At 41.6% G+C, this 123774-nt stretch overlaps 2 protein-coding genes across 2 annotated transcripts; both read right to left on the minus strand.

The window, feature by feature from the left end:
- Window positions 1-700: 700 nt before the first annotated feature.
- On the minus strand, window positions 701-31499 carry LOC124118913 (E3 ubiquitin-protein ligase arih1-like). Its single transcript, XM_046481223.2, has 14 exons — window positions 30971-31499; window positions 29077-29144; window positions 27633-27720; window positions 27305-27379; window positions 26616-26767; window positions 21980-22046; window positions 21465-21571; window positions 19718-19832; window positions 16773-16903; window positions 15949-16006; window positions 13116-13199; window positions 11635-11811; window positions 11230-11342; window positions 701-6437 (listed from the first exon to the last, which is right to left on the minus strand). Exons 1-14 carry the CDS (start codon window positions 31172-31174, stop codon window positions 6347-6349), a joined length of 1530 nt encoding a protein of 509 aa, XP_046337179.1. The 5' UTR covers window positions 31175-31499; the 3' UTR covers window positions 701-6346.
- Window positions 31500-35761: 4262 nt separating this feature from the next.
- Window positions 35762-119124, minus strand: LOC124118905. The gene is made up of 67 exons (XM_046481212.2): window positions 118994-119124; window positions 114299-114453; window positions 113023-113185; window positions 112003-112144; window positions 110317-110540; window positions 109128-109433; window positions 108172-108333; window positions 107849-108010; window positions 106984-107310; window positions 105904-106227; window positions 105344-105500; window positions 103736-103893; window positions 102058-102387; window positions 101479-101793; window positions 101027-101359; window positions 98667-98978; window positions 97853-98176; window positions 96723-97049; window positions 96310-96624; window positions 95589-95924; window positions 94556-94855; window positions 94004-94108; window positions 93368-93574; window positions 91661-91984; window positions 91031-91357; window positions 90534-90881; window positions 87115-87450; window positions 86285-86632; window positions 84797-85111; window positions 83328-83687; window positions 82486-82848; window positions 81737-82054; window positions 80783-81150; window positions 79417-79549; window positions 66581-66712; window positions 63303-63457; window positions 62935-63094; window positions 62587-62728; window positions 62154-62377; window positions 61342-61647; window positions 60319-60477; window positions 59996-60157; window positions 59245-59574; window positions 58332-58655; window positions 57763-57919; window positions 55393-55550; window positions 54407-54736; window positions 53909-54223; window positions 52523-52855; window positions 51173-51484; window positions 50305-50628; window positions 49377-49703; window positions 48953-49267; window positions 48313-48648; window positions 46712-47011; window positions 46154-46258; window positions 44257-44463; window positions 43552-43875; window positions 42514-42840; window positions 42017-42364; window positions 41484-41819; window positions 40849-41196; window positions 39838-40152; window positions 39184-39543; window positions 38560-38922; window positions 37811-38128; window positions 35762-36601 (listed from the first exon to the last, which is right to left on the minus strand). Exons 1-67 carry the CDS (start codon window positions 119061-119063, stop codon window positions 36231-36233), a joined length of 18117 nt encoding a protein of 6038 aa, XP_046337168.2. The 5' UTR covers window positions 119064-119124; the 3' UTR covers window positions 35762-36230.
- Window positions 119125-123774: the final 4650 nt, after the last annotated feature.

The raw sequence follows: 123774 nt of genomic DNA on the forward strand, positions 1-123774 counted from the left end.
TGTTTTTTTATGAAATCACGTATTTTCTGAAGTCAGTATGGCAAATTAAACCATTTGAACACCTACAGGAGTCTTTTATCTGTTGCAAACCGAAATTGTTTCAGATTTGGTAAAAAATATAACTTTGCATTAAATCTTATTCAATGTCACAGGAACTTTTGTTGTTCAGTATATATATTAGACGTAAAAAAACATTTCCTTTTGAATATGCAACAATATTTCGAACACGCCAGAAACCTATGATTGTAGGTTCGAATCCCAGTTCATCCCGATTATGTTTCTGAGTTTGTCAGCACCATACCCGTGCTCGTGGGTTTCGCCAAAGTGGTAGACGTCGGAGACCTGGGTTACTTCGGGCTTTCCTCCCACATTAAGCCGACACACCGTGATACAACTGGACTACTGTTAAAAGCAGCGTTAAACCTAACTCACTCACTCACTTCTATTGTAAGAGTGGTTTACTGATGAATAATTACTAATATGCATCTAGTTTGGGGACATACAGCCTTAATTCCAGATATTTAATGAGCGTTTGAGTTTGGCCAGCAACAACCTATTCCAGGGAATACTGAATTTAATGGCAGAATTATATATAATCAAATCCTCTTGCTCCAGTCATTAGTGTATCATGTTGTATTTGACTGTCCCCTGTATATGCATTCAGTATCATGTGCATCAAAAAATAAGATAAACCTCAAACTGCACTTTTCTGACAACTTTATTCTTGAGATTTATATATTATACACATTACATGCAATGTAATGTAAGTATGGTTTGACAACATATCTTTTGAATTGAAAAAAAAAACACATATAAAATACCAGACCTGTACAATCAACCCACAGAGAAGTATGTGAACATTGCTAACTTGGGCAGGGGGATGAACCACCAGGTGTCACGTTCAACATGCAAACACAGCTTAGAACAAGACACTCACAGTAAACAAGATGTAGCATTGTGAACGGGATTCATCAGAATGTCCATGTGGACAGGATGAAGTGCATGGCTTGGTTCTACATCGTAACTTGGCATGGGATCAGACAACACAGCATGTTCTGGATTTGATACAAATAAATGCCATCGTAGAGGTGCGCTCCCTTTAGGACTGGAACTCACATCCATTCAACTGGTAAGTTAGGACACAGCAGTATTGGTATCTGAATTATGCAAACCTTTTCACAGATAGTCAAATATTCAAACATAGGTTCCAAGGTTGAGCAATCCAGTGACATCTGACCAGTGGTAAAGGAAATTGGCAGTGAAGGCTTTGTCTGCAGTGCTTAAAAACAAATAACATGATTGAGTGTTGTCTTTTATTCAAATCATCATGGAAAATATGTAAGCAGGTCAATATCCATAACATTGTCATTGGCAAGTGGCAGCCATAATCCTGTTTCTCCTTTTCTAGAGGATGAGGGAGGGTCTATTTATACTGCAACCACAAAGGAAACTTAATGAGTAGGTGAGCCAACAAAATTGCATAATTCTGCCATAATCACTTTTCAGCAAGCAAACACAAATCCAAAGCAAGTTCCACAAAGTTATCTTTGTGCTAAGATGGTCGAAACATCCATGCTCTTATTTAGACCTACAATCATTTTAGCACAGTAATTGTTCCGTAAAACTGGGCCCTAGAATGAAAATCCTCCATTTCCCTGTACAAGTTTGAGATAGCAGTTTGAATATACTACTTTTGACATCTTTGCATTATTACTGTCAGCCAAAGTGTTAATACAGAAACTGTTTTCAGTTGCAATACAACATTCTCATCTGATGTTACTAATAAAGAGGCAATGACACCAGTGCTAAATCCAAAACTATTGAGTATCAATTCCCATGAATCACCATCACACCTGCAAAAACATATTCTTGAAAAATAATAGTTAAACTACTTCTTCAAAGCTGTATCCATCATCAAATTATTGTAAATCATTTTGTCTTAATACAAAACTAATATTCACTTTAGTAATTTAGTTCACCTTAGTAATTCTAACTTACACATTGACAAAAACATCCTAAAAGTTGGTTGAACATTTTTGTCTTCATGTAACAAGTTTCAAAATAAGTGTCAAGGTTATTGTGCCAGTGGATGGTGTTGCCACACAATGTTTTGTTTGTTTGTTTGTTGTTTAACACTGCACTCAGCAATAATCCAGCTATATGGCGGAGGTCTGTGAATAATCAAGTCAGGACAACACAATCCAGTGATACACGAGCATCGATCTACGCAATTGGGATACGATGACATGCATCAACCAAGTCAGCCAGCCTGACCAACAGAGCCCTACAATGTAGTAATACTGGTATCATGGGCTCCTTCGTCCCTGTGTCCCATCCCTCCTATTCCAACCACCCTCCTAACAATACTACTAACTAGTCTCCACATTTCCCACTATCACAAAGTTTAGTCATATATATAAGGAAGAATTAAATTACAAAGAAAGTTATGTGAAGGCATGTCCATTCCACTATTTAACATGGAGTGGGTTCATTTAGACTCATTTGTTTATGACTTTCGCGTTCCCTTGTCTGGAACAGCTTTTACAATACCTATCCTTTCAAAAGAGATCATTAGCAATTGCACCTTCTCAGCAAGACCAGCAACAGACTGGGCAAAGAGACTGTCACCTGCAGCCTATATGACAGCCTGTAACTGTATGACAGCACGGGCATCACATACTGCGATAAAGTAAGGTCAAGGATGCGTGACAGTACATCGTTGGGACTTACACATGGTATAAGTGTTGCCACGTGAACAACTTCTTCCATTTGACCACACCGCTTTCAGTGGCAGCACCTTCCTATCCTGATAATGTACTGGCATTTGTTCTCAATTACTCAAACACGCTGTAAAATAATCTTGACAAAACAGCCAACTGAGGAACACTGCAGTACCTTGAGTACAAAATATACCTAGCCAAGATCTCTGTAGCTCCGCTGCTTTAGTTTCGTGTCATGTCAAAATGCCAGCATAGATCAGTGATTGAACTGTCAATCAATCAGATAATGCTTTTGTAGAAAACACTTGGGTCTTGTCTATTCTAATCAGTCCAACAATCTGGCATCAAACAGCCTTTAAAGCTAGAAGTACATAACAGGTGAAGTCGATAAACAGAAGTTAGATTAAGATGTCCTAGCAACAGAAATGAAATATTGGTATTTATATATTCCCAGCAGGTATAATAAGAACCCAGTTTCAGAGAAGTAGTCCAATATATACTACTCAAAAGAAACTAAGGATCACTAACTTCTTTCATATTACTATAGTTAATCTACCATGGCATGACAGATTAACTATAGTAATATAAAAGAATCTGGTGGTCCTTAACTGCTTTTGAGTAGTATATGATAGCCATAGACATGTCAGGCAATGAGCCCATGTGTCCCAACAGGCCAGGTGAGCTAAACAGTTATATGGCACATGTACATTCATACTTTCAACTTTCTACATAGAAGGACTTACTAACAGGAGGTGAATAGCGTCCAACATCAAATTACCATATCAAATTGCAAATTCTACTTCATCAAAGTCAGTAAGCACCACTGCATTAGAAGAATAGTGGAATACAGGTATGAACCAAAGTACGAAGCTAATGATAGAGGTTCCTAATGGAGGTATACAGGTTACTGTAATGGAAGACAGAATAGCCTAGTGCACAACACTACTGTTCTCAGTGGGTCAACCTAGCACAACAGAAACACATCCAGCACACTTGTGGAGTGGCATTCTGGAAATAAATCTGGCTTCTGACAGTTGTAAAAAGATCTTTCTCGGTTTACCATAACAATATCATTTATCTAACATGATCTAAAGGGAAAGCTTAAAAATGGAAAAAAATTGATTGCCAAATTCTGTCAACAAATCTTGTGACAATAAATAAAACGGTCATCTGAAGACATACAAAAAAGTAACAATAACTGGTTTTCTTTAACGAATGCACACCACGACCATCAAGACACGTAGGGGGCAAATATGATGGCGTGGATGTCTGTCACACACAACCAACATAGAAAAAGTGCTGGATTATGTCAACTAAAATGAAACATCTTTGCATGGTGGTAGAGAACAAGGTACTATGGTTTGGTGGTAGATCAGTCTCTAATGGATAACAATGGATACAAACCTGTCTGACTTGAATTGTGGTGATTCTTGCACACCAAAATATATCATTTCACAAAAGTCCATTCACTTTAAACATTTCTTGGCTGTCAGCACCATACACATAAAGCATGCTATTTTCCTTCTCACCGAATTATATTCACACAACATACGTTGAATACACATATGTAAATCAGCCATTCAGCATAAATTCAACAATAACCATCACACCTTGGTCATATATTCAATAATAGCAGTTTCTGTTCCATTCTCAATGTTCTATGGCGTTAATTTGAAATTCATTTCTAAATCAAAATTACCTCATCCAGGGGAAGAAACTAACATGAAATGATAAGCCGTTTATGTTAATAGTAGTAACATTGAATAGACCCTGTAGAAACTACAAAACTACAAGCCCATAGGCCCCTTCAACATAAGACAAAGTGGCCAGTGCTGACTGATATCACTGATGTTACTGGGAGGAAGTTATTCGAATATATAACACAAATCACCGTATTTGTGAAGCATGACAAACACAGAACATGATAGCACTGTAACTAGAAAGTGCCAATGCTAAATAAAGCTGCTGACTCGTGTAAAACGGTGAAGACTGGGTGAACATTCACGGACACATCAACTAGTGATAACATATATCATGCTGACCATGTCGTACATTAACTAGACAGACCACAACTGAAGCTCTCACACACACACACACACACACACACACCATTCGTCATACATCACACTTGGTAACAATTCACTCTGCATAGTTACAGGTACTCACAGCTCATAATACTCTCATTAATCATTTTTACACAGGAATGAATAGATTAAAATAAATAAGGAAACAGCTTGTTGAATGACTATGCAAATACTATGTGATACTTTAAATGCTGCATTGTCACTCCAGAAACAACGAATACCATTCCATTTCTTACTGCATGAACATAATACACTTCATTTTCAGATATTTTACATACATCAGCAGGTACAATGTAATCAAATATCACTAAAAACTTCAATAATTATATGAAAATAATTTCAGATTGTTCTCAACAGATCAAGTAAGACCTTCAATAGCCTGATATCACCGAGTAGACAATGCAGCATCAAGCATTCAGTAGATGCCACCCAGACAATCATTATGTGAACAAGCCAGGGATGATATATGGCTAATTATGCCTCAAATAGCACACATTCACCAACATTCATTCCTCTAGACAAACTCAAGATGGTTATTCAGTTGAGAAAAAGTGCCATTCTCAACTTGTATTTGAGCTTGGAGTCTATATATATTCAATATCCATACAGCCTAAGTATACACAATAAATCCCTGTTAGGGCAAAACACCTATATACTGTAATATTATGTACATTGTCTTGAAAAAGCCTACACTATGAATACATATAATGTATTTTAGTTGTTATTTGATAATTTGCATCGAAGTTGACACCTTCACATTTACTGACCAATGAAGCTACCATGATCTGCAAATTGTAAATTTTTCCTTTCCAGAAGTTGACAGAATCAAACACAAGGATAGCACCTCCTACTGTGCCACACAAGCAGCAACCATGTTGTATCTTACAAGTATGTGTGTGCAATAATTATAGCATTTGAAAGATTTCCTTGGATATGTACCAACTAAATACACTCTCATCCGTTCAGTGTAATCTCTCACAAAACCCAAATAATTTTAATTGAACTTTAACAATGCCAAATGGACTACCTACTTTATCTGGTGTTGTCTTGAAATTCAAATAATAACTCCCCCCCAAAATATGCAACTGTATAATCTCCCTATAATAGTCATTAATCAGGAATTCAGGTCTTAAATATATTCTTCTATTGGATGGATTTGCATGAAATAGGAAAAAACGTTTTGGTTGTTTTCAATATATAATAGCTATCAAACAGGTATTGATGAAAACTGAGTGACAGCTGTCAACCCCCACATCGTCATCACCATGGAGATATGTAGCTCCATCCACTGAAAAATAACGAAGCATATCAAAACACCAAATGTGTGTTTTAATCAAACAATTTTTCTGAACTCTCTCAGAATTTGGCAGGAACATTCCAAATGGCCAAAATCTCCCTGAGGAAAAGGGAGGGTTGACAGGTTTAATAGCATACTGCCTGTGAAACAACAACTCAAATGTGAAGCTCAGAATTTTCAAACATGTTCTTGATTGGTTAAAACAGGGTAAAGGTTGTCCAAATGTTGAGAGCACAGCAGAGACTTCACGGGAAGTCTTCGATGTATTCCCATAGATCTTTCTCATAGCCTTCATGTACATGGTCCAAAAGCACCTTTCGACGGCTCTCACAATATCTGTAATGCACAAAGGTAATTGTCAGCTTTGATGTGTCTATCCTTAATTGCTGCTGCTACATGGTATCACATCACTGAAATAACACACTTTCTGATTAGGTCTTAATGTGCATTACTGGAGTTCCTCCATAGATCTTGTATGTGTATTCATTTGACATCTTTATTTTCAAGACAATCTTGTTGTGGGATAAGAAAACCTTTCCTCATCAAATGATTACCCTGCATTACACTAACTTACACTTACCAGTATTAGACCACTCCTACTCCTATTACTGTCACCTATATTCTCCCCACACCTAACACCACACTACATTACTGTAACCCGTATTCTCCCCACACCTAACCCCTCTCTACATTACTGTCACCTGTATTCTCCCCACACCTAACCCCACTCTACATTACTGTAACCCGTATTCTCCCCATACCTAACCCCACTCTACATTACTGTCACCTGTATTCTCCCCACACCTAACCCCACTCTACATTACTGTCACCTGTATTCTCCCCACACCTAACCCCACTCTACTTTACTGTAACCTGTATTCTCCCCATACCTAACCCCACTCTACATTACTGTCACCTGTATTCTCCCCACATATAACCCCACTCTACATTACCATAACCTGTATTCTCCCCACACCTAACCCCACTCTACGTTACTGTAACCTGTATTCTCCCCACACCTAACCCCGCTCTACATCACTGTCACCTGTATTCTCCCCACACCTAACACCACACTACATTACTGTAACCCGTATTCTCCCCACACCTAACCCCTCTCTACATTACTGTCACCTGTATTCTCCCCACACCTAACCCCACTCTACATTACTGTAACCCGTATTCTCCCCATACCTAACCCCACTCTACATTACTGTCACCTGTATTCTCCCCACACCTAACCCCACTCTACATTACTGTCACCTGTATTCTCCCCACACCTAACCCCACTCTACTTTACTGTAACCTGTATTCTCCCCATACCTAACCCCACTCTACATTACTGTCACCTGTATTCTCCCCACATATAACCCCACTCTACATTACCATAACCTGTATTCTCCCCACACCTAACCCCACTCTACGTTACTGTAACCTGTATTCTCCCCACACCTAACCCCGCTCTACATCACTGTCACATGTATTCTCCCCACACCTAACCCCACTCTACATTACTGTAACCTGTATTCTCCCCATACCTAACCCCACTCTACATTACTGTAACCCGTATTCTCCCCACACCTAACCCCACTCTACATTACTGTCACCTGTATTCTTCCCACACCTAACCCCACTCTACATTACTGTCACCTGTATTCTCCCCACACCTAACCCCACTCTACATTACTGTCACCTGTATTTTCCCCACACCTAACCCCACTCTACATTACTGTCACCTGTATTCTTCCCACACCTAACCCAACTCTACATTACTGTCACCTGTATTCTCCCCATGCTTAACCCCGCTCTACATTACTGTCACCTGTATTCTCCCCATGCTTAACCCCGCTCTACATTACTGTCACCTGTTTTCTCCCCACACCTATCCCAACTCTACATTACTGTCACCTGTATTCTCCCCACACCTAACCCCACTCTACATTACTGTCACCTGTATTCTTCCCACACCTTACCCCACTCTACATTACTGTCACCTGTATTCTCCCCATGCTTAACCCAGCTCTACATTACTGTCACCTGTATTCTCCCCATGCTTAACCCCGCTCTACATCACTGTCACCTGTATTCTCCCAACACCTAACCCCACTCTACATTACTGTCACCTGTATTCTCCCCATGCTTAACCCCACTCTACATTACTGTCACCTGTATTCTCCCCACACCTAACCCCCACTCTACATTACTGTCACCTGTATTCTCCCCACACCTAACCCCGCTCTACATTACTGTCACCTGTATTCTCCCCATGCTTATCCCTGCTCTACATTACTGTCACCTGTATTCTCCCCACACCTAACCCCACTCTATATCACTGTCACCTGTATTCTTCCCACACCTAACCCCACTCTACATTACTGTCACCTGTATTCTCCCAATGCTTAACCCCACACTACATTACTGTCACCTGTATTCTCCCAACACCTTACCCCACTCTACATTACTGTAACCTGTATTCTCCCCACACCTAACCCCGCTCTACATTACTGTAACCTGTATTCTCCCCACACCTAACCCCGCTCTACATCACTGTCACCTGTATTCTCCCCACACCTAACCCCACTCTACTTTACTGTCACCTGTATTCTCCCGATGCTTAACCCCGCTCTACATTACTGTCACCTGTATTCTCCCAACACCTTACCCCACTCTACATTACTGTAACCTGTATTCTCCCCACACCTAACCCCGCTCTACATTACTGACACCTGTATTCTCCCCACACCTAACCCCACTCTACATCACTGTCACCTGTATTCTCCCCACACCTAACCCCACTCTACATTACTGTCACCTGTATTCTCCCCACACCTAATCCCACTCTACATCACTGTCACCTGTATTCTCCCCATGCTTAACCCCGCTCTACATCACTGTCACCTGTATTCTCCCGATGCTTAACCCCGCTCTACATTACTGTCACCTGTATTCTCCCGATGCTTAACCCCGTTCTACATTACTGTCACCTGTATTCTCCCCACACCTAACCCCACTCTACATTACTGTAACCTTTATTCTTCCCATACCTAACCCCACTCTAAGTCACTGTCACCTGTATTCCTCCAATACCTAACCCCACTCTATATCACTGTCACCTGTATTCTCCCCACACCTAACCCCACTCTATATTACTGTCACCTGTATTCTCCCCACACCTAACCCCACTCTACATTACTGTCACCTGTATTCCTCCAATACCTAACCCCACTCTATATCACTGTCACCTGTATTCTCCCCATACCTAACCCCACTCTATATCACTGTCACCTGTATTCTCCCCACACCTAACCCCACTCTATATCACTGTCACCTGTAGTCTTCCAATACCTTATCCCACTCTATATCACTGTCACCTGTATTCTCCCCATTACCTCACCCGACTCTATATCACTGTCACCTGTAGTCTTCCAATACCTAACCCCACTCTATACCACTGTCACCTGTATTCTCCCAATACCTTACCCCACTCTATATCAATTTCACCTGTATTCTCCCCATACCTAACCCCACTCTAAATGACTGTCACATGTATTCTTCCAATACCTAACCCCACACTACATTACTGTAACCTGTATTCTCCCCACACCTAACCCCACTCTATATCACTGTCACCTGTATTCTTCCCACACCTAACCCCACTCTACATTACTGTCACCTGTATTCTCCCCATGCTTAACCCCACACTACATTACTGTCACCTGTATTCTCCCAACACCTTACCCCACTCTACATTACTGTAACCTGTATTCTCCCCACACCTAACCCCGCTCTACATTACTGACACCTGTATTCTCCCCACACCTAACCCCGCTCTACATCACTGTCACCTGTATTCTCCCCACACCTAACCCCACTCTACTTTACTGTCACCTGTATTCTCCCGATGCTTAACCCCGCTCTACATTACTGTCACCTGTATTCTCCCAACACCTTACCCCATTCTACATTACTGTAACCTGTATTCTCCCCACACCTAACCCCGCTCTACATTACTGACACCTGTATTCTCCCCACACCTAACCCCACTCTACATCACTGTCACCTGTATTCTCCCCACACCTAACCCCACTCTACATTACTGTCACCTGTATTCTCCCCACACCTAATCCCACTCTACATCACTGTCACCTGTATTCTCCCCATGCTTAACCCCGCTCTACATCACTGTCACCTGTATTCTCCCGATGCTTAACCCCGCTCTACATTACTGTCACCTGTATTCTCCCGATGCTTAACCCCACTCTACATTACTGTCACCTGTATTCTCCCAACACCTTACCCCACTCTACATTACTGTAACCTGTATTCTCCCCACACCTAACCCCGTTCTACATTACTGTCACCTGTATTCTCCCAATACCTTACCCCACTCTACATTACTGTCACCTGTATTCTCCCCACACCTAACCCCACTCTACATTACTGTAACCTTTATTCTTCCCATACCTAACCCCACTCTAAGTCACTGTCACCTGTATTCCTCCAATACCTAACCCCACTCTATATCACTGTCACCTGTATTCTCCCCACACCTAACCCCACTCTATATTACTGTCACCTGTATTCTCCCCACACCTAACCCCACTCTACATTACTGTCACCTGTATTCCTCCAATACCTAACCCCACTCTATATCACTGTCACCTGTATTCTCCCCACACCTAACCCCACTCTATATCACTGTCACCTGTATTCTCCCCACACCTAACCCCACTCTATATCACTGTCACCTGTAGTCTTCCAATACCTTATCCCACTCTATGTCACTGTCACCTGTATTCTCCCCATTACCTCACCCGACTCTATATCACTGTCACCTGTAGTCTTCCAATACCTAACCCCACTCTATACCACTGTCACCTGTATTCTCCCAATACCTTACCCCACTCTATATCAATTTCACCTGTATTCTCCCCATACCTAACCCCACTCTAAATGACTGTCACATGTATTCTTCCAATACCTAACCCCACACTACATTACTGTAACCTGTATTCTCCCCATACCTAACCCCACTCTAAGTCACTGTCACCTGTATTCTTCCCATACCAAACCCCACTCTACATTACTGTAACCTGTATTCTCCCCATACCTAACCCAAGTCACAATGTACCTGTATTTGTCCTGGACCTTCTGTTTGATGTCATGCAGAACATCTGAGGAAATATCTCTCTCCAGATACTCGGACAGCTGCTCTGTTGCTGTCTCCAGATCTCGCTGGTTGTCCTGGCAATCAAATAATCAGATGTAAAATAGGATAAATTTAACAATTTGTAAATTTTACATTACATTGTATATTTATATACTTATCCTATCTCACACGCTATATGCCTACCCAACCATCCCTGCATCACAGCTTCTGTCGCCTGTCAGCTCTAAGGAAGAATGATGTGGCAGAGGTAGTCAGGTCAGGTCTTCGTAATTTTCTGCAACCCCTAAATATTTTAATGTTTACCATCAGGATTTTACAATTACAATTATTGGACGCCTTGGTTTTCATGTATAACTTGCAACACACCTCAAAGATGATGGACTGGTTGTTCTTTCTTAGGTAGAAGGCGAAGACGTATGTGTACATGAGTGTCTGACGGCACTGGCACAGGACATCGACAGCCTTCTTCAGAAACTGCACCTCGATCCAGGACATGTTCTGTTGCTGCATCTCCTCCATCTTGGCTCGCACAGAGGCGTACAGCTGCAACAGGATGGATGTGTAAGTGAATAGTATTATAACATGGTCGGTCTTACAGCTGCAACAGGAAGGATGTGTGAGTGAATAGTGTTATTAACAAGGTCTTACAGGAGGGATGTGTGAGTGAACAGTGTTATTAACAAGGTCTTACAGGAGGGTTGCGTGAGTGAATAGTGTTATAACATGGTGTTACAGCTGTAACAGGAGGGATGTGTAGGTGAATAGTGTTAAAACAAGGTCTTACAGGAGGGTTGTGTGAGTGAATAGTGTTATAACATGGTGTTAAAGCTGTAACAGGAGGGATGTGTGAGTGAACAGTGTTATTAACAAGGTCTTACAGGAGGGTTGTGTGAGTAAATAGTGTCATAAAAAGGTCTTACAGGTGCAACAGGAGGGATGTGTGAGTGAACAGTGTTATTAACAAGGTCTTACAGGAGGGTTGCGTGAGTGAATAGTGTTATAACATGGTGTTACGGCTGTAACAGGAGGGATGTGTGAGTGAATAGTGTTATAACATGGTCTTACAGCATTAACAGGAGGGATGTGTGAGTGAATAGTGTTATAACATGGTCTTACAGCATTAACAGGAGGGATGTGTGAGTGAATAGTGTTACAAAAAGGTCTTACAGGAGGGCTGTGATAGTGAATAGTGTCATAACATGGTGTTACAGGTGATAAACATGGGCTGTGACAGTGAATAGTGTCATAACATGGTGTTACAGGTGATAAACATGGGCTGTGACAGTGAATAGTGTCATAACATGGTGTTACAGGTGATAAACATGGGCTGTGACAGTGAATCGTGTCACAACAAGGTCTTACAGGAATGTAATAGGGTTCATAACATACAGCTGTTGTAATACATATATAGCATAGTAATGATGCAAGTCATAATGTTCTCCACAACCCGCAAAGCAAATGATCAATATTAGGGTGAATCTTGGATTCAAAAGCCACATCATCACATCCTGTCACACTTGAGGGACACAACTGCAACACTTTGCAGCACCTTAGATGACTAGTACAACTATGCCCCTTGAAACAGGAGGGATTCTTCAGTGAACCCATGGTGAAAGGTGTTTACGATAGATCACCAAAATGTCAGCCTCAACATGTGCAACAACCTATTACTGGTTCATGAGCAAAGAGTGGGAGCAATCTAACATCAAATTTAGGAAAAAAGGATAAAGTTATGCAAATTAACACGTCAAAAAGTTCACATAATGATGAATTAATAAAATAAAGAGTGTTTTTGTATAACAATTTAGATTACTTTCCAGCAGTATAAATCATTATATCAAACAAACCTTGTGTTCAAACTTAAGGCTCTGCATATGGTTCATGTAGCGATTGCAGTAGAACAGGTACCGCTGTAGTGCTGCTCTAGACTTCTGTGAAGAAATACAATATAACAATTCAAAGGAACTAAGTATTTTGAAAGGGAAATATTGAAGACTGTTGTATTCTCACATGTATATGTAAAGTTGATACAATTCAACTCTCATGGGATATATGAAGGCCACATGTTGCAGCTTGGTCAAAAATAAAAAATGCATTATATGTTATTCCGCATACCACATAACTGCAGCTTTGTAAATTCCACAATTTTACAATAATGCAGAAATAGTCAATATATGGGCAAAAATTTATATTTTTAGTGTTTAAAATCACATTTTTAAGAGACACCATATCTGGGATCATTCACACTATGATTCAGGTCTATAGGTCTGGTAGTTTCATAGGAGATGTTGACAATTTAAACGTTAACAACAGACTAAATATGTAAACCGGTATCAGTGAGTTGGCGAATGTTAGGCTTTGAGGCCATCCTTTGAGGTCACAGATTGTAAACTCTCATGTCAGGAGGCTCCTGGGTGCCATTGTACAAAACAACCTTAGCGCTATGCCTTACAACAAGGAGGAGGGTAATCCTCATGTCAGTAGGCTCCTAGTCTTACAACAAGGAAGGGTAATCCTCATGTCAGTAGGCTCCTAGTCTTAAAACAAGGTGGAGGGTATCCTTCATGTCAGTAGGCTCCTAGTCTTACAACAAGGAAGGGTAATCCTCATGTCAGTAGGCTCCTAGTCTTAAAACAAGGTGGAGGGTATCCCTCATGTCAGTAGGCTCCTAGTCTTACAACAAGGAGGAGGGTATCCCTCATGTCAGTAGGCTCCTAGACTTACAACAAGGAGGAGGGTATCCCTCATGTCAGTAGGCTCCTAGTCTTACAACAAGGTGGAGGGTATCCCTCATGTCAGTAAGCTCCTAGACTTACAACAAAGTAGAGGGTATCCCTCATGTCAGTAAGCTCCTAGACTTACAACAAGGAGGAGGGTATCCCTCATGTCAGTAGGCTCCTAGTCTTACAACAAGGAAGGGTAATCCTCATGTCACTAGGCTTCTAGTCTTACAACAAGGTGGAGGGTATCCCTCATGTCAGTAGGCTCCTAGTCTTACAACAAGGAAGGGTAATCCTCATGTCACTAGGCTCCTAGCTTTAAAACAAGGTGGAGGGTATCCCTCATGTCAGTAGGCTCCTAGTCTTACAACAAGGAGGAGGGTATCCCTCATGTCAGTAGGCTCCTAGACTTACAACAAGGAGAAGGGTATCCCTCATGTCAGTAGGCTCCTAGACTTACAACAAGGTGGAGGGTATCCCTCATGTCAGTAGGCTCCTCGTATTACAACAAGGAAGGGTTATCCTCATGTCAGTAGGCTCCTAGTCTTACAACAAGGAGGGGTAATCCTCATGTCAGTAGGCTCCTAGTCTCCCAACAAGGAGGGGTAATCCTCATGTCAGTAGGCTCCTAGTCTTACAACAAGGAGGATGGTAATCCTCATGTCAGTAGGCTCCTAGTCTTACAACAAGGAGGAGGGTATCCCTCATGTCAGTAGGCTCCTAGACTTACAACAAGGAGGAGGGTATCCCTCATGTCAGTAGGCTCCTAGTCTTACAACAAGGTGGAGGGTATCCCTCATGTCAGTAGGCTCCTAGACTTACAACAAGGTAGAGGGTATCCCTCATGTCAGTAGGCTCCTAGACTTACAACAAGGAGGAGGGTATCCCTCATGTCAGTAGGCTCCTAGTCTTACAACAAGGTGGAGGGTATCCCTCATGTCAGTAGGCTCCTAGACTTACAACAAGGTAGAGGGTATCCCTCATGTCAGTAGGCTCCTAGACTTACAACAAGGTGGAGGGTATCCCTCATGTCAGTAGGCTCCTAGTCTTACAACAAGGAGGAGGGTATCCCTCATGTCAGTAGGCTCCTAGACTTACAACAAGGAGGGTATCCCTCATGTCAGTAGGCTCCTAGTCTTACAACAAGGTGGAGGGTATCCCTCATGTCAGTAGGCTCCTAGACTTACAACAAGGTAGAGGGTATCCCTCATGTCAGTAAGCTCCTAGACTTACAACAAGGAAGGGTAATCCTCATGTCACTAGGCTCCTAGTCTTACAACAAGGTGGAGGGTATCCCTCATGTCAGTAGGCTCCTAGTCTTACAACAAGGAAGGGTAATCCTCATGTCACTAGGCTCCTAGCTTTAAAACAAGGTGGAGGGTATCCCTCATGTCAGTAAGCTCCTAGTCTTACAACAAGGAGGAGGGTAATCCTCATGTCAGTAGGCTCCTAGTCTTACAACAAGGAGGAGGGTATCCCTCATGTCAGTAGGCTCCTAGTCTTACAACAAGGAGGAGGGTATCCCTCATGTCAGTAGGCTCCTAGACTTACAACAAGGTGGAGGGTATCCCTCATGTCAGTAGGCTCCTCGTATTACAACAAGGAAGGGTTATCCTCATGTCAGTAGGCTCCTAGTCTTACAACAAGGAGGGGTAATCCTCATGTCAGTAGGCTCCTAGTCTTCCAACAAGGAGGGGTAATCCTCATGTCAGTAGGCTCCTAGTCTTACAACAAGGAGGATGGTAATCCTCAAGTCAGTAGGCACCTAGTCTTACAACAAGGAGGATGGTATCCCTCATGTCAGTAGGCTCCTAGTCTTACAACAAGGAGGAGGGTAATCCTCATGTCAGTAGGCTCCTAGTCTTACAACAAGGAGGAGGGTAATCCTCATGTCAGTTGGTGTCTAGTCTAACAACAAGGAAAGGTTCTGGGGACCTGTGATCACTAGTTAGCAACCCACCTCCTGTGCATCTCTGGCTTTTTTTGCTTCATCTTCATTGTATCTGTTACAGTTGTACCTGGAAACAAACATCAACATCAGCAAACTAGGAACATGTGTTTCATCAAGATATACTGTCTCGGAGACTATTTGAAAGTTCCAGCAAAGATAAGGAACATCTCAAGGTCTATCATAAAAGTAAAGTTCCATCAAAACTTGTAAACTCTATTAACATTCTTTACAATATAGTGTAACACTTTGAAAGAATTAATTTGAAGAGTGTCATGAAGAAATACAACTGTTCTCTGCTACCTAACTGAATTCTTATTAAATATCTTTGATATGAAATTAACACTTATTAAATTATCATTAAAGGTCAATAATTATTTTTACTGCCTTTAATATTTTCAAAGCAACCCTTAGTACAAATAAAAGAGTAATTTCTTAATAATAACATATATTTGGCAACACATAGTTATTTTCATATTTCAAAACGACAACCTAGTAAACCCCCAAATGCTCCAAGACAATCATCCTGGACTGCAAAGAAGCACTATGAAGTTGAAATATATAACTTGGCATATGAGCACAAGTGAATGAGAGTTCTGTGCATTACTTGGTGTACCCAGTGTGTGAACAGGTGTGTCAGGAGAGACACAAGCGATCAAGGTTGTACATATTTACACACAAGCACCAGCATGGTCGTGATAAACTAACAATCACAATCACTGGGCAGTTCTAGAATGTCAGCATTATGTGAATCTGGCATGACTAAGGTACATAACTCCACATAGCAAGTTGAAGACCACTAATAGGCCAGATAGCAACAGACATAGTATCCATACCACGAAGATCCATGAGGCTCCCAAGGCCCAAGGCACACCCAGCAGAAGTCAGCTTTGCAGTTTTGATTCTTACAAACCATGTGGTTGCAGCCACCGTCCTTCTCAATTGTCACATGACATTTCGGACATTCCTGCAGACAAAACAAACATTATTACAAAAGACATGAATGACTTCTGGGACTCAGCAGCGTTTAACCCTTTTATGGACATCATATACAAAAATCAATACAAAATACATATTTTACCTTATTCTGACTCAAACTTATTGCATGAATCCCACAGAAAGTGGTGGGTTCCACCAAGTGCGTGATTCAGACAGTGACCTGTTCATATAACCCCATGAGAATGTGATAATCTTCTTAGTACTTCTTATATCCTTGCAGGGTACCACCTCATGTCTTGGTGAAAGACAGCAGTAACTCTTTTAGATTTTGTGGATTTGTAAAGTGCACTAATGAAAGGTCTTTCCCGCATACTTCACACAATCATAGTGTTGCTCATGTTCTGAAGTCCAAAGTAAAACAGGGGACAATGGGTGAGTGAAGCAAGGTCTATCTTCAAGTAGGCATTGTCAGTTGTTGTGAGACTACTAATGGTTCAATTTGATGAAGTCCAGTGACATCCTTCATACTGTTATCTCAAAGATATTGATTTGCGAAAGACAGTGCCCATATCCAAAAACAACCTCCATAATCATTGGAAAGAAAGAGAAATCATCCAGAAAGAGAAGTTCTAGAAACTTCATCTGAAGTATTCCTTGATAAAGGAATAAATAGTCTTAATAATTTTTGTCTTTTGGAGCTTGTTGTATAGAGGTAAATGCATCATGCTCTGACTAGGAATAACTACAAAACCTCATTATCCCCTGATCCAAGGATGGATGAGAGTGGTGGAACATGGAAATGTCTGTCTGGTTGTTCTGGCAGCTGATTCTAGGCGATAAAATCCCATCTTAGACCAAGATGAACCACTGAAAGTTCACTGTTGTCAAGTCCAGTACAACTGAAGTTGATCGCATGAATCTCTGACATTCTGGCAGCCGTGGCTAGTGCAAGAAAAAACAAGATCAGGTGTTCGAAGTCAGCTTGTTCTAAAGGTTCATAGGCATCACTTGGTAAGATGTTTGAGCACTATATTCAGGTCCCATGCCTGGGCTCGAAATTTCTTCTGTTGATCTTCAAGTCTGAAAGATCTTAACAAACCTATCAACTCTGGAACATTGGTAAGTTTGATTCCGTTGCACATGGTAACGACAGAGCTGCTAGCTGCTAAGTATGTGCCCAGTGTTGAACCTTTAAGGTTTCTTGTGAATCTCTGGTGGCATAAGAACTCTGCTACTTGTGAAATCCCTTAGATGTTGCAAACTGGTCAAAACGTTTCCGTTTATCATCATATAAATTCCTAGTGGATCTGCGAAGGGCTAAGGAAACTGCCTTAGCTGCTCTGGTTGAATATCATCTTCTAGTAAGTCTGATCATAATGTTTCATGCATGAAGCTCATAGAGATCTGGTCTTGGATGAATTTGCATTGTGTGAGGAAGAAGAATTGACAAGTTTTGGGAGCTTTAGGATTGGTTTCTCTGTTATTGCGACGAGCAGTTGAAGGTTCTTCGGGCACATGATCTTCTGTAATATCAGAGGTATCAATGAGGGTGGTGGGAATGCAGAAGCCTGGAGTCCCTCCCAAGATATCTCCAGTGCATTGGTGGCCCAAGACTGAGGGTCCAGAACTGGTGAGATGAAGGTTGCTACCGGTTGAATCTGGTTGCAAATAGACCAACTGATGGAAACCTCCTTGCATTATCACTAGTTGGAATGCTTACAGACAGAGTATCCATTCTGTTTGGATGGCCTGGATAGGGCATTTGCCAGTACATTTGATACTCCAATGTGTGTCTTGCCTTCATTCAGACTGACTGTGAGACTGTACACTTGCAATGATAATTTCACAAGGGTTGCCGATCTTGTCATTCCTTGGAGATTTAGGTAGAATGCCAAAGTTGAGTTGTTTATTCTTATCATCAGAAACTTTTATCTCAAATGTGGCACCCAATGGGCTATTGCTGGGATTACTGCCTCGAACTCTAGGTGGTTGATGTTGATGATGAAACTTTTCTTCTGCTGACCATATTCCTGAGGTTATTTCTGAGTTGGGGTATGCCCCCCATCCTTGTAGTGAGACGTCCATGAATGGGTGTTGGTTGTAATCCGGCTTGTTCAAAAAGGTTCCTCCACAGTCGTTTGACTGTCCACCATTGAAGGTATTTCACCATTGGTTGCTCCTTCATATTGTAGATTAGACCAAAAATTTCTTTTGAGTTCTTTTTGGGGACCAAGAAGATTGGTGAGTAAAACCCTGGAGTTAAGTGAGTGAGTATGGTTTAACGCAGCTTTCAGCAATATTCCAGGGATATCATGGCGGGTGACACCAGAAATAGGCTTCACACATTGTAATCATGTGGGGAATCAAACCCGGGTCTTCGGCATGACAAGCGAACACTTTAACCACTGGGCTGCGTACATGTCTGGGTCTGTGAAGGTTGTTGGAGGTTTATGTCCATGGATTGTGATGATTCTCGTCTCTTCCGGTCAATGTCCTTCCTCTGCACAAGAAAGATGTATTGTGCAAAAATCTTCTTCTAATGGAGCACAGAAACTACACTTCTCAGGGGGGTGTTTTAGTGAGCTTTTTTGTGTTCTCTGGGAACACGGTTCAGGAAGTTTCCACTATCTTTAAGAAATGACATGAGATAAGCAATAAGTATGAGACAGGATAAGGTAAAATTTTGCATAATCAAGAAGAGTCCTGAAAATAGTTCAATCTGGTCTATGTGTGTGGGTGAAAACAAGAGCTGTAGTTCTTTATAATGATTACTATGCCATTGTGTTATTACAAGGCACATTTCAATTGTACGACAATGACGAGTTCAGTCAGAACATCCAACCTTTGTATTTGCGGCTATCCAGTTGGAGGTTTCACTATCATCATCACATTTCTTGATCCACTTTCTGAGCCATTTGCACTTCACTGGATCATGCCAGTTCTCTCCACATGCAAAACTGGAAAAAAGCCAAAATAATTAATGAAATCAATAATACAGTAGTTCCTTGAAACATCTAAATTACATTACATCAGTGTAACATGTGAAAATCAACACTACACAATGAAATGGTCAATGGTTTAACAGAGATGGCAGAGTATAAAGTTCTTCAGGCAGACATGTTTTATGTGCAAAAAGGCAAGAGACAAAACAAATAGTGCACGGCACTGTAGCTCACCTGGATATGTAGTCAACAGTTCATATATGCAAATTGAGAGAAATTAAGAGTATGGTGAAACAAAGTCAACATTCACAATTCTGGCCAAAAACCGAAGATATATAAGTTGAGCCCCACTACCATCTACACACATACTGACTGAGTAATGGGTATAAACAGAATTTATTAGTATGCCTGGCAGGGTGTCCAGTTCAACTTGTTGGGAGAATTTCTATATCTATTTCTATTTCTAATCTGTTTGTCTGTATACAAGAGTAGTTATATAAACAATACCATGGAATTGGGATTCGGAACTTTGTATTTCTATGTCAGGTGTACACACCACTATGGACAGAGTCAAAATCAAACTTGTTAACATTGAAACAGAAAAAAATTCTTAAAATCCAGTTGACAACCTGGTCTTTGTGTGTGCACAGTTCCAAGAAAGAGTACCGGTCCCTCTTAATTTTAGAGATCTGGTCTGAACAAACACACCATTATGAACAGAGTCAAAGTCAAACTTGTTGCCATGGAAACAGAAAAAATATATATTCTAAACAACCCTAAGTAGCAAAAGGCACCATTTAACAAACTTGTCTTTGAGTGTGCAAAGTATCATAAACGAATACCTATTAGTTTTAGAGATGTGGTCGAGAAACACACCACTATGAACAGAGTCAAAGTCCCATGGGCACAGGAAATCTAAAAATTCCTAAATAGCAAAAGGCACCACTTCAGCCCTTGATTAATACATGTACAAAGTTTGGATGAAAAATGTTGAATAGGTTTTTAGTTCTGCTCCGGAAACGACACCTACCTCCGTTGTTATGGAAACCGGGAAAAATCAAATGTTGAAAAATTCCTAAATAGCAACCCTTGGTTTATACATGTACCAGGTTTGAATGAAAAGTCTTCCACAGAAATGACACCTAGCCCTCCCTTTTGAGACTAAGTCCAAATTATTTCCATTAAAATTGAGAAATAAAATGCTAAAAGTCTGCAAATAGCAAAAGGCACTATTTCAGGATCTGTTTGATATATCTGACAAATTTTGTTGAAAGATATTGAAAGTTTTGATTTGAGCTCTAGAAACGAAATCCACCCGCATTTTAGAGAGACTAAGTCCAAATTGTTTCCATGGAAGTTGAAGAAAATAAAAATGTCAAAAATCCGTAAATAGCAAAAGGTATCACTTCAGGACCTGTTCGATATATCGACCAATTTTTGTTGAAAAATATTTAACGGTTTTCGAGTTACGCTCTGGAAACGAATGATTACAGACGGACAGGGCGTCAATTATTTCCCCCTGCATTATATGCTGGGGGGGGGGGGGGGGGGGATAAAATATTTTGCACTTAATCTTGTTTGAGAAAATAATTGAAGTAAGTAAAAAGGATATAATATGCTGCAACAGGTGTGATAAAATGAACAAACCAGAATGTGTGACTGCAGATACAGGTGACTGGCTTGTTGTCGAAGTAGCCCACTTTGACCACGTGTCCACAATCCGGTGCTGGGCACCACCGTAGTAACCTATTACACTACAACACAAACACAACAAATAATCACCATAATTGGCAACACTTAATAGGTACTCACCAATTGTCACTGCCAGTAATGGAGGGTTGTCAGTAAAGATGGTAACAGTTGGCAGTAAAACGTGCATACCCATATAAAGTACACGATAAACGTGATCATAACACAAATAAATATTGTGTACCTGCAATAACATTCTGTAATGATTTCCAGTTACATGAATCGTGTTATTGTGTGGTAATCAGTCTGTTATTAACTCTTGCTGACCATTGAACATCACAGTGGTTTAGATCATGTAGATGTTCCATCCATAATCTCCTAATGATTCCAAGTTGTCTACATACACAACATTAACAATATCTCCAACATTCACATGTATACCACACAACGGTCATAACCCAAAAAAGTCTCACCTCTACAAAACTATTTGTTATAATGAGTTGATATTTTAACTTGACTTTGGCATCGCTAATGAGTGACCTGCAATCAAATCAAGACATATTTAGACTCAGCTAGCCATGACTTCTTTCTGATTTCATCAAAAACAAGCCATGTGGTTCTGTAGGTCACCTCACGTTCATATATCAGGAACAGTATAGATCAAACTTGAACAGTACTTCAACATATAATCATACAGTAACAACAGATCAACATGAAGAGAACTCAACATAGACCTAAACAAGTGGAAGAGAACATAACAATGGATACATATCACTATGATTTTAATCAAATCTTGCTATGTCCACAGGATCATGTGAGATGTTATGTGAGAAATAACCACTGCTTTAACACAATCAAATTGAGTATTGTAAGCTTTACATTAAGTTGTATATTCACATATGTATCTCACACTATGCATTTCTTCCTTTTTCTTTCGATCCTTAAATGAAAACGTGCTTGAACAAAGGTTTCCAGCTAAAAACACATTTCATCCAAACACATCCCAACATCACCATGGTCACCACCCAAACAAATGAGTCACACACTGTAATCCCATGCAAAGAGACATACACTATACGATCACATGACTACCCACTGCCACATCATCCTATTTCCTAGAGATAACAGTGAGTGAATGAGTATTGTTTTACACCTCTTTTAGCAATATTCCAGCAATGTCACGACAGGGAACACCAGAAATGGACTTCACACATTGTACCAATGTGGGGAAGCGAACCCAGGTCTTTGTCATGATGAGTGAACACTTTTACCACTAGGCTATTCCACTGCACCTTAGAGGTAACAGGCTATAGGAGCTGTGATGTGTGGATAATCAGTATGGCATACAGGGTTAGAAATTAACTGAAAAAGTGATCCAGTCCACAGGGCTAACTGCAGCTGAACTTTACTAGCCCTGAAGAAGATCAGTTAGCCCAGACTAAAACAAACTGCAAAATATCAACAAACAGGCAAAGTGAGAGAAAGGTTCACATCAGGGCACATCCTGCTCTCATAACCAAGAGGTTTACATTCAAGGACAAACAATTTCTTAAAAGGGACATTTGATATTAATGAATATTATAACACAAAATTATCCATGTTAATATCTAACTTCGTATATGAAAAGGCAGTACACGGGTCAGCCATTGGTAAGGGGTCATTGTGACAGACATTTGTGAATGTTTTTACCGCGATCTACCAATGATTTGAAGTTATGGATTCAGTTAAGTTCAATGGCTGTTCTGATGCTACTGTACTGAGTATTGAGTTCATGTTGTAACTGTGACAATGATCAATGAGCCATAAAATATAATTGGCATATCGTACGTTTTTTTAGTAAGAGTAAGTTCAGGATCCAGCATTTCCTTGATAAATCTAGTCAACATGTTTCAGGTGCTATAAATGTTTAAACATGTCAGTTACACCAATAACGGTCCTGGCAAAATGTGTTTTGCAATTCTTAATATAAGTCACAAGAGATTGAATTATTATCAGCTTGATAAGTCTGTTGTAGAATAACTAAATATTCAGAGTCCGGTAAATAAAAACAATGCTTACATCATTGTATATTCAAGTGTTCGCATTCATTCTTTATCATATACAGTATCGCGGTATTGATAAATCTCGTAATCCACACAACCTGTCGACTGTTTACTTATGCAAATCTAAGCACGATATATTTCATCGCATGATCGAATACAGGACTCGTTGCGGTATGTCACGGCTACTTGTACACACGTTAACTTTTTTTATGACAGTTCCTGGGATGTTTTTGAAGTGGAATTACCCCTTCCTCCATTCAAAATTGATTAGAAAAAGAACCCATTTGTTCAAACGAAGTCCCTTGACCAAACCTCAGTTGTATGCAAAATTCAAAACAGGAAGTGATATACCATATAATCCACACAGCCTTACTTACTGCAGTAAGATTCACCAATGACAGGTACTTTGTTTACCGGACTCGGTAAAGAAAATCAGCATCAATCAATCCAATGAACAACAAACATTTTGTGAATCACATATTTAATAAGTTTGTAAGCGTGCCCCACTACGATCCATTATAAATTAACTACCGCGATAACATAACGTATCATCCTACACGGTCGCTCGATTTCGCGGGTCACTGTTACCACGTTCTGAAGTATACCCTTGATGTGCCTGGCTATTTTTAGTTTGACACAGGGTCAGGATATTTTCGACCAATCAGCAAGCTAAATTAATTACGACTATATCCGACTTGCTTAATATGTGGCACCGATTGGCTGAAGCAAAGCTACGGACCATACCGAAAATTAATACATGCAAAACTGACAATAGATATAGGTCAAGAAACCGGTTTGGGTATTTGTCATAAAAAGGGAGAGAATAATGAAACTGGTTTGGTTTAGCAAACGGAAGTGTTAATCAACATGCTTCGCTGTCTTGTTTGGCAACAAATACCTTTACGCAAAGACGTATATCTTTGATTTACGATAACAGTGTCAATTCGATATGAAATTAATATAGCCCAAGTCACTGCGTCCACGAGACCCACACATGTTACGCAGGTGCATTCAAACTTATTTTTGTGCGTCCAAGACGCAAAAACGCGCTCTTCAGCCAACACTGCTTTAAGGTTAGTTAGCCACCCCGGGCTAGCGTTCTGCGGATGTTCTTAGCCCTGTAGGAAATACTCTAGCCACGGGCTAACGGGCGAGCGTTAATTTCGAACCCTGGCATATAGTGTGTGAGACAGGGTAAGTATATAAATTTCAATCGAAAGCTTATTTTACAAACATACCTTATCTCACATTATGTATTTATCCCACGGTTGGACAGTGGGGCACAGAGACCCTAGCCAGAATAGACTACAACGATGGGACGTGCACGGGGAAGCTGATGCTAAACAGTGACACAAATAAAACACATTATAACACTGCCTAGTGTCATAAAGACAAAAACTGGTGAGCAGATAGTGATCTATTAAGCGTACGATTCATAATCGATCCAGCAGGGACATCAGACCACACCACTACCTCCGTGGGACAATAGGATGAGCCAGCCTGGCATCTCTTTCAACACTTCGTCAAAGCTATCAATCACACCTGAGGGATTGGCACATTCTGAGACGCCAAGAGGAAAGATCGACAATATCCATAAGAACATCTTCGCGCCAATACTGATATGTTACATGCACAAAGCAGATGTGGGTAGCTAAGGGTTCAGGACACCACCGAAACGGCCAGGCATTGCAGCACTTTGATGTTTAAGACCAGAGCTTCTACAGACAAGATGTCTCACCCTCCAATGGGTGCTCAGTTGTCTATCTGCGCTGGTGAGCCGTCATCAACTATTGCACCAGGACAAAGGGACCGAACTGGTGTAGGCCCTGCACTTAGGTGAAGGAGATGTCACGGAAACAGTGAGAAGTGAAGACAGCATCAGACTTCCAAAAACTGCCCTCCATGACGGCATACAGGGTCCAATTGCTGTGTAAGGGCATGATAGAGGTGACAGCTCTAGTCTCATGTGGAGTGGATGTCACAGGAGTGAAGGCCCGAAGGATAGACGAGCAAAGCCAAAAGGAGACGTGGTACGGGAGACTTCTGTGGTGGCCGCCGTGGAAAGTAGGATGAAGAGTCTCTTGGAGTGAGTGAGTGAGTATGGTTTTACGCCGCTTTTAGCAATATTCCAGCAATATCACGGCGGGGGACACCAGAAATGGGCTTCACACATTGTACCCATGTCGGGAATCGAACCCGGGTCTTCAGCGTGACGAGCGAACGCTTTAACCACTAGGCTACCCGACCGCCCCGAAGAGTCTCTTGGGGGTGCGCCGAAGTGGCATCGCAGCTTCAAGGTAGATGTGGAGAGCTCTAATTGGGCAAAGGAGATGTCTTCATGGTCTTCTGGGTTCAGGTGACAATGACGATCCTCAGGATGTCCCTCACACCAGAAGAGTGAGTGAGTGAGTGAGTGAGTGAGTGAGTATGGTTTTACGCCGCTTTTAGCAATATTCCACCAATATCATGGCGGGGGACACCAGAAATGGGCTTCACACATTGTACCCATGTCGGGAATCGAACCCGGGTCTTCGGCGTGACGAGTGAACGCTTTAACCACTAGGCTACCCTACCGCCCCCACACCAGAAGAAGCAACAAGAGGGATATTGACTTGGTGGAGCCAATTTTGTTAATACACCACACAACGGACTTAAATTGAGCCCAACATCATTTGAACATGCAATCTTCTTATCTTGAGTCAGACGTGATAGCTTTTCGCCACACTGCCGCCTTTGATCATGGATGGTACCCATCCTTACATCAAATTAGTGTTGTAAAATGTGCAATGAATGCGGAGGTAGCTTACACAAAGTAAATGTATTCTCTACAACTCAATACATGTCTACACAGGGTGGAGATGAGAAAGAGAATGATGTGGCAGGGGTAATCATTTGATTGTATTGTGTAGGTAGCTATTAGCATGATTAGGATTACCATGACGTTGGGATGTGTTCGGGTGAATTGTTTTTAGAAGCTGGAAACTATGTTCAAGCATGTTTCAACAGAAGGATCAAAACAGGATGAAGAAACGCATTGTGTGAGAAGGGATAAGTTCAAAAATCTTACATTACAGTAGCATCATCTACGAGAATATCACAACCGTAGGCAGCACATGTGATGGTCTGTCCCATGCCCTCATCCATGATCTTGGCAGTGAGGTAGTCTGCCCAGCATGTTGTACAGAACCGATGGCCACACTCCAGCCCCGTCATCTCCTCCTGTTTTCAACATTATGTCAATAACATTTATTAACAAATAATTTCACTCAAAGCTGAACTCAAGAGCAATGCATATATTCTTACAAGTTAGAAATAAATGTTTAGTTTCCCTTCTTGAAAAAATGATATGCAACAGTGTTGCCTTTTATCTAACAGTAAACATGGTACAAGCAGTTGTCCAGAAGGAAATATTACAAGCCCCTCACGAATTGTACTTGTCTCACAAAAGAGGATGTCAGTTTCACCAGCCTAGTCGCATAGATCAAGAGCTGAACTCCAATGCCTTTCAAGAAATCCATTTCTGTTAATTCTAATAAGATCCTACTTCGATAGATTAACTATAACTATATGAAAGAAGCGGGTGGTCCTTAACTTCTCTTGAGCAGTATATGTAAGACATGTTCATGTTAGTCAACAAAACTGTTTTGGCACAGATGGGTAATGTAAGGGAAAGAGTTCATTAGTTGTTGAGACTAATACCACATGGGGTGGTGGGTAAAAGACAGAACATTCTGGGATGTTCGTGCAGGTACTTACACCTGGCTTCTGATCCACACAACAGATTTCACAACATTCATCTTCCACAGCAGCTGCAGCCGACCGTGTTGTCCTCTAAAATCAAGGCAACAAAAATCACAAATGCTGACTTTCACATTGGCATTCAAAGTTTCACGAAAATGTTTTTATGTGTTTTTGGTATTCAGTACTGTACTTTGCAACAAGTGCGGCAGTTAGATTGTTCAATACAATGTATGTCATGTTTAAGTTGGACATGTCCAGAGAGAGTATCAGATCTTAACACATTGCACATGTTACAAGAAGCTGCTGGGCAGCCAGTAATTGACTCAGCTTTGTAAAAGATCACCTTTGAGTCTTTGCTACGGGATTCTCTCTTGTGAGGGTTGACGACATGAGCTTCTGAAAACAAACCTTCTTGATCTCCATCATAGTATCTGAAATCAAACAAAACAGGAAAAGAAATATTAAAAGATGTCTTAAACATACACTATGTCCTAGGCATTCATTGCATATCCCAACATAAATGTTACAATAAATGTTTAAGGTCCATCCCGTCTGTATCGAGACAAATTTATGATAATTGATACTAAATATACTTGAACATATAGATCCCACACCCAAGTGGGAATGTTATGTACATTTTGTTCCAGTTATGAACGCATGTCCCTATCTTAGACAATGTATTGTCGAATATGAGATGGCTATGCGATAAATCGCAAAGAACATAAAGAACATTGCACCAAGCTAATCATGCTAGTTGGTTACAAGAAAATCACAATACAATTTGACACTTTACATCAATGTTGCAGTAAGCATGGTAACATATCAACATCATCAACATGGAATGTATAACAGTTGAAATAACCTACTCATCAACATGATTAACATACTTTGGGTCCTTTTTATCTTTGTTCAATAAACATCATAAACATCCTTGATCATGTAAACGACACACCCAAGGAGAATGTCATGTACATTTTGTTCCAATAATGGACGCATTTCCCTATCTTAGACAATATATCGTCACATATTCAATCCACGTTGAATCAATCAATCGAGTTAACTTTGTAATCTGAACTAGGTAACATGGTCGATAGGAAAGTTGAAAGGAATGATAGCTATGTAATGCTAGTGCAATATGTTCAGCATGTTACAATCACAAAGACCTACAGACTTGACAACAAGGAAGCCCAGACTGACAAAAAAACCAAACCAAAACCACAACACCAGTTTGCCACTAGTCTAAAGACTGAGTCTAGTGAGATTTCTTCTGTTCTAGTAAGATCAGTTTACATTAGTCCATAAACAAAACCTAAAATTAACTGAAATTGTGAAAATGATGCCAAATTCAAGCTCCAGCTGCTGGATACAACAGACTGCAACATTGATTCACACAAATTATTACAATCCAATAGTTCTCATTTTTTAAACTTGGTGGTCATGTCTTACTATATACCAGTACTCTGCAACATTTCAGAACAAATTTGCAGTTTTGGGGTTGTTTTTTTCTTGCCATCATAACCAAGGTGGCACTAACCAATGTTTGACCGGAAGGACAGCACCCATACACCCTTCCCACTTATAATGCTTACCAGGAAACATGTTATTCATGCTGTGGCTTGTCATGATCAACACTAAGTTACAAATCAATATTGACAAAAGACAATCTCAACAAGCTGGACATAGTCAACTTCACCGACTACCATGCCCATGGCTATTGATATTTTCAAGCAAGTATTAGTAACTGCAGAATGATACTAGTGACATTATGTCATAATTCAATTTTTTACCTTTCCATCAATTTCTCCTTGTCCCATCTGAAGTGGTTTAACAAAATTCTTGTGATTGTTGCTGGTATCTGAAAACAAATATAGAAAACCAAGATGACACAGCATGGTCAAATTCAGTTACAATGAAATTGTAAACCGTGAATTAATTATTAAAATGTTTTTTACGTCTGTGAACATTATTTCAGTCATATGATGGCATCAAACCATCAACATGCAGTGATACATGAAGCAGATGCATTGTAACATCACTAGACTACCTTATATACTATATATATACTATATAGTTTCCACAACCATTTTGGTGGACTAAAAGTGCATAGTGCTGACTGACCAAGAGTCACAATCAAGGAGAATCAGTGAGACAGCAAGATGTGCCATCAGGTCCATGTGGCTTATTCTGCTTCCAGGTATTACGTAGGCAGCAGAATAAGCCATAGGGACCTGAGCAGCAATTGAGTAGTTATGGTATAATGCAAGATAACTCTGAATACAGTTTGTTTAATAGAACAGAGTATTGCCTGGTACCTTCATGATCTCAGCTGTCAGCATAAACCATGAAATTTACAATCTTTCAACTCTGTTTATTTTTCACCAAAATTTTATTCTAATAAGAGACCCCTATTTCTAATTTGGGAACGCCCTGGGTGATTATTACATTGAATACTGTAGTTCCTATTCTTTTTATAGTGTATCACGATCTCACAAACTGACAATTCAAGTATTGTGTGTAACTATGTATCGATGATATCGTAGGTACTGGTGAATCAGCCCTATTGTTTAACATGACGGTTGTTTTTTATAAGAAAAGTTACACTTTGATTTGCAGACAAGAGCAAATGGAAATAATTGAACCAGTCATCTGAATTATTAAGAATTGATCTATAATATAAAATTTGATTTTAGTTAACTTAACTTGACCATTGCTGACAATGCATAAATCATCAAACATTAAACGGAATGTGGTAATCCCCCTTCACTATTTACACAGCTGATATATATATATTGCTGTCTTGACACAATTATTAGTCCTTTGCAAAATAAGGTGTAATACCCTACAACATGCACAATACATAACAGTAATGATCGAAAACGTACCCTCAACTTTAACTGTTATTTAAGAAATCATAGCTCCTGCTAATATGATGAAATCTGACAATCATTCCAATTCATGATGAATTATCAGCATTCATGAATAGAAACTCTGAAGACATGAAGAAGAGTCTTTATCCAACATATTAGTAAAGAATCTTTTACACAGTTGCTACTATCATGACTTCCAATTATATTTTTCAACTTGCAACATACATGTTATTCCTAATTAGATCAAGAAATTGATGATGTTGATGATGAATAGGGTTCTACAAATACCAAAACAACTTATCACGTTAAGAAGGCTTATGAAACAAGTTACTTTCAAGTACAAGAAAAGAAACATCAAAAACAGAATGAATACTGGAACACTTCTGTCAAATTTACCAGAGTTGAATAAGCCCCTCTTGACAAGCTTCATGGGAAATTTAAAAAAAACATTTACAACCTACATAGATATAAACTGACAGCTAGCACATCAGTATGGTATGTGATATCCAACATATCAAAATCCCTAAATTATGTCTCCACATCATAATAAAAGTATAAACTTCAGATCCATGTGAACATGGTGAATGCATGATATTTCTGTAAACATTGTTATACTTCCTAATAACTCATACTGGACATAAGATGAAATATGGAATCATGTAGTAATGCAAATGATTAAAATTCTGTGAAATGCACAATGGTTTACAGTCACAGGAACAATCTATTTTTAGATTATGATCCTGCTGACAGGAGTGAATTTGGCGTAAATTCCTAAACTTGTCAAATCATCAACATGCATTGGTTTTGTCAGTACCTGAACTACTGAGTTCACTTCCTTTATACAATCGACCATATACTGCACAATTTGATCAGCAGTCAGAACTTCATATTGGAAATCCTCTTCTTCTTGTTTTTCCTGAGCGGATGACTCTGCGTTCTCCATTTCCATGGGCAGATCATCATATTCTGAACTCTCGGATTCCGGGTCATCCTGGAAGAAATCTTCATCGCTATCCATCACAAAATGGATGGTTTAACGATGGTAATTACTCGATATTTACTATGGTTTGTTGATGATATTTGTCCCCTTCTATGATCCGTCTTGAGATGTGTGTATTCACGTCTGTGACGTCATCTTCGGAGATTTCCAACAGGTGTGATGCTCGTTCTTGTAGGCTAGCAACGCACCGCTATTACCTTCGATAACAACAACATGTATTGCAAATATAAGAGGAACCAATATATATACTATGTAGTGTGCCAAATACCACGCATTGACAACAATTACTTTCTACGGAGATGACATCACCTTCGGAGAAACCATATCTCTTTGCATTGTGGGTAGTAGGAAACTACATTTTCATATCTCTTCAAGGAAGATCGATAAAGGGAAATAACTCTAATCTACCATGTTAATAACAATGTAAATACAGAAATATTTATGATAATTTTATGTTTACAATTCAGTGTTTGTGATGGGTGGTGGTACGTATCAAACAAAAGGTAAATTTCTATATTTTGTTATTGACGTAATCTTTTTTTTTTAATCGTCACTTTTTCGACGCATCCATTTTTAACCACTGAGAAAGATTTATTATTTTCACAGATATTTGATAAACCAATAATTCCCTTAATATATTGAAAACTTGCCCGCTTTGAAATTAGAGCAAACATTTCTCTCTTTTCTGAACTGAAAAATACCAAAAGAATGAGTGAGTATGATTTTACGCCCCTCGCAGTAGTCCAGAAAAGTAACGGGACACCAGAAACGTGCTTCACACATTGTACCCATGCGGGGAATCCGGTTCTTTAACGTAACAAGCGGACACCTTAGTGGGGTATCCATGTAAAATACCTGTCGGTAGGTGGGAAAAAAATAAAAGCAATTGAATTATTTTTTAGTTTTCTGCTCCACACAGGTATAAAAAATAAAGAGAGCCTGCAACACAGCTGTTGCGTTAAGCAATGCAAACCTAATGAATCAAACGGAAACACTATCGTGTATCTATGCATCCAATCAATTTCAGGAAAAACAACAAACTTCATTTTGATTCCCATGTTTAATACATGTCAACTTCAGTGGGTCCTTCTTTAGAAAATATTTTAGGTGCAATATGCTATCAGCTTGTTGGGGGGAAAACTAGCTAATAATGTGGGGTGTTTTTTTTCATTTCAACAAAATCTACAGTCGGCGGGTTCGTAAAGAAAGTAAAAACATGTGACCGAAGTGCAATAATCTTGAACGCGACGTTAAACCCATTTTCACCTCACCCTTATAGGTGTGATGAGGGAGTCTATATACTTCTATAGACTCGTTGTATCGTCTCCCTCGTGTGATGGTGCACTTGTCTGGCCACTCATGGGTTTTATTAACAAGCAATTAGCAATCGCTGATATACTTAGCAATTTGCCTGGCATTGTTCTTTCAATGGGAATGAATGGTTTTATTACCAACAACCAGTACACCATAATTAGAACTGCGGCGACTCACGCCCAATACCTATTACTGCTTATCAAATGAATGAGGAATGATATGTCAATGTCAAGGACGCCCTTGCAATTACCGTTATGATGAGTGTAATAGAAAATGGTGATAATAAAAATGCGTTATAAATACATCGATGGGTAATGCTTCTGAAAATACATAGGTGACACTTAATCTATTGTTTCCCAAATGCCATCTCAACGTCATACTTACAAAAAGAACAATCTCTTAGAAAGAGAAGCCAAGCACGCTTATCCCCCAAAGAGGCACCACCCGAATAAATGACATATTTAATTATTTCCCGATTATATTTAGGAAGATATCGACTCGGGGTATGAAGAGATTATGTGGGGTGGCCGATCAAGGAGGAGCTTCAAGACAAAATATATACAAGAAAAAAATAATATTTTGCTCTCAGATTAAAAACAAATACTGGATGTCCAGAAGAAAAGATTAGTTGTGAAAAAATGAAATTAATCTCTATTAACAGCAAAAGGTGTGCGTTTCGGTATTACTTCATTAAACGAGGGAGATTGTATGTGCATCCCAGGTTAAGCACACGACACTAACTTGGTTGATTTTCAACCCCAATTGCTTAACAGAGACATTGCTTCACATTTCTGAGATATGTCACGTATATATTTCATACAGCATACAAACATATCAAACAGTAATCGATAATTACAACAAAACTAACCATAGGCACTGAAAAGCAGTATATGCTACAGTACCCAGACTAGTACAAGCAACCACACACACGAGCATGTACGTCGCTATGTCAGTGAAATAATATTGAACTCGACCAATACGCCATTTCACCCCATCTTACTGCAGTTTCCTTAATTGGAGAAGAATTCATTGCTTAACTGTTAATTTATGTAAGAAAACTTCCATTTGCACACCCACCCATATTCGAGGTTTCTATGAGGATACATTATAAACACAGTGCTACAAATCATCTATAATGTAATGTGCATTATTAAGATGGGTGTTTTGCCAATTGTTTGCAGATATTACGGGAATGTTAAAACCTTTTATCGCGCCGACAAAACGCAATGCTATTTTTATGGCATTTGCAATTTTCATTTTTCAACAAAGTGTGTGTTTCTTGTGGATTGGGCTGCTCAAATAAGGACAAAGTGGGCTCTGTAAACAACCGTAGCAATGCTGTCGGCGAATGTAAGATTAATCCCTTGTTTCACGTTTGATAACAAGTTTGAGCACGGGTCGTATGTACCGTATTACTGATGGAGAGTAACGACGTAAAACATTTATCATATTATGGTTCGGTAAAATTCAATGTTTATGTTTAATACAGCATATTTTACTGTCCCAATATCCCGTGGGATAACCCCAATGTATTCGCTCAGTTCGTGTAGTTTACATCACAGGTCTTAACCTATGCAAGTTAATAATGGAAACCATCTTCCTGTGGCGACAAGGGCGTTAACTGACTATAGAAGTCCCGTTTCCACTGGATGTTTATTGTCAGTTACCGCCCTTGCCTCGGTAAGATGAGGAAACCAGCCTGGGCATTTTATCGCCCGACACACATCAATCGTCAGTCACACAACTCGAAACTTTATAATAATTGCTGCCACTCTGATAACTATATTAGATTGTACGTACGCATCAAACGGTGTGGCTTGCAGAATATATATTTTTACATACTTTTAAAAAAGTAGGGGATCATGTATTTTAAATGTGAATATATCACATATTAAAACAAAAATTTGTGTCGACGACAACATCCTATGCAAGAACGTTTTTGTCTGTAAAACGTACCGCCAAAACACATCATATAGTTTGCGCGTGCCTCGCGAAGTAGCGCCACACACGCGTAGGTTGTCATTCCAATCTCATAAAATCAGTATCAGTTCTCGCTCCCGCTGAACTGAGATCTGATTTTAATGAGATTGCGTGTCATTCCTGATTTTGACACTTTCAGGGAAGGTCGATTAATCTCTGTGGACCATTATTTCTGTCAGTTTTATTGTTTCTGCGTATCATACAGTTGTGTTTTGGAGGATTCATTCATTGGTGTGTATTATCAGCGATGAGATTGAGAAATGCTTAATCCATTGTACCATATTTAGAGATATTTTTCACTAGCATATTTGATAGCAGGTGTTTTTCCCCATAGTTGGAATGTCGGCGTGTTTGCTTATCCCATTGTATAAAAAGGGGATGTTTATGATCCACATAATTACCGTGGTATTTCATTGTTCAATTTTGGTAAAATATTCACAACTGTGCTTGAATCGAGAATAAGGATTTGGATACAGGTCCATGAAGTTTTACACGAATGTCAAGCAGATATTAGATATGACGTCTACAGCTGATATATATATATATATCTTTATGCCAAAATTATTTGAGAAAATCAAAACACCTATTCTAAGGCATTGACAGAAATAAGTTATTCGTTTTCACCGTTTTGCTAAGGTGCCGTTTTAGCTATAACGCATTCTGTGGCCTTGTGACGAAACATGGGAAAATGTTTAGAATTCTGAAAGACTAACGGGATTGGGTGGTCAGGCTCGCTGACTTGGTTGATGTAAGCCATCGTTTCCCAACTGCGTCGATCGATGCTCATGATGTTAATCACTAGATTGTCTGGTCCAGACTCGATTATTTACAGACCGACGTCACATAGCTGGAATATTGCTGAGTGCGGTGTTAAACAACAAACAAACAAAAAAAACATACTTGGCCATAGAAAGGAAAGTTACTCAGTACTATGGCGACTAACAGGATCGGGTGGTCAGGCTCGCTGACTTGGTTGATGCAAGCCATCGTTTCCCAATTGCGTCGATCGATGCTCATGATGTCAATCACTAGATTATTTACAGACCGCCGTCATATAACTTGAATATTGCTGAGTGCGGCGTTAAACAACAAACAATAAAATATAGAAAACATACTTTGCCATAGAAAGGAAAGTTACTCAGTACTATGGAATAACCTTTTGTTCCTGAGGTGTTTCAGAAGCAAATCATCATATACAGCCATACGCCTTTTCCACCAAATGTTTAAATCTGGATATTTGCAACACTGTTTGAGCCCAAATCACAGGCATCAGTTATAGCCCACACAAGGTAAACCAACAAGCACGCAGAAAAGAGACCACATAAATTTATTAAATAACATTAACAACAGTATTACAAATGAATTATGAAAATACAAAATACAATCATTGATGAAATTGTTCAAATATACATTGCATATAAATTCACAAAATACATATATACAATATTTCATGAACCAGTGGAGAAACATCTCAGATATATTTCTTAAATCTACTATGTAAAATATATACTTCATAAGTCGTATACGCCTTCTCACAATCGAAATATAGTATAGCAAAGTGATTCAGACTTTAGAAAGAAAGCAAACTTAATAGAAAAAATATGAGTGAAATTTTTTTACAAAAGTATCATTAACAAAGAAACGATGCCTGATGTAAACATATGTCGCGAATGATCAATACAGTTAAATGTTACATCCGTGTACATTACACTGTTCAAACACTTCCTTCAACAACTTTGAACTTTCTGAGCATATTTACGCGCACGAGTTACGAACAATATTATGCATTGCTCGCATCTACATGGGATGGTTTAGCTTCATCTGGTGTAACATTGTCATAATTGGGGTTGCTCACTCCCGAAACATCTCCCTCATCAGCATCCTTGGAAAAGAAGGCGGACGCTCCCCCGAGTGACACTCCGAATCCACCCCTCGAGGTCGTAGCAGGGATGTCAGGCACAAGCCCCTTGGTCAAGGTGTCTTTGTTTTTGTATCGGCGTCTGTAGTACAGGAAGCCACAGACGGCAGCGGCGATGAGCAGTGCACACACGATGGGGACTGCAATGGCTGCTGCTGGGGGCGCGTTACTGGAGATCTTCTGAGTAACAGGACCTCCCGTGGGACCGGTAGCAGTAGTTGTTGGCAGCACCCCTGGGGAGGGAGGAAACATGTAAAATAATACAACATATGTAGTCATGCTAAGCCCTGGGGAGGGAGGAAACAGGTGAAATAACACAACATATGTAGTCATGTTAAGCCCTGGGGAGGGAGGAAACATGTAAAATAATACAACATATGTAGTCATGTTAAGCCATAGGGAGGGAGGAAACAGGTGAAATAACACAAATCATATTAAGCCCTGGGGAGGGAGGAAACAGGTGAAATAACACAACATATGTAGTCATGCTAAGCCCTGGGGAGGGAGGAAACAGGTGAAATAACACAACATATGTAGTCATGTTAAGCCATAGGGAGGGAGGAAACAGGTGAAATAACACAAATCATATTAAGCCCTGGGGAGGGAGGAAACAGGTGAAATAACACAACATATGTAGTCATGCCAAGCCCTGGGGACGGAGGAAACAGGTGAAATAACACAACATATGTAGTCATGCTAAGCCCTGGGGATGGAGGAAACAGGTGAAATAACACAACATATGTAGTCATGCTAAGCCCTGGGGAGGGAGGAAACAGGTGAAATAACACAACATATGTAGTCATGCTAAGCCCTGGGGAGGGAGGAAACAGGTGAAATAACACAACATATGTAGTCATGTTAAGCCATAGGGAGGGAGGAAACAGGTGAAATAACACAAATCATATTAAGCCCTGGGGAGGGAGGAAACAGGTGAAATAACACAACATATGTAGTCATGCCAAGCCCTGGGGACGGAGGAAACAGGTGAAATAACACAACATATGTAGTCATGCTAAGCCCTGGGGATGGAGGAAACAGGTGAAATAACACAACATATGTAGTCATGCTAAGCCCTGGGGAGGGAGGAAACAGGTGAAATAACACAACATATGTAGTCATGCTAAGCCCTGGGGAGGGAGGAAACACAGATAAAAAAGCTCTAGGTATCCACTTTTAACATGGCATTTGACAATTTAGAATAAGGATGTTTTTCACAAAATAATTAAGGTATGAAAATAATGTTTACTCCATGTTTGAATAAAGTATATTCATTGCCAAATGAAAACTGGTATTGGTAAAGTAATATGGAATGACAGCAATCGTGTGGCTAATGTTCCATAAAATCCAAGCAGAAGAATAATGCTATGGAACAACCAGTTTGTACTGACTCTTCTAAATTTCCCAGTTGGGCCCCTAGTCATTCATCCATTCATTATCCTCACCTGAGCATTGTACACCGGCATCCTCGCTGTGTGCGCAGTTGTGTATGGCAAATCCGTTAAATGAACAATCCTGTATGTGAGCTTCATTCCCTTTGCAGCCAACATTGTCCATCCAGACTTGTCCCTTACCCTGACCGTAAAAGGCCTTTTTCATGGCCTTGCCCTTTGCAAAGCCGAACATCATGCAGACAACGGTGGCGTCTTGGTCGTCCCATACGTCGTCACAGACGGTGCCCCACTGGTCGGGTCCCTGAAGGTATACCTCCACTCTACCAGTGTTGTTGGTTTGGCCGTCAACAAGACGAACGTTTGTTACCTCTGTGGAATAGACGGATGGATAACATTTCAAAGTTGGATATGATAAGTCCAAGTAATTTGTAGAGTTGCAAAAAAGCATATCACGAATATTAAGGAAATTTAAAATTTATATAAAAAAACCCTGTCTGTTCTATATTAAATAATGTCCCAATTGTGCCATATTGCCGAACAAGCCCACTAAAGAGGTTCAGGTGTTCCGACCTGGTTCCTTGATTGATCATGTGTTATGTGCCTATAGCGTGGGTTGTTCCTCTTACATTTAACCACTCGTTTGGTTTGATCATAATCAGGTCACCCTGATGTCATTGTACTAGTTAAATGTAATAGTATAACTACCATTCATTTCTATTGTAGTCAAAGACGGAAAGAGAAGAACATATGCCACACTGATGTTGTAAGTGTGACGTACATACATTTGTGATCATACTTACTGATCTCTTTATTGTAGCACTTGGCTGATGCTGGTCCAATCCTTTTACAGTAAGACGACCAAAACAACCTGTAGATGGACAACGTTGAATAGAAACCATCATTCATACATGTAGGCAGTGTGGTCTCATTTCCGTAGCATTTAAAGTAATGGAACCATATTGGCCTGTTGTCATTTGCGACCATGTAGCGGGCACTGGACACTGGGAGTCCGTCCACGTGGCCGAGGCTCTTACAGGCAACCTTGGCGGTGTTGGAGGAGACGGAGGCGTCACAGATGGTGCCCCATTGGTTGTCATACTTCATTTCAACACGGCCTTGCAGGGGGCTGTCTCCCGCCGCGCTAACCAAGCGATATTGTACACCTGCAATTGGAGACGTTAAATATCAAGTAACATTAAACACGAGTCTCATTTAATCTAAAATACAATGGTGTTAGTTCGATAACTCGACATCTTCCCGCGGAAAGGTTGTTAACTGACTACAAAAGTCCAGTGGAACCCCGACTGAAGATAATGAATTGTCTTAAAGCATTATGCATGTATTCTTATTGTTTGTTCAATAACAAGGGAACATCCATATACGACCTTTCTGATAATCAGTGATGAAGAGAAGCAATGACCTACCAGCGTTCCTGTAACAAAGCAATCCAGCTCTTGGGGCGTAATAGTCACACCACTTGGTGGTACTGCGAGCCTTGTATGCACACTTTGCCAGACTGTCCTCATTGCCATTGCAGACCACCTCCGTCATCAAGATGGGGCGTGTCTCGCTGATGATGTGCTGACCGGTACTGTGGAAGGGGTTGTATATTGCGGGCGAGTAGGCAACGCCCCCTTTGAAACGTAGCTGCTTACATGCGACGTTAGCTGCTCGGTCGTCGAAGCCTGAGGCGCAGACGCTGCCCCAGATGCCGTTGATATTTACCTCCAGAAACCCATGGGTATCCGCAACAAGATCGTCAGCAATGAGTCGAGGCAGGAAACCTGGTGTTTGTAACATGCAGAAACACAAAAAATTAAATACCAGTTTGTTTGTATTTAATTCGTTAATCTCAAAACATCGAACTACGTTCATTCTTGTCAAGATTTCGTCTCGACTGGATGGTTTTTTTACAATAAACTTTAGGTCTTTTTGTATTGTACTTCAACAAAAACAAAGGAAAGTAGTTCACACATGTATCTCATAACTCATCTTTTCTCACAAAACTGTTTACATTTTGATCTGGAATATATTTAAGCAAGTTTCTCAAAGATATGGAAATATGTCTAAAATCTTACCGCTATCAGTTATAGGGTCGTTGGAACACACAACAGAGGCGTAGGTTCCACTTTTGCAGGTTGTTGATGCTGTCGTAGAGCACTGTTTGAAGTTAGCCTCCCGACCATTGCACGTCACCTGGCCAATGCCGATTGGACCTTCGGTTATACCGAACAATGACCCACCGATATTTACGCCAAAGGTGAAGCCCATTGTCCTACAGACGACTCGAGCGGCGTTTCCGTCAAAGCCGTTGTCGCACACGGCGTTCCATTTGTTGTTGGCGTACACCTCTACAGCGCCCATGGAGGCGTTGAGGCCGGTGTTAAGCCTCACTGGAAATACATCAAATGTGGTATGATTATTGTAGGCAGATATCACTACCAACTACATTTACCGAATTCCCTTGCATTTGTAAAATAACTGACCGAGCAATGGCCATACATGAGTGTTTCAATATGACTGGCTGACGTGACAGCTATATTGGGAAATCCTTTTCGAACCACTTGAACATATATTTCAACTTCACTGGTCCAACTGTTTCTGAGCACAATATCATAGATCTATGACCTGTCATTGCTGTTATATTATGTTGTATTTGTATATGGACCACTGGCCTCAAGTATAGAAATAAAGAATTGAATTGAGTAGAAGATGTTTAAAGACACGGTGGACGTACAACCATGCCATGACAAGCTCAACGGGGGACAAAGGATTATTTGGCATTTCCATTAATCTGTTGCTTGTCGCAAAACAGGAATAAATTGGATGGGCGTTGACTCGATGACTTGGCTGGCGGTATGTTATTGTATCCCGGGGGCGGTGGACGTAATCATTATTTACTTGACTAAGGCTGATTTCACACATAAACATAGACTATTGCTATTCACACATAGACTACTGCTTTTTACACATCAACTGACTTGACCTTCATTCAGATTTTGTAAATCCTGTCGCACATTTTTTAACAGATGCATTTACATACACATTCTCCATGGTGTGATCAAGTAGAAATGCACTAGCGTGCTCACCATTATCGACACAGAAAACGGAGACGTCATCGCGATGACTCTGGCACGACCAGTAGCTGAAACCCGAGACGACCTCGCTGTTGTAGCCGGAGTGAGGGCAGCTGTGGAGGCTGGGTTCGGAGCCGTCGCACTGTAGTCCGCTGAGCCACATCGGGCCACTCCCCTGGCCGTAGAAGGCGTTTGGTATGGCGTAGCCGTCCTTGTAGCCCATCTGACGGCAGAAGACGCCGGCCTCGCGGTTATCGAAGTATCTGTCACACACTGTTCCCCACACACCACCTACAGACATCTCCACACGACCGTAGTTCTGTTGTGTTCCATCGGGCGCCACCATGCGGTACTGGATACCTAGGGCAGGATGCACAAGGAAGGGTTTCAGTGCAGCAAAATACAGATAATAATTCATCACTTTACGTTTTTGTTTTTTTTATTTGTTTTTTTATCGGTTTCTAAGACGATCGTAACTCCCGAAATTTAACATAGACTTATGATATGGAATGGGGCACATGGCTATAACGATCCCAGGGCTGATCGCCCTGAGACATCTGAACACTGATTGGTTCCGAAAATAAAGAACAGCGGACGGGGTTTGGGCTGCTTAAAATCAAAATGTATCCTTGTAGGAGGATGCCTACTTTTGTCTCCATTGAAGCAGATAGCTGAAGCAATGTCGGCGGAGCTGCAGTTGCCCAAACTCTTCCTGTCATTGTAAGCGCAGTCTGTCAAGGACGTTTCACTTCCGGTACAGTTCACGGCGCTGAGCCAGAAGGGACCACGTGATCTGATAGGATGGTAGTTGTATTTCACAGAGTGGTGGTAGGCGATACCGTTGTCGTAGTGCAGGCCCTTACAGAAGACTGCAGCCTCCGTGTCGGTCCAGAAAGTGTTGCATATCCGGCCTTTCGTGTCGTAGTGCTGCACAGCGATCTGACCACTGTCCGAAGTAGAGTCGTCAAATCCGAGGGTGTAGGCTATCGAGCGTAACAAATGAAAGTGTTATAAAACATTAGTCTGTCATAGTTAAGCTTGGAATATAAGATTCTCAAACCGTGTTAACTACGTAAGTACATGAATTACTATATTCATAATTGTTACTTTCTCACATGCACCCCTCATAGGAACACATAGATATCCAACAAAAGTATGTGCAAATTCTGATGTAACTTACTTTCTTCGACCGTGTCTGAGGTGTTGAAGCAGACAACGGAGGCGTAGTCGTTGGAGCAGGTGCCGGGTGTAAGGCACGTCATGGGGTCGGACTTGGTACCGTCACAATTCATCGTTATGTTGGGCAGGAAGCTGCCGGGGCCGTTGCCGTACCAGGAGTACCTGACGTATTTCGATCCATAGGCTGAGCAGCACAGGGCCTTCCCATCCACAAAGCCAAGACTTCTACACACAGTCTTCGCGGTGAGGTCATCAAAGTTGGTGTCGCACACGTAGTGCCAAGTGTTGTTCCTCCAAACCTGAACTGGACCTTGCTTGATGTCCGGGGAGAACCCAGACGCCAGTTTGACTGAAGGCAAAGCGGGGGCAAAATTGATGATCATACACACGCAATCACAAACTTCATCAGAATAGCACAGTGACCATCAACGCCAACAAGTAGGGCGAAGCATACATTATATAGTGTATAAAAGTATTAAATACATCATATCAACTCACTGTCTCCGTAGCAGGTGATGGCAGCGTCGTAGTTGTGGTTCATGCAGTATGTACTGGTTGCGACCTTCCAGCCCTCATGTGGGCACTCTGCCAGTGATCCTTCGTTGCCTGTACACTGGAATCTACTCTCGTACACGGGCCCGGAGGCGTTAGGGTACTTGGTGTTGTAATCCACCAAGCCTACATTATATCCCAGGCCTCTACACATGACCGTAGCCTCCCTACTGTCGAAGTAGGAGCGACATACTGAACCCAACACGCCATTGACAGACACTTCCACTCGACCTGCGTTCTCAGGGCCTCCATTGGAGAGGCTGTAGTAAATACCTGTGTGGGAGAAGCTCAGTTGTATCAAAATGGTTGTGTCGCAGAATTCTCTCGAAGGGCCACATTTGGTATCAGAGCAACAACCCTTTCACAGTTTAAAAAAATAAAATAAAATACTTATACCTTTGGCTGAAGACACAAAACACACATACCGAACCATTCGCCACAATGTGCAATCAGTACAGTGTTGGCATAAACAACCTACTTGCCGTCTTGAGCGCACTATTCCAATAAATACGTACCCCACCTAACCAACGTTTAGACCAATATCCAAGTAACCTGATAAACGCATAGTGAGGCCGAAAGCGAATTTATAAACCATTGATGTATCTGTTTTTGATACACGTCGCAGAAAAAAGCAGCAAGAATAACAAGTCGGAGAGTTATTCGTGGTACAATAATTGTTGCATATTAATTTATTTCCATCTTTGCACTGAATATCATCGAAATGATCATGTGGAGAATCGTTCACTGAATCACCGGTAGTTCACTGGGGCAAAGGTAACATATATCTCAGTGTGATGCTATTTCCGGGTCATCATACGAGAAAATCACACACGACAATACAAGTATTGATAAGGTCTAGTAACCTATTATTGTACAATTTTAATTTTTTCCTGCTTGATATCTGACATCGCCGTGTATGGTTTTCAATCACACCCCATTATAAGTAAAATATTATTTTCGTTAAGTTTCCTTAAATTTACGTACCAACATTGTCACCGCACAGCACACCAGCAGAGTGGGAATTTTGGCATGACGTCACTTTACCCAGTTGTGTTCGGGAGCAATCCACTAGACGGTTCTCTGTGCCGGCACAGTTCGTTTTTGACGTCCAGTAGGGTCCGTTGTCGGCATAGAAGGAGTATTTGTAGTGGGTGTAGGCGTAGCCTTTGCTGTATCCCAGTTCTCTACACGCCACAGTTGCATCTTTGTCATCCCAATCATCAGTGCAGATACGACCGACCATGTTCATGTAGTTGACGATGACCTCGCCAGTGTAGTTGTTGCCGTCAGCGAGGGACCATGTGAACGCTGAATGAGGAGTTCCAATTAGAAGGCATAACATATATTGTAACTGAGGGAAATGGTTGGCAAACAGTTACTGAGTATTTGATTATGCATTCTGTATGAAAGGAAATGACGTGTAACTGATTTGAAAACAGCTTTTGAAAGTCCACTCAGTGTTCTATAAATCATTCTTTTAATATCATAGCCTCGAGGCTATCAAGAATACATGTCCATGACACCCATGGCATGATATATTTTACATTCAGCCAACATAAACAGAAGAGGGCACGCATTACAATATTCCGTCAGGTAACATCAACCCCAGAAATAAACAAAACAGCAGGGGAAGAAAATATGACCACACTGTAATTGTTTTAAATGTGTTTGTAAAATCTGATCACTGACCGGTAGCGGCAGTGCCGTTGTAGCAGGCCACGGAGGCATCTGATCCGCTGCAGTATCTGGAAGAAGGGGGGTCATGGGGGCAGGCCACTAGCTTGTTCTCGCTTCCTGTACATTGGACATTGTCCAATACGGCATAGGACTGACTCCCGTACACCCCACAGCACAGGTTGAAGCCATTCTGATACCCAAGCTCCTTACAGGCCACGGCTGAATTTAAAGTGCGTTAGCATGAATCGACAGTGTCCTCATCAATCTGACAAACACGTGAACCCAAACACCCACTTCAGACAGGGATAAAGATAAATCAGGCGGTGGTTAGCCCTCTGGTTAATGTGGTGGCTCATCACCCACGACCTGGGTTCGATTCCCTACACTAGCTAACTCTAGACAATGCATGTTACATTCGTAGGGTCTATCGATAGAAATTGCATGTAGCTCAAGGTGAAAAGCTACTTTCTCTCTTGTCATAAATAATTTGTTTATAGTCCATATGATTTTGTTGTTTGCTTGATTGTTGTAAAAAGAGGTTTTTGCAAAGGAAACCCCTTTTAAATATATTTACAATGCCTTTTCACGCAAAAAAAGTGCATATATATATACATCGATAGCCATATCGATTCATTCAAAAAATGGCTGCCGATCGATCACCCATAGGAACTGTAAAATGTGTGGATATTTTCCAATCTCATTAAAATCAGATCTTAGTTCTCGCTACCGCTAAACAAAGATCTGAGGACATCCCATTACAGGTCACGTCAGACCGACCTTGCGCGAACTTTGCCCGACCAATGGAATGACCAATCAGAAGGCAGCTTTCTCCAGCTTTACGGCTCTAATTTCAAATTGGCGACTACGCTTCGAAACATATTTTGACAGATTCTCCATTACAAATTCGAAACCTGAACAAAAGAACATTCTGGAATAGCTAGTAGTTAGTCTAGATTGTATGGATTCGGTCGTTAAACCCGTAACTATCGTTCGGAATACGCGGGACGGTCTCTAATACACGCCAACGGCTCTCGCGAAATTAATAGACGGCCTTGCGTCTAATGGAGAAAATACGGTAAAGCTCTCCTGTTCCAAATCAAAATAAGAGGTATCTACTCTACAGTGGGACTTCATCACATTTCAAAGCACAGTAGGCTTATCTCCTAAATATTGCCAAAGTTCTCATTTTTAATTAACGCGCACAAATTCACAACTTACTATTGAGTCATTTTGGGAAATCACAGTTTCGCATAAAAGCATAATTAATAGTTTTTAACTTTTACGAATATTATTACCAGATATTGATAAAAAAAATTTCCATAAAAAAGCATCATGATGTATATATACCCATATGTTACTGTGCTATATATTTAGCAAATCGATAACCACGTGAGCATACATATATTTCCCTCACAACCTGCAGCGACATTCCATTCCAGTGCTATACCGTCTGGCAGCGAGGTCATGATTTAGTGACGGCATCGTTAAAGAATGCACTACTCCCATTCGGCTTTGCCACAAGCAAAACATGCCCTTATTTGTTTATACAACATCACATATTTGACAATTTTCGGTCTCTGTGTCTTGACGTCAACGCTTCTGATCGGCGGTAGATTAATAACTAACATCATTCCAATACAGGACATTGCGCAGACAAAGGAGTTGCGCAGTGTTTTCAAAACCATACAGGCATCCTCAGGTGAAATGGAAAAGTGTAAGATCTGGGCAGCACTCTTCGGGCCTCTACAAAACAAATTGAGATCCCCTAGACACAGCATGTTTACACAACTACCTCGTACTAATATCCTAATTAATCTTACGATCACTCCATACCTGTCTTAAGTTTATTTTCCTACCTCATCCTCACCCAAGAGGCGTATTTTGCCATATATGTACTACGATCACTTACACACGTCGGTGTCGCTCCAGCCAGTGCTGCAGATGCTGCCCCAATTGTTGTTGAAGTTTACCTCGACCACACCCACGGAGAACTGGTTTCCACGCGTCAGTCGGACTGAAATACACATTTACAATAATACATTCTCTCATACATTGCCGGCATAAACATGGATACAAAAATGGCAGCCTAAAGCAAAAGTATCGAAACGTTGCGTAAATTTGCATTCCCGCATTAGCCTGTTTGATGCACTTCCATATGCATCATACTTCCCTAGTCATTTCTGATCCAGCGATTAACGGGATCGGGTGGTCAGGCTCGCTGACTTGGTTGATGTATGTCATTGGATCCCAATTGCGTGGATCAATGCTCATGATATCAATTACTGGACTGTCTGGGCAAGACTCGATTATTTACAGACCTTTATCATATAGTTGGAACATTGCTGAGTATTGCGTTAAACAAACAAACAAACAAACAAAACCTTTCTGATCCTTTTGTTATTTGTAGCGCATGACGGCATAGCACATAACATCTATCACATTTGTTTTCAAGACGAACAAGACATACTTGTGTCATAGCAGACGACTCCCGCATCCCTAGAACATCCCCATCTGTAGTTCCAATATTTGGGGCATTCAAACAAGGATGCTTCTGAACCGCTGCATGACACATAGTTCATCCACACTTTGGTATTGTTGTTTTCAGCGACTGGTCTTGCACTCCCATCCAGAAAACCTAGTTGACGACAGGCGATCTTAGCGTCGACATCGCTCCAGTACCAGCCACACACACGCCCCCAAACGCCATTGTAGTTCACCTCTACACGACCATAGTTCGACCCACCATCAGCCAACCTTACAGAGGCGCCTGGAAAACGAAGCAAGGTGTTTATACGAATGATTTGGAGCTTCAACACATGCACGCATGCACGCACACGCACACGAACATTGGTTTTACTTGGGCTGACACTACTTTCAAGGTGTCCGATGGACCACGGAACCAGATATGTCACATTCCTAGAGCACCACCACACTGAAACTGACCATTCTCGTTAAGGGACATCATTGTCGCAAATCTATCAGAAAATATATAAGCGTCCTATATTGTTATAAAGGACGCCAAACTACAAGACAAAATGCTGAACCTCTTTACCAGGCAATAACATGCAATAACAAAGAGCCTATGATTCTGTTAACAGATGGCACAATAACATAAAACAATGTGCTTACGATTCTAGACTCAGGAACAAAGGTGAGTTGAGGAGAAATGGGTTTTAACGTCTTGTTAAGGTGAGTGAGTGAGTGAGTGAGTATGGTTTTACGCCGCTTTTAGCAATATTCCAGCAATATCACGGCGGGGGACACCAGAAATGGGCTTCACACAGTGTACCCATGTCGGGAATCAAAACCGGGTCTTCGGCATGACGAGCTAACGCTTTAACCACTAGGCTACCCGACCGCCCCGTCTTGTTAAGGGCTTTTGCACTGACACAGCAACGTACATGCATGTGTGTGTGGCTGCTTGCACGTGTCCTCACAAAAGTCTTACATGGAACAAAAGCCGGTTTTATAGAGGTAGCCCGCTGAGATACCATACCGCAGTTGAGTGAGTGAGTGAGTTGGGTTTAAACCCGCTTTTAACAGTATTCCAGTTATATCACGGCGTGTCAGCTTAATGTGGGAGGAAAGCCCGAAGTGATGCAAGGCTCCGACGTTTACCACTTCCGTGAAACCCACCTGCACGGGTATGGTGCTGACAAACCTAGAAACATAATCGGGTCGAACCGGGATTCGAACCCACAAGCATAGGTTTCTGGCGTGCCCAAGGGAAGCAACTCTCCACAACGAATCGCGGCGCCTGGGCGTGACTGGGCCACGCCGCAGTTGAACATGGATACTAGATACATCTCAGTGACGCTGAGCCAACCAGTGTGTGTTTCATCCCCTTAATGTCGAGGGCCAGTCAGGGTAAAAAAAAGTACCATCTTTAAAATGTTTTCGTATGACGCCGCCCAGGGGATCGAACCATCGACCTTCTGGAATCCGGACAGACGCTCTATCCCCAAGAGCACGGAGTTGGTCGTTCAAAGGCAAAATAAATGCACAATACCAAATAAAATGCTCGCCATATCAGGTACCAGGTCCATTAATACAAGACATATATCTTACCATTTTCGTTATTATAGCAGAGGACACCAGCGCTCTGTCTAGATTGTCCCGGTGGGGAGTTGCAGCCGAGGTCAACTTTGTCGTCAAGGTCACTGAAAGGACAGCTGGTCAGATTAGTCTCTCCACCCTGACAGTTGAATTTTCCAACCAACATGGGAGTCGATGAGTAGATCTGCCCACTGAAGGTGACGCCACCAACAAAGCCCATAGAACGGCATGCAACGTCGGCGTCCTTATTGTTCCAGCCAACGTTGCAAACGGGTCCCCAGAATCCGTACCTATTGACCTGAATGGAGCCATAGTCCTTCGAACTATCTTGAAGACGGACAGCGGCGTCTGGAAGGTAAAGGAACGAGAGGTGTAACTGAAAGTGACCAGAACCTATAACACATGTAGCATGTAGCACCTCCTGCGTTAATGTTTCCATATTAAATATAATGAATTTCCCTTAGTCTTGGTCTCTATTGTCTTATTATTTTCACATTATTTGTTTTTTCTGTTATGTTGGACAATTTCGGAATTAGTTTTGAAATAATACACTGACACGTGTTTAGTTCAGGGAATACATTAAAGACACATAAAGACGCAATATCACTGACAAACCATTTGCGAAGGTATAAGTGAAGTGTATAGTTTGTACCGTTACGGCGTATGTTGTTGTAGGAGCAATAGACGGTGGCGTATTTGCCGGTAGTGCAGGTGCCAAAAGCAAGGTTGCAGCTGAGCAGGTCCGACTCAGTGCCAGTGCAACCATTGACGGTGACGTTGATGGTGGAGGCGTCGACATCTCCCACTGCGTTACAGCACTGAGACTTGCCGTCAGCGTAGCCTAGTTTCCTGCATACAACGCGGGCAGCAGTGTTGTCGAAGTTGTGGTCGCAGACGGGGGACCATTGGTTGTTCCTGTACACTTCGACACGGCCGTAGTTGACGGTGGAGGATCCCATTACACGAACTGGGGAGAAGGCGAAAATCATCTCAACCAATATACGTGAATATTCGGCTTGCTTGTGTTACTGTGTTCATGATTTCTGTTTTTATTTACTTTAATATTGTGTACTCACCGTTGTCATAACACATGATAGCATTATCCTTCTGGTGGTTAGAACAGCTGAAGTAGCTCTGCCTCCACCGAGACGCACACTCGGAGATAGATCTCTCCGTCCCTTTGCAGTTCAGACGGCTAAGATAGATCGTTCCACTTCCGGGGCCAAATGTTCCCAGACCCATGTGACGGCCGGTGGTGTAGTTGAGCATGCGGCAAAGGACGTCGGCGTTTTTGTCCATGTACCACCCCGAGTATAGTGTACACATGGTACCCCAGGACCCGTCCACGCTCAGCTCAACCCGACCAGCAGACCCCGTCTTGTTTCCCAGGCGCACCTGTAGACCTTCAGGAAAATGAATGAGCACATTAGTGTTTGCAGTTCAAATCCGATAACCTCTCAGCTGAACAGTTCGGGAACAGACAGACACGATTTGCCATGAGACATGTGACCTAATATATGCCACACTCTCACATACTTACTCATATGGCTGCTTTGAACAGTAGTTCAGTTATATCAGGAGTGGCAGCTTTATGTGGGAGGAAAGCCCACAGTAATGTATGTTATAAATATTTACCACTTTGGTGAATTTCACAAACCAAGAAATATTATCAGGGCGAATATGCCTAAGGACCCAGATCATAGGTTTCTGGGGCGCCCAGGGGATGCAACATAGGATAGCGAATTGCGGCGCCTTAGACGACTTGGACACACCCCGTATTCACACTTACTCGTAAAACACTTTGATTCCTGTAAATTATTTCTCTGTCATCCATAACCGTAGTATACGTTGTATTTTTTATATATGATAATGTGTACATTATTTTATTCATGAACTTATTTCATTTAATTCCCTTCTTATTCTTTACATTATATTTTATAAATAGGTCACCATAACCCTTACATAAACTGGCCCATGGCATTAGATTCTGATGTCAATACCCACCACTAGTTTGGTAGCAGTAGACGGCGGCATCCCCTTGGGAAGAACAGTTGGCAGTGTCGCCGAACCGAACTCCAGCACAGTTAGAGAGGTAGGTTTCTGAGCCGTCACAGTTAATATTGGACAACCATCTCACTGTGGAAATGGTGTAGAAGGAGTAGTATCTGTTGTAGTAGGTGTAGGCGAAGCCGCCGGTGTATCCCTTTTCTCGGCAGATCACCATGGCCTCCCTGTCGTCGAAGCCGTCGGGGCAAATGTAGCCACTGATGCCCATGTGACCGATCGTGACGCGGCCCTGGTACGTGTTTTGCAGGGCGAGGGTGTACCCTGTAGGAAAACTCTTCTTGTGATTAACTTAGTAAGGGTGAGTGAGTGAGTGAGTGAGTTGGGTTTAACGCCGCTTTTAACAGTATTCCAGTCATATCGCGGCGTGTCAGCTTAATGTGGGAGGAAAGCCCGAAGTGATGCAGGTCTCAGACGTTTACCACTTCGGTGAAACCCACGAGCACAGGTATGGTGCTGACAAACCTAGAAACATAATTGGGGCGAACCGGGATTCGAACCCACAATCATAGGTTTCTGGCGGGCCCAAGGGACGCAACTCTGCACAGCGAATCGCGGCGCCTTAGACGACTTGGCCACCCGTGCCCCCAACTTAGTAAGGCATGCAAACGGAATATTATATGTATTTAAAAGCAAGCTGGTATATTTCAATGTATTCTCTACTCTGGTGTTGTCTGGTTATGCAGATGTAGTTGAAACAATAGCTAGTCTCTACACACAAATATTTACATACTCCCAGACTAATGTCAGAATTTTCATATCATATCTATCTATAATGAGGCTTAAGTACAAATACGTAGTTACTTACCTGATCGCGGGTTCGTGTTGGAGCAGACCGCCGAGGCATACTTCCTACTGGGACAGTAGGTCATGCTGATGTCATGGGGGCAGTCTCTGAAGCGAGTCTCGCGGCCTGTGCAGCGGACGTTAGTGTAGCCAATACCGTAGTACTGTCTGCCGAAGGCGGAGGCACCGACACTGACGCCGTACAGGTAGCCAATCTGGTTGCACACAACTTTGGCGCTTACGTCGTTGAAGTTGTCGGCACATACTGTCTGGTAGCTGCTGACGCCGTCGTACACCTGAACAGCGCCATACTGTGTGTTTGGTTGGAGGCGAACTAAGAAGGGAAAAGAGAGCCTTTATTAACACCGTTTGTTTTACAAATAGATCAGCAATTTTACCCAGCTGTTACCAAATTAGATGCCAAAACTGTTTAAGTGTTTTCAAACCTAAAATTGAGGAAACAGTTCATACATAATTAAGGCTGCAAAACCTCTCAATTATTTATGTCAAGACACTGTATGTAATGCCGCAAATGTTTCATTTCTCATGATTTAGCTCACATGGATATAAAGTCATAAGTTCGATATGTCAACAACGACAGCCACTGAACAAATATTGCTGTCAACATTGATATTAATAATGTTCTGCATTAATACGGAAGACGAAAAGCTAACACGAACAGGAACAAAAGGAAAGCACACATGCCACTACTTCAGCATGGTAAAAGAAGTAAAGAGAAAAGAAGTTTTCAGAGCCAAATATCCCGTTTAGGAGAATTTAATAGCATGGTGAAAACAAGTATAAACTATAGACCCGTGAAGATCCGGGATAGAATAGGTCTTCAGCAACCCATGCCTGCCGTAAATGGCGACTATGCTTGCCGTAAAAGGCGACTAACAGGATCGGGTGGTCAGGCTCGCATGTCATCGTTGCGTGGATCCAAGCCCATGATATCAATCATTGGATTGTCTGGTCCAGATTCGATCATTTTCAGACCGCCGTCATACAGCTGGACATCGCTGAGTGCGGTGTTAAACAAGAAACAAACAAATAACAAAAATACTGTGGCGAACAGAATTGGGGGTTGACATTGGTGTTTCTGCTTCAATGGTCCAATGGTTTCTGAGATGATGTTACAGTGCGAGGAATGCATTTTGCGATAATTTAGGAACATGGTCAAAGTGCACATGTCAAACAAATGTCAACATTTAAAATGTCGCCAAAACGGAATATATATGTTAAGCCCTACTACTTCACATGCTTTTTTACATCTTGAAGAACCTATCACAGGTCACGCTGACACGATGACATGTGCGCTATATTATTGGAATAAGTATATATGGCATAATTTGCAGCATATGCTCCTTCTCACCTAGACCAGAACACTGTACTCCAACGTCGTATCGGTGACCGTTGCAGGGGTAGCTGTTGGTGACATTGAACCTGCTGGATCGACAGTTCCATAGCGCCTTCTCTGTACCCGAGCACGTTGGAGAATACAACCACACGGGTCCAGTCCCTCTGCCGTAGGTGCTCGTGCTTTTACCGGAGCCATCAGGGTAGCCCAGGGACTTGCACACCACGCGTGCGCTGCTGGAGCTGAAACTGTAAGCACAGACGCTGCCCCACACACCGCCGATCTGAACCTCGACGCGTCCAGCACTGTTGGATATTTGTCCGTTCTTTATCAGACGGAGGTTCACTCCTACAAAATGGGATAATAATAATGGTAATTATGTCATATAATATGCTGCGTCTATACGCATAAAAACGGTGAAAATGCACTTCGTGTACTGTTGTGAGTGAGTATGGATTTACGCCGTAATATTTCAGCAATATTAAGGTGGAGGGTACCAGAAATTGGCTTCATACATCGTACCCATGTGGGGAATGAAACTCTGTGGTTTTCGGCGTGACGAGCGGTGTGTACTATAGGGCGTAAGGGGGTACGCGTTACCAGGTCGTTGCGCCATAATTCGCTGTGCAAGGTTGCGTCCCTTGGGCACGCCAGAACCCTAATTGTTGGTTCGAATCCCGGTTCACCCCGACTTTGTTTCTATGTTTGTCAGGACCATACCCGTGCCAGTTGGCGGCAGTTGGTAGTAAACGGCATCAGTTCGGGCTTTCCCCGAACTATATAACTGGAATACTGTTCAAAGCGGCGTTAAACCCATTAACAGAAACAGAGTTATTAAAGCCATTTCAAACGTACCATCGCGTTAATATAACATACATTTCTATTCTGAATAGAAAAAAACAATCAAAAGATTACAAATTCTTTACTCAAACACTAAGATTGCTTTGAACACCAAACAATCACCATATAATTATGATAAAATTAGACTGAGGCTTCAGTGCATATGACGTCATCAACATTAAAACTTGAGTCAAGAACGCCATATATATATCACCTGCCTGTGGACGTGAAATAGGTCACATCAGTCAACCCTGGACAACTGTTCATGCATGTGTTTGTTTGTTTGTTGTTTAACGCCACTCTCATCAATATTCCAGCTATATGACGGCGGTCTGTAAATAATCGAGTCTGGACCAGACAACCCATCATGAGCATCGATCCACGCAATTGGGATTGATGACATGCGTCAACCAAGTCAGCAAGCCTGACCAACCGATCCGTTAGTCGCCTCTTAGGACAAGGACAGTCGCATTTTACGGCAAGCATGGGTTGCTGACCTATATTACCCCGGATCTTCACGGGTCTGTTCATGCATGTGACCCAACACCAATATCGACCTACCTGCGTTGTCGTTGTAGCAGTAGACGTATGCAGCTTTGTAATATGACGAGGTGCAGGAAGACGGAAGGTTTGTTGACAGCGTGCAGTCCTGAAGCCTCGTCTCGTTGCCGATACAGCTTGTCACTAACAGACGGGGAGGGGTGTTGTAGGCGTACCCCACAGCGCCAAACGCCACACCCGATGCGTATCCCTTAGATCGGCAAACCACCCCAGCTTCCTCGTCTCCCCACCCGTTATTGCAGACAGTTGCTGTTATTCCCATCTTCTGAATCCTCACCATAGTGGGGAAGGTTGTGCCAAGTACAACGTCAAAATCTGACAAAGGTAAGGCAAATAATTAGGACAGTCATTTTCATATTCTCAAAAGGTTATTTCACTCACACATAAGTGTGTAACTATAGCAGCATCTACCACTTCTCACACGGCGTTATTCTAGGAAGTATTTTGATAGCGCAAACGCTGTTGTACCTTTCCAAATGACAAAGGACCCTAACTCACCGTTGGTGACAGGTTGCTTAGAGCAGATGACGCTGGCGTAATTGTTGTAGGGGTAGCGGTTGACGCAGCCGCCCACTCTGAAGCCGCAGTTGGCTACAGTGGTCTCTGAGCCGGTACAGTTCAAGTAGCTGATCGCGGCGGTATAATATTGAGTCCCAAAGGTCCCCCTGGGAAGAGCAAAGCCATAAGGGTACCCCAGCTCCCTACAGACGACTGTCGCATCGTAGTTGTCAAAGCCACTGCCACAGATGATGCGCCAAGTGCTGTCTTTGTAGAACTGTACAATGCCAGTGGACGCATTTACATTCGTAGTGCCTCGTACAAGTTTCACTGTGGATGTAAATGTTGTCATTTCATTAGGTGAGTTACATAAATAAAATTATTGTGTCATCGGATGAACGCGCAGGGCTATTTTGGAGATTTGGTTTCCACTCTGTATTCTGTGGACCGGAATGGAGCCAGAACCCATTTTAACTACTGCCGTCAATGGGATATTGCCTACCACTACCAGGTCATTACACCATTGATATTGCCTACCACTGCCAGGTCATTACACCATTGATGGACCCGTGAAGATTCCGGGATAGAATAGGTCTTCAGCAACCCATGCTTGCCGTAAAAGGTGACTATGCTTGTCGTAAAAGGCGACTAACGGGATCGGGTGGTCAGGCTCGCTGACTTGGTTGATGCATGTCATCAATCCCAATTGCTGGATCGATGCTCATGATATTAATCACTGGATTGTCTGGTCCAGACTCGATTATTTACAGACCGCCGTCATATAGCTGGAATATTGCTGAGTGCGGCGTTAAACAATAAACCAACCAACCAACCAACAACACCATTGATGACAAAAATGAGAAACCGTTACTCAATGCTTAATCCCAATACAGTTTAACATATCATGTCATTTCCTGCGTGTAATGCCTACCTTCTTTGTTATAGTCACCATACCTTTTGCCATGTCACTTCTTGGTTACACCTACCATTTCCGTAACACTGGACGCCCAGGTCGTTCGCGTGATTCTGGCAGGTAGGCGTGGTGGAACCCAACCCGGCATTGCTACACTGGAATATGCTTGTCTCGTACCCGAAACAGTAGGGGTTGGACATGAACACCTGTCCACTTCCAGGGCCAAACGAACTGTGATAAAAAGGAGGTTTGTTTGTCAAAATAACGCCCTTCCATTAGACAAAATATAACTGTCATAAGAACTGCATGTGAATCTCATACTCAGCCAGAAGTATGACCAATCTCATCTTAGTCGCTTGTCATTGTGATATAGCTGTATAAAGAACCATTCTACTTTTTTTATTTGTAACTTAACCATTGAAAAGCATCTACCATTAACATTTCCTAGTTTTCGTTTATAATAGCTGCATCAGTATATCCTAGTTCTCTCCTACAGTAGCTGCATCAGTATATCCTAGTTCTCCCCTAAAGTAGCTGTATCATTCAGTATATCCTAGTTCTCCCCTACAGTAGCTGCATCAGTATATCCTAGTTCTCCCTACAGTAGCTGCATCAGTATATCCTAGTTCTCCCCTACAGTAGCTGTATCAGTATATCCTAGTTCTCTCCTACAGTAGCTGCATCAGTATATCCTAGTTCTCTCCTACAGTAGCTGTATCAGTATATCCTAGTTCTCTCCTACAGTAGCTGTATCAGTATATCCTAGTTCTCCCCTACAGTAGCTGTATCATTCAGTATATCCTAGTTCTCTCCTACAGTAGCTGCATCAGTATATCCTAGTTCTCCCCTACAGTAGCTGTATCAGTATATCCTAGTTCTCCCTACAGTAGCTGCATCAGTATATCCTAGTTCTCCCTACAGTAGCTGTATCATTCAGTATATCCTAGTTCTCCCCTACAGTAGCTGTATCAGTATATCCTAGTTCTCTCCTACAGTAGCTGCATTAGTATATCCTAGTTCTCTCCTACAGTAGCTGTATCAGTATATCCTAGTTCTCTCCTACAGTAGCTGCATCAGTATATCCTAGTTCTCCCCTACAGTAGCTGTATCAGTATATCCTAGTTCTCTCCTACAGTAGCTGCATCAGTATATCCTAGTTCTCTCCTACAGTAGCTGCATCAGTATATCCTAGTTCTCTCCTACAGTAGCTGCATCAGTATATCCTTGTTCTCCCCTACAGTAGCTGCATCAGTATATCCTAGTTCTCCCCTACAGTAGCTGTATCAGTATATCCTAGTTCTCCCCTACAGTAGCTGTATCAGTATATCCTAGTTCTCTCCTACAGTAGCTGCATCAGTATATCCTAGTTCTCCCCTACAGTAGCTGCATCAGTATATCCTAGTTCTCCCTACAGTAGCTGCATCAGTATATCCTAGTTCTCCCCTACAGTAGCTGTATCAGTATATCCTAGTTCTCTCCTACAGTAGCTGCATCAGTATATCCTAGTTCTCCCTACAGTAGCTGCATCAGTATATCCTAGTTCTCTCCTACAGTAGCTACATCAGTATATCCTAGTTCTCTCCTACAGTAGCTGCATCAGTATATCCTTGTTCTCCCTACAGTAGCTGCATCAGTACATCATAGTTCCCTGTTACAGAAGATGCTATCAATATATACTCGTTCTACAGAATATGTTATCAATACATACTCGTTCTATCGACATGTACTCGTTCTACATAAGCTGCTATCAATATATAGAGGATATTATATTCGTCTTCATGACATACTATGTATACGACACGAGTGGCGTAAACATAGTATGACATGAACACGAATATAATGTTCTATTTATTACCGAAGAAGAAGAATTTTAGTTTTTCCCCATAAGGACAGCTAGTCGCTACAACAGCGGAAGCACAATTTGTCGATGACATCACTAATGGCTCTGCTACTGAAGCTGTTAGCAGTACTTTTTTACACTTAAGACACTGCTAATTTATGTTGGATGCTAAATAAAATCTCACCCTCGTGTCTCCTGATATCAAATCTATCAACACTCGTTGATAAAACGGCACGCCTCGGAGTTTTTCCACTTTCATAAACTCGTGTTGATATATTTGATATCAAAAAACACTCGGTGAGATTCTCCATATAATCGTTCTACATCCGCTGCAATCAATACATACTCGTTCCACATAAGCTGCTATCATACTCGTTCTACATCGGCTGCAATCAATACATACTCGTTCCACATAAGCTGCTATCATACTCGTTCTACATCGGCTGCTATCAATACATACTCGTTCCACATAAGCGCTATCATACTCGTTCTACATCGGCTGCTATCAATATATACTTTCTCTACAGAAGCTGCCGACATTAAATATCGAAGGGCTCACCTACAGCTGTTGCCTGCAATATACTCTAACCTCACACATCGTACCTGGAGGAAATTCCGTCATTGAAGCCCAGTTGCTGACACACAGCTTTGGGGGCGGCTGAATAACCATAACTGTTACACACGGTGCCTCGTACGCCCTCGTAGATGATTTCTACCCTCCCTGACATCGCAGTTCCTCCAACCAGCTCCACTCGGATTGCTGTTTACAGACAGTGATAATCCACGCTAACTTGAAGCTCGAACACCAATGTCACACCAAGACATAGGTTCCTTTCAATTTACAGGGTTTGGCCACGCAATAGCTGATACTATTTATTGTATATTCTAAGCATACAATGGCTGAAAATGGTCTTATGTTGCATGAAGTCTGAATGTCTAAGTATAAACTAAATGTCTAAAATTAAACTTTAATAAAACTCAAAGTTCAGTGTAGCTAAAGAATAATCTGATATGCTTAATAAAATCCCATTACAGATTTTAAAAAAGCCCAAGCAAATAATTTCTCCTATTAGAATATTATTTCAGTATGAGTAACGAGGTATGAGTAACGAGGCTTTAGTATCTGTTCATTACACTGGAAATAAATTATTGTATTCCTCAAGACAACTCACGATTGTTTCTGTAACACAAAACACCTGCGTCGAAACCAGCATAATTCCGAGATGTGCAGACCTCACTTCCGGTGGCACAATTAAACAGAGAGGTCTCGTTGCCGAAGCAGTTCACCTCGGACAACAGGAACGGTCCAAAAGCTCGTGTGTTGAACTGATAGCTGACACCACCCGCCATTCCCAGTTGGCGGCAGACGACACCTGCGTCTGTGTCATCCCAATTCACCTCGCAGATTCTCCCGGAAATTCCAGACTTTGTAACTGCCACGTGGCCCGTGACAGCACTATACGGGTCGGGTCCGCCACTGAGCTTGACAGCAGAGTCTGGTAAAAAACAAGAGGTGATACATATGGGAACAGGATATTCCCTGCGTGGACGTTTAATATTTACAAGCATGCCCGTGTGCTCTAACCTGGGGACAGTATGAGCAAAATGTGTCATGTTTGTGGATAATGTCATATTGTTAATCACCTTGAATAACATGGATAAACACCGCTGGTATCTTGTCTGATAGGCATTTCTTAGAAGTTGACGAAGGGCAAAGTAGACACAATATAGAAACAACTTCTTAACTACACTGTACTGTCGCTGCAATGTCATCTGCAGTTCCGCGTAATTGGCATTGCTGCTTACAATGATTTCGCAACAGGTGATGTGGATGACTGCTCAAAATCAATAAGACATAAATCAACATTACTTGATGACCCCAAGCAGAGCTACATGAGTATCAGCGTCGACCCTTAGTGACTGTGCAGGACATATCGTTCGGCATATGACATCTTGGCTATGTTGCAACCAATCAAGTCACTTTCAATCCTCAACAGCAAGTTGGTTACCCATTCCAAGTATCTAAGCAGGCACACACAAGAATGGCCCACCCGAGAACAGAATCGTATGGTTTCCGTTACTTACTTGTATTTAGAGTTCCATTGTAGCAGGAAACTGACGCATATCCGGTATAGCCCTGGCGACTGCATGTCCCACTTCCTAACGTGCAATTCCTGATTGAGGCCTCGTTGCCAGTGCAGGTGATGTTGCTGCCTAAGTAGGTGGAGTAGTAGTAGGTGCCATAGGATCCCCTTGGCAAGGATCGACCATTCTGGAAGCCTAGTTCTCGACAGACGACTTTTGCAGCCGTGTCATCAAAGCCAGTCCCACAGAGCGCCTGGAATCTAGAGTATCTGCCGACGTTGTTCCATACAAGGACTACACCATGACCATGGTCTCCCCCAGAAAGCCTTACTGAAAACATAAATTTGAACTCGTACATACATTTATGTTTCCAAACGTTCCCTTCCGGAAGATATAGTTTTCCCATCCTTAAAAACCATTTGTGTCCTGTGAAGTGTCCACATCCATATGTGAATGTATGTAAAGCATAAGAAGAGGTAAGTCAATATTGCAGCTAGAGCACGGTGGTTCGTAATCAACCGATTAACACATATACCAGTTTCAGTTAATCAGTATAATCATCATTAAACGCCAAATTTATGGATTCACCCAAAGGTCTCAAGGTGTGATTCTTTGTGTCCAAGGTATCTAACTCACGAGGAAAGAGTATATGTTCTGAAAATATTTTCATATTGTATTTTCTTGGAAATATGATAACGTTTTATGGAGGTATATGTGTGTGTGTGTTTCTATGTAAGATTTTTCTCTTTACTTTCATTGAAGCAGGTGACTGAAGCGTCCTTCGAGTGGTTGCCGCAGGATGGTTCAGGATTCCTCCAGCCACGGTTACGACAGGACCACAGTGTCTGTTCATATCCCCCACAACTTAAACGATCCATAAAGATGGGACCGCTCCCTCTCCCGTAGTACGATCCTGTTTGAAAACAAAGCCAGGAATGCAAATGTTGCAGAGATTTGTCAGTGAAAAAGGTAAGATTACATATCCTTAGAAAGTAAACAATTCCTAGGATCTGTAGATAGAATTACAACGATGTAATATCTTGCAGGTTTAAAATACACAAAGATGTAGCTTACCAGCTAGGTAGTTTCCGTCCTTGAAGCCTAACATTTGGCAGACAACTCTTGCATCCCCGTTCGAGAAGCTGTTGTCACAGACTGTGCCTGTCTCTCCATTTATAGTGATTTCCACTCGGCCGTGGTTGGAACCCCCAGCAAGGCTGAGTTGTGGAGGACCTAGAACGACATGTATTAAAGATTAGATGCTCTCTCTCTCTCTCTCTCTCTCTCTCTCTCTCTCTCTCTCTCTCTCTCTCTCCAGCAGACAATTCCGTGTATTTTGTAACGATGACAGTGTTAAATGTTCAAGAAAAGAATATACATCAAGAGTTTCCACACAATCAATCCCTTTCTGCGGTTAATGTCAAAGGAGTTACAGATCGTCACTGAATCACCAAACCCCGTTTCCACATCCACTGTCGGGTATGTTTGAGCCGGCTAAATTAATAGGACTTGAGTTGTAAGGGACGTCATGATAGATCAACAGCATTGGAACAATGAACAGGGATCATGGATGTTTTGTCACAAAATGTTTCTGCCTTGTACTTCCTGGGAAAACGAGTGCAAGAATGCATGGTACCTTACGCTCATGTCAGTGATATAACAGCAACATCTATGTGAACTGAAAGTCTGGACCTAAGCATTACCTCAGACACTAGTTGCACATCAGTTTTCAACATGTTACAGGCGCGTCCAACGTGTTGTACTAATTTGAAAGAACCAACTTTGAATTTCAGAATAGATTCGTATAACTGTTACGCGTTAATTCCCAAATTGAAACGCTAACGTTAACCTAGAAATATGTACGCACAGAAGTAAATTTTGGAAACATTAAATAACTACACAAGATCAATGAACAAGCAACACATTATATTGAAAAACACAGAAAATAATTATTCTGGCAACAAAATATTTGGGAAGGCCATATGCATTTAGGAGGGACATCCCGACTCTCCTTGACACCACTTCTTATGATAAGTAATATAACATCAAAAGAATGGGAATTAAATAAACCAATATTTTGGTCCTAACTAAACCTACCGTTATTGTAACAGAGGACATTGGCAGGATTACAGTATCCTCTTGGTACACCCCAGACGGAGGACACACATTGGTCCAGACTCGTCTCCTGGCCAGTACAGTTCACTGACGTGATCCACACAGGAAGGTCAGTCCTTGCGTACGTAGTGCCGAAGGTGACACCGCCTCTGAAGCCAAGTTGCTTGCACACCACGTTGGAGGCGTTGACGTTCCAGTTGCTGGCACAAATTTTACCCGCAACCCCGAGCCTTGTGACTTCAACTTGCCCTGACACGTCTGTGCCATTTGCAAGACGAAGGCTGAATCCTGTGAATGAAGGTTCATGATAATATAACGCATCACGGTCTGTTGGAACCAATATCTGATGGCCAGGTTGTATCCTACAACAATGAGGGCTTCTTGAATACAATGCTAGTTAAACATATTTATTTGCATTAAGCTTCTATTACAACGGGCACTACTTTATGCTCATGTCAATCACTGGATTGTCTGGTCAAGACTCGATTATTTACAGACCACCGACATATAGCTAGAATATTGCTGAGTGCGGCGTTAAACAACAAACAAACACACTTTAACACCCAAAACGTCTACAAATTATAGCGAAAAACACTACTACTGCTACTTCTTCTCCCCATGATCACAAGTCACCACCACTTTCAATGTAAGACCGCCATGATCAGGACCGCCACCGTCACTGCCACTTTTTATAGTTTCTATTTTCAGTACAAATGATATCAGGTTGTCCGATGCAATCACAACAAATGTATGACGATCCTTCATGTGTGCAATACTGTCAAACAAAACCGTACCCATCTCAACTTGACTTTTTAATTGGGAGTAGCAGATAGCTGATGCGATTCGCTTATAGCTGCAGCCATAAGTACGCAGTTGATTTGTGCAGTTGAAGATGCTAGCTTCGTTCCCGGAACAGTTAAAGTTCGTCCTTGAGCGCCTTGTGTCCAGGTATGGATTAGAGGTGTAGGGGCTGAGTTGATTACAGCACAGTGCTGACCCATCCTGGTAGCCCAGAGACCTTGAAAAATATTAAATAGAATGTACAAAAAACCGAATATAGAAATATTCAATGGATCACTCTTTCGGTGTTTGTGGCATGATTAAAGTAGATATAAGGTGTATCAGGTTACAGAAGACATCGCGGTAACAGCCAAATAGACCAACCATGTGTACTTACACTGCCATGATAACCAGAAATTATATATGTATGCATAAGTTATCAAATACCTGCACAAAACCAGGGCATCCCTGTCGTCCCAGCCAGAATCGCACACAGGTTTCCAGCCAGTCGGATCTCGATATTCCACAGCACCGAACGATGATGAAGTGCGCTGTCGCTGCGTGTATTGCGCGGTTCCAACCAAGCGAACTTGAAAGCAAATATTCAAAGTGACCTTGATTACAGTCTACAGTGCATGTTTGATATGAAGCAGGACACTGTTTAAACAAAAATATAGTTAATGGTCCACTACAACAAATCTTTCAGTTTGAACACTTCAAGTCTATGAGTATAACAGAAATACACCACTGCATATAACGTTAATGCTATACCGGAATATTTAGTGCTGAACTCACAGTTATCGTTGGAACAAGCCACCCCCGCATCTTCATAATGATTACAGTTGTGTATAGTCCATCCCGAATAGCGACATGAGGCGAGCGTGTTCTCATTGCCTGTACACTGTACGTTATCCATGTAGATCATGCCGCTCCCGCCGCCGAAGTACCGAAAGGCCTAGCACATGGAAGGATCATCGCAAAACTTTAAAATACTAGTACACTAGCCATACGTTATAGGACAAAGCTCATAAATACAAACATGAGTCAAAAGTACATTACCAGGCATTAAATGCGTAACATTTCTAGATGCAACTGGCTGCCTGTATCAAGAAAATGTTATTACCTTTTTTGCAAAAGATTAATTAATTAAGGATGTTACATACCGTCCCCCAGCGGTAGCCCAGCATTCGACAGGTGACAGTAGCATCTTTGTTCCCCCAGTAATCGGAACACACTGTTCCCCACGGCGATGTAGCGTTGTTTCTGACTTCCACTCTACCATAGGTCGCAGAAGTGCCAACAATGCGGACTAAAATTGCTGAAATGAAAAGTAGGTATGTTAGTTATCAGATTATTGCACAAAACGCTGGTTTAATGAGTTGTCTCCCTTAGATGAATCTTCTAACTGTCAGTTGACCTCAATTATGATCTTCAGTATGCTAGGTATAACGATAAAACATGCTGTAAGCCCTACCCCTATCTGTTATAAAGAGTTAATATAACTGGTATGATGATAAACGGTATGGTTTTAACACATAGCATGTCAGATTGTCTATTGTCGGTTTAAATGTATAATTGTTTCTTGTCATTTATATATTGTGGTAGCTGCTACCACACATCTACCCTCACTGCCCCACCCCCGACACACATCGGCCCTAACGAACAGTGTCATTTGTGACCCTCCCTCCCTCTCTCTCCTAATATGTTTGTTTTATATCAGTATATCAGTAAAACTGAGTGTTAATTGCAATATAAACGTATGTTAGCTCCGCCGATTCAGCGGTGATACTCTGACAAGGGAAGTCGTTTGTAATAAATACGAAAATAGCATTTGAAGCGAGAAAGTTATGATTTTTGCCCTCCAAGCAAATAGTTGATTGTATAAATCTACACGTTATTAGGTCGGACTTGCTCAGTTCTTGTGTATGCTTTACTGTCATTTGCGTAATACTGCTTCTAAATTATCAACGTGTTATGCCTAAAACACGGTTAATGAACTATTCTAACGAGCCACCACTATGTACGATTTGTTCTGGTCTGCTGCAAAATGACTCCGCCGCGTTATAGGTTGATGAGTATGTATGTCACACATCGCCCATGTATGGGTGCACCCCCAACAGCATCTGCGCTAACGAACATTATCACATGTGACCCGCCAAGTATAGCTGCATTAGTATCAACCGCCACTCACGCACACTATGACCATCAAGTAAGATTTGTACCTCAAACATTTGAACGTACTACTACAGTGTTTATCAAACGACAAAATCTGGATTTTGCTTCAGTGTTTCAAAAAATTGAAAAGCATAAAGTAGAGCGGGACTCTTTGTCATTTCTGACAAACATATCAGGTTGTTTGGTTTTTTTTGTATAGTAGTAACATGTTAGAAGATACAAGGCTACAGACAGGTGTAGTAGGTGAGTTATACAAACGAAGGTGTGACTGAGGAAAGACGATACTATGGTTAATGTCCACCGCACCTCGTGATGGGTAACTCTACCTGTTTACAATAAGGGTCAAACATCAAATAAGGTGGTTGTAGGTTATATGTGATAGCACATTACCGTATTGGGTGTTAAGTGGCTGTACACAGTTTCTATCATTATGTAAATGTGAATTGTCAACTAGTCTTTGTAACGCAAAGTTTTTATCTTGACCCTAGTGTTATGTTGACAATAAGGTTTGTTCTCCACACAGTACATATAATCGATATTTCTGACCCATGGCGAATGGACATTTCTAATTGCTAATGTAACATCGGCGGTCGACGCTAGTCTGGAAATATGGGAGGCTAAAGTGCAACTGTATATGTGAATAAAGGACTGAGTAGTTTAACAGTGTTTCGGATATTTTAATGTGCGTCAGCTTGGTGTTGGAGAAAAGAGCAAAGTGATGCATGTTAAACACACATACCACTTTGGTGAAAACAACGAGCACGGGTGTTGATCAGACAAACATAATCAGGGCGAATCTGGGATTCTTAGGTTTATTGCAAACGAAAGGGAATCAACTGTGAACAGCGAACTGCGGTGACTGATATACGCCCCTGTCCCATGAATAAAAGAACATGTTCATTCGCATCATGGAAACATCACGTGTACATGACACAAAGAAAAGGGTATAATTACTGTCCTCACTGCGAAGCACAGACTCCTATTATCATAGCCTTACGCCCGTGTCCTTGCACGGCTCATGGTTATTGTATCAGTACTCCCTTACATACACGACACTATATGGGTATGCATCTCGCTTCTGGTTGTCAACCCTTTACTGAAGGAAACATTACTATTCAAGTTTGTAATACAGTAAAACCATTCTTAATTCGAGACCAACGGCCCCGTTGCTAAAAGCAATCGTGGTACCACTATTGTAACTTACTATTATCGTACTTAATCGTACTTAAAATAACGGTAGAGATAAGATCGCTTTGTGGAACATACTCTGGCAATGTATCATACTGTACGACCCAAAAGACGTTGAAGAGTATAGTTAAAGAATATACGTGAGTGAGTTCGGTTCTACGCCGCGTTTAGCAATATTCCAGCAATATCACAAAAGGGGACACCCATGATGGGAATAGAGCCCGGGTAAAAGGCGACTATGCTTGTCGTAAGAGGCGACTAACGGTATCGGGTGGTTAGACTCGCTGACTTGGTTGATGCATGTCATCGATCCAAATTGCGTGGATCGATGCTCATGATATAAATCACAGAATTGTCTGGTCCAGACTCGATTATTTACAGACCGCCGTCACATAGCTGTCATATATCTGCTGAGTGCGGCGTTAAACAACAAACCAAAAAACTACGGCATGGTTGAATAACATTCACCAATTCACCATAGGGGAGTTAGTGAACATAACTCGAGTGAATACTGTCACTATATTATTATCTCCCTATTAGGCACAATAGTATAAATTATTTGAAACAACATTCACTTTCAGAAATGTGTTTAAAATATAAACACATACACGACAGATCTAAACATATTCAGGAATGTGTCTATCCTAAATAGAATATCCAAACACGTTGATGGTCAAAACACATGAAATGCGCTGTCGTCTTACAGTCTTAATACCACCTAAACACAACATCCCCATCATCTAAACATGTTTAGAATTTAAGCATGTTAAAATAAAGTGAATATCATTGGCAGTAAATAAAATATTGAAAAGACGTATATATTGAAATCAGCAATTACATTAAACCTCCAGGACATACAAAAAACGTCGTACAATTTAACACAATAATGTGCAAATAGGACAATGGTAACGAGAACAATTGACATTTGTGATGTCAACTATCCCCATAGCGCAAGAGGTCACTTGAAGGAGTACATATCAAGAGGTTGCAGGTTCGTATCCCGACAACTTGAATATAAGGGGCCAGTAAATTGGCATCTCAGAATCCATATCCAAAAGAAATGACAAGTTTGACTTACTGCTAGGTTGTTGTGCGTTAACACTGACCACAATGGCCAGTGCTAGGACCAGACTGAGATGGTGGTCCATTTCATCGAATGTGTACTCTCCGTCAACAGTCGCGCTCTTTACCTTAATGGACGAGGTTTGATCTTATATATATCAGTGTTCAGAAACTGCAGCATTGACAATTGGAGAAAGTAGATACTTTCGCTCATGCGCAGTTCACGTCCCCTTTATTTACTGCTTGCGAGAATTGTAAACAGTGTAACGATGATACGCCTTACCACCGTTACTAATTTCTCAGGTCAAAGGTCTTGCCTCATCTGAATGTGCACTGTCACTTGGTTGTATATATATGTGAATGTAGTACTGTACCTACCGAGGTAATAGCGTTTCGCGTTTTCTCTCCTTGCAACGTAGCCTTAACAAAACAGGAATAATGTTACTCTCTGCTAATAATTTCTCTTTAGTGTTGCTCTCCTTGCAACATTCCCTGAACAATGTTCTCTGGTAGAGTCACGGATACGTCAACCACTATTTCAGATCGGCTTATTTTTTAGGATCTTGACTATTATCCTCAAATTTGTCCTGATTTATTTTTCAAATTTGATAATGATAACCGAGTGTCATGTAAAATGATATCATGGTGGCCTTATACAAAAATCACTGGTCAACGCACTTAAGTAACGCGCCAACTGCCAACATGCATGAAATACCGGCATTCCTATTTACAGTATGATGGTATCGAAGTTAAAGTATCTTTCTGCTGAGATATTAGGAAATTCAAATCGATGTATATGTCTTCTAACTCTACTAAAACGTTTTAGAATGATTTAGTCCTGGTTTCAAAAAAAGGCACTAAGTCGACCTCGAAGACACAATTAATACTTATGAGGTAGATGTGCTTAAAACCTGCCATCCACATGAACATATCGAGTCGAGATCTTAGTAAAACGGGACAAATAAATTTCAAATCAAAGTAGACCATGTGTATTTTCACTGGTGTCATCACTTGTGTCATCACTGGTGTCATCACTGATTTTCAGTGATCCATTCATATAATTTTTGCTATTTGCCATTTACGCGCAAATGAATATCTGGCGTTGACGTTATATATTTCGTGGTGCCAAGGAAATGGTACGATGACTTATAACAAAGAGATTTCAACATATTTGATTTTAATGAACCAATGTGTGTTTAATAACAATAACTGGACACATTGCCAGCACTGACAATACCCATTCACCAGGGAGGTGCATTACACCTTCTGGCACCTGTGTCATCTGTGTCCTTCGATGTTGCGCTCCGATCTACACAATTTTCCCTAGTCATTTACGTGTTTTATTTCTCACATGTACAGTGACTATGATAGACGTCAACGCATTTAACGCATTTAATGTCAATCAATATTGTCTGATTTCCATACGATTACCGGGATTACACACAATTTGACGTATTACTTTTTAAGGGGGTGACCATGGGCAAACCTTGAGAAATTTAAAACAAATAACCAATTCTATGGCTTTGTTGAAACATACATTGTTAAAATATCTCTGAATCTAAGAAAATTAGAACTTAAATAAAATCCCCATTTTGAAAAAATACCCAACAATTTGCCTGCCAGGGACACTTTTCTTAGACTCATAGATACACCAGCAAGGAAGCAGGATCCCTTTCTGCAAACCGATCTCCATCGCTACGACTATCGTAAGTGTATCTTAAAGTATGGGAGTTTCAAAAAATGTTGTTGTTTTTAATAAAATCACATAACGCAATTGCAATATTGTATTCCTGCAGCACATGCTTGTCCTAAATGACGGCTAACGGGATCAGGTGGTGAGGCTCGGTGACTTGGTTGATGCATGTCATCGTATCCCAATTGCGTGGATCGATGTTTATGATGTTAATCACTGGAATGTCTGGTCCAGACTCGATTATTTACAGACCGCCGTCTGTAGCCGTCATACAGCTGTAATATTGCTGAGTGCGGCGTTAAACAACAGACAACAACATTTGGGTTTGACAATTTGTTTATTCGACGTACATGGATTGAATGAACGTATAGTTCTAAAATAATATTAGCAGTAGTTTAAAGTTGACAGTGCTAAACGTTTTACTACCAGTATATATAACTTCAACCATTACATCACATAGATAAATGTATTCATGTCTTCTCCATGCAAATTACGGTCACATGACGGTGAATTACGGGGAGTTTCCTTGAGGAGTGCGGTATCAATGACAGTGATTATACCAGGGTACCTCTCTCCCGGCGAAACATAGACCCGCTTCTTGTTACAGTGTCCGGCCTGTACCTGTCACACTATAGGCGGACCTGGTACAATAGCATTACCGTGGATGTAGCGGCATATCTCAACACCACACTGCATTTGGAATGTGGTCATCAACATTCATAGAGGTTTTAAAAGGATCTGATGTCGCGCTCTTCTTATCAAGGACAAGTAGTCGATTCAATACAGTCTGACATGAGATTGCAATGCGTATCATAATTTGATTTTAACAGAACATGTTAAAGAGAAGCTTTATAAAAAGAAAAGAAAAAAAATCATCTATATGTTACTTTAAGGGGCCTGAAGTTAGCAGCGGGTTCGTTATTCGTTTTTCGAATAACGAAAAACAAGCCAGCACCGGGTTCGTTATTCAAAGGCTGTATATTAAACTACAGTATTGTGGTCAAATACACTGAAACTCATTTAATATATGACAGCAGGTTCGTCTTACATCATCATCCAAAAGCTGTTTAGTTATTCAGTACTTTTGAATAACGAAAAACAAACCAGCACCGGGTTCGTTATTCAGACTTGGTATAACAAATATAAGATACCGTATTTCCAGTGGGTTCGTTATTCGTTATTCGTTTTACGACAGTAATGTGGTCAAATACACTGAAACTCATTTAATATATGACAGTAGATTCGTCTTACATCGTCCAAACGATGTTAAGTTTTTCAGTACTTTTGAATAACGAAAAATTAAACTGCAGCATTTTAGTTTTCAGTTCATGTCCAACAAATTGACAAATGTGAGGTAGTCTAATTTATGTTCAAGCAGTTTTTAGGTTACACACAACAAAATGTTTTCCCATAGACTTCTATAGTAACGTTATATTTTTTTAAAATAACTAAGCATTCAACAGCTATTACCTGTACGTGTGTGCACAGTTTGGCCTTAGAGCAGCAATAAAAAAAATTAAAAAATGACTAGTTTAGCCAGCTCCTTTTCCGAGTACCGGAAGCTAAACACACCACCCCCCATTTCGCACCAAATGTCACCTACTTGAAAATAGCTGAGGTCACATTCAGCATAAGTCATCATGTTAAAAAAGACAGTACTAAATATAGAAAAACATGGTCAGTTTTAATAACTGGATGGATGTACATTTGAAAGACATAAAAATCTTACAGAATATCCTCCAATCACAGCCTGCAGATATCTCTCGATCTGCACTGAAGGCTCCCTACGAAAACCGCACTGTCCAAACTGGTTTTGATTTGGTGTAGTAGAACCTGTAGTTACTAACTGCTGTCCAGCAACTGGAATCTAAACAGCACCACTCATATTTTGTCAAAACACTTTTCAGTCGGATTCTTTCCGGTGAATAATAACGAACTAAAAGGGGATAGATCAAACTGTATTCAATTTATTTATAGGAAAGGGTTACAATACTACTTACACTCTTGTATGATAATTTTCATTAATGTTGTGAGTTACCCAGACAGTATTTTCTATAAAAAGTCGTTCGTCAGACAGCAGTTATGCTCATTCTATAGGTAAATTTGGTGTGGACAGAAAGTTATATACGTCACAATGCAAAACTGATCCATCTGACTGCTATAATGCTAAATGGCAATGTATCTATACAAACAATGTACACTTGTGTTTACTGAAGTATTGATCTCTACTGAACTATAATCTAGGTTTACTGCACTATGCAGGTGGTTGTCTAGAACTGTGCAAACAAACGTGAGGTTAACGTGTCACCTATATGATGAATACAATCATGGGATCCATTCCAGGTCGTAGTCAACGATCAAAGTTACAAACCCAAACAAATCTAATGTCATAGTATCAGACATTCGGAGAGAAGTAAGACATCTTACTGCAGTTGTGTGATATGTCATCACCATTTACTGACCAGTCATGTAATTCATGAAAACATAGATACATTGTAAGACTGTTCTATAGTGGGTGATGATGGACACTGACCAGAAACGTTTTTTCTGTGGGAACGGATATAGGTTGTGTGGTTGAAGATACAGTGGCATGGTCTTCGAACAGAGGCCACACTCGTTATACAATTTAATTTTGCTATATTTGTTAATTTGTCCTAAAATACAGTCAATATTTAATGAGGGCTACTTCTGCAAAGGTTTTCCCACAGTTTAAGTCTTTATTGTAAATAAGTACATAAATAAAAACAGTAGCAGATTCTTGTTCATTTATTTATATATTTTCTTGGACATAAACTGAATAACGAACCCCGATGCTGGTTAGTTTTTCGTTATTCAAAAGTACTGAATAACCAAACAGCTTTTAGATGATGATGTAAGACGAACCTGCTGTCATATATTAAATGAGTTTCAGTGTATTTGACCACATTACTGTAGTTTAATATACAGCCTTTGAATAACGAACCCGGTGCTGGCTTGTTTTTCGTTATTCGAAAAACGAATAACGAATAACGAACCCACTGCTAACTTCAGGCCCCTGTTACTTTACATCTTTATTATTTTTGAAATGATTTTCTTTTTCATTTAATCATATTTGTTATTTCATTTTTAGGGTGACTGCGAACAGTCTTTCACGTCATAACATGAACTGACCAGACAAATGTATATGACATATTTAAGAAAATATATTGTTCGTCAGTCTTTTTACAGTTGCTTTTCATGATTGTTATCTTACACCTCTGGAGTTATTAAAGGCAACGGGGACAGACGATAGCTTCATTTTCGTAATTCAGTGATGTGCAAATGATAATGTCATTACATTCACAAATTAAGTTAACTCTTTTCTTACACATCTTTGGGTGAGAAACCCATTAGAGATATCAAACATACGTGTGACATCGAATTTCACGATCCTACAATTATTAATCAACGATCCTCCTCCTCTGGAAATCCCGCGTACTGTTCAGGGTTAGAAAGTAACAGTTTTCGTCTACTAGTCCTTATTAGGATAACATATAGCAAAACCCCTAAAAGGGCACATTTATGCATATACTATCCTACAATCAACGATCCTCCTCCTCTGGAAATCCCGCGTACTGTTCAGGGTTAGAAAGTAACAGTTTTCGTCAGCTAGTCCTTATAATGATAACATATAGCAAAAACCCTAAAAAGGGCACATTTCTACCAGTCCTTATGGTACCTTTACCATTCGGCAGTTTGGCAAGGACTATAGGACTAGTGCCAATTTCTAACGCTGACTGTTGTCAGTGAACACGCTATTTTGTAAAAGTCGGTCACCGTTGGTGATGTCATACTGAAGTAAACATTGTTGTACATATTTGGTAATGTCTTTGAAGTGTAAACTTTCAACTTGGCACCCAGCGTGTTCTTTGGTTTTGTCTAGTTTGCATTTTCATCATCGCCTTGATAATCCACAGATATGACGGAAACCTTTTTGTGTAGGGTCACATTATTTATGAGTAGTAAGCAGCACATAGGATGACGTCACTTATGACACTGGTGTTATGTATTAATGCGCTTCTGCAATCATGAGAATAGACAAAATGCATCGGTTCGATGCTAAAAAGGTGCGATTTTAGGGTGTGTAAGAAACAGATTACTGCACTCGTGCCTGTCAGATACCATTGATCTTACAACTCGTTGTTACAAGGCGTATCAAACTCGCTTTCGGTCGATATATACGTTTTGAAACAACTTGTTGTAAGATCAATGGTATCTGACAGGCACTCGTGTAGTACTAGTAATCTCCATGGGTATGCGTACAGTAAACAAGAAGTTATCTTTTACTTGTGTGTATTGTTGGGTATGGTGACACGCAATCAGTAGAATGCTGGGGATTTATTCAGGGTAGTAGACTTAGAGCACAACCATCGAGCTACGAGAAATTTTGATAAACTGTGCCGAGTGAAGGATTTGGTTGGTTGGTTGGTTGTTAAACGCCACACTGCAATAATTCAGCTATATGGCGGCGATCTGCAAATAATCGAGTCTGGACCAGACAATCCAGGGATTGATATCATGAGCATTGATCCACGCAATTGGGATCGATGATATGTATCAACCAAGTCAGCGAGCCTGACCACCCGAACCCGTCAGTCGCCTCTTACGACAAGCGCCGAGTGAAGGACTGATGTAATCGCTGATCCTTGGCGAGTGAACTAGAACGTTCATTCCCGAGAGATAGATTATACTACATTGTAAGAGTGTAGGATGGTAGGCTATATTACCGCGGTAGTTAATTTATAATGGACCGTTATGGCGCACGCTTACTAACCTATTAAGTATGTCATACGCCAAATGTTTCTTGTTCTTTGTTCAACTTTTATGATACATCAAATAGGATTGATCGATGCAAAGTGACCTGTCATTAGCGACTCAAGGGCGGGCAACGTGTGGAATGGCTTTTTTGTGGTGTGATAGGTGTGGGTTATGTTGTTTACATTACTTCCTGTTTTGGATTATGCATACTGAGTATGCATACGATCTAGGCTGGGTCAAGGGACTTCCTCTAAACAAATGGGTTTTTTTTCTAACCAATTTTGAATGGACGTAGGGATAATTCCACTTCAAAGACATTCCAGAAACTATCATAAAAAGTTGACGTGTACTGGTATACTTACGAGTAGCCGTGACATACTGCAACGAGTCCTGTATTCGATCAAGCGATGAAATCTCATGCTTAGATTTGCATAAGTAAACAGTCGGCAGGTGGTTTGGATTACGAGATCTACGATAATATAGAGCTGTCTTACGTGCATTCATCTATATTAATTATTATTTTCATTGTCTCCGAGTCCGTTATCTGTTACTGATATTACGGGGGTTTGCTGGAGATAAATTGCATAAGGACGTTTTCATGACTATCAAATATTGAAATTACATGCTCTTGTATATCTTTACCAAGTTTGAAAAATAGCCGTAGGATAATGACAATCAATGTCAAGATCCTAGATAATGAACCGATATGAAACCCTGCCGATAATGCTGCATGAGACATGATCCTTCATGGTTTTAATATAAAACTTGTCGTCTGCCAACCGACGCAGATTCCTTAACTCTTGACCATAATGGTATACTGTTACACATATGATACTGTATAGGAAACATACAATTTAGGCGTCACATACTTTTCGGGACATTCTCACAGAAACGTGTCTCTTGTAAAAGCTAGTCACCGCATTCTTCGTTCCAAGAAGGTGTAATTTACCAGCGTCACTTGAAGGGCGGACATGGTCCAAGCTCCACACAGCGATATCCCGTTCGCGGAGCTCTCTATACTACCGAGAGTGTAACGAAGGTGTCACGCGCTGGGAAGGAGCTTGGGACGTAGTCTTTGGAAGGGAGACCACTCTATCTTGCTCATGAACGGGATCTTTTTCCAAACGCGTAATGCATGAGGCGTGACGCCTCTGTTCTGTTCGTTCTTTTCAGAGGTTTTAACTTTATGTTTGTGCGTAACAACAGTGGCATAACTACTACGTGGTAAAAGAAAGCAAGTGCTTACACTTTGAAATTTGAATGTTAACACATATGATTTAGTTTCATTGAGATATTATTGTTAGAAACTGATTATGTTTGGTTGCCATTTTTGTTCTTTGCCGACTCTTTCAGTGTTCTATATTATACGTGTCACAGGTCTTTAGTTTGGACATGCTTGTGCTCGCCTTGTTTTGCGATCTATTAGCACATCTGGTACTCGTGTTTGATCTGCTGTTTGATTATTTACAAATCATTTTATGGTCCTTAAAAAAAGAATACTCTTTCTCCAGCATGTATATTGTCCCCATTTACGCTTTTAGGGCATAAGGTGGAGTTTTTAGGTGGTTTGTTTGTTTGCCGTTTTATGCCGCACTCAGCAAGAGTCCAGCTATATGACGGCGGTCTTTAAATAATCGAGTCTTGACCAGGCAATCCAGTGATTGATATCATGCGCATCAATCCACGCAATTGGGATACGATGACATGCATCAACCAAGTCAGCGAGCCTGAACACCCGATCTCGTTAGTCGCCTCTTACGACAAGCATAGCCGATTTGTATGGCAAACATTGGTTGCTGAAGACCTATCCTACCCCGGATATTCACAGGTCTTTTAAGTGGTATCCTCGGATTACTTAGTAATAACCAAATCTCAACTATAACATTATGTTTACTGACATCAACACATTACCCACGTGAAGAATGTGTCTCCAGCACCCAGTTGCTGGTCGGAAGGGGTTACCAAATTGGGGAAACTGTTTGCCGGCGGTTTGCCGTGTCGGTGGAGGAAGGGAATCTGGTAGCTGAGGGCACTGGTTCCATGAATACGGTTCCTTTGGCCCTAACTTCACCTAGACGGGTGGTAGGATGGGCCCGGACCTATCAATCTGCTGGTCATGCCAAGCCTTTTGCATTACAAATTGCACAAATTGCATTTTGAAATTGTATTTGTCCTTGCATTCTGTACTTGAGGTTTGGTCCTGTTTGTTTATACCAACTCATGCTTTCAAATGTAAATGTTTCAAGTATATAATTTGCCTAGAGCCGTGTGAGTTTGGAGCTTGGATGATGAAACACAATAAACTCAACATGGATTACGAAACCCCCTCAAAGAAACCAAAACTTCCACTTAATAATGATCAACAACCTTCAAAATCTGTAGAATATTGGCCACGATTCCTCGTGATTGAAACAATTGACAAAACACCTCTCAAGCCGAACCCGTTTTCAATATCTAAGGGTGTCCGTGGAACAGCAGGCGAGGGTAAAACATCAAACGGTTTAGATCAGGCTCCATATTAATAGAAACAAGAAGCCACAATCTACAAACCTCATGTCAACTGTTTCGTTTGTCGGCGTTCCAGCTTTGGTCACCGCCTCGCAGGGAAATGTGCTAGTCAGGGATACCTGAAAACCGGTAAAAATTCTCACCCTGAACCAATTAACACATACCTCGTTTCTTTTTCAGCTACAAATGCTACAAAATCAATTAAGGCAGGTTACTGCAATATAGTTGAAATGTGCATTCCCAATCCTCTAAGATGCTTCAAATGCCAAAGTACGGACACGGTGTCAACCATGGACATTGTCTGTTACGTGTGCTCACTGTGGTGAGAAAGATTGTGACAGTGATTTTAAAGGAGTCACTCATCCCACTCAAAGACTGTCTGATGTGGAAACAACAAATGGAAATCAATAAAATCAAAATCACAACAAACATCAATTTTGCTGAGGCAAGAAAACTTGTTCAAACTCCAGAACTAAAAGAAACATGCGTCTATCACTGGAACCCCCTCTGAAACCAAATTAACCACTTCGTCAACAAACTGCCAGACAAACTTGACGTACACGGAAACACTTTATTTACATCAATAGTCCACTCAAACTGCAGAATCCTTCTAACACACCGACTCTACCTCAAGTTCAGTCATCATCGCTATCCCAGGAACAATCCTCCTAACTCAATATTTAACAAATTTGAAGCAAGATTTTAAAAGCAAACCAAGAACAGAACCTTAAAAAAATACCCAAGTGGTAGAGTCTCAAAGGGGTCAAATAATAAAATCTAACTATTAATTAAATGTGGATCCAAATATATATATTGCTGTGCCAGACAACATCCACCCAAGGGTACATGGCTTTTCGTCTGCAAAGAAAGAGCGGGGTAGACCCCCTATCAATCCACCGAAAAGATTCTGCTGCAGCAGTTCCACCTACTTTGAACGTTGCTTTTACTCTGTGCCCACTGTATATTCCGCCTTCATCAGCTCTTCAGCTGTCTGATGTTCAAGCTCTCTCTATGATAAACTCCCCAAACCTTGTGTAACCATGGGTGATCTAAATGACCAAAACCCACAATGGGATGGTACAGACACTAACACAGAGGTGAAATTCAGTAACGACCCGTGCATATTTAATGATGACACTTATCTGGCACCTACTCTTCTCCTCATTTGTCGAAACGAATTTGAATGGTCAGTCGACAATGACCTTTGTGGAAGTGACCATTTCCCAACTATCATTAAAACAATAAACCCATATGATGTTCAACCTTCAACGAGATGGCATTTTACAAGGACTGACTGGCTTTTATTTCAAACATTATATCCACAACTAACTTAAAACCCAAGTGTTTCAGCGAAGTTGCGGATCCTTTTCAGGTGTTTTCTGACGATTTACAGCAAATTGTTGATGAATGTATACCAAGGTCATCTACATATCCACATATACGTAAACTATGGTTTAACGCTGAATGTAAACAAGCTAGCAAGCTCGGAAAAAGGGCAAAGAAATGTTTCCGCCACCACCATAACTTAAAAAAATGTAAAAAAAATAAATCCAATTGCCTGCCGTTCTTTTAAACAAATTATAAATATAAAATAATGATAATAATAATAATAATAATAAAAATAATAATAGTAAAATACACATATATACAAAACTGCCACACAAAGGTTAAAAGGTTCCAACTCCAGCGTTCACCATCTTAAGAAGGGTGACACACTATTAACTGATAAACCAGATATAGCAAATAAACTAGGAGAAGATTTAGCTGGGCATTCTTCATCATCTAATTATGTACCAATATGGAAATGGAATCTGTTTCTACGGATAATTAAGACTTGTTATTTTCTTGTACTGACGTTTTATATTTATCAATGTATATTTAGCATGTCAATTAGAAGTAATTTGTGTGTACAGCCTCTTCGCATATACATGTACATTGAAATGCATGTACTATGGGCCTGTGGCCTTTCAGTACTGAGAATATAAAGATTGAAGATTAAAGATGATTAATATGAAAACTACACCTGACTTGTCACAAGATCAGTAAAACAGTTGCTGTTGGTATCCTGCCACAGCTATTGCAACCGTTAGAAAGGCAAGTTAGTTGTTCACCTGAAAAAAAACATGGGAACATATTGTATAGATTTCTAACATAAACGTTTTCGAACACTTTACTTTGGAATTGAGTATGACGCTTTTTGAAATCTTCGAAGAAAACGCATGCTCGACTGTACCGAAAAAGTAAACACACAAAGGCTGGAGCTGCCGGAATATCAACAAAAAGGAAACGTTTTACTATTGGAAAGTCACCCTTCTTGCCATACAGTCTTTTCGATAGTTTTTATTTGTCTATCTGAAATTGTATGCACGGATCTAAAATACGATAAGTATAATACCCTGTGCCACGTATGACGACACAAGTCACAAGTCACCTTGAAAGGTACTGACACAGAAGTCAATACCTTTCAATCAGTTGTAATAAACAACCTTGATCTTCCATACTGTCTTGTCATTAGTTGCTTACATATCCTGTGAATGCCACGCAAAGATATTTTAATCAGTCAAACTAGGGTGAACGTACAAGCAATAAATATTCGTGTTTGGTTGTTGTTTTTGGGGTGTGGTTGAGCTGGTGCTCAAACATCTTCATGGCGTTTCCTGGGCACGAAAGCTCATCTGAACACCATGCTTGCACGTGTCGACAGAAATACGAATTTGGAACATCACAATTTGCAACCGGCTGATTCTGTGGCCGTTGATTGCCGTTTGTGTGTACTATGAGCCACAAGTTAGCCTGGCCGAGAGTTGATTCTGCACGGTGCGTGGTGAAATAGTTGTAATGCTGTATATAGTACCTGCAAGCACACGTGCGTGTCGCGTTGTATGAATGTAACTATATGTATAAGTCATTTTATCAGTGAAATTTAAACCGTGCATCTAAATTTGACCTCTAGTGACTTTTGACCTTCCACATGACGTTCAATGACAACAAATCACATAACAATCGATGTGAGAATTATTCCTCTGGGGGTATATAGGTGGTATCTCCCCACCGTATTCACGAGGACAATGATCATGTGTAGTTTGAATGTTGAGATCGGCGTATCAAGTATAAATATGACGTTGCTTTGTTCTTTTTAGAATAGATTTATTACCTTACTCAACTGTTGGAGTTTCTTTCAGCTTCATCGATATTTTGCTGTTGGTGCAAAACAATACACTGACCTTCATTAATGTTTTGATTGTTTGATATTCGTGTGGGGCCGTGTGGGGCCTTGTGGGGAGTGAGCTGGGTTATAGTAAAGCTAATTAACATCAGACCTTTACTCTGACACGATACCTGTCTGCGTGAAGATCTGAGGCCACCTCTTGTGGCTCTTATATATATGTTCTGTTACACGTAACAGTTTTGTATATGAAGGCATGCCATAAGAACTCTTCAGTCCTGGAGATTTGTTTCTCAGTGCGAACAATGTTCGGTACTCCGTGTACCTCGGCCACCAAGTCCTTGCCTCTCTTTCTTAGATTATAGCTTGCCACAGTGAGGATCTATGTCTAAAACTGTTTAGAATATGTAGGCTAAGTCATATCCATGTCAATTACTTAATTTCTTTATTGTATGGCATAGTTTTCAATTAGGCCAGTTCAGCATGCACGTTGTGACCGTCACCTTTCCATTCGTCTTCTACATTAGCTTTTGTCGGTTTGTCTAACAAAACGTAGTTTTTTGGAGGTTTCAGTGATATTATTTTTGATATTATGATTGTAAGGTTAGTTAGGTTCATTAATCAGTGTATTTATAAATTTTTGCATTATTTCGGCTTGTAACTAGAAATTCAGGTATCAGGCTGCTCAAATTCATTAATCGAAGCACACGACTGACGTCAACAAGGATTAACTTGCTGTTGTAGTATCCCCTCAGGGTTGAGTCGGTATAGTATAGGTACTGCCAGCCTTCTAGAAACTGTCCGATGTAGACACTTCTCGAACGATCAAGCCTGTCATGTTCCTGTATACAACCAGGGGCAGATAACACTAATTCAAGAACGAAACCACCTGTAAAGCTCAAGTCGCCTCTAGCAAAACTTGCACATAACGGTTCAGCAAAATGTAATTAATTGTTTGATTGGCATTTCTTACAAGTTGACTGTAATGGCCACGTTTCGGTATAGATCCTTGCCAAGTAACGGTATAAGGACCTATAGTGAAACGTCGCTATTACAGTAAAATAAAGAATCTATTCTCCATAAATAATATCATGTTTGTAAAATGTAATGAGAACGATTACAATGTGCTTACAAGGATACTTTGATCGACCGTCCAGTGCCAATCGCTTGTCCAGTTCTACATGTTATAAGTATTGCCCTGTGTAATTTAGAAATTGTCTCGTACAATTATGATACTTATTCATTGCTAGATTGATCTTCATTTTGAGATTTTAAGATAAAAAGGCGAACAATTAATTGATTTAAGAACTTCGTATTGCGAGGACTGATAGTTTGGCCTTGTCGGCTTTCAAGGCAAGAACCTTCTCGAGGGTGTCAATTTGGTGAAGACGTCTTGCACGGCGACAAGGTCTGTTTCATTTGAAAACTTCACAGATCTAAAGACGTTGAGGATGCGGTTCAGTCCTGTATGTGCTGCAGTCTCTCAAACATGTCATCCTGGTGACTCACATACAAAACGACAAAACACACCTCATTGGCAACAATATGAATGTATAATATATGAATACTATCAAAATATGAAAATACAAGAGTAACATAAATTAAAGTATTGCAAATACAGGTACATATGCAATGGATCTTCGAATTTGTTATTTTGGTAGAAGTAGAGACAGATATCCAGAAGAACAGAACTAATTCGTTGTACAGTCCTTCTTCATGTCTGTATACAAACACCATTTTTACAAACAACATTGATGATTACTTTTGATTCCTATTGCATGTTTCAACAAATCTGACAAGTGATGGAAGATAGATATTTTGTAAAGTGTATATGAACGAGATATTTTGTGGCTCCCACTATGAACAGGATCATCTTGCAACAACATACGTGACTGGTGTAACAATGAACACGTGGCCAATACTTATCCAAACTGCATAAGTTTAAGGCATGGATACAATATATCATCAAAAGACACAAATATATTTCTCATGATGCCGCAGTCGTGTCAGTATGTGCTATTGAAGAGTTCTTCAAGCAAACAAAAAGCACTTCCTGTCGATTTCAACTATTATGCTTTGCTTGCGGAATCATCGACATGTGAAATGGAAGCCTCGATTGGTGAAGCATTGTCATAATTTGGGTTGCTCACTCCCGAAACGTCTCCCCCATTTACCGACTTGGAAAAGAAGGCGGACGCTCCCCCGAGTGACACTCCGAATCCACCCCTCGAGGTGGCCTGGGTGTCAGGCACAAGCCCTTGGGTCAAGGTGTCTTTGTATTTGTATCGGCGTCTGTAGTACAGGAAGCCACAGACGGCAGCGGCGATGAGCAGTGCACACACGATAGGGACTGCAATGGCTGCTGCTGGGGGCGCGTTACTGGAGATCTTCTGAGTAACAGGACCGCCCGTGGGACCGGTAGCAGTAGTTGTTGGCAGCACCCCTAGGGAGGGAGGAAACAGGTGAAATAATACAACATATGTAGTCATGCTAAGCCCTGGGGAGGGAGGAAACAGGTGAAATAACACAACATATGTAGTCATGCTAAGCCCTAGGGAGGGAGGAAACAGGTGAAATAATACAACATATGTAGTCATGCTAAGCCCTAGGGAGGGAGGAAACAGGTGAAATAATACAACATATGTAGTCATGCTAAGCCCTGGGGAGGGAGGAAACAGGTGAAATAACACAACATATGTAGTCATGCTAAGCCCTAGGGAGGGAGGAAACACAGATACAAAGGTTCTACGTATCCACTTTTAACATAGCATTTGACAATTTAGAATAAAGATGTTTTCCACAAAATTATTTTCCGACTGGATAAGGTATGAAAATAATGTTTACCCCATGTTTGAATAAAGTATATTCATTGCCAAATGAAAACTGGCATTAGTAAAGTAATTTGGAATGACAGCAATCGTTCGGCTTCTGTTCAATCAAATCCAAGCAGAAGAATAATGCTATGGAACAACCAGACTTCTAAATTTCCCAGTTGGGCCCCTAGTCATTCATCCATTCATTATCCTCACCTGAGCATTGTACACCGGCATCCTCGCTGTGTGCGCAGTTGTGTATGGCAAATCCGTTAAATGAACAATCCTGTATGTGAGCTTCATTCCCTTTGCAGCCAACATTGTCCATCCAGACTTGTCCCTGACCCTGACCGTAAAAAGCCTTTTTCATGGCCTTTCCCTTTGCAAAGCCGAACATCATGCAGACAACGGTGGCGTCTTGGTCATCCCATACGTCGTCACAGACGGTGCCCCACTGGTCGGGTCCCTGAAGGTATACCTCCACTCTACCAGTGTTGTTGGTTGGGCCGTCAACAAGACGAACGTTTGTTACCTCTGTGCAATAGACGGATGGATAACGTTTCAAAGTTGGATATGATAAGTCCAAGTTATTTGTAGAGTTACAAAAAAACATATCACGAATATTAAGGAAATTCAAAATTTATATAAAAAAACCCTGTCTGTTCTATATTAAATAATGTCCCAATTGTGCCATATTGCCGAACAAGCCCACTAAAGAGGTTCAGGTGTTCCGACCTGGTTCCTTGGTTGACCATGTGTTATGTGCCTATAGCGTGGGTTGTTCCTCTTACAATTAACCACTTGTTTGGTTTGATCATAATCAGGTCACCCTGATGTCACTGTACTAGTTAAATGTAATAGTATAACTACCATTCATTTCTATTGTAGTCAAAGATTGAAAGAGAAGAACATTTGCCATATTGATGTTGTAAGTGTGACGTACATACATTTGTGATCATACTTACTGATCTCCTTATTGTAGCACTTGGCTGATGCTGGTCCAATCCTTTTACAGTAAGACGACCAAAACAACCTGTAGATGGACAACGTTGAATAGAAACCATCATTCATACATGTAGGCAGTGTGGTCTCATTTCCGTAGCATTTAAAGTAATGGAACCATATTGGCCTGTTGTCATTTGCGACCATGTAGCGGGCACTGGTCACTGGGAGTCCATCCACGTGGCCGAGGCTCTTGCAGGCAACCTTGGCGGTGTTGGAGGAGACGGAGGCGTCACAGATGGTGCCCCATTGGTTGTCATACTTCATTTCAACACGACCTTGCAGAGGGTTGCCACCTGCCTGGCCAGCCAAGCGATACTGTACACCTGCAATTATTGGCCATTAGATTGAGTGAATACATTGGTTTCACCTGATCAGCAAGTCAGGGCGAAGTAACAATAAACATGAATCTCATTTAACCTTAAAGACAATGGTGTTGTTTCGATAACCCGACTGAAACTAATGAATTGTCTTGTTACTGTAGCAATAATCAATATCAGTGAAACCATAGAGTATCCGCTGTGCAGAGTTGTGTCCCTTCGGCACGCCAGAAATCTGGGATCACGGATTTTGCATGAAAAAAATGTGAAAGCCACGCAAAGGGAACGGCAAGCGTACTCAGGCTTTTGTTTCATTCAGACTATTTGAAACAATATCTACCACAAACCGACAACTGCCTGTTTCCTATGTCATAGCTTCACATGCTGACACTGTATACGTGTATTCTTGTAGCATGTTCAATAACAAGGGAACATCCATACACGACCTTTCTGATAATCAGTGATCAAGAGAAGCAATGACCTACCAGCGTTCCTGTAACAAAGCAATCCAGCTCTTGGGGCGTAATAGTCACACCACTTGGTGGTACTGCGAGCCTTGTATGCACACTTTGCCAGACTGTCCTCATTGCCATTGCAGACCACCTCCGTCATCAAGATGGGGCGTGTCTCGCTGATGATGTGTTGACCGGTACTGTGGAAGGGGTTGTATATTGCGGGCGAGTAGGCAACGCCCCCTTTGAAACGTAGCTGCTTACATGCGACGTTAGCTGCTCGGTCGTCGAAGCCTGAGGCGCAGACGCTGCCCCAGATGCCGTTGATATTTACCTCCAGAAACCCATGGGTATCCGCCACCAGATCGTCAGCAACAAGGCGAGACATGAACCCTGGGGGATGTAAAACAGCATCAACATTGCTGTACATAAATTAGTTAACGTAGATGGCTTTGAAGTAACAAGACAAGATATTTTACAGATGACAGAATAAAGAAGTTTGCTTTAAGATGTTCGGGCCGACATATAGAATCAATGCCAAGATGCTCATGCATGCATATGAAAGCGATATCAAGATGTAAGGGTGACATAAAATCAATATCAATATGTTCGGGTCGACATATAAAATCAATATCAATATGTTCGGGTCGACATATAAAATCAATACCAAGATGTTCGGGTCGACAAATAAAATCAATACCAAGATGTTCGGGTCGACATATATAATCAATACCAATATGTTCGAGTCGACATATAAAATCAATACCAATATGTTCGGGTCGGCATATAAAATAAATACCAATATGCTCTGGTCGAATACCAATATGATCGGGTCGATATATAAAATCAATACCAATATGTTCGGGTCGGCATATAAAATCAATACCAATATGCTCTGGTCGAATACCAATATGATCGGGTCGATATATAAAATCAATACCAATATGTTCGGGTCGGCATATAAAAACAATACCAAGATGTTAGGGCCGAAATATAAAATCAATGCCAAGATGTTCGGGTCGACATATAAAATCAATACCAAGATGTTCGGGCCGACAAATAATATCAACACAAAGAATTTAGGGTGACATATAAAATCAATACCAAAGATGTTCGGGCCGACATATAAAATCAGAACCAAGATGTTTGGGCCGACATATAGAATCAATACCAAGATGTTCTGGCGACATATAAACTAAATTACCAACATTTTAAACCATGCATATAAAATCAATACCGACATATTTAAACGTGCATGCAAAATAAATACCAAGATGTAAAGATCGACATATAAAATCAATACAAACATGTTCAGGCAAACAAATAATATTAATACCAGCATGTTCGGGGGACAAATAAAATAAATACCAAGCTGTTCAGGCGACAAATAAACTTAATATCAACGATTTCAAGCATGCATATACAATCAATACCAAGAGGTTCAGGCACGCACATAAGATCATAACCATTAACAATTCAGCCCTGTAAATAAAAGGTCTTACCACTATCAGTTATAGGGTCGTTGGAACACACCACAGAGGCGTAGGTTCCACTTTTGCAGGTTGTTGATGCTGTCGTAGAGCACTGTTTGAAGTTGGCCTCCCGTCCATTGCACGTCACCTGGCTAATGCCGATTGGACCGTCGGTTATGCCAAACAATGAACCACCGATGTTTATGCCAAAGTTAAAGCCCATTGTCCTACAGGTGACTCGAGCGGCGTTTGCGTCAAAGCCGCTGTCGCACACGGCGTTCCATTTGTTGTTGGAGTACACCTCTACTGCGCCCATGGAGGCGTTGAGGCCGGAGTTAACCCTCACTAGAAAATGTCAAATGTGGCATGATGATTATATATAACGGTATGATTATTGTAGGCAGATATCACTACTAACGACATTTTACCGAATTCACTTGCATTTGTAAAACAACTGACCGAGCGATGGCCACACATGGGGGTTTCGATATGGCTGGCTGGGAAATTTTTGTGAACCACTTAACCAGATATTTCAGCTCCACTGGTCCACCTGTTTCTGAATAGAAGATCATAGATCCATGGTCTCTAATTGCTGTTACGTTATGTTATGTTATGTTATGTTATGTTATGTTATGTTATGTTATGTTATGTTATGTTATGTTATGTTATGTTTTAAGAGCTTCAGATATAAAGAATTGAATTGAATGTTGTATATTATTTGTACAGACGCCGACCGTCGACGTGCAACCATACCATGACAAGCTCACGACAGACATAGGATCCCTTGGGTTAGAACAGGGTTAGAACAGATTTCCAGGACTCTGTTGCTTGTCGCAAGTGAGTAAAATTTAATAAATTGAATGAGCGGTGACTGGAAGAACGGCTGGCGGTATGTCATCGTAGCCTGGCGGCGGTGGACGTTCATCATAATATCAGTATCATATCAGCTGACTTCACACATACACATTGACTATTGCTATTCACACATAAACATTGACTGTTGCTGTTCACATATGAACATCAACTACTGCTATTCACACATAAACGTTGACTGTTGCTGTTCACACATGAACATTAACTACTGCTATTCACACATAAACATAGACATATGCTATTCACACATAAACCCACTTGACCTTCATTCAGGTGAGGTAAATCCTGTCACACATTTTTGAACAGATGCATTTACATACACATTCTTCATGGTGTGAACGGGGGCACGGGTGGCCCAGTCGTCTAAGGCGCCGCGATTCGCTGTGCAGAGTTGCGTCCCTTGGGCACGCCAGAAACCTATGATTGTGGGTTCGAATCCCGGTTCGCCCCAGTTATGTTTCTAGGTTTGTCAGCACGGGATTTCGCCGAAGTGGTAAACGTAAGAGGCCTGCATCACTTCTGGCTTTCCTCCCACATTAAGCTGACACGCCTTGATATAACTGGAATACTGTTAAAAGCGGCGTTAAACCCAACTCACTCTCTCAATCATGGTGTGATCAAGTAGAAATGCACTAGCGTGCTCACCATTGTCGACACAGAGAACGGAGACGTCATCGCGATGACTCTGGCACGACCAGAAGCTGAAACCCGAGACGACCTCGCTGTTGAAGCCGGAGTGAGGGCAGCTGTGGAGGCTGGGTTCGGAGCCGTCGCACTGTAGTCCGCTGAGCCACATCGGGCCACTCCCCTGGCCGTAGAAGGCGTTTGGTATGGCGTAGCCGTCCTTGTAGCCCATCTGACGGCAGAAGACGCCGGCCTCGCGGTTGTCGAAGTATCTGTCACACACTGTTCCCCACACACCACCTACAGACATCTCCACACGACCGTAGTTCTGTTGTGTTCCATCGGGCGCCACCATGCGGTACTGGATACCTAGGGCAGGATGCACAAGGAAGGGTTTCAGTGCAGCAAAATACAGATAATAATTCATCACTTTATGTTTTTGCTACTTGGTTTGGTATTTTTCTTTTCCTGTTTCTTGAAGGGGGAGGTCACAATTAATGGACATTGTCAAATGTAGTCCAGTACGGCAATACGATGTTTTAGTAATAGATTACTGACATAGCATGACCGCAGCCTGTTAGGGTATAGAACCAGAATTGATATACATTTCATTCAGTTATAGGGTTTCATTTATTATTTATTCCCTGTTGATTGCCCAGCCAATCATACAAATATATTTTACACAGATCTATAGTTGTAGGTATATGAGAACGGAAAGGCAGTTTACAAGCATTTGAATGGTAGAAGGTCCTCGTTTTCTTATTGATTATGAAGATTTCTGTTCTTCTGGTGCATGATGTCAAGAATTGCGTCAGTTGAACCACACCGTGTCAATAGAAATTTGTGCCTACTTTTGTCTCCGTTGAAGCAGATGGCTGAAGCAATGTCGGCGGAGCTGCAGTTGCCCAAACTCTTCCTGTCGTTGTAGGCGCAGTCTGTCAAGGACGTCTCACTTCCGGTACAGTTCACGGCGCTGAGCCAGAAGGGACCACGTGATCTGATAGGATGGTAGTTGTATTTCACAGAGTGGTGGTAGGCGATACCGTTGTCGTAGTGCAGGCCCTTACAGAAGACTGCAGCCTCCGTGTCGGTCCAGAAAGTGTTGCATATCCGGCCTTTCGTGTCGTAGTGCTGCACAGCGATCTGACCACTGTCCGAAGTAGAGTCGTCAAATCCGAGGGTGTAGGCTATCGAGAATAGGTAGGGAAATGTCAACAACAAAAAATTAGATGGGAACAAAAAGTGAACGACTCCGTGCTCAATGTGAACAGCTTAGCGTAAAAACATATTACATCGTGTATATTTTACTCAATCATCACACAGTTGGTGAGAACCTTACAGCCACCATGGCTGTAGAAACTGTGAGATCCCACCAACACACAAGTGATCTTACATGATCACTATTATACGGAAAATAAGGTGGTAGTAACTGCTTTCGAAAAACCTGCTTAATTGTTTATTTCCGATTTTCCCAATGGTCCGTCCCTTATTGCCCACAGATACCTTTCTCATCTACAATTCTACTGTCTGTATCAAATCTACAATTCTAGTCAAATAAGTGGAATACACACTCAGTGTTTAGCTATGGTCTTGCGCTTTTTAAGATTGAAACTAAACTTTTAAATAATATGAGAATTGTCAAATTTGACGCTTTTGACAAGCTGTCCAACTCCTATAGTTTACATGCATGAGGCAAGGGGTCATGATAGGAAGCAACTGAGGGGTACCTTTACATTGTTCGCAAAGGCCGAAGTTGATTGCTGATCATAAAATTACTGATATACATTTTCATTTTGTGCAGAGTATAAACTACTTATATACATTTTCATTTTGTACCCAGCATGAAACTACTGATGTACATATTCATTTTGTACCCAGTATAAAACTACTTATATACATTTTCATTTTATACCCAGTATAAAACTACTTATATACATTATCATTTTGTGCAGAGTATAACTGTTTATATACATTTTCATTTTGTGCAGAGTATAAAACTACTTATATACATTATCATTTTGTGCAGAGTATAAACAACTTATATACATTTTCATTTTGTACCCAGTATAAAACTACTGATATACATTTTCATTTTGTGCCCAGTATAAAACTACTTAAATACATTTTCATTTTGTACCCAGTATAAAACTACTTATATACATTTTCATTTTGTACCCAGTATAAAACGACTTATATACATTTTCATTTTGTGCCTAGTATAAAACAACTTATATACATTTTCGTTTTGTGCCCAGTATAAAACTACTGAAATACATTTTCATTTTGTACCCAGCATAAAACTAATAACATACATTTTCATTTTGTGTCCAGTATAAAACGACCTATATACATTTTCATGTTGTACCCAGTAAAAAACTACTTATATACATTTTCATTTTGTGCCCAGTATTAAACGACTTGTATACATTTTCGTTTTGTGCCCAGTATAAAACTACTGAAATACATTTTCATTTTGTGCCCAGTATAAAACTAATGACATACATTTTCATTTTGTACCCAATATAAAACTACTTATGTACATTTTCATTTTGTGCCCAGTATGAAACTACTGATATACATTTTCATTTTGTGCCCAGTATAAAACTACTGATATACATTTTCATTTTGTACCCAGTATAAAACTACTCAAATACATTTTCATTTTGTTCCTAGTATAAAACCACTGATATACATTTTCATTTGTGCCCAGTATAAAACGACTTATAAACATTTTCATTTTGTGCAGAGTATAAACGACTTATATACGTTTTCTTTTTGTACCCAGTATAAAACTTCTGATATACAAATTCATTTTGTGCCCAGTATAAAACTACTTATATACATTATCATTTTGTGCAGAGTATAAACTACTTATGTACATTTTCATTTTGTGCCCAATATAAAACTACTGAAATACATTTTCATTTTGTGCCTAGTATAAAACTACATATATACATTTTCATTTTGTGCCCAGTATAAAACTTCTGATATACATTTTCATTTTGTGCCCAGTATAAAACTACTGATATACATTTTCATTTTGTGCCCAGTATAAAACTACTTATATACATTTTCATTTTGTGCAGAGTATAAACGACTTATATACATTTTCATTTTGTACCCAGTATAAAACTACTTATAAACATTTTCATTTTGTACCCAGTATAAAACTACTGATATACATTTTCATTTTGTGCCCAGTATAAAACTACTTATATACATTATCATTTTGTGCAGAGTATAAACTACTTATTTACATTTTCCTTTTGTGCCCAGTATAAAACTACTGATATACATGTTTATTTTGTGCCCAGTATAAAACTACTGATATAAATTTTCATTTTGTGCCCAGTATAAAACTACTTATATACATTATCATTTTGTGCAGAGTATAAAACTACTTATATACATTTTCATTTTGTACCCAGTATAAAACTTCTTATATATTTTCCCTTTGTGCATAGTATGAAACTACTTGTATACAACGCCGTGATATAACTGGAATATTGTTAAAAGCGGCGTTAAACCCAACTCACTCACTCACTCACTTGTATACATTTTCATTGTGTTTGCTTGTTTGTTGTTTAACGACGCACTCAGCAATATTTCAGCCATATGACGGCGGTTTGTAAATAATCGCGTCTTGGTCCTCGGCTCCATTATTTTTAAGGAATGGAGAGTGACGAGGACATTACCCTCTGAAAATATTATCATTTCGTGCCCAGTATGCGTTTTGGAATATGTATCGGCAGATATTCGAGACTGGGTATTCTCTGGCATTGGCATTGTTACATATCAAGTGAAAAGGTTTATACAACAGTTTTCTATAACCAATGAGTAGCCGGAACAAGCGGCAGGATGTAAACTCGCAAGGTCAAACTTCATCCTGGGGAGAAAAAGCTCTCAACCTGCGGTCCACGCGACCTAACAGAACAGTCAGATCATCGACACACGTTTGTGTCACAGCTGTGTCAATAGCTAGAGGTAAGGGACCAGTTCAAAAATTCGATGTAGAATACAAAACTTCATTCCTTCAGTTTTGAGGCTACTATATATTACGCACTGCACTATTGCAGGCGAGGATAAAACCCTACCTTGTGGTCTTCACAGTATAAGAATGAATTAGGATCGGCTTAGTTTACTGACTCTATGAAACAATGGGCAATTATATGAGTGGACTAGGGATTTAATTTTTTTATCGCACATGGAACTTAACTGATCCTCAAGGGTTCATGTTTACAAGACGCATTGAACACATACAGTTACTTACTTTCTTCGACCGCGTCTGAGGTGTTGAAGCAGACAACCGAGGCGTAGTCGTTGGAGCAGGTGCCGGGTGTGAGGCACGTCATGGGGTCGGACTTGGTACCGTCACAATTCATCGTAATGTTGGGCAGGAAGCTGCCGGGGCCGTTGCCGTACCAGGAGTACCTGACGTATTTCGATCCATAGGCTGAGCAGCACAGGGCCTTCCCATCCACAAAGCCAAGACTTCTACACACAGTCTTCGCGGTGAGGTCATCAAAGTTGGTGTCGCACACGTAGTGCCAAGTGTTGTTCCTCCACACCTGAACTGGACCTTGCTTGATGTCCGGGGAGAACCCAGACGCCAGTTTGACTGAAGACAAAGCGGGGGCAAAATTGATGATCATACACACGCAATCACAAACTTCATCAGAATAGCACAGTGACCATCAACGCCAACGAGTAGGGTGAAGCACACATTATATTGTGTATAAAAGTATTAAATACATCATATCAACTCACTGTCTCCGTAGCAGGTGATGGCAGCGTCGTAGTTGTGGTTCATGCAGTATCTACTGGTTGCGACCTTCCAGCCCTGATGTGGGCACTCTGCCAGTGATCCTTCGTTGCCTGTACACCGGAATCTACTCTCGTACACGGGCCCGGAGGCGTTAGGGTACTTGGTGTAGTAATCCACCAAGCCTACATTATAGCCCAGGCCTCTACACATGACTGTAGCCTCCCTACTGTCGAAGTAGGAGCGACATACGGAACCCAACACGCCATTGACAGACACTTCCACTCGACCTGCGTTCTCAGGGCCTCCATTGGAGAGGCTGTAGTAAATACCTGCGTGGGAGACATGTATCACAGTCATATCCAGCTTGCGGTAGTAAACGGCAGAGACGATCACTTTGGGACATGCGAATAATGGGATATTCAACAGATAGCTTCACAGGGGGAAAACATTTTGTGTATTCATATTGCAAAGAGCAGATTCTTATATGGTTTATTAACCTTGCCACCATGTTTCGTTACAGATGAACATACCTAATTCTATGTATAATGGCAAATTTCTGTCCGAATAGTAGGTTTCTAAATCATTAATAAGCTTCCAGTTTAATGTCTTTCAACTTCCTCATATTTACGTACCAACATTGTCGCCGCACAGCACACCAGCAGAGTGGGAATTTTGGCATGACGTCACTTTACCCAGTTGTGTTCGGGAGCAATCCACTAGACGGTTCTCTGTGCCGGCACAGTTCATTTTTGACGTCCAGAAGGGTCCGTTGTCGGCATTGAAGGAGTATTTGTAGTGGGTGTAGGCGTGGCCTTTGCTGTATCCCAGTTCTCTACACGCCACAGTTGCATCTTTGTCATCCCAATCATCAGTGCAGATACGACCGACCATGTTCATGTAGTTGACGATGACCTCGCCAGTGTAGTTGTTGCCGTCAGCGAGGGACCATGTGAACGCTGAAAACGTACGTAGAGGGTATTTGTCTTTGCTTGTCAAATAACATGTTTATTTAATTAAATGACAGGATCACAAGAATGATCGAGTGAAAAGTGTTTAAATAGTTAAAGAATTATTTTCGTCTTTTGCACAAACCAAGAAAATCATAAAAGTAGCACCAAAAGGCGAAGGCCGCTGCCAACAGGTATATTCTGAATGGGCTGAAAGTTATACTTTATGAGATCTTGAAAAACAATCAAGGAAAGTGTGGCTGTATTGTGTACACATTGATTGTTTATTGTGAGAGGTTAGCATGATGTGAGGGGCTGAAATTGTTTATCTCATCTTATTCCAAAAAGGTAGTGGAAACTTCCTGTGCTGTGTTCCAAAGAACAGAGAAGAACACAGGCACAGTCGTTTGCGTAGCCTTCTACGTTCAGACAACCTGCCTTTTATGATTAAAGTACAATGCCGCCTTCGTCCAATAACTTTGTAGCTAACGCTAGTCAGCAAGCTACAACAAGCAGCCTACGCCGTCTACCGTATCTACTACCGTCTCTGACGTCATGTCTCACACTTCTCAGCGTTCTGCTACAGCTTCACACCCTCTCCCCTCCTTCCTTTTACAGGAAGAGGATGTGTTTGAGCCTTGTCTTGCTGAAACATCTTCACGTCATGAGGAAATACCGTATATCTACGATGATCAGGAGTTGCTGATACATCCTCACGTCATGAGAAAATACCGTCTATCTACGACGACCAGGAGTTGCTGATACATCCTCACGTCATGAGGAAATACCTTCTGTCTATGACGTGCAGGAGCTGCTGATACATCCTCACGTCATGAGGAAATACCTTCTGTCTATGACGTGCAGGAGCTGCTGATTTCGATTTCGTTGGGCGACTTTGATTGGACTATGCATAAACTCGTTAGTCCAGCCAAAATGTAACTCCATAATACCAGCCTTGTTCGGCAAGGGTGGAATCTGGACTTTTAAAGTCAGTTAACTCCCTTGCCTCGGGAAGATGGCAATTAGTATGGGTCAGGATAAGATAAAATATGTATTTTTTAGGGTTAAATATCCTTTATACTTATCCTGACACATACGCTAAAGGGCCAATCCAGCCATACCCGCTTCTAGTGAACGTGCTTTGCCCGTAAGGGTGAAGGAAAATTATGGAGTTATAAGTATACAGCCTTGGTCACGTGCTTCCGGTGCAGGGGTGCGTTTGGGTGAGATGTTTTTCTCTATTCTTGGGGTTTCCACTACCTTTTCGGAATGAGATGAGATGAGCAATTGGTATCAGTCTGGATAAAGTAAAATTAGGTCTTTATGTGTGCTTTGTGTGATTATATCGGATGATGTTTGTATTTAATGTCACTGCTAATTTTTCTCACTGACCGGTAGCGGCAGTGCCGTTGTAGCAGGCCACGGAGGCATCGGGTCCGCGGCAGTATCTGCTAGTAGGGACGTCATGGTGGCAGGTCACTAGGTTGTTTTCGCTTCCTGTACATTGGACATTTTCCATAACGCTATAGGACTGACTCCCGTACACCCCACAGCACAGGTTGAAGCCATTCTGATACCCAAGCTCCTTACAGGCCACGGCTGAATTTAAAGTGCGTTCGCATGAATCGACAATGTCCTCATCAATCTGACAAACAACCTGCACAGACAGGGATAAAGATAAATCAGGCGGTGGTTAGCCCTCTGGTTAATGTGGTGGCTCGTCAAGCGGTACCCCACGATCCGGGTTCGACTCCCTACACGGGTACAATGTATGGTGCATTCTTTGGTCAATCCGCCATGATTGAGCTTGCACACAGCTCAAGCTGAAAAGCTACTTACTTTCTTGTCATAAAAAATTGTTAAGCGTTCATATGAAGAAGCATACATCACAGACGGTGTTACTGCGGCGTTAAAAGCGGCGTAAAATCAAACTCACTCACTCACTAAGATCGCGCCATAGCTGTTGTAAGTATATGTGTTAAAGATGGCGAGTTTTGCCATAGATAAACTTGATTAATGGTCACTCACAAACGTCGGTGTCGCTCCAGCCATTGCTGCAGATGCTGCCCCAATTGTTGTTGGTGTTTACCTCGACCACACCCACGGAGAACTGGTTGCCGCGCATCAGTCGGACTGAAAGAAGCGTTTACTGACATTATAATCGTTAAATCGTTCTCTCAAACATGTTTGTTTCTTTTATGTATGAGGCCGGACCATTTAATATTTTTTGTGGTGGGGGGAGGGTTGCTGGGATGTATGTAACAGATATTCTGTTAATTAAATATGAAGTATAATTATGTTTTTCAAGAATTTTAGGGGACAATTTATTTTTTTCCATACGGTCCCAGCCCCACCCCCAAAATAAGCAGTGCACATTAACAGAATTTTTTCCCTACACATATAGAATTTACTGGTAACATTGCAGTCAATAATAATTTGATCTAATAATTTAATAGACCCATAAAAATCATGTCCGTACACTTTCCCGGGGGCAGTGAATCAGTACAGCTGAGTACATGCAGTGTGTACACATATTACCACAAGCTTCAGAAAATTGATTCCAAGAGGAAGAATAAATACTTTTGTTGTAGCAGACGACTCCCGCATCCCTAGAACATCCCCATCTGTAGTTCCAATATTTGGTGCATTCAAACAAGGATGCTTCTGAACCGCTGCATGACACATAGTTCATCCACACTTTGGTATTGTTGTTTTCAGTGACTGGTAATGCACTCCCATCCAGAAAACCTAGTTGACGACAGGCGATCTTAGCGTCGACGTCGCCCCAGGACCAGCCACACACACGCCCCAAAACGCCATTGTAGTTCACCTCTACACGACCATAGTAAGACCCACCATCAGCCAACCTTACAGAGGCGCCTGGAAAACAAAGCAAGGTTTTTAATAGGAGTTTCCCAAATAGCAGAGATACCGCTGACCACTAACGTTCTATACACATTGTATAGGACGAAATGCCTGCTATTCTGTTTATCGTTGACTTGCCTTTGCGTGTGTTTGTGACGGTGTCACTCAGGATACGCTCACCTTCTCGCAAATACTTGGTATCATCATCAGCATGTATTTATCCATAAACACATGCATGTGGTATAGTCGTTAACGAACAATAGATTCTGCTTTTAGGTGAGATTTCTTAAGCTTTCATAAAGTGTTATGGTAGACATGTGGAGGACATTTCCAAATTAGACGCACCAGTGACAAAAATTATGTCCGATGCAATTCCCAAATTTGACTTGTACCATATGTTCCCGTCTTTTTTCAGGTGAACAGTTGACTTGCCTTTGCATGTGTTTGTGACGGATGTCACCTGTGGGGCAGGATACGCTCACTTTTTCGTGAACACCTCGTATCATGACTATTTGATATTGATTCATAAACACATGCTCATGATATACTCGGAATCGCACAATCGACTCTGCTTTATGCAGAGATTTCTATGGATATCGAAAGGATTGTGTCGCTTTGACTGCCATGCCGAGTTACACAATGCAGTGTACTTAATGTTCAAGAGCAGACGAAAGCGCGATACAAAATAAAATGCTAACCATGCCAGTGACTTGTATTGGGGTCCTAAAGTGTAAGACACATATCTTACCATTTTCGTTATTATAGCAGAGGACACCAGCGCTCTGTCTAGATTGTCCCGGTGGGGAGTTGCAGCCGAGGTCAACTTTGTCGTCAAGGTCACTGAAAGGACAGCTGGTCAGATTAGTCTCTCCACCCTGACAGTTGAATTTTCCAACCAACATGGGAGTCGATGAGTAGATCTGCCCACTGAAGGTGACGCCACCAACAAAGCCCATAGAACGGCATGCAACGTCGGCGTCCTTATTGTTCCAGCCAACGTTGCAAACGGGTCCCCAGAATCCGTACCTATTGACCTGAATGGAGCCATAATCCCTGGAACTATATTGAAGACGGACAGCGGCGTCTGGAAGGTAAAGGAACGAGAGGTGTAACAGAAAGTGACCAGAACCTATAACACATGTAGCATGTAGCACCTCCTGCGTTAATGTTTCCGTATTAAATATAATGAATTTCCCTTAGTCTTGGTCTCCATTGTCTTAATTTTTCACATTATTTGTTTTTTCTGTTATGTTGGACAATTTCGGAATTAGTTTTGAAATAATACACTATGCATTCAAGAAAAAAGGTACTGTCTTCACATTATAAGTATAACTGGACCTGAAAGTGTCGCCGACCATAAAAAACACGGGTTTAGTTGAAGAAGAACATTAAAAAATTAATGACACATAAAGACGCAATATCACTGACAAACCATTTGCGAAGGTATAAATGAAGTGTATAGTTGGTACCGTTACGGCGTATGTTGTTGTAGGAGCAATAGACGGTGGCGTATTTGCCGGTAGTGCAGGTGCCAAAAGCAAGGTTGCAGCTGAGGAGGTCCGACTCAGTGCCAGTGCAACCATTGACGGTGACGGTGATGGTGGAGGCGTCGACATCTCCCACTGCGTTACAGCACTGAGACTTGCCGTCAGTGTAGCCTAGTTTCCTGCATACAACGCGGGCAGCAGTGTTGTCGAAGTTGTGGTCGCAGACGGGGGACCATTGGTTGTTCCTGTACACTTCGACACGGCCGTAGTTGACGGTGGAGGATCCCATTACACGAACTGGGGAGAAGGCGAAAATCATCTCAACCAATATACGTGAATATTCGGCTTGTGTTACTGTGTTCATGTTTTTATTTACTTTAATATTGTGTACTCACCGTTGTCATAACACATGATAGCATTATCCTTCTGGTGGTTAGAACAGCTGAAGTAGCTCTGCCTCCACCGAGACGCACACTCAGAGATAGATCTCTCCGTCCCTTTGCAGTTCAGACGGCTAAGATAGATGGTTCCACTTCCGGGGCCAAATGTTCCCAGACCCATGTGACGACCGGTGGTGTAGTTGAGCATGCGGCAGAGGACGTCGGCGTTTTTGTCCATGTACCACCCCGAGTATAGTGTACACATGGTACCCCAGGACCCGTCCACGCTCAGCTCAACCCGACCAGCAGACCCCGTCTTGTTTCCCAGGCGCACCTGTAGACCTTCAGGAAAATGAATGAGCGCATTAGTGTTTGAAGCGCATATCCGATAAACTGTCAGCTTAACAGTTCGGGAACAGGCAAGCCAGTTGTTGGACATGGTATCTTCGCCTCAGGGGCGATGAAACACGGTCAGCCATTTGACAGGTGAAAATATCTCATACACATGGTAACTTCAGCAGTAGTTCAGTTCTATCAGGTGTGACAGTTTATGTGGGAGGAAAACCCGAAGTAATGTATGCTATAAACGTTTAACATTTTCATGAAATGACCACGGCTTTGGTACCGCCAAACCAATAATAATAATAATAATAATAGTTCATTTATATGGCGCTGTACTCCACTCGCTCGTCGGACATACATTGGTTTAGTATACGTTTTATTCATTTTCTGTGTATAATCATATGTACAGTAGAACTTATTTCATTGCCTTCTTTCTCTTTTTATTTGATGTTTGGGGACACGGGTAGCCCAGTCGTCTTCAGTGCCATCGCTGGGCTTAGCTGCGTCCCTTGGGCACGACAGAAACCTATGATTGTGGGTTCGAATCCCGGTTCGCCCCGATTAAGTTTCTAGGTTTGTCAGCACCATACCCGTGCTCGTGGTTTTCACCGAAGTGGTAAACGTCTGTGACTTGCATCACTTCTGGCTTTCCTCCTACATTAAGCTGACACGCCGCGATACTGGAATATTGTTCAAAGCGGCGTTAAACCCAACTCAGTCACTCACTATTTCATGTGTAAACAGGTCACCATAACCCTTACATAAACTGGCCCATGGCATTAGATTCTGATGTCAATACCCACCACTAGTTTGGTAGCAGTAGACGGCGGCATCCCCTTGGGAAGAACAGTTGGCAGTGTCGCCGAACCGAACTCCAGCACAGTTAGAGAGGTAGGTTTCTGAGCCGTCACAGTTAATATTGGACAACCATCTCACTGTGGAAATGGTGTAGAAGGAGTAGTATCTGTTGTAGTAGGTGTAGGCGAAGCCGCCGGTGTATCCCTTTTCTCGGCAGATCACCATGGCCTCCCTGTCGTCGAAGCCGTCGGGGCAAATGTAGCCACTGATGCCCATGTGACCGATCGTGACGCGGCCCTGGTACGTGTTTTGTAGGGCGAGGGTGTACCCTGTAGGGAAACTCTTCTTGTGATTAACTTAGTTAGGCATGCAAACGGAATATTATATGTACTTAAAAGCAAGATAGTGTACTCTAAAGGTATTCTGTAAACGCTTCTTCACCATGAAGCTATACATTCCTTGCGTCTACTTCTCTGTGATCTGGACACGTTGCTCTATGCTTTCCGCTTTTACCAAGGTGTTCAATGATCGATCTATGATTGTGACATGGACCGCCACACCACCAGCTATTACCAATGTATTTGAGTCTCTCGTGGGTAGTTCTATCATTACCCTTGTTTTCTACACCAAAGAAGATCATTTCTGATGCCCACGTCACGATGTGACACAAATGTAAAGACAACAAAACTCTCCAAAATGAGACTGAATGAACGATGCATAAATATGATGTTTGAAGCCCGTTCTTACATACTCCAAGCGTTTTCATAACGTCAGAATTGTCAAAAACGATCAGATATGCTTTTTTCTCTTTATATCTACCTGATCGAGGGTTCGTGTTGGAGCAGACCGCCGAGGCATACTTCCTACTGGGACAGTAGGTCATGCTGATGTCATGAGGGCAGTCTCTGAAGCGAGTCTCGCGGCCTGTGCAGCGGACGTTAGTGTAGCCAATGCCGTAGTACTGTCTGCCGAAGGCGGAGGCACCGACACTGACGCCGTACAGGTAGCCAATCTGGTTGCACACAACTTTGGCGCTGATGTCGTTGAAGTTGTCGGCACATACTGTCTGGTAGCTGCTGACGCCGTCGTACACCTGAACAGCGCCATACTGTCTGTTTGGTCGGAGGCGAACTGAGAAGTGACAAGTTTTAAGTTCATTTCTACTGTCGGAAATGAAGAGTGATTCGTAAATAACTAACTTAAATTTCATAAATACATTATAAACTTAATTTTGGTCTTGCAAAAAAGGTGTAACCACTGACAACCATATCAAAATTAGTAACGCGACACTTGCTCACCTGGATATGTAGTCTAACAGCTTAATATGTCAACAAAGACAGCCACTTCAGAAAATTGTTCTCAGGCTGGATATTCAAATATGTTCTGCATATATACTGAGGAAATATTAACTATAAAATCTAAGGATTTGAACAAAACATAGTGTCATCATAACGACACACACAGGCCACGGGCTAGCTCAGTCTGACAACTTCAGAGAAAATTTCAGGGCCAGATATGCATTTTGAGATCAAGATCAAAGTTTTAAATATCGCAAAAAAACAACAACAGTAAACTACGGTTAAAACGAATTTTAAGGGACCACTAATTTTAGATTCGTTATAAACGTAGTTCGTTATAAACATATATACAACGTATGTTCAGCAAATGGTCGGGACAAAAAACCCAGCTTGGTATATCCGTCAGTTCGTTGAAAGCGTGTTCGTTATAAACGTAGTTTACTGTATATTGACTAACTACATATTCTACTAACTACACGTTCACAATACCATTACATTTTGAAGAGCCAAAAATAGCTTTTTCAATACATCTGAAATATACAAAAGCGTATTCGAACCTCATGAACATATTCAATCATTGATGGGGACAAGCAGAGGAGAAGATGTTTACAGTCCGAGGAAGTACATTTTATGAGATAATTTAGTCACTAAAGGTTAAGTTGACCGAACAGACAGCAAATAATCAACACTAGGTTTTCAAATTTCGAGTAATAGTTTACTGCTAAAGTGTTTTCTGAGCATATGTTGTTCACAGTGCAGGGAAAGCCATTTTGAGAGAATTAAGGAGCAAAGTCGATTTCAAAGGTGAAATCAAAATGAAAAATATCGAAAAAATCATTTGTTGATCCCACTATTATATACACATGCAGCAAATGTCATTACATTTTTAAGAAATGGCTGATCTGGTAATGGCCAAAACGAGGTCTTTCATTAACATATTCCTCAAAACCACCACGACAGCCATATTTATTGGCTTCAGTGCAAGGGAATTCATTTTGAGAGAATGTTTTAGCATGGTTGTAATGCAAAGGTCAAATTATGTGAAATAAATTAAATATTGCCCATAATGGAACCTACGCGTTGAGCCCCAGGGCTTACTACACATAGGAGGGCGTCCATTATATTTCGAATCTAAATGAATGAGTCATAGCCATAAGAAGTTTCAGCTTTCAATATTGTTGAAGTGCAAAGGTCAAATCGGGGCATCTGTTTTTAAATATCTGAAAAAACAGAACATCTTTGTTGAGCCCCACTACTAACTACACGTGAATTATATTTTGGAAATACATGGCTAATTATTGGCCCAAACTGCCGTGGTGGCCATATTGAAACTAGGATTCAAACCTCTTGAATACATTTGGGTGTCATCATTTCCGCCATTTTGGTCAAGTGGGTTTTCAGGAGACTTTCAGTCACGTGAGCCAAGAGCCTACATGGTTCGGGTTTAGTTGCACCTTACAGACTTAGTACCATTTGCTAGTTTGTTTGCAATTGCTGATATGACGCAAACCATGAGGTTTGGTTTGAGTCTCGATCAGACAATCCAGTGATTGACACCATGAGCATCGATCCACGCAATTGGGGTACGATTACATGCATCAAGTCAGCTATCCCGTTAGTCGCCTTTTACGACAAGCATAATCGCCATTTACGGCAACTTGGGCTGCTGAAGACCTATTCTACCCCGGATCTTCACGGGTGCAAGCCATGAGGTAACACGCAAGTTAACACCAAGAAAATATTGAAATACAATAAAATATACAATATCTCAATACCTGAACTACACAGATTTATTCACTGTGGGAATTCATGGTGGCTAACACCTGTAGTCGACCACAATATACATGCGTCATTATGGTGAGTATATGTGCACATACTCACCTAGACCAGAACACTGCACTCCAACGTCGTATCGGTGACCGTTGCAGGGGTAGCTGTTGGTGACATTGAACCTGCTGGATCGACAGTTCCATAGCGCCTTCTCTGTACCTGAGCACGTTGGAGAATACAACCACACGGGTCCAGTCCCTCTGCCGTAGGTGCTCGTGCTTTTACCGGAGCCATCAGGGTAGCCCAGGGACTTGCACACCACGCGTGCGCTGCTGGAGCTGAAGCTGTAAGCACAGACGCTGCCCCACACACCGCCGAACTGAACCTCGACGCGTCCAGCACTGTTGGATATTTGTCCGTTCTTTATCAGACGGAGGTTCACTCCTACCAAAGAAGTACAGGTGGAGGTCATTTAAGTGTTTAAGTAACGTGTAGGAATAGGAATATACCGATCGATACATATATAACTGCCATGCTATGTTGATGTTCCCTGTTCAGTTTACCTGTGTTGTCGTTGTAGCAGTAGACGTATGCAGCCTTGTAATAGGACGAGGCGCAAGAATACGGAAGGCTTGTAGAAACGGCGCAGTCCTGAAGCCTCGTCTCGTTACCGATACAGCTAGCCGCAAACAGGCGGGGAGGGGTGTTGTAGGCGTATCCCAAAGCGCCAAACGCCACACCCGACACGTATCCCTTGGATCGGCAAACCACCCCAGCTTCCTCGTCTCCCCACCCGTTATTGCAGACAGTCGCATTCAACCCCATCTTCTGAATCCTCACCATAGATGGGAAGGTTGTGCCAAGTACAACGTCAAAATCTGACATAGGGAGGAAAGTGCATGAAAAAGAATCATTTTCATATTCTCAAAAAGTTAATTCCCTCACGTGTCAATATATGGTAGTAAGCTTCCATTATGTTACAATAAATATCCCTTCATACGTAGGCAATACGTCAAATTATATATAAAGCTGTGTGTTTATTTGCTTTGGAACAGAATATATTTGAATATATATCTAGCGTGGGAAAATGCTGACGTTTACACGATGAACCTTTTTCCAAATGACATAGGACCTTAACTCACCGTTGGTGACAGGTTGCTTAGAGCAGATGACGCTGGCGTAATTGTTGTAGGGGTAGCGGTTGACGCAGCCGCCCACTCTGAAGCCGCAGTTGGCTACAGTGGTCTCTGAGCCGGTACAGTTCAAGTAGCTGATCGCGGCGGTATAATATTGAGTTCCAAACGTCCCCCTGGGAAGAGCAAAGCCATAAGGGTACCCCAGCTCCCTACACACGACTGTCGCATCGTAGTTGTCAAAGCCGCTGCCACAGATGATGCGCCAAGAGCTGTCTTTGTAGAACTGTACTATGCCAGTGGACGCATTTACATTCGTAGTGCCTCGTACAAGTTTCACTGGGGATGGAAAATGGACGTGAAGAAGATACATATATTTAATTATTATAATTATCACAGACATAACCTTGATACATTTTGGGCTGACATAGTTTTAGCTCTATTGTATCATCAAAGTCACCTTCACCTGCTGTTACAGGTAGCAAGAAAACAAATAAACATAACTTAACATCTTACATGCCTCCCATAAACCTTTCGCTGCATGACATGTCACAAGAAACTTATTTCAATATGGTTAATACTACAATGTAAGCACCATAAATATGATATTGGTACAATGTTCGAATTAACAGGGTTCGACCATGTAAAGTAAGGACTAGTGACCGCCCCCCTGGCCTGGTGGTAGAGCGTCCGCTCGGAGAGCAGAAGGTCGGGGGTTCCATTCCCGGCCGCGACACAAGACGTGACCTCATCTTACCTGTAAAGACTAGTCGTGTTCTACCATGATTTATTGTATTTGCTAACATTTTGTTGTGCTCCAATCTCATTAAAATCAGGTCTTAGTCCTCGCTATCGCTAAACAAAGATCTGAGGACATCCCATTACGGGTCACGTCAGAACGACCTTTCATCCGACCAATCAAAGCGTGGCTTACCAGATCATGAAAGCGGCAGTCGTAATGTGTTTTCTAGTCATGCAACCTCCAAAACGTTAACACGGGGTATTCCGAACAACAGTTACGACCGGTACGACTGATTCCGTCAAAATTATCATCTGTCTCTCGCTCCCGTGGGATAAACATTTGAACGGAGGAGACGTTGCACAGTACGTGGGAAGCACTGCCATACAATTTCAACCATATTTTAGACATTCCGGAATGTTCGTTGTTCAGTTTTCAAAATTTTAATCGAGAACTGTGTCAACATATTTTTCAAGCGTAGTCTGAAATGGAAGTCACCAGATTGAAACGAGTGCCGTAAAGCTCGAGAAAGCTGCTTTCTAATTGGCTGATGTCGACTTCCTGTTCGTCGTTTTAGTGGTCGGTCAAAGTTCGCGAAAAGTCGTTCTGACGTGACCCGTAAAGGGATGTCCTAAGATCTTTGTTTAGAGGCAGCGAGAACTAAGATCTGATTTTTATGAGATTGGTTATCCTTATTCGTACTTGCGCTGTATGCGCCGGCCATTTCAGTGCCATGTATACTAGAATATCGAGAGTAGGCCCCATTGGTTGATAGCAAAAGTTCCATACAGGCGGGTTAAATGGCACATTTTCATGACATATATTGTAAGCACCAATCCTCATGTGTAGGTATAACGTCACGCCTTGGAACCGGGCCGTGGAAAGTATCCCCCTGGTGATATATGTATATTGCGTAGGTTCGTGTTTTAATAGCATAATTACACCTACCATTTCCGTAACATTCGACGCCCAGATCGTTGGCGTGATTCTGACATCTGGTCGTGGTTGCACCAAACTTATTATTGACACACTGGAATATGCTTGACTCTATCCCGTAACAGTAGGGATTAGATAAGTACACTTGTCCACTTCCAGGGCCAAACGAACTGGTAAAAAAATATGGGTGGGCTTTTATTCTAAAATATCATCCTGCCAATGATAAGAATGATTCAAATGAGTAACTGTATCTATACTATCAATATATCCACGTTCTAACGTCCTAAATATCTATCATATTATGGGGTTGTTTCTTTGTTTGTTGTTTACGCAATATTAAAGCTACATGACGGTGGTTTGTAAATATTAATTTAGTCTTAACCAGACAATCCAGTGATTGACACCATGAGGATCGATCTACCAATTTGGATACGATGACATGCATCATCCAAGTCAGAGATCCTGACCACCCGAATAATTCTAACCTGAATCTTCACGGGCAGGTTAAAGCCGGTTCAAGTCGGATAAAGCCAACGGATAGAAACGTAGCCACGAGTGTAAAATCCTCTTTTTCCCCCGTCACGAGATGAGAGAAACATGATATTTCACAAGATACATGGTATATCCTATTTATTATACACTTTTTGTGTAGTTGTCTACCGGAAAACTAAATTATTTCAATACAAACGTAAAACCTTGATACACAGGTACGGTTCGCCACTCTTTGTATTTGTAACTAAAAAGTAGTTTCGTGTTTGCAAAATTATAAAGAAATATAAACAAAAGTAACAAATAAATTCTAGGTTACGAAAATTCTGTATCATACATATACAAACGATTCTATACAAAATCAACAAAAAATATTCTTGAAAAACTGGGACACCGCTGTTGGAAGCGAAAGAATACACGCTGGTCAAGTAACAAAAATGGCGCTTTGCGAAACGAGCAGTCTCGATCGACGAGTTGAATGAGAAGTTTACAGTTTATAGCGAAACATTTTCGAGAGAAAAACAAACGGCAAGAAGTGATATTAACTCCATAAATGACCATATGTTATTATTTTGCATTGTAAATGTGGAACTAACGTAAAAAGAACGTCAACCGTTTGTGTTCGGGCTAGACACTTACGGTAAAGGGAGACAATTTAAGGGGACGTAACTCTTGTTTGACAATAGTTCCGTCATACTGTTGTGTTCACTGCAGTGAAAATATCACTTTTCTCAACTTCAGAAGACTCGTTCTTTCATTTCTTTCCCACTGAAGTATATAATAAACCACGCTTCGTTCTTCATTGATCTTTTCGATTTATCGCGTAGCTATCTTCTATATATATCAATACAGTAGCTCGCATCAATATTTTCTACATCACAAAATAGTCGTTCCTGTAAATATATCCTACATAAAGATACAGTGGCCCCCGTCAATATATCCTGCATCACAATACAGTAGCTCCCGTCAATATATCCTACATCACAATGCAGTAGCTCCAGTCAATATATCCTACATCACAATCGGTAGCTCCTGTCAATATATCCTACATCGCAATACAATAGCTCCAGTCAATATATCCTTGATCTCAATTCACTAATTACCGCCAATCCGAAAACCCCACCCACTTACCTTGAGGCAATACCGTCATTGAAGCCCAGTTGCCTACACACAGCTTGTGGGACGTTCGGTGAACGATAACTGTAGCACACGGTGCCTCGCACGCCCTCGTAGATGATCTCTACCCTCCCTGACATCGCAGTTCCTCCAACCAGCTCCAAGCGGGTTGCTGTAGCGGATCAAGTATGTAACGTAGAGAACGAGATCATTAATACCACCGTAACCTTGATGGGCATATATTGTATGGATCATGGTGTGTGTGTGCGTGTGTGCGTGCGCGCGCGTGTATGTGTATTGGGGCAGGTCAATTATAAGAACGAGCTTGTTTTCTCAAATATAATGATTTAAATCTTCCAAATCTTCTAACAAAAACGTTGCACCTTTTTTTTAAATGACTGATGAGTACTCATAAGATAATAATCTTCTCCAAATCAACGGAATTAAATGTGTGGAAAGGATAACGATTTGCCTTTCAGAAACATTTATTATGAAGTAAAAAAGGCCATGGTATTGATTTTAAAGTCCTCTACGTTCATGGTCTCTGTAGGGAAGTTGGAAGTCGTTCAACTCACGATTGTTTCTGTAACACAAAACACCTGCGTCGAAATCAGCATAATTCCGAGATGTGCAGACCTCACTTCCGGTGGCACAATTAAACAGAGAGGTCTCGTTGCCGAAGCAGTTCACCTCGGACAACAGGAACGGTCCAAAAGCTCGTGTGTAGAACTGATAGCTGACACCACCCGCCATTCCCAGTTGGCGGCAGACGACACCTGCGTCTGTGTCATCCCAATTCACCTCGCAGATTCTCCCGGAAATTCCAGACTTTGTAACTGCCACGTGGCCCGTGACAGAACTATACTGGTCAGGTCCGCCAGTGAGCTTGATAGAAGTGTCTGAAAGTTAAATAGGGTATGATACCTTAACAATTATTCATAAACACCTAGGAGTTCAAATGTACTGTCTTCGTATATAGAGAATAACTTGTGTCGATTATGTGCCGAACAGATTCCATTTGGGGTAAAAGGCCCCAAAAGGTGATGAAGAGAGAGAGAGAGAGAGAGAGAGAGAGAGAGAGAGAGAGAGAGAGAGATGGAAAGAGAAAGAGAGAGAGAGAGAGAGAGAGAGAGAGAGAGAGAGAATGGTTGATAGTGCAGCGGGCATATAATGTCGATCCACGGCCCCCCTGATACGAGGGGCCAGACCTGGTCGGCAATGGTTATCATGTGTCATCTGTAGGATGACTCCACACCCTGATACATCCTCCCCAAACAACAGACAGTGATACGAACGTGCTCAGCCCCACGTTGGGCCACAGTGTCGTGGACATGTCCGCTTCCCGTGATGGGACCTTTTGATCCGAGGTCAGACGCCTTGTGAGCCTTGTCCATATGACCTAACTCCGACAGCAAGCTTACAAAGTACATATGTCACCTGATGACTCGCAACATAAGTATCGGCGTCGAGCTACAGTGACTGCTACGACACATGGTCCGGCATGTTACATATCTTATGGTTGGCAATGTTGCAACCAATCAAGTCACCATCCTCAACAGACCGCATGCAAGTTGGTTACCCATTCCAAGTATCTAAGCAGGCTCACACAAGAATGTCCCACCCGAGAACAGAATCGTTTGGTTTCCGTTACTTACTTGTATTTAGAGTGCCATTGTAGCAGGAAACTGACGCATATCGGGTATAGCCCTGACGACTGCATGTCCCACTTCCCAACGTGCAATTACTGATTGAGGCCTCGTTACCAGTGCAGGTGATGTTGCTGCCTAAGTAGTAGTAGTAGTAGGTGCCATAGGATCCCCTTGGCAAGGCTCGGCCATTCTGGAAGCCAAGTTCTCGACAGACGACTTTTGCAGCCGTGTCATCAAAGCCAGTTCCACAAAGGGGCTGCCATCTCGAGTACCTTCCGACCTGCCTCCAGATGAGGACTACACCGTGGCCATGATCTCCTCCGTATAATCTCACTGAAAACGACGTGAAACTCACACTTAAAATGAAATATTTTCAGAAAGGAATGTGGGACATTTTCTTCATCAAAGTGTCCCTCTCTTCCCCATTCTTACGAAAATACTGAATCCGTGGTTTGATTGACTGGACACCCTAACAACCCAGAGCTACGTTCCGACCCCTTTACAAATCTGTCTACAGTTGGTGCCTAAAACCGCTGGTGTTCAAAAAACAAAATATCAGGACCAAAGTGACAAATGTCCTCGCCTTTTTCGCGCAGGTTGGAAACAGCCGTGTTGTATGTAAAAATAACAATGCGTTTACCATTTGTCCACCAATATGATGACGGCATGTACATAATCTAGTCTGTATCAGACAAACCAGTGATTGATAGTATGAACAACGTTCCGCGACGCATATATTAAAATATAAAGAGATTGGTGCTTAACCATTTTGTCCGGGTGTATATTTCATGTATCAGACAAACAAGAGCGTTATCGTTGTCCCCTTTGGTAAGGGTTAGTCAAAGGATTTTGTTTAAGATTTCTAATTTACATTCATTGAAGCAGGTGACTGAAGCGTCCTTCGAGTGGTCGACACAGGATGATGCAGGATTCCTCCAGCCTCGGTTACGACAGGACCACAGTGTCTGTTCAGATCCCCCACAATATAAACGATCCATAAAGATGGGACCGCTCCCTCTCCCGTAGTACGAAGCTGGTTGGAAACAAAGCCAGGAATGCAAGTGTTATTGAGATTTGTCAGTGAAAAGCTTAGATTACATTTCCTTAGAAAGAAAACAATTCTGTGGATCGGAGAGATAGAATTACAACGGTGTAATATCGTGCAGATTTAAAATACACAAAGATGTAGCCTACCAGTCAGGTAGTTTCCGTCCTTGAAGCCTAACATTTGGCAGACAACTCTTGCATCTCCGTTCGTGAAGCTGTTGTCACAGACTGTGCCTGTCTCTCCGTCGAGGGTGATTTCCACTCGGCCGTGGCTGGAATCTCCACCAGCAAGGCTGAGTTGTGGAGGACCTAGAACGACATGTATTGGAGATTAGAGTCCGTGAACCCGTCCCCATAATATCTTCCCAGAATTCGCACAGTTTAAATGTGCACGACAACAAAAAGGAATTTTTTACGACCATTTCTATTTTTTCGCATGTATGATTGTGGCGCTGTGTATTATACAGTAGATATGCCAATGACATATATATTTTTATTTATTGTAACGACCACGTTATGACCTTTCACCTTCACATAATCTTTGTAAAACTAACACTAAAGGTTGGACATCTCCCATGAAACGACACGTCCCGAAGCTAAGTAATATTGTGTATGGAAGAGCCCAGTAATGATCTTGGAAAACTGGATCCCAGAAATTGATGTGATGTTTTTATTTTGACAGATTAAGTGAAGACATCACTTCTACAAGCATTTGTAATTGTAATGATATTAGAATGTACGTATGATGACACATGGCCATCTGATACAGCTTCGACTGGACCAATTCGAAGAAGTGCAAGCATGGGTCTCTACTCTGTTAATAATGTCTTATTGGGAAGCTAATTTCTATCTGTGTATATCAAGGTAGCGTTTTACTATTGCAGAAGGCTTAAAATCTTTAGACCCGAGATTAAAAAAGGAAACTAACTCAACGGATAGGTACAGAAGAAACATTGATTGTTTAGAATACAATAGACACAAGATGAATAGGTGTCTTCATACTTCGCCATAATCAAACTTTAATAACAAACATGACTCCCGTTTCACCAGAACTGTCTCAACATTTAGGTGACGGACGAAAATTATTTAATGTCTAAACTTACCGGTATTGTAACAGAGGACATTGGCAGGATAGCAGGAGCCTGTTGGTACTCCCCAGACGGAGGAAACACATTGGTCCAGACTCGTCTCCTGGCCAGTACAGTTCACTGACGTGATCCACACAGGAAGGTCAGTCCTTGCGTACGTAGTGCCGTAGGTGACACCGCCTCTGAAGCCAAGATGCTTGCACACCACGTTGGAGGCGTTGACGTTCCAGTTGCTGGCACAAATTTTACCCGCAACCCCGAGCTTTGTGACTTCAACTTGCCCTGACACGTCTGTGCCGTTTACAAGACGAAGGCTGAATCCTGTAATTGAAGTGATTGGACCAATAGGCTCCCCTGGATATGCGTACACAAACATCTGCATCTTCAACACACTACCATCCTCCATAATGATACAACCAGTTAAATATTGACACTATGTTAAATGACGAGTAATATGCTTCGAAAGCGCATGTGACACATTTTAGTTATCATTCGCGACTCCAGATGAAAATTGCTGGTGCGGCATGTAATATAAACTCACTCACTCACTCACTATTACCATTCACAAAAGCTTTCTTTGGGCCTTATTGTTTTGGGGGGAAATGTTTAGAAACGACAAAAAGTAGCCTTTCCTTCATCTTCCCGAGGCAAGAGCGTCCACTAGCCTGTCTCTCGCTTCCGTGGGATAAACATTTGAACGGAGGAGGCGTTGCACAGTACCTGGGAAGCACTGCCTTACAATCGCAACCATATTTTAGACATTCCGGATTGTTCGTTTGTTCAGTTTTCAAAATCTTAATCGAGAACTGTGTCAACATATTTTTCAAGCGTAGTCTGAAATGGAAGTCGCCAGGTTGAAACGAGTGCCGTAAAGCTAGAGAAAGCTGCTTTCTAATTGGCTGATATCGACTTCTTATGAGTCGTTTTAGTAGTCGGTCAAAGTTCGCGAAAGGTTGTTCTGACGTGACCTTAATGGGATGTCCTCAGATGTCCTCTTTGTTTAGAGGCAGCGAGAACTTAGATCTGATTTTAATGAGATTGCTAGCCTTTTTAGTAGGCTTTGATAAAGTCTAGTGGTCACTCTTTACACAGGTATACTAGGCATTGAGGCATGAAGAGCTAACAATACAGCACTCGGCACCTAGGTGTTATCTTCTTTGCAGCCTACTAGATCCAGGTGAGCCAATGATAAGCACACTCTTACCCATCTCAACTTCACCCTTCGGTTGAGAGTAGCAGATTGCTGACGCGAATCGTTTATAACTGCAGTCTCTGTTACGCAGTTGATTTGTGCAGTTGAAGATGCTAGCTTCGTTCCCAGAACAGTTAAAGTTCGTCCTTGAGCGCCTTGTGTACAGGGTTGGATTACGGGTGTAGGGGCTGAGTTTACTGCAACACAGAGCTGACCCATCCCGGTAGCCCAGAGACCTGACGATATAAATAGAGTTTCCGTGACAATTGATTGGCTAACCAAACAGTTTCGTTCATAAACCGAAAACATAGGCTGAGTTCACCGACTACTTGTTCCTGATTGGCTGATAATATAACAGGCGGAGTTTGTGCTGTATTACTGCGCTGACTGTATCACTGATCGCGTGCTTTTGTCCACAGTTGTTGAGTGTTAATGGTTAAATAATCAGTCTGTGAAGTTACAAGTGCTGACGTATTTATTTTTCTAAAATGACGTTAATGAAATTCCGTTTATGGAGTTGTAAACAAACACACCGATGTGCACACTTTGCGTAAATCCGCGAAAATATTTGAGTCAAATTCTTGAATAACTGACAAAACAGATTACCATACATACATCCAGTTATGGAGGTACATTGACCTGATTCCTGTGATAGGAAGACTAGCTTGTGGTGTTACCTGAATCATTTTCTACCAATTGGTGCTGAATCTACTGTATGGATGAATCTCCATCTGTACCTTGATGTTTCACATGTTTCATACCTGGTGTTGTGTATCGGGAGCCAGAGATGCCCACGAGCAGGCTATCAGAAAGTTAATTTAACTCAAGCTGGGAACCATTACCACCACACAGGGTCATGATCTCCATGTTAACGCCACATCTGGTGACCCAAGACACATGGGGGGCGGTCGGGTAGCCTAGTGGTTAAAGCATTCGCTCGTCACGCCAAAGACCCTGGTTTGATTCCTGACATGGGTACAATGTGTGAAGCCCATTTCTGGTGTCCCCCGCTGTGATATTGCTGGAATATTGCTAAAAGCGGCGTAAAACCATACTTACTCACTCACTCACTCACTCACTCAAGACACATGGTGAGGTGAGGTGAGGTGACATGGGGTTTAACGTCGCGTCCAAGATTATTGCACTTATATAGCGACGTGCATGTACGTGTGTGTGTTTGTGTGGCTGCTTGTACTACTCCGGACTGATACTGATTTATAGTGCTAGCTCACTGAGATACCATGCCGCAGTTTAACGTGAATACCCCACTCAGACACAGTATACTGACTCCGAGCCGACCTGTCCTTGTTTTAGCCCCTCAATGGCGAGCGCCAGACAGGGTAACAACAAGTACCATCTTTTAACGTCTTTTGATATGACGCGGCCGGGGATCGAACCCCGGACCTTCCGCTCTCCGGGCGGACGCTCTACCACTAGACCACGGAGGCGGTCCCAAGACACATGGATGTCAACGTCCGAGTACATACGTTTGAAGCCTACTTCGTGCTCCTTCATCAGGCTACTCCAACAAATCGAGCAGTGAAACATTCACCTGGATTAAGATGCAATAAAAAGCCCTGAAATGTTATGTATAAAGAATAAACACTTTCAGATCCATATATCCTAGGTCTCTTTGAACCACAAGCTAAATGTCTATCAAAGACGTCTGGTGAGTAACGGTTGTTATATACCAAATACCTGCACAAAACCTGGGCATCTCTGTCGTCCCAGCTAGAGTCGCACACTGGTTTCCAGCCGGTCGGATCTCGGTATTGCACAGCACCAAACGATGTGGAAGGCGCTCTGTTCCCGGAGACTAGCGTGTTGCCAACCAAACGGACTGCAAAGTAAGTATTCAGGCATAAGTGGCTACATTTTCCTTTCAATTAACACACATGTAACGCATGTTCGGTGATGTTCAGATGTACTAGCTATGTATGTCTTTGGGACAGACACCCAATATGTTTCTAGGACTGTCGGTACCATTCCCGTGCACTTAAGTGGTAAACGTCTGAGACTTCGGGTTTTTCTCCCCCATTAACCTGATGTAACTGGAATTCTGTTAAACCGAACTCACTCATTCACAAAGAAGATGCAAATTATGAAAACGACTCTTTAATTATTCCAAGCAAGACCCGTAAAAAACGTTTTAATGTTCAATATGTAACAAGACATTGTCCGATCATCTATACTGCGTGTATGTGTTACATAAACAACCCTGTCTGGGCCCACTTGCACAAAGCGATCTTAGCGCTACGACTATTGTAAGCCTATGTTAAAGTATGGTAGTTACGATCATCTTAGCGCTAAGATCCCTTTGTGCAAGTGGGCCTTGTTGTTTATTGCTGCACTCAGCAATATTCCAGCTGAAAGACGGCGGTCTGAAAATAATCGAGTCTGGACCAGACAATCCAGTGATTGACATCATGAGCATCGAACTCATTTGGGATACGATGACATGCATCAACCAACTCAGTAAGACTGCCCACCCGATCCCGTTAGCCTCCTCTTACGACAAGCGTGGGTTGCTGAAGACCAATTCTACCCCGGATCTTCAAGGGGGACAAGCGTTGGTTGCTGAAGACCAATTCTAACCCGGATCTTCACGGGGGACAAGCGTGGGTAGCTGAAGCCCATTTTTAACCCGGATCTTCACGGGTTAGCAACACCCCTGCAAAACGTTAAGGTTATATTGGAATGTATAGTGTTGAAACTCACAGTTATCGTTGGAACAAGACACTCCCGCATCTCTGTTATGGCTACGACAGTTGTGATTGGCCCAGCCAGCATACGGACATGAGGCGAGCGTGTTCTCATTGCCTGTACAATGTACGTTGTCCATGTAGATCATGCCGCTCCCACCGCCGTAGTTATAGAGGGCCTTTGGAAAAGCGATAATTGCAATAGTCATGTGTAGATTGTACATGTCAAGGTTCCCAATCAATATTGTTTTGAAATGAAATAGAACATGAATATGCCTATGAAAATAGGTGACCATTTTGGCACATCTTATTCCTCCATTTAATATTGGGTGAAGTTTGAACAAGTGTGTTGCTCAGTGATGGTGAGGAACTGTCAAGCAACTGGTATTTCTTTTCACGATAGAAACTAGAATGCGTGCATCGCCAGTACCTCATGAGCGCGCCTGCCCTACGTTTGATGAAGGAACACATGTCAGTACCTCACGACAGTGTACGCCCTACGCTTCATGAAGGAATTTATGTCAGTACCTCACGACCGTGTATGGTCTACGTTTGATGAAGGAACGCATGTCAGTACTTCACGACCGTGTACGCCCTACGCTTCATGAAGGAACGCATGTCAGTACCTCACCAGCGTGTATGGCCTACGTTTAATGAAGGAACACATGTCAGTACCTCACGAGCGTGTATGCCCTACGTTTAATGAAGGAACGTATGGCAGTACCTCACCAGCGTGTATGGCCTACGTTTAATGAAGGAACGTATGTCAGTACCTCACGAGCGTGTATGCCCTACGTTTGATGAAGGACGTACATGCCGGTGTGTGTGTGTGGCTGCTTGTACTTGTCCGGACTGATGCCGATTTATAGTGCTTGCTCTATACCATGCCGCCGTTTAACATGAATACCCAACTCAGACACAATATACTGACTCCGAGCCGACCAGTCCTTGTTTTAGCCCCTTAATACCGAGCGCCAGACAGGGTAACAACAAGTACCATTTTGTAACGTCTTTTGGTATGACGCGGCCAGGGATCGAACCCTGGGCCTTCCGCTCTCCGGGCGGACGCTCCACCACTAGACCACGGAGGGGGTCAAGATCAATATGTAAAGCTCAGACATTAAATAACTCAAAGTAACACCACACTTTTCGCTTCATAAAATCGAGTGGTCCAGATATCTTCACTGTCGCATGTATTTTAGTTTTCAACTATTTTCAGTAAGAAGATGTTGTGAATTTAGATCCAAAACTCGGGTCAAACATCTCATTTGTTTATATATTAATTTACATACCGTCCCCCAGCGGTAGCCCAGCATTCGACAGGTGACAGTAGCATCTTTGTTCCCCCAGTAATCGGAACACACTGTTCCCCATGGCGATGTAGCGTTGTTTCTGACTTCCACTCTACCATAGGTCGCAGAAGTGCCAACAATGCGGACTAAAATTGCTGAAATAAGAATTTAAAAAGTGGCATCAGGTTACTACATTCATTGGGACCATGGGTGGCCAAGTCGTCGACGTCCCCGCAGGTCGTGGTTCCAGGAGCCAGGGGTCGTGGGTTCGAATCCAAGATTCGTCCTTAATATGGTCCTTCGTTCGTCAGCTCCAGTTCGTGCTCGTGGGTTTCACCTCAGGGTAGACGTACAGGGTATACAATACTGTGGACTTTCTTCCGACATAATGGGGCGGTGGGAGTAGCCTAGTGGTTAAAGCGTTCGCTCTTCACGCCAAAGACCCGGGTTTGATTCCCCACAGTGGTACAATGTGTGAAGCCCATTTCTGGTGTCCCCCGCCGTGATATTGCTGGAATATTGCTAAAAGAGGCCAGACTCACTCACTCACTCACTCACTCACTCACTCACTTACTCACTCACTCACTCACTCCGCCATTATGCTGACGCATTGTACAGCTTGTGTTAGAGGCAGACATGTTTTCGGTCACTACTTCAAAAGTACTTACACAAAAAATGTATGGCCTTTTCTTTTAATGTTGTTTTGAGTCAAGAAAAGAATAGATGTTTTGAACTAATGTATATATAGCGATTTCGATTAGTGTCTAGATTAGGTCTTCAGCAACCCATACTTGCCGTAGAAGGCGACTATGCTTGTCGTCGAAGGCGATTAACGGGATCGAGTGGTCAGGCTCGCTGACTTGGTTAATACATGTCATCGATCCCAATTGCGTGGATCGATGCTCATGATGTCAATCACTGGATTGTCTGGTCCAGACTCGATTATTTACAGACTGGAATATTGCTGAGTGCGGCGTTAAACAACAAACAAATCTTACAGCGGCCCGACTCGATTATTTTACAGACAGCCGTCATATAGCTGGAATATTGCTGGGTGCGGCGTTAAACAACAAACAATCAAACAAATAGTGTCTAGTGTCTGATGATCACTACGTCAGATTAATTAATCGAAGAATGTTATAGGCATTTACATATTGCTGGAGTGCTGTATAGGATAATTCAGCTGAGCGCGGGGGCAGGAATAGCAATACAGAAGGGGAGTGTATTGGTAATTGTGACAGGTAAACGTGTGATAATGCGGTGATTATGACCATAATACACAGGGCAAAAGAGTGGACCCTTAAGTATAGAATCAGCCATGTCAGGTGTGGGTTAATGTAATGTAATCAGGAGACATCTTGTCATGCATGAACATGTGTTTGGCATGGTAGTTACTGTGGCGCATGTTTGTCAGTACAGGCGATTGTTGTAACACGATAGGCCCTGTATAATGTCTAACACGCCTCTTGTTGGGTAACTTTATCTGGCCATAGGTAATCACAGGGGCGTTTTCACAGGTACGGGAGATGTCGAGATGTGTCGGGAGGTGTCGGGAGATGTCGGGAGATGTCGGGAGATGTCGAAAGGTGTCGGGAGGTGTCGGGAGATGTCGAGAGGTGTCGGGAAGTGTCGGGAGATGTCGGGAGATGTCAGGAGGTGTCGAGCCAAGAGCAGACAACACGGGAGATAGCAGTTTTGATGGTAGACAAATACAACACTAGAGGATATCACTTCAGCTATGGCGACAGTTTGTGTTCCAGAATATAGTTGGAAAAAGTAGACAGACCTATGTGGATTAACTGGACTATTGATAAAGTTCCAGTACATGGAAGACGTGCATGGGTTAACTAGGGTATTAAAAAATTATATGGGAGACGTGCATGGGTTAACTGGGATATTGACAAAGTATATGGGAGACGTGCATGGGTTAACTGGATATTGACAAAGTATATGGAAGACGTGCATGGGTTAACTGGATATTGACAAAGTATTTGGTAGACGTGCATTGGTTAACTGGGATATTGACAAAGTATATGGGAGACGTGCATGGGTTAACTGGATATTGACAAAGTATATGGGAGACATGCATGGGTTAACTGGATATTGACAAAGTATATGGAAGACGTACATGGGTTAACTGGATATTGACAAAGTATATGGGAGACATGCATGGGTTAACTGGATATTGACAAAGTATATTGAAGACGTGAATGAGTTATCTGGATATTGACAAAGTATATGGTAGACGTGCATGGGTTAACTGGATATTGACAAAGTATATGGAAGACGTGAATGAGTTAACTGGATATTGACAAAGTATATGGTAGACATGCATGGGTTAACTGGATATTGACAAAGTATATGGAAGACGTGCATGGGTTAACTGGATATTGACAAAGTATATGGTAGACATGCAGGGGTTAACTGGATATTGACAAAGTATATGGAAGACGTGCATGGGTTAACTGGATATTGACAAAGTATATGGGAGACATGCATGGGTTAACTGGATAGTGACAAATCATATGGTAGACGTGCATGGGTTAACTGGATATTGACAAAGTATATGGGAGACATGCATGGGTTAACTGGATATTGACAAAGTATATGGAAGACGTGCATGGGTTAACTGGATATTGACAAAGTAGATGGGAGACGTGCATGGGTTAACTGGATATTGACAAATCATAAGGTAGACGTGCATGGGTTAACTGGATATTGACAAAGTATATGGGAGACATGCATGGGTTCACTGGATATTGACAAAGTATATGGTAGACGTGCATGGGTTAACTGGATATTGACAAAGTATATGGTAGACATGCATGGGTTAACTGGATATTGACAAAGTATATGGAAGACGTGCATGGGTTAACTGGATATTGAAAAAGTATATGGGAGACGTGCAGGGGTTAACTGGATATTGACAAAGTATATGGAAGACGTGCATGGGTTAACTGGATATTGACAAAGTATATGGGAGACATGCAGGGGTTAACTGGATAGTGACAAATCATATGGTAGACGTGCATGGGTTAACTGGATATTGACAAAGTATATGGGAGACATGCATGGGTTAACTGGATATTGACAAAGTATATGGAAGACGTGCATGGGTTAACTGGATATTGACAAAGTATATGGAAGACGTGCATGGGTTAACTGGATATTGACAAAGTATTTGGTAGACGTGCATTGGTTAACTGGGATATTGACAAAGTATATGGGAGACGTGCATGGGTTAACTGGATATTGATAAAGTATATGGGAGACATGCATGGGTTAACTGGATATTGACAAAGTATATGGAAGACGTGCATGGGTTAACTGGATATTGACAAAGTATATGGGAGACATGCATGGGTTAACTGGATATTGACAAAGTATATGGAAGACGTGAATGAGTTATCTGGATATTGACAAAGTATATGGTAGACATGCATGGGTTAACTGGATATTGACAAAGTATATGGAAGACGTGAATGAGTTAACTGGATATTGACAAAGTATATGGGAGACATGCATGGGTTAACTGGATATTGACAAAGTATATGGAAGACGTGCATGGGTTAACTGGATATTGACAAAGTATATGGGAGACGTGCAGGGGTTAACTGGATATTGACAAAGTAGATGGTAGACGTGCATGGGTTAACTGGATATTGACAAATCATAAGGTAGACGTGCATGGGTTAACTGGATATTGACAAAGTATATGGGAGACATGCGTGGGTTAACTGGATATTGACAAAGTATATGGTAGACGTGCATGGGTTAACTGGATATTGACAAAGTATATGGGAGACATGCAGGGGTTAACTGGATATTGACAAAGTATATGGTAGACGTGCATGGGTTAACTGGATATTGACAAAGTATATGGGAGACGTGCATGGGTTAACTGGATATTGACAAAGTATATGGTAGACGTGCATGGGTTAACTGGATATTGACAAAGTATATGGTAGACGTGCATGGGTTAACTGGATATAGACAAAGTATATGGGAGACGTGCAGGGGTTAACTGGACATTGACAAAGTATATGGGAGACGTGCAGGGGTTAACTGGATATTGACAAAGTATATGGGAGACGTGCATGGGTTAACTGGATATTGACAAAGTACATGGTAGACATATGAGGGTTACCTGGAGTAGAGACAAGGTATAACAAAAATTATTACTCGCCAAAACAAGTAGTGAAAACATGTTACTGTCTATTACTACAAGTCGTGTTTGTCATATATTGCCAACCGTCCTTACAACACTGTACTGACAATATCAGAGTCCATCACAAGTATATATAAATACAAGACCACTTCACAGTATGGAGACATGTCGAGGCACAACAAATACCGTACAGGTGTACCCCCGGCCACGTGTAGAAATAACACTGTCACAGTCTACTCTCGTGTCTGTTCATGGTTATTTTATCATTATTAACGTAGATACGTCGCGCCTCTGGTGAACAACATACATTTACCCCTAACTCGAGCACTACCCTACCTACCCCTTCCTTACCCTTTTGCTATCACTATCTTACCGTACACCACCTACACGATACCCTACGGCGTGAGCATACAGATGCATATATAGACATGGTAACTGTATATCTAAATGCATATATCCTGCTCGTTTGAAAGATTTTACAAACACATAACAACGCGATTCTTATGGAACTGTAAAAGTGGACTTACTGCTAGGTCGTTGTGTGTTAACACTGACCACAATGGCCAGTGCTAGGACCAGACATAGATGGTGGTCCATCTCAGACAAGATGTACACTCCGTCGGCGGTCACCTCTTACCGTAATGGACCAGGTCTGACTGACTGCAAAGGTGAGTGTGAATTTATCACATGCAACATACGCCCCCTAATTTATAATCCTCTTGTAATTTCTAGTATCATCGTGTGTGAAACACGGATGTGCCAGACCATCCTCAGTAAGTCACATGTCAAAGGTTTTGTCATCTAAGTTTCATAATGCACGAGTGTCGATGTCCACAGGTCGATTTCATTTTCTTCTAATCGAATTAAGTGATCTCGCAGTTATTACCCGATACCCACGAGTCGGACATTAGTAAATATAACATAAGCAATAGAGGAGCCACATGTAGTTGGATTCGGTTGAAAACACATATAACAGATGCATTTCGGTGTGCGGAGCTTCATCATTGCTGCTGTACAGTAGAGACGCATATGAGAGGTGCGATGTGCGGAGCTCCATCATTACTGCTTTTTATGTGTTTGTTTTGTTTTTGTTTAACGCTGCACTCAGCAATATTCCAGCTATAAGACGGCAATCTTTACATAATCGAGTCTGGACCAGACAATCCAGTGACTGACGTCATGAGCATCGATCCACGCGATTGGGATACGATGACATGCGTCAACCGAGTCGTTAGTCGCCTCTTACGACAAGCACAGTCGCCTTTTACAGCACGCATGGGTTGCTGAAGACCTGCCCCACCCCGGATCTTCACGGGTCACATTGCTGCTGTACGGTGGAGACATATCATGCAGGAACACGCCTCTGGTTGTTGCGGCGGTGTATTGTAACACGAGGAACATATGCTCATTTCACAACTACTAAATCCTGTAATGTACTCTGCATGGTGTCAGGTTGTAGTGTGTTCTACTTTGCATAAAGGAATATCAACTGTGTTGAACGTAAATTAAGAACTAGAATTAATCATTTTTCACATCAAGTGTGTCCATTTCATTTCACTATACAAAATTGTATTGTCCGGGTAAACTAGAATTCTCATGAATGATAAATATTCCAGACTGATTAACAGAACATTTGACCATGACCTTTGACTTTGATGACACATGCATGTCAGGCGCTGTTGAGCTATAGACATGTCATCGCCATGGGAGCTGTGTCAGTGAATACGAACTGTTACTGACACGTGTAAGGCAAGGCGTAGTCCAGTGGATCATATCCTATCAATACCCATGCCTGGGAACACCACAAGACACCACACACAAGAACTGGTGCTATCCTATCAATACCCATGCATGGGAACACCACAAGACACCACACACAAGAACTGGTGCTATCCCATCAATACCCATGCATGTGTACACCACAAGACACCACACACATAAACTGGTGCTATCCTATCAATACCCATGCATGGGTACACCACAAGACACCACACACATGAACTGGTGCTATCCAATCAATACCCATGCATGGGTACACCACAAGACACCACACACAAGAACTGGTGCTATCCTATCAATACCCATGCATGGGTACACCACAAGACACCACACACATGAACTGGTGCTATCCTATCAATACCCATGCATGGGTACACCACAAGACACCACACACATGAACTGGTGCTATCCTATCAATACCCATGCATGGGTACACCACAAGACACCACACACAAGAACTGGTGCTATCCTATCAATACCCATGCATGGGTACACCACAAGACACCACACACAAGAACTGGTGCTATCCTATCAATACCAATGCATGGGAACACCACAAGACACCACACACAAGAACTGGTGCTATCCTATCAATACCAATGCATGGGTACACCACAAGACACCACACACAAGAATTGGTGCTATCCTATCAATACCCATGCATGGGTACACCACAAGACACCACACACAAGAACTGGTGCTATCCTATCAATACCAATGCATGGGTACACCACAAGACACCACACACAAGAACTGGTGCTATCCTATCAATACCCATGCTTGGCTACACCACAAGACACCACAAGACACCACAAGTCACCACACACATGAACTGGTGCTATCCTATCAATCCCCATGCATGGGAACACCACAAGACACCACACACATAAACTGGTGCTATCCTATCAATACCCATGCATGGGAACACCACACGACACCACACACATAAACTGGTGCTTGTCATAATTTACAAGATTCTTATTGAGTGTTATTGTGCATTTCAGGGTGTGAAAGAAAGGGTATACCACTCGTCATCTAATAAACGAATCACACCCGTAGCTGTGTTTTTGACATCATTTACCGATGCACACACATATTCTGCTACAGGTACACCACTAGTCACCACACACAAGAACTGGTACTATCCTATCAATACCCATGCATGGGAACACCACACGACACCACACACAAGAACTGGTGCTATCCTATCAATCCCCATGAATGGGAACACCACAAGACACCACACACAAGAACTGGTGCTATCCCATCAATACCCATGCTTGGGTACACCACAAGTCACCACACACATAAACTAGTGCTATCCCATCAATCCCCATGCATGGGTATATCACAAGCCACCACACACATGAACTGCTGCTATCTTATCAATACCCATGCATGGGAACACCACAAGACACCACACACAAGAACTGGTGCTATCTTATCAATACCCATGCATGGGAACACCACAAGACACCACACACATGAACTGGTGCTATCCTATCAATACCCATGCATGGGAACACCACAAGACACCACACACATGAACTGGTGCTATCCTATCAATACCCATGCTTGGGTACACCACAAGACACCACACACATGAACTGGTGCTATCCTATCAATACACATGCTTGGGTACACCACAAGACACCACACACATGAACTGGTGCTATCTTATCAATACCCATGCATGGGAACACCACAAGACACCGCACACATGAACTGGTGCTATCTTATCAATACCGATGCATGGGAACACCACAAGACACCACACACATAAACTGGTGCTATCCCATCAATTTACATTTGTCCAGCATCTAAAATATACCCAAGACACAGTTAAATGTGTTCAAAAATACTTTATAATTCCGCACGTCCCGATGTGCTTTAAATTGCATCTGAAATATATATAATATATGGGGAAATATATGTTACCCATTACCAACGAGTTGACAATTGTTTTATGTATGCCCGTTTGCATCAGGATACTAAACGTTTGGATATTTTAAGATGAATAGGTTCTCTATCGAGTTCACCAAAATCATGAATTTCGGTGTGCTATTTCATAACCCAGTAGAAACTGCAGGTGTGTGTACACATTCTATAACGTCACCTCGTGTAACCCCATTTTTCAAACTTGTAAAGCAATATTGGTAAAACTAATCTATCAAATTCTGAGAGCAGAAGATCAACCGGTAATATTAAGCTCCAAGCACGAGTAGTGAAACAAGCTTTCTTACGAAGTTCAGCAATGTGTTTTACAGCAATGTTTAGACGTCTATTTCTGTGTAGTATGGTTTCTTAGTATTTATATGGCGTTCGCTCGTCACGCCGAAGACCCGGGTTCGATTCCCGACATGGGTACAATGTGTGAAGCCCATTTCTGGTGTCCCTCGCCGTGATATTGCTGGAATATTGCTAAAAGCGGCGTAAAACCATACTCAGTCAGTCAGTCTTATTATTTATATGCATCTACGACCTCTATTTTCTTATTAATGAAATACAAAATTCTTATAACTAGCTTCAGGCTCAGTACCAACTACAATATCCTTAGTACAATATCATTATCAATATTTACCTTCAATTTTAATGTTTCAATTGGCAAAATGGTCAATCATATGTAGTAAATCTACATGGGTTTCTTCTGGAATAGCGACATCGTCCACATACAAGAGAAGTGGATCTTTTAGATACAATGTTAGTTTGTCACTGGTAGAGTCAAGTTGTGTGCCACCACCGAAGTTTTTGTCTAAAACAGATTTCAGGTCATTTGGAAATATTCAAAAGAAAAGTGGGTACAAATTTTCATCTTGGCTAACCCCAGACAGAAATGCGAAGAATTCTTATTTACCCTTTTTAGTTTCACAACACAGGATTCTATATCTTTGTATCAATGGGAACACCAGTATTTCTCAATTTCAGCCATCCACGCCTTGTCAAATACTTTCAAGAAATCTATAAAAACAGTAAAAGGTTTCTTTTCACACTGGGTGCACGGGTGTCCCAGTCGTTTAAGGGGCCGCGATTCGCTGTGCAGAGTTGCGTCCCTTGGGCACGCCAGAAACCTATGATTGTGGGTTCGAATCTCGGTTCGCCCCGATTATGTTTCTAGGTTTGTCAGCACTATACCCGTGCTCGTGGGTTTAACCGAAGTGGTAAATGTCTGAGACATGCATCACTTCGGGCCTTCCTCCCACATTAAGCTGACACGCCGCGATATAACTGGAATACTGTTAAAAGCGGCGTTAAACCCATGTCACTCACACCTATCAATAATATTTCTTGTTCGTGTGAGTTAAAGGAATATGATGGAAGAAAACTTGTCAAACGTTTCATTGCAGTAGAATGCGGATCCATCTCGTTTTACTTGACTGTGATTTTTACAGAATATGCTGTAATTGAAACCTTTCTCAAAAAGGATAATTAAAAAAATAACTTGTGGAAAGAGTACGGACCGATGTTTGGGAAGAGTACACCACCGCTAAACTTGATGTTGTTGTAAGCGTACATGAATATTATACTTGAG

Source organism: Haliotis rufescens, unplaced genomic scaffold, assembly GCF_023055435.1.
Source record: "Haliotis rufescens isolate VD_foot unplaced genomic scaffold, xgHalRufe1.0.p SCAF_1, whole genome shotgun sequence".
NCBI classification, from domain to species: domain Eukaryota; kingdom Metazoa; phylum Mollusca; class Gastropoda; order Lepetellida; family Haliotidae; genus Haliotis; species Haliotis rufescens.

Excerpts from the sequence above, each read along its gene's own strand:
- LOC124118913 (XM_046481223.2), bottom strand. The coding sequence starts at position 31,174 with ATGGATAGCGATGAAGATTTCTTCCAGGATGACCCGGAATCCGAGAGT. Across the intron at positions 16,007-16,772 it reads GAGCCTCATGGATCTTCGTG|GTACAACTGTAACAGATACA; the intron begins GTATGGATACTA and ends GTTTGTTTCCAG. Across the intron at positions 11,343-11,634 it reads ACCAGTCCATCATCTTTGAG|GACAACCAGCGAGATCTGGA; the intron begins GTGTGTTGCAAG and ends TTTGATTGCCAG.
- LOC124118905 (XM_046481212.2), bottom strand. The coding sequence starts at position 119,063 with ATGGACCACCATCTATGTCTGGTCCTAGCACTGGCCATTGTGGTCAGT. Across the intron at positions 94,109-94,555 it reads AGTCGTCTGCTACAACAAAA|TCCGACTGATGCGCGGCAAC; the intron begins GTATTTATTCTT and ends CGCTTCTTTCAG. Across the intron at positions 87,451-90,533 it reads CTCAGACGCGGTCGAAGAAA|CCTACACCCTCGGATTTGAC; the intron begins GTAAGTAACTGT and ends TATTCTCGATAG.